General features: G+C 35.4%; 1 protein-coding gene across 1 annotated transcript; it reads left to right on the forward strand.

Annotated features, from left to right (window-relative positions):
* Window positions 1-6,085: 6,085 nt before the first annotated feature.
* Window positions 6,086-104,697, forward strand: MEMO1 (mediator of cell motility 1). The gene is given in 11 exon segments (XM_081068372.1): window positions 6,086-6,428; window positions 6,431-6,502; window positions 6,943-7,020; window positions 44,685-44,766; window positions 55,082-55,150; window positions 62,149-62,261; window positions 64,196-64,307; window positions 81,161-81,303; window positions 89,339-89,415; window positions 98,813-98,917; window positions 100,231-104,697. Coding segments are annotated over 11 exon segments (1,182 nt in total). The 5' UTR covers window positions 6,086-6,229; the 3' UTR covers window positions 100,363-104,697.
* Window positions 104,698-144,179: the final 39,482 nt, after the last annotated feature.

The following is a 144,179-nucleotide window of genomic DNA, read 5'->3' on the forward strand; positions in this document are numbered from 1 at the left end:
CACTAAGAAAAGAGAAAATTGTCTGAAGAGAGGCACGAAGGAAAAACATTGATTAGAGCAGTAGCTGTTAACTGGAGTGATTGGCCCCCCTCTCCCCGGTGGACATTTGGCTATATCTAGAATCATATTGGTTCCAACTGGAATAAGGTGGGATTCTACTGGCACCTAGTGGGTAATGGCTAGGGATGCTGTTGACTATCTTAGTGCACAGGACAGCATGTGCCCTCCCCTCCCCTGAGAATTATCCAGCTCAAATGTCAGTAGTGCTGAGTTTGAAACACCCTGCTTGGGAAGCATATTGAAGACTTGTGTCCCAGCTAAACACATGAAGGCAAAGTTAGAAATTTAACGCTGATGAGGTATGTCTTACAGTTTTGATACTGGAAAGACTTCAGTAGGAGTGACACTTGAAGGGAGAGGATATGGTTTTGATTTACATCTATATGTTTGAATAGGAAAAACCTGGAAATACTGGAATCTCCTACTTGTAGTTTTCACAAGCATTTCATCAAATTTATTTTGATTATTTAGCTAACTCATATGTTAATCTGCCTGACTTTTTAGTGGTATTTTAATAGTTGAGTGAGTACAATTGGGTAATCTTTTAGTAAAGCATCATTTTTCTTTCCCCTTTCTTCCACCCACCCCCCACTCTGGTTCAAGACATTGTTTCTCAGTCTAGTTGTATAGGACACAGCTCCCTGGCCCATGCTAATATTATGAGCCTTGTGCTAATCCCCCCCGCCCCACTGAGGCAGTTGGTCACTAGTCGTTGGTCGGCAGCTCACCGCAGCTCTTGCCGGCTGCCACTCACAATGGCCATTGCCCGCTCCTGGCAGCACACCGTAGCCCATAGCAGCACACAGCAGCCCGCGGCAGCACTCGGCAGCACTCAGCCGGCGGCAGCACATGTGAACCTCTGGCTGTTTGTGGCAGCCCAGCTCCAGGGAGAGCTATTGTTCACAATCTTAGCTGTAGAGGGTACAGCTCACTGGCCCATGTGGGAATCGAACTGTTGACCTCGGCGTTAGGAGAAAGGTGCTCCAACCACCTGAGCCACCAGACTGGTTTAGCATCAATAATTTTAACAGTACTTGAGCAATTTCTATCAGAGCCACTTAGGTGTATATATGTATATGTAAATATATACATATACAAATAAGAAGTATATATAATATATATAAATATACGTCTGGGCCCTGGAGAGCCTGATTCAATTGAGAATCTGGGCTTCTGAATTTGACAAGACATTCTTATATACACCTCTGGTTAATGACCACTCAGAAGTAATGCAGTATTCTGCCTAGTGCTCCATTACTTATGGTGTTATATTGAATTACATTTGAGATAAGGCTTAAATTACTCAATTTTTAAATTGATACTTTTTTTAGTAAGGGCTGAGAATAGGCATGGCTTTTGCTGGCAGTACACATGGCTGTTAACATGTGCCAGGCACCATGCTAAATACTTTTCTTGTGACTTGTCATTTAATCCCCAAAACCCTGTGAAATAGGTTTAATTTTAATACCTCATTTTTAGGTGAGGGAAGTGAGATTTGGTTAAGTTGTTGAAGGTAATCGGGGAAGTAACTTTGGGACGGAATCAAACCCAGCCTAATGCTGTATTACCTCCCCTTAATGCTGTGTTACACTGCTATAATGCTGTCAGATGGGCTTACATTTTTTTCTTTGGGCTGGGGGGATCGATTTGACTTTATGTGTGTATAGTAAAAGCCCTCTTATTGGGCTGGTAGATGAAATTTCAAGTAAGTCACAGTAGGGAATTAAATGACACTGAACTTTTTTTTTTTAAACCTAAAAATATCAATCTATGTTAAAATGGCAGTACAGTACTTTCAGTTTTTTTGCTCTGGGTATGGGTTCTTTGATTGGAATTCTGTATCATTTTTTTCCACAAACCACTCTCATAAAAGTGTGGTCTACAAATTTCAGTTTCAGACTTTTTTGAAAGTAGAGTAAGATTATAAACATTTAAGAAATAATTTGTAGAATCACATTTTTTTTTTTTCATTTTTTCCAGCCTGTGTCATCTGCCTATAATTTGACAGTTGTTTTTATTGAGTCTTTCCAAAGCATTCCACCGGATTTTTGTACAAACACCTTTTGCATTGTATGTTTGTATTTCATTGGTTTATGTAATATTTAATTACGTTATGTAATGGCAATACCTAGTATAACTGGTATAAATAGCTTGGAGAACATGACCCTTGTTATGCACACAAATTTAGGAGGAGAGTGCAATAGTGTGAGCGTTTCCTAAAAAGTGTAGTCTACCAGCTTCAAGAGTTCAACTTGTGGTGGGCATTGTTCAGTGTATTTTACTATGGGAGTACAGGTCATTGTTCCAGTAAGTTGGTTAAATAGAAATCAGTTAAGAAAGTTTCTACTAGTATATTTTGATGAGATGTTTGATGTGCAGCTGGCAACTATAGAAACAATTCCTATTCTTTGAGCACTTAATTTATAGGGAAGATACTGTTTAGTAAAAAAATACAGAAATTGAGTAAAGGACCGTATCCTAGAGTGGATTATGTTGCTAGGTGGGTTAGTGGGAGGACCAGTAGAGTAAATCAGGAATAGATTCCTGGAGGACACAGATCTTGAATTGCAAAAAAGAAAAGCAGTTTGGATAGAAGGTGATCATCTACCTAATTCTGATGAAACTAGAGGAAGAATATTGAACCCTTTTTTAAATCTTATTTAGGAGAAGTTATAATGGGATTTTGAGATTGATAACTCCCTGTTAGAAACGTGATTGAATGGTTGTGGGGATAGCTTAAAATATTGTAGCCAGGTATTTTCCTGGACTGGATTCCACAAAGGCATTATCAAATTGGAAGCCTGATACATATCGTCACACACTGTAGCAAAGAGGGACAAAAGGTGAAAGCTGTAAGTGGCTATCACTGAGAATCCATTTGTTTAATCTCTGGGTTTAAATTGGAAAGTAGCAAAATATATATTCGTGGAAAGTGGGTCGTCAGAGATAAAAGGGGCAGTCAGTAATGAATAAGAGTTTTTAAAAATTTTACCAGACTTTAAAAATAACTAAATCTTTGACTCAGTTCTATTTCATTTCTGGGAATCCTAAATAATACAAATAATAAATTTGAAAAAAACTTTATGTACAAAATTTATTCCAAAAAATTTGGAACAAATTTTCTTATAAATTTTCTTATAAATATCTTACAAGAATCATTATATATGTAAAGTTCTTAGCCCAGTGACAGGTACATAGTAAGCATTTAATAAACGTTACTTACGAAGTTAGGCTTCTAAAGAAGAAAGGGGCAAAACTGACTGATTGCGTTAGAGTGTCAATTTTAATTGAAATGAAAAGAGCATCTTTATACTAAACTTTTCTCTCAACCTTAATTTGTTCAAAACCCTGTGGTATCATCCTAGAATATTTTTCTGATATATATATGTGTGTGTGTGTATATATTATATATATATATATGCATATATATATATATATATATATATGTATGTATGTATGTATAAGGTATTTAGTAATTGGGCTCCTCAAGCTGTCAGCAGCTGTGGATAAGTAAAATCTAAAAATAGTCCATTTAATATTGCCATGTAGATTCCAAAGATCAAGCTTAAAGATGCAAATAAATTATTATGTTTCGTATAGGTAGTAAATGTATATGGCTCAAAATTCAAAGGATACACAAAGATGTACATTGAAAAGGTTAAATCTCGCCCCCCCACCTCAACCACCCAAACAGTTACTCTTACCAGTTTGTTTTGTATCCTTCTAGAAGTATTCCATATATATATACAAGTGTATGAAAATGTAAGTACTCATTTTACACAAATGGTAGCATACTTTACACATTGTTCTGCAATTTACTTGCTTGCTTTATTTATTTTTATTTAACTCTTTACATACCAGTATATTATAGTACCACCTCATTCGTTTAATGGGTTATATGTATGGATGGATACACCCTAATTTAACAACTCTTATATTAATGGACATTGTGGTTGGTTGTGATAATTTGCTAGTACAGAAGTAATATATGCTGTAGTAAATATTTGACATGCTGTTTCAGAAGATATGTTGGGTTATTAATGTTGGGTTCTGGGTCTAGTGGTGCCTTATTTATTGAAGGTCTGTGCTTCATAAAGACAATTAATGAACATTTCCTTCTTGCCCTTTACTATTCTGTTTATGGAGTGTCAAACCCAAATCCCTAGTGGATATAATGGAAATTGTTAATAATAACATGGGAATTGTACAGTATTGCCAAAGAGGCTTCTTTGAGATACTAAGTATTTTTGCATTATATGGATCTTACCTTAATTTAGGGGAGGTGGGTAAATAAATAGTTACAACTTATTTCTTTCAAGAGTCTATCCTTAAATAAAGTAGTCAGAATAAAATGGACAGAAGGAGTAATGATAGGACATACAGAGCGTTCAAGAGATAATAGATGATCTTCTAACCTTTTACTTTGCTTGGCATTGTGGTCTTTGCTGAGTTTGACCAGTAATAAATAAAACTCCAATTGAGCATTTTAATAGGATGTAAGCTTAATTTTAAATTAGATTACTAGTTTGGAATGGGACCTGGGATTGTTGCTAGGAGCAGAGGATAACGATAAACATTTACAAAGAACAGTTTATAAATCATTTCACATACCTTACATAATGATTCTTACAGCAAGCCTGTGACTTTGATATTATTGCTGCTTGCATTTGATAGGTGAGAAAACTGCAGCTTGAAAAGATTATATTACTAGATGCCCATGATCACATAGTTGTTGAGAGCCAGGACTCAAATCTGATTTTCTAATTTGACCTGCCTGAAATATGAAACTTTCTTAGTTCATTGTATCCACTGTTCTCTCCCCTCCTTTTTTTTTTTTTTTTTGGCCATGGAAACAGAATCAACAATAATTAACTTCAAGAGCTATCACTGTTATCAACACCATATCAACAGTTTCCTTTTTTGGAATATACAATGAAAAGTTTACCATTTCATCAGTTACCACTAAGTTTCGTACTCCAGGAATGGTACCATGGAATCAGAGCCCCAGCTCTTTTTTCTGTTAATCCCTAAATGACTGCTTGGCCTGTCCTTTTTTTCCCCCTTCTTCTGCATATCTTAATATTTGGGCAGGTCAGTGATGAAGTGAGAGGGTTAAACATTGAGTAAAAAAATATATAGATTCAGTGGAGGTGTTAGCCTGATAACAGTCTAGAAAAAGTGTGAAAGTCGGAATGTTCCAGTGATTGACCAGGCTTTAAGACTGGAATTTCACACAAGATCCTTGGGCCTTAAAGTTGAAAAGGTGTAGGAACAGATTGTTCTTTTTCTTTTTTTTTTTTTTTTTAATGTATGTTGTATGTCACTAGGGAAACTTGAGTATTAGGCAGCCAGTTATGTGCTTTGGACTCTACCAAGGAGCTGTTTACTGTGAAATTCTGGTACAACATTTTATTGTTTTAACCCCAAATCTTTCATTGAAGATATGCAACTTTTACTCTTCCTAGTTTTGGAGTGGTTCACTTCATAACATTTCCTGGGAGGTCCAAGATATCCTACTTTGCTGTGATTCTGACATAATTTTAAAGTAATTTTTTGTGGAACACTGGGATTGTTAAAATAATGGAGGATTGGAAACAATGTTGTATGTATGCCTACTATGTCAGGCTCTACATTTATTAAGTCGATCTTAGGGACACTCCTTGAATATTGTTATCCCCATTTTATAGATGAGAATAACTGAGGCTGGCTATATCACTTTCATCTAGTTAGGGAGTTACGAATGCACCTACATAAATATAACATGAAACGATAAATGTTTAGTGTGAAAGCCAAGATTAGGTAGTAAGGATGGCCCTGTAAAGCAAAACTAGCATTTGCTGGATGGACCACAGGCACATTACGTTGTGCCTGCTTCTACAAATGAAGTTCCCAACGTGGCCAGACTTGCGTCCCTAGAAGTGAAACCTCGGGGGTGCGAATGCTCTAAGGATTCCTGTGTGTGGCGGCTACGAGCACTCCAGGTGGAAAGCCGCATCTGCGTGCCCCCGGTGCGCTTCATTTAAGGAAGTTGGCTGGGGGAGGGGGCTAGCCCTGCGGCTGCGTCCTGCCCCCCTCGCCCTCCCCCTCCCAGCTTCTGCTGCCTCTAAACCCCGGAGAGCGGAGCGAGCACGTTGAGATTCCTCGGAGGGCCTGGCAGCGGCTGCTGGGCATGCTCAGTGGGCAGGACCCGTTAGAGTGGCGAGTAAGGAACCGTTGGCTCTTCCCCCGGTCTGCCTTCACCGGTTCAGGCCCCGGCCCTGGGCTTTTGTGTGCGCGGAGCTGCAGCTGCCACTGCCTCCTCGCGGGGCCGTCCGCCCCCAGATGCCGTCTGGCCTGTCCGGTTTCCGCCGTTAGCCTCGCCGCGCGGCCGGAGGAGGAGCGGGGCGGGGCGGGGCCGCGGGCCGGCGGCCGGGCGGGCAGGAGGGCCCTGCCCCGGCTTGGAGTGGGTGCGGGGAGTCCCGCGGGGGGTGGGGGGAGGGGGCGGGCGCGGAGTCACGGGGTGGGGTCACCGGCGGAGGCGCTGGGAGGCCGGCAGGGCGGGGAGGGGGCCGTGGGGGCGGTTCGGCTGAACCAGCCCCGGCGGGGGAGCGGCGGCGACTCCGGGGGCCGGGCCAGGGCTTTCCGGGCTTCGGCGAGGCCGCCGCGGGCCCCATCTTCCGGCGGTCGCCGGAGTTTGTGGTGATTGTTGCTGCCGCCGCCGCCGCCCCGGCTGCCATCTCGTCCTCCTGGGCCGCCGCCACCTCCTCCTCTTCCTCCTCCTCCTGGGCCGGGCCGATCCCCTCCCCGCTGCCGCCTCCTCCGGGGCCGGGCCCGCGGTGTCTCGTCCCCTCGCCGAGCCGCTCCCGCCGCCGCCGCCTCCTCATTCATCCTCGTGCACCATAGGCGGCACAGGCACCAAGATGTCCAACCGAGTGGTCTGCCGGGAAGCCAGTCACGCCGGGAGCTGGTACACAGCCTCAGGTAGGGCCCCGGGCCGGCCGGCCCGCCCGCCCGCGGCCGCTCCTGGCCCCGCGCCCGGCTCGCGGAGGTCCGCGGCCCTGCCCCGCGCGGCGGCGGGAGGGACGAGGGCGCGGACGGCCGCGGGGCGCGGACCGCGCGGGGAGGGAGCTGCCCGGAGGCCGGCCTCGCCGCCCCCCCCGCCCGGGCGGCATCCCGCCGGCAGCCCCGCGCTGGCCGCCCTCGCGCTCACCCTCGACTTGGGCGGCGGGAGAGTTGCCGCCCGGGCCGCCGGCGCCGGCCCCTGGGACCTGGCTCGGGGAAGGAACGTGCTCCCTGCGCTGCTGGACCCGAGCCTGCGTGTCGCCGCCTCCGGCTGCCGGGATGCGGGCGGCCGAGCGCTGCCACCCCGGGAGGACGGTGTGCCCGGCGACCGAGCCCCGCTCCCCCCCCCCCCCCGCAGCTGGGCGACCCTCCGCCCTCCTGCCCACGGGGGGACGCGCTCCTCCCCTCGCGCGCGGTGCGAGACCCGGGGAGTTCTCGGCGCGTCTCCCGCACGCCGATTCTGCTCGCCGTCGGCTGGGGGGAAGTCCTCCCCTTTCCTCGGGCGGCTGGAAAGCGGCAGCAGGTCCCCCCGCTCCTTAAGGTGCTCAGCTGCCGGTGAAGAGTGAAGGGTAGGGCTTCCCCACGTTGCCAGGCGAGAGACCAGGTCTCCGCGCGTGAGATGGGGAAGAGGAGGGCCTTTTCCGGGGTTTGCAGCTCCGTGTGTTGGGGGTAGGGTGGAAGTGTTTCCAAGCTGAGGCTAGAGGTGGCCTCCCAGCTCTTTTGTCAGTGTTTGCATTGTTACTGTCATTCACGAAGGGGGCAGCTGGAGATGGATCAGCACTTTTGCTGAGCAGCCTCGCCAGCCTCCAGTCGCTCAACACCAAGCAGGTGCTGGGACTACCTAACAAACTAGGTTTTGAGTCAATGTCGTCTTGTGTCGACACTTTAAAAACATTTGCGAGCTCTGTAAGTAAGTGTAGGGACTTTCCCTTTAATAAAGCTCATGATAGAATGACTGTTTTCTGGGATTACTTTCAGGAGTCACATTTCTGGTAAGTTAACAAAAGAAAGTTCCACTGTGATTCCTAATAGTTTTCAGTCACTTGGTATTGGCTTATCAATTACTGGACTTAACTTTAATGTGAACCGGGTCGTGTTTCCTTTTGCAAATAGTTGGGTTGGATGGTGACATGGTTTGTGAGAAAACAAAGATTTGGAAGAAAATTTATTTCTCTGAGGTTGCTAAACTAGCTCATTAAATACATGCACTTTACTGACTCACTGAAGATTTGCTGTTCAGAAGACACAAAAGAATCATGATGATTGGATTTGCAAGCCTAACAGGTAGCTACAGTTTTGTATTAAGCATATGACATTTAATGGTTACAGTGGTTCCCCTTCATGGTCCTAAAGTACTTTATAAACAGGTAATCAATTCTTACAACCTTAGAATGTCAGTTAAGTTTTTCTTATCAACCTAAGGGTATGTGCCTAAGACCGAACTAAGCCAGTGGTAGAACAGGAATTGAGAAATGGGATTCCCTGGTTCCTGGGTTTGTCCTCCAATAGTGCATTATTAATATTAAATTTATCAATGATTATTACTCATTTCCATGTTGTAAATCACTAAGCTTTCTTCAATGTGTTTTGAAGAGTTACAAAAGTAAATATTCACTTTCATGGTCATCTTTGGGTTAAGTTCTTTTGCTTTTGTTTTCTATGCCTTTGTATAAATGTTTTAATTTTTTTTGTAGTTTGCACTGAAATGTGGGCAAATGATTATGGAGGAAGTTTTGTAGAGTCTTGAACATTCTTTGTGTAGTCAAATAAGGTATATTTCACACTTTGGACTTGAAAAGACTTCTTCAGTAATTTCAAGTCGAGGAAGAATCTTTTAACCCAGCTCAAAACATTCTGTGATTATAGCTATTTATCATTAATGAACTAAAATTAACTATTTTCTTATCTTTTAAAAATATATTCTGCTTTCCTAAATTCTGAATGAAATCAATAATGCCATTTTGGTAATGTGAATTGTCGCAGAGAAATCTTATTAAAAAAAAATTTCAGACCATGTGCGGCGTGTGTGTGTGTGTGTGTGTGTGTGTGTGTGTGTCTGTCTGTCTGTGAGAGAGAGAGAGAGAGAGAGAGAGAGAGAGAGAGAGAGACCTTGAACTTGAGTAATAATGGTGAATTGAAAGCAATTTAGTTATAAAAGCTTATTTTGTATTTTAAAAATAAGTAAAAATAGAGATAAGTAAACTTGGACTTGGTTTAGTAATGCCTTTAATATTATCCCAGTGTACCTATATTGATAACATTGACCATTGGAAAAATTCTGGTTATATTATTACTGTTTCCCTAGTAAACTAATCCTAAAATGTGTAATTGGAGAACAGTGTGCTGGTGGATTGTCATTCTGTGGTTCCTGCAGCATTTACATTGTATCCATAGAGTTAAAGTGTTTAGTTACTGATATAAATGAAGGTGAAATCACCATTTGCTTCAACATAGCTAGTTTAGAAAATAATGTATGTGTGTGCATATATGTTACATACACACACCCCTGCCTTAATTTTTGTTTACCCCTTGTTGTATGCTAGATCCATTGATAGAGGTATAAATTATTCCCTGCCCTTAAGGAATTTACAGTTTATTTGAAGTAGTAATAGTTGGAGACAGCACATAAATCTCATAAATTGAGACAGTGCTCTTAGGAGTTCTGAGGATGGTGAAATCACTTCCGTGTAGGATTTGAGTTATGCTTTGAAGGAAGGGTATTTGTGTAGGTTTGGAAAGGAAGAAAGAACATGGAGGAAAACCACAAAGATTCAGAGGCAGGTAAATGTAAGTAGGTCAATTTAATAAGAAGGGAAGATTCACACAGGGCTGGAGCCTGTTTGGAGCTACAGTATAGACGTCTGTGAAAGCTATGCATGGTAGGGATTTGTCTTGTTCAGTAGGCAGTTAGGACCAATGGAGAAGTTTCTGAGTAGGGGACAAATGTGTGAGTAGCATTTTAGGAAAATTAATCTCATAGGAAGGTTAATCCTTACTTCTTTATGGTGTACAGCAGGGATCAGCAAACTATACTCACAAATCCAGCCCACTGCCTTTTTCTTAAAGTTCTCTAGCTAAGAACGGTTTTTAATTTTTAAAGGGTCTAAAAAACACACAAAAACCGAGAAATGAAATAGAGACTGCATGTGGCCTATAAAACCTGACATCCTCACTATTTGGTCCCTTATAGAAAAAAATTTGCCAATGCCAAGTTAGTGACTGTCAAAGTGTGATCTCTAGACCAACAGCATGTGTCTATACTCTTAGTTTCTCCACATTTGTTACAGCTTTTATTTCCTTATTTCAGGCCCCTATCTTCTGTCAGGACAATTACATAACTGCCTCCTAACGTGCCTCCTTTCTGTCAGCCTTTTCCCCCATAAATCCACCTCTACATGGCTCCCTAAATAATTTATCTGACCACATAATTTCTTTACATCAACCTCACTGTCCCATCTTATGGTTGGATAAGGTCTAAGTCTCTTTGTGACTTGGCATCTTCCTATCTCTTTGGCCATTCCCCCCCACCCATCCCAGTTTTTGTCTTTATCCTTAAGCAACGTCTAGCAGCTGTTCGATGTTTCTTCACATAGGCTGCACCGTTTCTTATCACTGTGCTTTTGCGCAAGCTGTTCCCCCTGTTGAAGTGCACTTTGTCAGGATAACTCCTACTTACCTTTTAAAGACTCAGGTGTTCACACCTCCAAGAAGCCAGCCCTGATGCCTTTACTCCCTCAGGCTGTTTTTGATGTTCCTTGTGTTCCCATAATATTCTGTGTTTATCTCTCTATATATTGACTTGTTATTTGTATGTGTGGTCTTACGTAAGATTAAGAACTCCTTTAAGCTAGGGACCATGTCTTCTTCATTTTTTTTGTACTCTAAGTACTCTGCGCAGGTTTTGTACATAGTAGATATTCAATAAATATTTGAATAAATGAATGTTAAAGTGCTTGGCATATAATAGATGTGGACAGAGATATTGATGTTTAAATTCTGAAGAGCAGTGGGAGTGACATAGGACTGTTTCAGTTAAGTGTGAGCATGGTATGGGTGAATAATCTTGTGATAGGAGAGGATTAGAAATCCCAAGCCACCAACTGGGGACCATGTTTAATGTAAGATTTTAAAAGAAGTGTGAGTTACATATGGAAAAATGTATAGCTAAATTTTCACAAAATCAGCACATTTCTGTAACCAGCACCCAGCTCAAGAAACATCTAAGTGCTGCACTTCTCACCCCACTCCCTTGTGATTCTTGTATTCTAATACTGTAGAAAAGTTTTGTCTGTTTTAAGTGGAATCATATACTAATATGTCTTATTTGAGCTTCTTTTGCTCAACGTTACAATTATGAGATTAATCCACGTGGTATTGTAGTTTGTTCATTCTCATGGCTGTATTCTATTTTGTGAATACGTGTACCACAGTTTGTCCATTCTATTATAATGGACATTTAGGTGGTTTATATTTTTGCTGCTGTGAACATTTTGTACTTTTTCCCCCCTAGTGAGCGTATATCCCTTAGAGTAGAATATTAGGTCTTGCTTATAGTTGTATGGTATGTTCATTTTTAGTAGATTCTACTAAAGTTTTTCAAAGTGGTTTTACAAATTTACACTCCCACCAACAGTGTATGAAAATTCCAGTTGTTTCTTATTTTTGTCAATAATTGGTATTGTCAGCCTTTATTTTTAGTTATTCTGGAAGGGTGTGTCGTGTTATTACATTAGTTTTAATTTTATTTTCCTAATGACTAATGAAATTGAACACCTTTTCATATTAGGGACACCATGTTTAATGGCCATTTGGATTTCTGCTTTTGTGAAGTGGTAAGCCTTTTGCCCTTTTTCTATTAGACTGTTTATCTTTTTTCATGTTGATTTGTAGTTCTTTATATATTCTGGATACAGTCTTGTTAAACATATGTACTGCAGGTATCTTCTACTCTGTATCTAGCTCTTTCAGGATCTTGGTGGCCTAGTGGCAAAGTTCTTGATTTTAAAGAAGTCCAGTTTATCAATTGGTTAGTGCTCTTTTGTTTCCATTTATGAGATCTTTACCGACCTCAATGTCATGAAGTAACTTTCCTATGTTTTCTTTTAAAAGCTTTATTTTTTTTACCGTTCATATTTAGATCAGTAATTCATCTGGTTGATAGCTGTATCTGTACAAAGTGGTGGTACATTGCATAATTTTTTGTTGTTGAAGCAAATGTACATGTAGAAAAAGTATACAAATAAAGTGTACACTTTGAAGAATATTGACAAATTTAACATACTCTATTTAACCAGACCCTAGATCAAGAAATAGAAATTTTCAGCCTCCCAGAAGGATCCATTACATTTTGGTATTTTCTGAAAGTGGTATTTTTTATATCTAAGTGTATATTTAATGTGGGAGGGTTCCCCCCCTGGAGAATGGTTATTATATTGATGATACATCTTATCATTGCTGGTGTCATAGAATTGAGGAAATATATCAAACTCTAATGATTTCAAAAAGCATTCTTGACATGTTTATAGATATATTTCTTAATAGCACTTTGACTTTTTAAATTGTTTTCATTCATTTGTTATTTCTAAACATGTTAAATAACATTATATCAGAGTTCTATAGTTGGAATCTCACAATTTTTTTTTTTTTTGTCATATGCCTTGGGTTCTAGAGTGTCAAGATATATCATGATGTGTGAGAAATTGAAAAACTGACTAATAAAAATATTCTCCTTTAAAGAGGAAAGACTATATAATATTTAATTTTGAATTGAACTTTTTATGTTACTAAATATGGTTTTCTGTATGCCGATTTTTCTTTGCATCTCATCATATTATTTTATCTTGGAGAAAGGCAAGAAGGAAAGAACTAATTTTTAATAGGCAAACAATTATTGAATTGTTGAAATTATTGTTTGATTTACGTTTAGCTCTTTCTTGTTCTTTCACAGGCAGTTTCCAAATCAAAATCATCATTTCTATCTCTGTGGTACAGTTTGTATTATCTGCTTTTGGGTTTTTCTCCATTTGAAAGAACAAGATAGCGACAAAAATGTTCATTAAGTGCATTCCATAGGTACATTACATAGATGTGTATATAATCTTTAATCTTCAAAAGGATGCTACAAGGTTTGTATTGTATCCATTTATGGATGTGGAAATAGTGACTCAGAGCAGTTGAGTAACTTGTTTAAGATACAGTAAGTGAGTGGAAGAGCCAGTCTGACGCCAAAATTAAAGTCAAGTGTGAAGGGGCAGGGAGGTATGGTGAGATATTCTGCTCCAAACACTGCATTTTTCCATTTCAGGTTTTTCTCTAACTACAGTATGGACATTTAACTCACATTTATTTATAGTTTATAAAGCATTTTCTCATACATTTCTGATTTTCACAATAACATGATTAGGTGTAGGATAGGTAAGGCAGGCAAGTCTTGAATCCACCCCCACCTTGGTATTTTACTGGCTTGGAAGAGGCTCAGTTGCCTGAGTCATACTCCTGGTAAATGGTGGAGCCAGGATTTGAACCTAGGCCTTGTAGCTGAGGCCTTCTGTTCTTTCTGTTTATAGTAATGCCAGAGTAGGTACGAAGTTGAGCTATTTGGAATCAGTAAGCAATGTATAATCATAAGGTAAATATCTTAGATTATAAAATAATAAAAGCATGACTAAAGTACTTATGAATGTTGAATATTATTCATGTACTATAAATGCTGACAAAGGAATTGGTATATTTTAATTAGGTTAGTCCCAGAATTTGAATTGGGCCCAGCAAAACTTGGCACTTCTGGAGAGGTTTTATTTAACATTCAATGATTCAATATTGAACAAACTGAATTCTATGTGAAAGGTACTGCTCTAGGGACTAGGTGTGTAGCAGGAGGTGAAACAGACAAAAATCCCTAGAGTTTATATTCTAGTTGGAGGAGACAGACAATAAATAAAATAAAAAGTAAAATATGTAGTGTGTTTGATGGAGGAAAGTGATGTATAGAAAATCATAAAGCAAATAAAGCAGAGCTGGTGCATAAGGAATGTTAAAGGATGAGAGAAGTTTGCAGTTTTAAATAGTACGTAAAGGGAAGACTTCACTGAGATGACATTTGAGTGAAGACTTGAAGTAGGTGGAAGAACAGGCTTGCCTTCTAGATAATTTTAGTGGCTAGATAATTTTAAGCCCGAAGACACATGAAGTTCAAAAGTCCTGAGGTTAGAGCAAGCTTGGAATATTTGAGAAACAGCAAGTAGCCCATTGCCGCTGGAATGAAGTGACCCAGGGCAAAGTAGTCCGATGTGAGGTTAAGAGATAAATACTTGTACAGAGGCACAAAGATGTGGTTAGATGAGATTAGGCCTTGAAGACCATTGAAAGGACTTTTATTTGAGAGAGATAGCCATTGGGAGGGTTTGAGCAGTTGATGATATGATCTAATTTAGATTTACGAGAATCACTTGACTGCTATGTTGAGAGTAGACTACAGTTGGGGAATGGTGAAGGCAGTGGCAAGGGCAGAACCAGGGAGACCAGTTCAAAGGAAAGCAGTAATCCAAGTGAGAGATGATGATGGCTTGCATAATAGCAGTGGTGATGGGTCAGAAGTGGTTGGTTACCAGATAGATATACATCGAAGGTAGAGCTGAAAGGATTTGCTGACATACTTGAAGTTGAGTGTGAGAGAAAGAGTGGAGTTATGGATGTCTCTTAAGGTTTATCCCTGAGCAAGTGCAATAGTCAAGTTGATACCGTTTCCCTGAAAATAAGATCTAGCTGGGATAATCAGCTCTAATGCATCTTTTGGAGCAAAAATTAATATAAGACCTGGTATTTATGATATATGATATGATATGATGTGACCTGGTGTTACAGTAAAATAAGACCAGGTATTAATTTTTGCTCCAAAAGATGCATTAGAGTTGATTGTCCAGCTAGGTCTTATTTTTGGGGAAACATGGTATTATCTGAAGGAAAACTTAAGGGAAATACATTTGGAGGCGGAATATTAGGAGCTCAGTTCTGATTTTTGTTAAGTTTGGGATGTTTACTATATAGTTAAGTGTGTACATGAGTCCGGAGTTTAGAGGAAAGGTCTAGCCTAGACAGGTAAAATTGGGAATTACCATTATATAGATAATATTCAAAGCCAAGTGTCTTGCTAAAATCACATACGAATGAGAGTAGCTAGAAAAAAGAGGTTCAATGACTGAGCTTTAGAACATTTTTAACTTGAAGAGGTTGGGGATGTGAGGGTAATCATGTAAGGAAGACAGATTAAGCATTCATGAGGAGGATACTGAGATGTCTTGTGATCCAGCTAAAGAAAATACTTTAAGGCATCTCAATACAATTTTTTTTAGATTTGCTTGGGCATTTTTTTCTTTGGCAAACACATTTAAGGCTGGTCTAAGTCATTCTGGTCTTAGCCATCTGTCATAAGGTTCATAACTAGTTGCCTACCTGGTTTCCATTCTGTTCTTTACATGGCAGCCTGGAAATCCTTTAAAAATGTAAATAAGATAATATTCTTTTCTCAAAACCGTCCCATTATACTTAGAATCGCATTCAAAATCCTTACCAAGGTGTAAAAGGTCTGACATGCTGTGACCTGTTTAACTTTCTGATTTCATCTCTGTCCACTTACTCTTTGCCTTACGCGGTTCCAACCACTCTAGCTCCCTTGCTGTTCTCCAAATATGTCAAGCTTATTCCTGCCTTAGGACTTTTGTAAGTACTTCATAAGATTGACTAATCCTAGCTGGGTAGTCAAGGAAAGGCTATTTTTATTGATTCCCTTGTTTTGTTAGTTACAATTAGAAGAGAAATAGTAAGAAGTGTTGAAAATGGATGGCATAGCTTTTCCTGAGTGTTCTGGGAAGTAGTAGTCCTTGGAGAAGCCTTTGCAAAAAGGGTTTATGGTCAAATAAGTTTAGGAAATGTTGCATCTGTTTTTCTCCCTTGGGGCCAGACAACTAACAATACACTGTTTTATGGCTCATTACATGGTCTGTGTTGGTGAGTGTTCACTGTTCATTTGAAAATAATGTATGTTTTTTTGTAGTTGTAAGGTGGAATGCTTGCTAAATGTTAATTAGGTTAAGTTAGGTTATTGTATTTAAAGCTTCTAAATTCCTATTAATTTTCTGCTTATTATTTCTGGCAATTCCTGAGAGCAGTGTTGAAATTTCCAACTGTAATTCTGGAATTGTCTTTTCTTCTGTTTTTTTTCCACCCCTTCTTCCACCTCCTCCCCCCCCACTCCGGTTCAAGCCGTTGTTTCTCAGTCTAGCTGTGTAGGACACAGCTCTCTGGCCCATGCTGGTATTATGAGCCTTGCGCCACGGCTGAGGCAGTCGGCCACTGGTTGGCCAGTCACAGCAGCTCTCGCGGCTGCTGGCTGTTCACGCTGGCCACCGGCCGCTCTTGGCAGCACGCAGTAGCCCACGGAAGCCCACATTCAGAGAGAGCCATTGTTCACAATCTTAGTTGTAGAAGGCGTATCTCACTGGCCCATGTGGGAATCGAACTGGTGACCTCGGTGTTAAGAGAATGGCGCTCCCACCACCTGAGCCACCAGGCTGGCCCCTTTTAGTTTTGTTAATTTGTTGGCTTCATGTATTTTAAATCTTAACTGATTTCCACGTTTGGGATTACGTTTTCTTGATGAATCGACTCTTTATTATTGTGTATGTAACTATATATTTCTGGTAATACTTCTTGTTCTGAACTGTAACTTATTTTAATATTAATAAAGCCAATCCAGCTTTCTCATGGTTAGTATTTATATGGTATATGCTTTTTCATCTGCGTCAAGGGTCATTAGACCACCTTCAGATTTGATGATTTCTTAGAAGGACTCACAGAACTCAGAAAATCTGTTATACTTACGGATGTGGTTTATTACACAGAAAGGATACAGATTAAAATTAGAAAAAGGTGCATGTAGTGGCGTCCTGGAGAAGCCAGGTGCAAGCGTCCAGCTGTCCTCTCTCAGTGCAGTTGTTTGGACAGTGCCAGTCTCCCATCAGTGATGTGTGACAAGTGTGAAAAATTGCCAACCAGGGAAGCTCACCTAGGCCATGGTTTCCACGGTTTTTATTGGGGGTCAGTCATGTAGGCAGGGAACACGCTTATGGCTGACCTGAGCTACTCAGTCACTAGCCCTCTCTCTCCTGCAGAGGTTATACAACATGACTCGGGAGACAACAATGTGGTATCAGTTGAACAAAAACAGTTCATCATAAATCATATGTCAGCATAAACTATCTGGCAAGGCTCCAGATATACACACACTTTTTTTGTGTAGTAAAATATACATAAGGTTTACTATTTTACCAATTTCTAAGTGTACACTTCTGTGGCATTAAGTAACAGTCATATTATTTGCAGTTGTCACCAAACTCCATCTCCAGAATGTTTTCATCTTCCCCAACTGAAAGTCTGTACCCATTAAACATTAACTCTGGGTTGACTCTTCCCCCAGCCCCTGGCAACCACGGTTCTTCTTTCTTTATGCATTTGCCTGTTCTAGTTGCCTTTTTTAAGTGGGCTTATACAATATTTGGCTTTTTATGTTTAGCTTATTTCACTTAGCATGTTTTCAAGCAAGATACATTTTGTAGCATGTATCAGAATTTCATTCCTTTTTAAGGCTGAATAATATCCATTGTACGTAAATACCACAGTTTATTCATTTATCTGTTGATGGACATTTGGGTGAGTTATACCTTTTGTGAAGAGTGCTGTTGTGAATGTTGGTGCACAAGTATCTCTGTGAGTCCCTGCTTTCAGTTCTTTTGGGGATCTACCTAGGAGTGGAATTGCTGGGTCACATGGTAATTATATGTTTAACTTTTTGAGGAACCACCAAACTAATTTCCATAGTAGCTACACCATTTTTCACTCCTACCAGTAATGCATGAGGGTTCTACTTTCTTTACATCTTTGTCAACACCGACTTATTTTGATAATAGCCCTTCTAATGAGTGTAAAGTTGCATCATTATGGTTTTGATTTGCATTTCAATAATGACTAATGATGTTGAACAATCATGTCATGTGCTTATTGGCCACTTGTGTATCATCTCTGGAGAAATGTCTGCTCAGGTCCTTTGTCCATTTTTGAATTGGGTTGTTTGTGTTTTTGTTATGGAGTTGTAAGAGTTCTTTATATGTTCTGAAAATTAATCCCTTATCAGATACATGATTTGCAAGTATCCCATCCTGTAGATTGTCTTTTTACTTTCTTGGTAAATATCCTTGCATGCCCAAAAGTTTTTAATTTTGATGAAATTCAATTTCATTTGTTTTTTTTTCCTTTTGTTACTCATGCTTTGGTACTATATCTAAGAAACTATTGGCAAAACCAGGACCATGAAGATCTGCCTCTGTATTGTCTTCTGAGTTTTATAGTTTTAGCTTTTACACTTAGTTTGTTGATCCATTTTGAGTTAAGTTTTGTTTATGGAGTGGTTTGGGGTCCAACTTCATTCTTTTGCATGTAGCTATCCAGTTGTCTCAGCACCATTTTGTTGAAGAGACTGTTTTTTTCCCATTGAATGTTAAAATCAATTGCACATAAATGTTTGGGTTTATTTCTGGACTCTCAGTTCTATTCCATTGGCTTATGTGTCTGTTTATCCTGTGCCAGTACCACGTAGTTTTGATTACTATAATTTTTTTTTACCCCGTTTTTGAAAGGTAGTTTGGGAGGCATTGAATTCAGTAGGTATGCTGACATTACTTTTTTTCTTCTTTTTTTTTTCTTCAGCCCTATAAAGGTTCTATTGTATTTTGGCTTGCATAGTTTCTGAGAATTCTGTGATTTTTAAAATATTTGTTCCTCTGAATACAGTGTGTCATTTTTCCTCTGGTTGCTTTAAGATTTTTGTTTGTATGTTTTGCTTATTACCATTTCCCTGCTATTTTATTATCATGTGCCTTTGAATAATTTTCTTTGAGTTTATCCTGTTTGGGATTCACCAAGTTTCTTGGTTTTGAGGGTTATACTTTGCAGCAAATTTGGAAAAATGTTCTTTATTATTCCCTCAAGTATTTTTTTCATCCTTTTTTTCCCCCTAGACTCCAATTAAAAGTATGTTAGACAGCTTAATATTGTCCCACAATTCACTGAGATTTTTTTTTTCCCTTTTTATTCTCTGCTTCCTTTTGGATAATTTCTTTTGCTTTGTCTTCATGTTCACTGATTTTTTCTTGTGCAGTATCTAATTTTGCTTTTAATTCCACCAGTGACGTCTTTTAAGTATGAGTTAATATGCCAACTGCTGTTTTCACCTGATTTTTAAAAATTAATTATTCATTACTATTTTGTTTTTTTCCTGATGAGATTTATTTATAGGTTTAAAAAACATTTCCCTCTTGTGTGCTAGAAATCACATTGGCCAATGCTGATTCTTCTGGCATAAGTATTTAGTTGTTAGCAATACTATTTTGCCTCAGAGACTATAAAAAGGGTAAGATTTTTTGTTTTTCTGAGATCAGAAATTGAAAATATATTTGAAGGCAGTAGTTTCCAGCAGACTCTGCCCAGCTGACCCTACTCTTACTTTAATAAATCTCCCTTCTGTATTTAAAAGAAAGAAAGAAAGGAAGGAAGAAAGAATATTTGAATTATGGCTTAATATTGGTTTAGGATTATTTTCTGAATAGATTATATTTAGAATCAATTAAATTATAAATTAAAACATTTTAAATATATCCATATGTTTTACAAATTAAAGGTATTCATTAAGAAGTGTCATCCCTATAGTGTCCCTGTATATTCCATATTCCCCTTCCCTTATAGGTAGTTGCTTTTACCAATTTGAGTGTTTATGCATATACAAGCACCATCATTATTTCTTCTCCCTTTTCAGCAAATAGTAGCATATTGTGTAATTGTTTTATTCTTTGCCCTTTTGTACTTAACAAATCTGATAATTGAAGATCTTTTGGTATTATAACAGAGAGGCATTATTCTACCTATCATACCCGTTTTTTGTCATTGCTTATTCTGGTTCTTCAAAGGAAGATATTTACGATACATTCAGTAAGATGATCTGGAGTTGAAGAGTATTGATAACTCCAAAGAACTTTTGTTTATAGGGGTTATATCTATCAATGTCTATTAAATTAGAAACTAAAACTAAGAAACTTTAAAAATATTTCCTTTTTTTTTAAAGATTGTTTTGGGGGGGAAGGGGAACAGTGTGTATTTCCAGGACTTTATTCGGGAACAGTGTGTTTTTCCCAGGACCCATCAGCTCCAAGTCAAGTTGTTGTCCTTCAATCTTAGTTGTGGAGGGCGCAGCTCAGCTCCCAAGTTCAATCGCTGTTTTCAGTCTAATTGCGGGTGGGGGGGAGCATGCAGCCCACCATCCCATGCGGGAATCGAAATCGGCAGCCTTGTTGTTAAGAGCACATACTCTAACCAACTGAGCCATCCGGCCTCCCCCCACCCCCTGAAAAAATTTACTTTTAATTCATTTAAAGTAACAGTAATAAACCCATTACATGTTAACATATGTAGCATTTTTAATGAAAATCATTGTCTCTTCCAATATAAGGAAAATATGAGATTGGCATTTATTATATTTCTCCAAATGTCTAATGTCTAGCTTACTAGAAAACAGCTATGTTCTTATATCTGTTACTGCATGCCCTCTGTTGTGATAGGTTCTTTTACTTGAAGCATATGAAGAAACTCTGGCCTTATACAGACATGTAGTTGGAAAAGGGCAGAGTATTTTAATAGGCTTTTCACATAATTGTGGATATCCTTCTTTGAAGCTATATATATCCAAATGGTAATTTAAAAAAATCTTATTGAAATATAGGTGACATACAATAAGTTACACATATGTAATATATCTGTGAAACTGTCAACACAATCAAATGGTGTACCTCTTAAGGCAGTTTTGGAAAGATTAATTGCAATATGCGATTTGAAATCATAGCAGTGAAGTTTCTATACTCTGTTTTCATTAAGACCAGTTGGTCTGTCCTCTACTTTGAATGGATCTGTCATCCATGCAGGATTTTTTAACACCATGTATTAGTCATTTGGAAAATATTTGTTCCTTGGGTTATGCAGATCTTTTAAATATTTGCACATTTCGTTATTCACTATTGAGGAATCACATTTATTAATATCACCATTCTTATTGGAAAATTTTTTGATTTGGAAAGCTTTTAAGCCCATAACGCTAGAAACAAGTTTTGCAAAATTTTCTCAAAGCTTGACTTTTATAGTTAACAATAGATATTGACAGTTGTTTTTTTTTATGCGATAGGCTCACTGTGGATTTTCAAGAAAACAGCTGCTAAATATCCAAGATTAAGTAACCATCATTTGTCTGTTCTTTTAAGAAAAATGGTATTCCATAAAAAAGCAGCTAGGTCAGCTTGCAGTCAGTCACATAAGTGCTTTCCCTTGAGTTAATCATCTATACTTCCCATTTCAGCATGCAGAATATTAAAAAGTGTGTACTGAAGGATTTAATAAAATGTGTAATATTTACTGCTACAGCTATGTCAAAAACATTCGTAAATGGAGCTTGCTTCTTGTTTTTTAATTTGGTGAGTGTGTGATAATGTGATGACTACTAGTATGGTTTGGTGCTTCTTCTAATGAGGTACCAGCACTTTTACCTACAGTTACTTTCGAACCATCAAGGCAAATGCTAATACTGTGAAAGAAGCAATTAATATGTTTAATATGCTTATGAAAATGGTTTTGACCTGGTGGTCTTGGTGTTCCCCAGGAATCCGCAGGTGTTACTTTGAGAACCACTGGTTTGTAGAGATCCTTATTTCTTTTTTGGCAATTAAAATAAAAATAAACCCCACAAAACCCCAGAACTCTCCGTTGTAGTGGTTAGCAACCTTAATATCTCTACACACGTGCGCGCGCACACACACATACACACACACGCCTAGCACAGCCTGCGCCATATTACATACTCCTTTCATCAATTACAGTGGCTCATTTTAGCAAGATTCTTAAGAGGACAATGGGGAGATGTGATTTTTAAATCATAAGTGATTTTGATACACTCCTCCCTCACCTCTGTTTCTCAAAGTGCATTGAGGAATTATTGGAAACCTATGCATTAGAATTGCTGATAGGTGGGACCCAGATATCTGCATTTTTACCATATATCAAAGGTAGTTCTAGTACTCAGCATATAGTAGAGAACCATTGCTTTGAGCCTTCAGGAAGAAAAGTGGGTTGCTCAGTAGAACATGACATCACCACGATCAGTTTCGTGGTTACCGCTCAGAGTAGATGATATCACTGCTGTCATCTGTGTATTTCCAGCACTCAAAGCAATGCCTGGCACAGAGCAGGAGCTCACTACATGCTTTATGAATGATTGAATGAATTATCTGACTAGATTATCATGTTATTGGTCTGACCAACTTGCCAAATATCTGAAAACAAAGTTAGCCTTAAATTATGTGTTTAATTATGTTTCTTAATGTGCTTACTTTACCAAGTGTATGTTTTAGAACTGAAAAAGTATGTTAATCGGGTGATGTACTGCTGCGTCATTATTGCTTCAATGATTACCTGTTGTATTTAAGCTTCTGATTATGATAGCCCACATGATTTGGCTTTTGCCTATGTATCCGACCTCATATTTGGTTATTTTTTCCTCCCTGTTCACTATATTGTAGGATTCATGAACCTGTTTGTTTTCCCTCCCGATTCCTTTAACATGCTAAGTTTACCCCAGGGCTGTTGTACTTGCTTTCAATCTCTTCCTAGAAATCTCTTTCCCCTGCTTTTTCTTGCCTGGTCTTCTTATTCTTTAGGTCTCAATACAGTTGTCACACGCTTGATTGAGGGGTGTGTGTGTGTGTGTGTGTGTGTGTGTGTGTGTGTGTTTATTTAACTCCCTCTTTCTCTATTGCACATAGAATGGCCATGAAATAAATAGTTGTGTTTATTTTCTTCATAGTGTTTATCACAATTTGAAGTTACTTCATTTGTTTACTTACTGTCTGCCTTCGTCCTCTGGAGTAGATGCTCCATGAGAACACAGACTGGCCTGTCTTGTTTATTGTCCCCCCAGCACCAGAAACTGTCTTGACCTGTAATAGACATTTTGTAAACTTTATTAAATAAATAGATGAATGAATAAGTGAAAAGACTACATGAAGAAAATTATTTTGGTTACTCAATAACTATCTTAAACTTAATAAAATAAAGGTAATGGTTCTATTTGTTAATAATTAAGGACTTTATATTAATAACTTTGTTCTACTAGATTATTAAGGTAAACGTCACATAAAGATTAGGCTTTCTGGTTTATAAAATTAACTGTGAAGTAGAAATTTTTATAAGTGAATAAGTGTGATTCTGAACAGTTGCTAAGACCAATATTAGAAGGAGAAACAGTAATTTTTGGTGGAAAATAAGTATGTAAATAAGATAAAAGCTTTGCTATTTATAACTGCAAGAAGGAGTCCTTTTGGGTTAAGTATTTTAGATAAATTACCACTTTCAGCATTATAGCTTTTATTTTAGGGATTTGGAAATACATGACATCTTCTATTTAAAAAAAATAATGACATACTTTCGTTTTCCAGCTTTATTGAGATATAATTGACATATAAAGTGTGTAAGTTTAAGGTGTACAATGTGATGTTTTGTTATCTTTATGTTGCAAAATGTTGCAAAATGGTTACCAGAGATTCGATACCAAAGATTCGTTAAAACTTCCACGACCTTACATAATTACCATTTCCTTTTTGTGGTGAGAACATTTAGGGTCTACTCTCTGAGCAACTTTTAAGTATACAGTACAGTATTGTTAACTTACTCATTTTATAACTGGAAGTTTGTACCCTTTGACCGACTACTCCCCATTTCTGTCTCTCTCCATCCCCTGGCAACCACCATTCTCCTCTCTGTTGCTGTGAGTTTGATGTTTTTAGATTCTGTATATAAGTGAGATTATACAGTATTTGTTTCTGTGTTTGACTTATTTCACTTAACATGTCGATTCATGTTGTCATAAATGGCAAGATTTACCTTTTTCTCATGACTAAGTAATATTCCATTATGTATGTGTGCCACATGTTCTTTATCCTTTCGTCCATCAGTGGACACTTAGGTTGTTTGCATGTCTTCTTGGCTATTGTCAATAATGCTGCAGTGGAGAAGTGGGGTCTCTGGCAGCATCTGGAGAAGCCGGGTGCTCAGTCACATCCCTTTGTTTCCCCTGTGGGAGAAATCACAGGCCAAGAAGTTTCTCTGGCACTTAGCTGTGCTGCCTTGGGTTACAAGTGACACGCGTCCCAATTTGTATTTTTTTGCCCCAATGGTATGCTGGAACCTCTCTGCAGACTCCTAGACTTCCACAAAGCCTCTCTTTCGTCAAGGGGCTTCCATATGGCTCTTGAGAGGCTGGAGCTAGTTCACCGGCCTCTGCAGGATCCACAGCTGGGACCCAGGTCTGTATGTCAACTGGGTGGGCGAGGCGAGACTCCTCCCAGTTCTCTTTGCATGTAGTATCGGATCCCATAGCTCCCACGAAGCAACTTCCTTCATGGATGGATGTCAGATTGTTGAGTGAGGAGGATACAAGTGAGGGACATCTTATTTGGCCATTTTGCTGACATCACTCCTCTCTGGTTTTCTTAAACAACCAGTGACACTCTTGGGGTTTTTTTGGGTGATACTTGTTTCAATTCTCATGACCCCAGATTTCTATGCTATTTGTATTTATGTTATTATTGTTAATAACGTTCTTACTTTGGAATAATTTTAGATTTTCAGTAAAGTTACAAAGATAGTACAAACTCTGTATATCCCTCACCCAGCTTTCCCTAAATATTAACATCTTGTATTACCATTATACATTGTTAAAACTAAGAACAGTAATTGGTCAGTACTATTATTAATAACTAAACTCTAGACTTTATTCAGTTTCACCAATTTTTACACCAGTGTCCTTTTTATTTTGTTCTAAGATCCAATCCAAGATGCATTGCATTTATTTATTATGTCTCTAGTCTCCTCTGGTTGTGACACATTCTTAGTCTTTGACAGTTTTGAGGAATACTTTCAGGATTTTGTAGAATGTTCCTCAATTTGGGTTTGTCTGATTTTTTCTTTTTTTCCTCCATGATAAGACTGGAGTTACGATTTTGGGGAATAAATACTGTATAGGTGAAATGACCTCCTCATCTTATCATATTGGGAGTACATGATATTAACCTTGGTGGTGTTAACCTTGATCATTTGGTTAAGGTAGTATTTGCCAGGTTTCTCCACTGTAAACTTACTGTCTTCCCCTTTCCATATTTTGTTCTTTGGATATGAGTCACTGAAGTCCAGCCCACATTTTTGGAGGGGGAAGTATCTACAATATATTATTTGGAGTTTTTCTCTATGGAATAATTGTCCCTTTTCCCACTTATTTATTCAGTCATTTATATCAATATGGACACATGCATATTTATTTCATACTTTGGAGGGTAATCCAATCCCACACTATTTTTGTTGCTCAAATTTTTCCAGCTTTGGTGATTGGAAGCACTTTCAAGTTGGCTCCTGCATCCCCTTGACATGCCCCATTCTTTTGATTTTTGAGCACTTCTTTTTATAAGATACTCTATGCTTGTTTTGTATTTTTCCTGCCCCAGCCATAGCATGTGCCATTTCTTTAAGGATTCTTGCTTTTTATTATTGGGAAATGGTATTTAGAGGTTAACATCTGGGCACTGGATGTTTTTATTGCCACTTGATGTCACTGCTTCTAAACCCAATTTTTGCGTAGAAACAGGAAATATATTTATTTTTACTAACTCATGTACACACATATCTCTATTTTTGTATCCATCCCTCTCTATATTTTCAGCTAATCATTAATTCATACTCATTTTTCTAACTGATCCATTATTTTACCTTTTTCCACTGCTTATCTTCAATTTTCTTCTTCAGTAGTAAGAAACCTGTCTCCCATCCACCATCTACCATCCATTTATTCATTTGTTCAACCCCAGTATATATGTAAAGCAGGCTTAGAATTGTTAATCCATAACTCTCTGTGAAACAAATTTACCAAGTAGAGTATACATGTACAGTTTCCTTTGTCTTTAGCTTCATGATTTCTAATCAAAATATCATTCTCCAAAGTTAAGTAACGTTGCTAAATTTTATAGCTGCTTTTCCCCTAACCTCTTGGGTGAGGTGGTGTCATACGCTTGGATTCGTTTGTCACTACCTCTGTATCATCCTGAGATATTCCTGACATACTGGTAAATTTTTGTTTGTTTAGCTTGCATATGTTTAAGTTAATTTTAAGTGATTTTATTTCTGTGGGTTTGACAAATGTATAAAATCTATTTTTAAAAGTGTGTGTATGTGTGTGTGTGTGATTTCTTGTAGATGTTATTATGTCTATTTCTAGCAGTCTCTTAACTCCCTTCTGAGTTGTTTCTCATCTATTGGGTGGTTAGTATTTATTAGGATTAAGTAAAGTAAGTCTTGAATTGAATTCTAGGGAACTTTCCTGGAAGTAAAATGCATGAATTTCACATGTAGACTTACTTGTAGATACCAGTTTTGTCGATGCAGATGCTTTCTCCTTTGGTTCTCGTTTGTGGTTCCAGTTGGTAAAAATATTTGAAGTTTGAGTACAAAATTGATAGGTTTCACAGTGTTTTGAAAAATTAGGCCGAATATTCAAGGAAGAACATCTATCTGATGATTCTTAACATCTGGATTATGTGGTTTCACAGGACAAGTGAGATACTGTATTGTTCAGGTTATAAGCCAGAGAGATAGCTTTACAATTCCTTAAGTAATGGAGATTTATTATGGGAAAGTAAGGGACACAGAAATCTAAACTGCTGCATAGCAAGGTATCAAGAAAGACAGGGCTGTTAAGGAAATGAGCATTTAGGACCCAGGGAGCTCTGATACTGGGTCATCTTGTTGACCTCTTAGGAGAACGTGTCCTCTGCTTAATCCCCAGTGGATTTCAACCGGAGGCTCTATGTGACAATTGTCTGTGGGGCCCTATACCACAACTACGGAGTCAGGTATAGACTCTTCTAGGATTCGGGAGTCTGGACTTATTTTTTTTTAAGTTCTGCAGATGATTCTGATGAATATTTTGCACTGGTGCTTTGCCGTCGTAATTCACGATCTGATTTTTTTTTTGAATTGGTGCTATTGGCTAATTCAAACTGAGAAGAAGGGAGGGAGCCAACTGTTTTGGACACCAACTGATTAGTTTATCTAGTCTCCATCTCTGTAGAATTCTTTGACTCCTGAGGCTACTTATTGGCTGAAGGCCAGCCTATAAATTGGCTCTTCTTGTGTTCAGACTGCCATTCCTGATCTAGGCAGCTGGGACCAGATTGGAAGGTCCATATGGTAGTAAGCCTTATATTACTGTATTTGGTACTACCTGTCTCTGTGTTTGAATATGGTGAAGAGGTAATAATATAGAAATGACTAGGGGACAAATTAGACAGGGGCTAGAGGGGACCTTTATGTGGAGGTAAAAATTAAATTGAAATCCTGAATGCTGTGAAGTTCTCAGGGAGAGAGATTTTTTAGTTAGAGGGAATATATAGCTGAAATGTAATGAAGAATGTTGGAGGACGTGGCTAGGACTAAGTCATCTAGAATCTTGTAGGGCTGGTAAAATGGTTTGGGTTTTATTCTGATTATAATGGGAAGCCATGTGAAATGGCAGAGAGAACTCAAAAAAGTTTCATCAAGAATTACTATGCTTATAATAAAACAATTAGTGAATGAAGAGCAGTGACTTAAAAATCTAAGAAGGTCTTAAAATGTTTTAAATTCCAGTGCTAATGTGAATTTTAACATTAATATAATTCAGTCAAAAGTTTTCAATTAAAAATTTTTAAAATGTTTTTAAATAATTGAGTGAAGACTGTGTTTTGGCCTTGGATACATTCACTCTACCAGTTTGTTCATAATCTATTATAATAATAAATTGTTGGTTTCTACATAATCAGTTAATCAGGAATATTTTATAAATACACTAAGAATTTTGGGAAGTAGAAGACAAGTACAAATAAACCCTCAGAAAAATTCAGATGAGCCAACAACTAGTAGTAGGGCACCTGGATTCTATTTAAATGATTGTAGCCAACATTTATTGAGTCCTTATCTGTCAGGCTTTTGCACTTGCATTTCTCAATACAACAACCACACAAAATACTTGAGGCTTAGGTTGTTCAAGGTCACGAAGTTTGTGCTGGTGTTCCTACCTGCTGACTCCACAGTTGGAGCTTGAACCACCATTCCGCATTGCTTCCCATTCAAGGCTTTTCATAAATTAACATTCTAGACTATTAAATATATGTGCTTATTTGAAAATAAATGTTAGGAAATCATTTGACTTGTGAAACATTTTATTTTGTGAAGTTTCATAGTGTAAGATCAATAAAAGCAAGATAATCTTAAAAAATGTCCCACATATGTAAAAAACTTTAGCCATGCATGTTGCATAAACTATACAGGGCACGTATTTCAATATGTTGCTGTTGTAATTCAAACACATTTTCAAGCATAAGAACTTGGTGGCTCCCCATTGTCTGTCCATATGGAAAACAAGCAAACTTGGAGTCACTTATTTTAGCTCTCCCCTTCTCAGCTATGCAGGCTTTTGTTTCATGAAGCTGGAATTGTCATTTCCATCTTTGTGCTTTTGTTTATAGCTTCCTTCTGTTTGGAAATACTCTGCCATCTTCTGCTTCTCTGGTTCTACTTTAAGATCTAATTTAATTTAAGTCCATTTTTCTTCCTAGCATTTTTCCTTCTTAACTCTTAAATCATTCCTCAGGCACTGGGTATATCTCACCTTGTGTTATTCAGCTGTTTCCTCAACTAGATTAAGCCTCTTGATGGAAATGGCTCCCACTGATACCTTTTTGTAATCAGTGTCCTGTACACACAGGGGGCTTAGTAATTGCTTGCTATTGAAAAAGGATTAAAAGCCATATATGCATATCAGTTTTTTGATAAATATTTTCCTTTTGTTCATCTTGTCTCATTATAAATCTTAAGTTTATAATCTAAAGATTTATTTTCTTGTGGAAGATTTTGGTGTTTAATTTCCAGGAAATGAAAGGTTGGAATTCTAAAAGGAAAATTGTGTTTTGTGTTGATATGTATAAATAGCAAGAATATGATCATAGTAATTAATATTTTGTGAGTTTTTAGAAATAGGTATTCCCTTGACATTTGACATATTTAATTATTCATACTTCGGAGTCGTTTTCTTGAATATCTTATGTTCGTTTTGAAAATATATTCTTGATAGGTTTGACTTCTATTTCTTTCCGAATTTGGAATGTACATGGGGAGGCTTTTATGCTCAGCTTGTTTGTGCTGTTCATGAGTACTTTTCTACTTTCAACTCTACTTAAAAATTGTAAATTGAGAATTTGCTTCTTCATTTGCCACTTTGTTTTCCCCCTATTCAGTGTTCCGTTGAGGAGCACTAATTTCATGAGAAACATTTATTAAAAGTAATTGAAATTTACCTATATTAAGAATTTGGAAGTTAAATTTACCTTACTCACAATTTATGGGCCACTTGAAGAGAAGGTGGTTTGTATGTGCTGTCCAACTTTCTGGATATTGTGGGTTCTTTTTTTGGCTCTGTATTTTTAATATGTGAGTATATAGTTTTAGCAATTTTTAGAAATGTGGCTTGTTAGTGACCACTAATGCTAGGTTATTATAGTGTGTATATTTTGACATTTTCAGGATTTTTGTTTTGCCACATTTTAACGTGCTTGAGAGTGGAGACTTCTTTCTTTGCTCATCATTGCAGTGTACTTTCTTCCTTTCCTTTCATTTCAGTCGCTCTAGAGATAGTTTCTTTCTAGGCAAAGACGCTTTGTTTTTTAGTACTCAGCCCACATGAGGTGTGGGGAAGAAATGAAACTAGGACACTACTGCCTTTTTTAAGATACCCACCAAAGGATGTGTAAGCTAAGTACTGGAGATCTGGGTGGCATCTCCCATGTGCCTAGGTGGTAGGGCATGGGTTTAGGAGGAGTGGTGTAGGTTTTCACTTAACTGGGTCCAGTAAGACCCAATTGTATATACATTGCCTGCTGACTCCTGTCTCTGTCACAGATCTGAAGATGAGAATTTTCCTCAAACCCCAGCTTTGTCTAGTTAAAGGAGGTTTGTCCCAGGAAAATGCATAATTTAGGTGTCATACTTGCCAAAGTGGTATTTATTTATTTTTAACATTTTAATATTTTTACATTAGTCTTACTTTTCTATTGCAAACTGTTTAAATGGGAAAAACTTTATTTTTTATGGTATTAAAAAATAAAGAAAAATCAATGTACCCCCTTAGAACGTTTATGATTTCACTATTTCTGTTACACTTGACCATTGTTTTATTTTTCTGTGTGGCATGCAGTTAGAAACACATGATTCAGTTGATTTAGATTTTGGTACTGTATATCTTCCATAGATGTTTCATAACTTTATTGGTGTTTTGTAGTTTAAAATGCTGGATTTTTCAGAGATATTGAAGCCATTAGAAAAACTATGCATGTGCATATGTTTTGGTTTTTACTTAGCAGCCAATTTGAGTCATTAGAAAAGTGCATAATACCTTACGTATCCATTCATAAGTCGTTGTTAAAAGTGTGGAGTTTGGGGGCAGCTGGTTAGCTCCGTAACAAGCTTGCAGGTTCTATCCCCACATGGGCCCCATATGGGCCACTGTGAGCTGTGCCCTTCACAACTAGATTGAAACAATTACTTGACTTGGAGCTGCTGGGTCTAGGAGAAACACAAATAAATAAAAGTTAAAAAAAAAAGTGTGGAGTTTGGAATGCGAGGGTATGAAGTGGAGGGTAGTTTTGTAATTAAAGAGATAAAAAGTGAAAGAGAAGGAGGACTCCTTTGTAATTAATCTGAGGCACTTGGAGGATTTATCACTCTGCAATTTGGTCACTAACAGAACAAAGGCTGTCTACTAACTAGGAGGTTTGCTATGAGAAGACGGAAATCTGCTAATATTGTTAAGATAATACTGTAAGCAGTGCAAGATTTAGAGACTTCAGGTCAGGAGATCAGCATGAGCGCTCCTGAGCAGACATGGTGATGCCATTTAGAAGCTGTTGCAGTCAGCCCTGCCTGGGTGTAGGCAGCCCTGGGCCCCTTAGTGTTAATTGAAGCCAGAAGGAGCTCAAGTCCGCACATGCATCCGATTGCCAAGTGAGGCAGAATCAGATACTAGGATTACTTCACAAGACGAGATACCTGGAACTATTTAAATCATGTGAGATGGTTTCATGGGTTGGCTAGGGGAAGATATTTAAGGTTTACAGGAAGAAATAAAATAACCTTTGATGAAGTGCTATTTGCCAGGTTCTGGCTCGTTACTTTCATACTCTGATTCAGTCTTTTTGGGTTAGGCTTTGGGGTCTGAATTTTTTATGAAGCACACCAGGTGATTCTCTTTTAAATGTGGCTCTTGAGCCACAGATTGAGGCACACAGGCAGGACTCCTGACTCTTGTCTGGCACTTCCGAGTTTTGATTCCTACGGTCTAAGTACCTGGTCAATCTGTTAGATGTCTCTTCAAGATAATACTTGAGAATAGAGGTCAGAATAACTATTTTTGGTATTCTTTATGTAAACAGCAAATCAAAAATTTAAAATCTTCCACTAAAAACACATTAGTAAAATCCACCCAGTTTTATTAAGTAATTATATTTCTATTAAAATGTTACTAATGATTGACTACCAAATGATTGGGACCTATGAACGTCTCTTACATAGTAGCAATTTCCATTTAGTGAAGTTATCTTAATAACTATAAAACAATTTAGTATTTTTGTTTCCATTTCCTCTATAGAATGAAGTCCTGTATTATCCTATATTTATATAAAGCTTTTTGCATCCATCATAAAAATACTAAGTTACTATAGAAAAAATGAGAATATATAGAGATGGCCAACATAAGTATGTATCCGTAATTTGACACCTATAGATACCCACTGACAGAATATTGGTTTTATACCATTTACAAGTGTGGCAACATCTACTAACTTAGGTTGTTTTGCCTAAATATAGTATTCTTTCCAAAGATTTTTAACTTAAACATTTTAGCTACAACAGCATATGTCAGATCCTTGAAATGCATGTAGAGCTAGGTGAAGCGGTTTAGCTTTCTCTGGGATATGAATATCAGGCCTAGTTTTAACGGCAAATAGTTAGGAGAAAAAAGGTCGTAAGTACCATCCATTATTCAAAAGAAAGGGGTCCATTTGGAACTCTAATGATAAATCGCCAAATAACCAGTAGTAGTAACTATCACTGGCTGGTGACTGGCAAGTTTGTAAAATTCTGTGCTTCTTAAATAACTCTCCATTTAAGTAACTCTCCAAGAACCTCCATTTAAGATTCTTGGTGTCTGCTGTCATTCCTATTTGACTTTCTTAATTTTTTTTTTTACATAGTTGAGTTTACCCTCTTCATTTTACAGAAAAGGAAAATGAGGCCTAGATAATGTGGAAAAGCTAGGACTGTAACTTGGGTCACTTGCTTCCTAGAGTAGGCAGCACGTTGTGGAATAGGACAACCCACAGTTCGGAGACAGACCAACGTGGCTCCATGTCATGGCATTGCCATTTATTTGCTATATGGACTTGAAGAAACCTTGCTTTTTTTATTGTTTGTTTGTGTATTTGTAAGCTAGAGATAATAATAACAATGTCATGATTCCTATGGCAGTTAACCAAAAATAAGATTTTGAGGGACCCAGTACTGTGTCTGTTACACATAATGTAGGTGTACCGTAAATTCTGTTTGTAACCAATCTCCTGGTTTGTAGTTCTTTGTGCCGTATTATCACCTTGAACCTCAAGTTTTCAGCTAAAATGCTGTAAACAATGTACTTTTGTTGTGTTTGTTACCTTGTTCATCGTATTCACATAACAAGTCATTTGTAGAATAAAAATATTTAGTCTGGTCCTTTTCTAAAGATTTCTGGATGACCGTTATTGAAGTTAAGATTAAGAAGATTTTACTTTTCATTCTGAAGTACTTTATCCTAAATAACTTTTGTTATATCCCCATTTATTGTAATTATTGAGTATTCATTACAAATATTTTACATTTCTTGTGTCATCAGGATAGAATGTAATCATGCTCATGCTTGTATTGCGCTGCAGCAAACAGGATAGTTTACAAAGGCCATAATTAATAGATGTTTAAGTGTTGCTTTGAAGTCGTTGGGTGAAAGCTATGCTACCGATACCAAATGCTAGTATTTTTAATTACCACTTTCTTTTATAACATGGAATACTGGCTTGAGTTCTATAGAGCTAGCTACAGGATTGTTAACCCGTAAGATGTTTAATGTGAATGTGTAGAGAAAGTCTTAGAAACTATGTTCCAAAAAATACACTCTCATATTCAGGTGGTTTGCTATTTGGATAAAATTCCAAAAGCATACCTTCACGTTGACTTGCCCATTCTTTGTTGCAAGGTATAAAAATGTGACCGCTAATGCCTAAGATTGTATTTCATAAAGGCAGTGAACTAGTGTATTTGAGGTGTCGGACACTTCAAATTGAGAGACTTAGAGGTGATGGAAAAGGAGGCAGTGCTGCTTTCAGTTCTTAGAGTGGGTTTCCTTTGCTACCTTCATTTTCTGGTAAGTCATCTTGTCTGTAACTACTTGTACACTCAGTTTTTACCTTTTACCACTGAAAACAAATCTAAGTTCCTGGTTTTTCATAATCACCAAATATGTTGATAGGCATTTTTTTCTGTTCTCTTCATTACAGAGCACCGGATTCTGTGAATCTTCTTGAAGGTTTTGTCTCTTTGTCTTCCTTGTACCGTATGTTCCTTCTGTCTTGAGCAGTTCCTCTTTTCTCTCCCTCATCGGCTCAACTTGTTACTTGTACGCCTAAGTGTCTGTACCCTGGGACTCACATTTTTAACGTTTGTGCTGTCATCAGTTTGTACACATTCAGATGGTTCGTATCCATTCTTTTGTCTTTCACCACTTTAATTAAATGACTCTGAAATCTGTTTCTATTGTTGATCTCTTTTTCTGCATTTAAGGCTCTTATTCTTTACCAATCGGACATGTTGTTTGCCTTACTGTCTCCTAAAACTTTGAGTATGTCCAAGTCAAAGTATTCGTCTTAAAATAAACTTAATGGTCTTCCTTAATTCTGTCATTGGTACTGGTATTATCATTCCTCTAGCCCCCAAGTTTAGTCATCATTGACTCTTTCACTCACTCTCCTCCAATTTATTTAAGCACAAAGTTCTTTAAATTGTAATTTTTATTAATACAATTTGGGAAGTGCTGGCTTACAGAATTAAAGTTGGTTGGGTGGTTATCTATCTATCTATCTATCTATCTATCTATCTATCTGTCTATCATCTATCTCTTTGCCTGTCTGTCTATTTGTCTACCTACCTACTTACTTTCCTATCTGCCTACTTACCTATCAGATATCGAATTGCCCTAATTGTAGAGGGGTTTGTGAAGGAGTTTTTCTTTCTTTAATAGAATTTTTGTGGTTGCTGTGGTTTGAAAGAAGGTTCCAGTGACAATTGTCTAAGGCCTCTTAAAGTTGCCAGTGCCTCAGCAAGGCTACAGCTCGCAGAACTTTTCTGGTATGATCTTGTGGGGATGGGAGAGGTTCCGTTTGGGTTTTAAATCCAAGTATTCTTCAATTTAGGCAGCTTTTACATTAACACTTTTGCTTCAGCATTAGACAGTTCAGTGAAAACAGTCCAGAGAGATACGGAAAGGGTTTGGCAGAGTGAATACACACATACAACTCAACTTCCACACTGTGTTCCAAAGCTTCCAGTGTGTTCCTTAGTATTCCAGTCTTTCACATTGGTCCATATATATCCTAGTACTCTATATTACTGGTCAAATAGCAGTTGTCAGCAGTTTGGTTTTATGTATTTTAACCTAGATTATTAATATAGGTATCGTCTTAAGTCTAACAATGGTTTGTTAGTTGGATTTAGCATTTATAAGATTTTTTTCATGTCAATAAACATATGTCTGCAGCATCATTGTTTTTGACTTCATGGTTTTATGTTATCAATCTCAGAACTCCTTGGCAAGCTTTTGTATTGATGGCTATTATGCCTGACTACTTTTTTATGTATATCTGATACCTGGCATTCCCATTTCTCAGTCTACATTAGGCATGTTTTCTTGGCTAGTTATTAAGGAAGAATTTGCCGAGATTCCTTTTGTTTGAGTTTATGGTTGCAAAATCAGAAACATAATTCTTTAGATGGATGAGCTGGCGCATGTAATACAAATGCTTAGTGAAAGAAGAAAACAGGCCTCAAACATGCCACAACAAAAGTACAAAAACAGAAATTGCGTTAGATTATAGTTAATTACTTCAAAATAGCTTCTCTAGATTATCTGGTAAATAATTGTTGAAGAAGTCAGGGTGGAGAATAACTCATGTCCTTACTAGAGAAAAGAAAAACAAACAGTCCGCCCCCCCCCCCAACACAAACTATTGAAGCTATTACATTTTATTCATTGGAGAAGAATTATAAAGAAAGATGTTAATAAGGTATTTAATGTCCTCTTTTCTAGATCATTCTTTTCTACAATGTTTCTATGTTCTCTGATTCTATCTAGCAGAAGTTCGCTGATGGATATCACACCTATGGGAGTGAAGTAAAAAGGGAGAATCCCTCCTTACTAATATGGAAATCTTTCACATTGCTCCATATATATCCTAATACTCTATATTACTGGTCAAATTGCAGTTGTCAGCAGTTTGGTTTTATGTATTTTAACCTAGATTAGTAATATAGGTATTGTCTTAAGTCTAACAATGGTTTGTTAGTTGGATTTAGCATTTATAAGATTTTTTCCATGTCAATAAACATATGTCTGCAGCATCATTGTTTTTGACTTCATGGTTTTTATGTTATATGACTGCACCATCTTTTTTATATTTAATGTTTGGAAACGTAGTACATGTACACAGTGCAAAATGCAAAAGATACAAAAGGGTGTACAGTGAAAAGTAGTTTCCTTCTACTCTTAGTTCCTTTGTGAGGAAGGGAGTCACTGTTATCCATTTCTTTTGTGTTTGTCCAGAGATATTCTACATAAATACAAACCAGTACATAATCATGTGTGATATATATGCACGCACAAAAATGGCAATATGTTGTACCTTCTGTTCGTACCATGCTTTTTTGCCTCAATTAGGAGATCTTCCATAGAGTCAAAAAATTTTGCCTCCTTGTTTTCCAGTTGCTGAATAATATGCTTTATGGATCTGCCATAATTTATTTAACCATTTTGGTTTTTTGGTGGATGCTTAGATTGTTTTACATTTTCTGTTCTATCAGTTCACACATAGCAGCCATATTACATGTTTCATTTGGTGTAGTCCACTGGGTCTGATCCACTTTTCTGATCAAACTCTCTAAGCGAAAATCTTTAGAGAAAAAAAACTATTACACAGAATAAGGTGGTGAGAATGTGGTAATGTCTACAAATCTGTTTTGTGGTGAAAATACATGAAAATCGAACATTCTAACTTTTCCTTTTATCTTAAGAAACTTTCATGTTTTAGCAATTGCCTGAAAAGTGTTACCTTGTGTGGGAAGTGTTATCCTAGTCCCGATTCTTTCCAATGAGACAGACTTGTTTTATTTTTCCACAGATTATGTTTGGATTTGGTACCAAATTATGTATATCCACTAGTATCAACTGGCTGATTGTAACCCAAAGGGGGGGGGGAAGAAAACATGCTGGCTGCAATTGGAAGAAAATAATGATTCCTGGTTAGATATGCATTAAGGAAGAATTGTAGACCCATCTTTAAGCATTTGACTAGTTTAGATGGTTGCCTTTTCATTCTGGGTTTGTATTTCCCTCACAAAAGTACTTGACCCTGTGTTAGAAGATAATTATGGTGTTATCTTCTAGCCTCCATTTAAGTTACAGATAGGAGTTTTGAAATGACTATGGATATTGTATTGTCAGTCTGCTATGTTCTTAATGGATTTTGGGGCTAAAATAAGATTTAAAAGAGAATTTGAGTTTGTGTATCACTTAGTTTGTATGAATCTGAGTTCCTTTTCCTTTGTCATCAGGAATGAGTGGAAAAGCTGGCGAGGCATTGATCAAAATGAAAGGCTAGAAACACTGTTAAAATGTAAACTTACATAAATTTTAAAAAACAGTGTATCGCTTATGGCTTCAAGGTAGTTTGGAGGTAAAAATTCATGCGTTTATACATTGCTAACTTACAGATTATGTAATTTACTTATTGTAATGAAAAATCTCAATTCTAAACCTTCCAGGAGTCTGTTAGCTGCATGTATTCATGTAGCATGTGCACCGTGCGCCCTCACATTTTAGTGTGTATCACAGTCACTTGGAGAGCTTGTTGAAAGCTTTTTAAAAACTCCTGGTCACTATCCTCAGAGATTGTGATGACATAGCTCTGGGGTAAGACCCAGAGAGCTCTCTCTTAAATAAACACACCAGAAGATCCTGGTCTATGGACCATATTTTGACTATTACAGGAGAAAGAATTTTTCATCCTTTTAGAAACCATAATTCTATCTCATTGGTTAAAAAGATTTATTGCAGGAGCATATGAAAAATCTTCAGGATTGTGAGTAATTTAAAACAGCAGCATAATGGGCTTGGCTTTAAATTTGATTTGTCTTCTGTAAAGGCCAATAGATCGTAGTTGTTTGGTAAACATTAGTAATAGATAACTTGTGGCTGGCAAGAAGACAACACTCATATTACTTATTCCATGGTCCAAGTAGAAAATGAAACCTAGAAGTCAAAACACATTTTTCTTAGAAATTAAAATTGCTTTGGTTAAAGAAATAGATATTTACTTTATTTTGAAAGGCCAAACATAATTAAGATAGGACATTAAATTTTAGTTTTTATTAAATGGGGGCTTGGGTTAAATTGCTTAATATTTTAAAATACTATTTTGAGTAGTGAGCTTATGGTCATTCGTAGTGCATGATTATGAATGGATGCAATTTTGGATAACATTTTGAATATATGTATCGAAATCTTAAAAAGGATCACAGTGATTTACACAGTAATTTCATTTCTGAGATTCACAAAAGAAATAATTTTGAATACGGAAATAGGGATACATAACAGAATTGTTTATAACTGCAAAAATTGGAAACAACCTAAGCATCTTATTCATACAAGTAATGTTTAAGGAAGCAGTGATCCATTCACATAAAGAAATATTAACTCAGCCATTAAACGTCTTTAAAGAGTTCATCATCAAATATATGGTGATGGAAGGAGAACTGACTCTGGGTGGTGAACACATAATAAAATTTATAGATGATGTAATACAGAATTTTACATCTGAAATCTATGTAATTTCACTAACAATTGTCACCCCAATAAATTTTTTAAAAAAAGAGTTCATCATATAGGGGAAATGCTTATGCTAAAATGTTATGTAAATAAAAGCAGGTCACAGAATTGTATATCATTTTAAAGGCTAGAAGAAAATTTGGAAAATACTAATTTGGGTGTTTTGTATAATTGTGGGATTATTACTTTTTCTCCCTTAGTATGTATTCCCCCAATTTTCTGTACTCGACATATTTTTTTGATAATGAAAAATGGCAAAGATTAATATCTTGATCTTTAAAAAAAGTTTAGATAAGACACTTGAACCAGCTACTATCAAGGGATTTAACGGCATCATTTGGTAGGGAGAGAAAATTTGTTTATAAGCAGAATTGGGGTGGGAATAGAGAATCCAAATTAATAGACTGTTAAAGGGATCAATGCTAAAGCTATTTTCAGATTAGTTTTGTAAGTGACCTGGAGAGTAGAACTACCCTGTGAGCCTCCAAATTTGCAGCCCTTTTAGGTGTGAAATGCCAGTGGGTCTGGGATTAACTATATGAAAATTTTGAGAAACTGTATATGAATGGGCAGAAAAGTGGTAAGTGATTTCCAGTTGGCCAACTATAAGTTGGTTGGTACACAATAAAGATTGTTCATTTGGATGGTCAATTGCCCCCATCGATTATATTCTGAGCTACAAAGTTTAGCTAATAATGTAAATACATTTTTACAATGTTTAAATAAATTAGGCGATAATAAGGAATCCAAGATATTTGAATTTGGCCTAATAACCCCTTTGAGGTCTATATCAAGGAGAACAATCAGTGTTCTTCACAGCAAGTGTTTTTGGGTTGATGCAGTACTGCTCTGGTTGGGTTTTGGGTCAGATTCAGTGTGACAGTTCTTGTGTTCCCAAAGGCATATTCCTTTCTATGTGAGGAGCCCTATCATAAATACATAAAAACAAACAGCACCCCTTGAGATGTATCTAAAAACAAGATAGTAAATTTTGTAAATAACGTAGCAATAAATTCTAAGTACTATGTGGTCACAAAAGGGTGTCAGTAATGAAAGGATTTCAGGAAAACTGCTGAAATGTTATTTATTTTTAAAGTAAATGAGATTACTGTAGTTGGTAAGACTTCTCAGAAACACTTTTCATTGTAGTGAGAAGTAGTGGTTCTCAAATACTGGTCTTTGATGAATTTTTCACTGTTCTGCATTGAAATAAACACCAGAACATTGTAGTGGGTGTAGTTTACATAGCGCTACTGTATTTCATTGATTTTAAGATGTACATTTTCCCATATTTTAGCATTTCTGGAAATGAGGTATTTTATAGTCAATGGCATGATAAAATCATTGTCAGTAGTGAAATGGTTGTCACTGCCTACCCGCCTGTGAACTCAATCATTGATCCTGCTGGTATGACTAGACAACTGCAACCCACTGATGATTCAATTAACATACCGTTTAAGGACCATTTATGGAAGAGATTACCACTTTTGAGTTGTCCCCTGAAACCTTCTGTTAGTTACATCTTCTAGTGATACCTTTTGATAAGATCAAAAAAGTTATGGCGTCAAGATTTGGACAATGTCAGTTGGCTTGGATGAGAGTCCCACAGGCAATCGAGGAAGAAGTATTACATCACTAATTCTTTAAATGGTACAGAGGATGACATAATGGAAAAACATTCTTACCATTCCACAAACTTTCCACGCCTTCAGTTGTGCCCACCCTAATGTCAAAGCATACTAGCACATTCTGTTTGCCCCGTATTTTCTAGGCTAGGCTTCTGTATCCCAGGGTGAATTAGAGTGTGTAGGAAATACAGAAGAGGAATTGCCTCAATTTGCAATTCTGGGTTTGCTGACTTAAGAGTAGGTAGTTTGGTTCCAAAATCCAATTGCTGGTTTCCTTGAACCAATTTTTCTATTTTCTTCAGGGGTCTTAAAAGGCTCAGTGAAATGATTTCCAGATATCATGTAGCAGACTCATAAAACCTCTTGAGACCTAAATTCCTTTCCACTCAAAAATCTTAAACCATCTATTTTGTGTGTAGAGGTTGTTCAACTGAAGGAATAAATGTCTATTAAACTGAAAAAGAAAAGGAAAGGAAAGAAAAGAAAAAGAAGGATTACTGATGACTCTGACTTAAAAGGAATTTAGATATTGTGAATATTAAAAATTTAAGAATATGTTGAATTTATTTTGCTTTTTTTATATAAACATAAGTGTTATATGAAAAAATCATGTCTAAGTATGTTTAAAAGAGCTGTTCCAATAAATATAAAGTAAAAAAATTTTAAGTGATAAGAAACCATATGTTCTAGTTTAATTGGGAGGTATTTTTTCCCTTTTGTAGTGGTATATAAAATAATGGTGTACCTTAATATTGGTGGTATCTTGGAGTCAATGAAATGTGGTTAATTTATTCAGTTTAAGGAATTGAGGTTATCTTAAAGTTGTGCTCTTCTTACTTTTTGGTGTTATATTTATTTTATGAAATCATGGTGATCATAGATAAATGGTTGATATGTTTTAAATGTCCATTCTTAGTAAAATAAAAAATTGGCAACCCAATATTGGTTTTCCAGATTTCTTTTGAAATTTTATTGGCCTGTGAAATTCAGAGATCCATGAGCCACTGTTACAAAAAGTCTAGCATATTTATTGTAATATTTGTATATTTTCCACCACAGATCAAAGTTTCTTAGTTTGATTTGAACAGATTCCACACAGTGATTAATAGCAAAATACTAGATGCCGACAGCCTGCTTTTGTTTGACTTTATATTTTGGAACTTGGCTTTAACCTTAGGATGCTTCTGAAAGAAATTGGTTCTTTTATAGAAGGACTGATTAAACCTGCTTGGTTCACTGCTTAAAATCAGTGAAGTTGGTTATGGTGGGATGCTTGAATTGAGAGATATTATTTTCTTTGCTCTTAGCTGTTTTTCAGTTTCTGTTTTGCAAACTTCTGTAATATGCAAATATTTAGCGCAATCCTTATTTTAAGTTAATGTGAAATTTAGGCAGCTAAAAATTTAATTTACTTTGAAAATAGGAACTATTTTTCCTTGTTAATATTGAGATTATTTCATATGTTTTTGGTAATCGATCTTAAATTTAAGTTTTAAAAATAAACTACATTTTTGATTGCTGAATCAGAGTTATTTTGTACTCTGGCAATTTACAGATGGGCTGTCCGTTTTAAATGTTTGTGAGTATAGTCCTAAACATACACATTCAAAAGGATTTCCAAATCAGCAGATGATTAATCTCAATGGATTTTGGAGAAATTAGAAGGAAAAAAGACAGCCCATCAACTTGGCAAAATTAAAAATTATGAGAATTATCAAATATTGGTAAGGATGTAGGGAAATAGTAAATTAATTTACCATTTTAACCATTACTGATGTTGGAAAAATAATTTAAACCAAAACTTCCTGCCATCTCATAAAGCCTCTCTTCAAAGGAAAAAGAGAAAGAAAACAATTTTATTTTTGAATAAGCATTGATCTAGAAAATGTGCATATCATAGGAAATCTGCTAAAAGATTGCAAAGACCTAAAGAGAGGTCACCATTTTAAGTAGTTAAGTAGGTAAAACTCATTACTTACACGCTTTCAAGATGCACTACTGTAGGAAAACTTGATAGCAACGTGTGTCACACGTAGTTCCTCCTAAATTCACTTGGTAATTGAGGTGACCATATTGTCTTTAGCTAATTGGCTTTATCCATAGGAAAAATCGACTTACTATCTTTATGACAGGAGGTAAGTTTGTAATTAGCTAGGTGGCTAGCTCAAGTTAGTCTCCTATCCTCCCACAAAACCTGGCAGAAAGGGGCACTGTCTTCCTTAATGATCGCATTTCAAAGAGACGGCTACCAGGTCCTTGAGAAAGACAGTTCTGGATTGCTGGTTAGAAGCTTATTTAGTTTTTACAAACATACACATTTCAGAGGGGCAGAGAAAGAATTTACAAGTTTTCTAACGAAAATGCTCTATGAGAAGTTTGTGGTTAGTGTCTCCTTATTTTTAACTGGAAGAATTAAACCTCTTTATTTGCCCTTAAACTAATGGGTAAATGAATCCTACTGCTTTAGTGGGCAGTTGAGCAATGTATTAGTAGAGCTGAAGATGTGCATGCCCTATGACCCAGTCCTTTTACTTCTAGATAAATCCCAGAGAAACTCTTAACACATGTTCGTAAGAGGCTTATAGTTAACAGTGAAACAATGGAAACAATTAAAATGTCAGTGAACAGGACGATGAATAAATAGATGAATTTGGGTGTATTCGTACATTACAATACTATACAGTATTGAAAATGAATGAATTAGAGCTACATATATCAACATGAATAATTTTTAAAAATAATGTTAAGTGACTGGAACAATTTGCAGAAGGACATATACAGCATATTTATATAACATTTAAAACCATGGAGAACAAAATAATATACATATTATTTATGGATATATGTATTAGTAAAAGTATAATAATGTAGTGATGAACACCAAAATCAGAAAGTGGTTACCTTTACGGAGGTAGATGTATAAATGGGATCGGCAACGGATTCAACTGTGTTTTTAATGTCTTATTTCTTACTAAAGGAAGATCTTAATAAGATATAACATTAAGATTTAATTTATTTGGGGAGTGGGTCCATGGGTATTTGTTATTATTATTATCTAGATTCTTTTGTAATTTTTAAATGTTATGATTAAAAGTTTAAAAAGAGAGCCAGAGGAAAAGGGGGCCAGAGAAATGGGGTGGTAGTTAGGGGGGAAATCAGTCTGCTAATTTGCAGGCTAATGACAATGATCTAGTAAAAAAGGACAAGTTTGGGGAGGAGACTGGGACTGTTGTAAGAGCAGAGTCCTTGAGTAAGAGAACAGTGGATCCAGTGCAGAAGTAAATTGTTTGGCTTTTGATAGGAGCCAGGACAGTTTGTTGAAACAGGAGGGAAAGTGGTATAAATGGTGGGAAGAGCATGTAGTTCTCTTCTGAACTTAGGGTGACTAATGTTCAGGTTTGCTTGGGACTGAGGTTTCCCAGGTTGTAGGACTTTCATCGCTAAAACTGGGAAAGTCCTGGACAAATCAGGATGGCTGGCCACCCTACAACTGTTTGTCTTTCCTTGACAAAATGAAAAGTGTGATTATCTGCTGGGAATGAGAAGAGGAAAGGGTTCAAGGTATAAGGTAAAAGGAGAAGTTATATGAGGTAATTATCTTGAAGATGGGAGAACAAATTCAGTAGGTTAATGTGGTGTGAATTTTGAGCTTTGTTAATGGTCTGCTGAAATTTATAGGTATAATTTCATAGTTCATATGGTTGTGTTTCTTTTCAGTCCTACTCACCTGTTCAGGTGGTGGAGGTACTGTGTTAAGTGGAAAGTTGGTTTTAACTGTGATTTGATTATGATGGAAGATGAGATGAGCAAAGGAGTGAGTCCATAGGTAAGGGAATGATAGGTCTCAGGTTGGGTAAGAAGTGAAGAAGAGGGGATGATGGATAGTGGCAAATGGGGTGGTAGTTGGGAGGAATCAATCTGCTAGTGTTGCATGTTTGTACTTAATGAACTAGTTAGTGCAGGAGACTGGGGCAGATAAAAGAGCGCAGAGTCCTTGAACCAACATAATTCTAGGAGTGAACTGGAAAGATAGGAAGTGAAGAGAGTGAGATGCTTGAAACAGATTTTGGAGGTAATGTAATTACTGGTTATTGATTTGATTGTGGGAGGAGCAGGCTGGAGTGGATGGAAGAAAAGGTCATCGGGTGTGGGAGTGATCTAGTGACTATAGCAGACTTTGGTGCTCTAAGAAATATTCACTCAATTGTTATCTTTTCATGTGCTAACAGTTTTCTGTTTCTTGTTTTGCTTGAACACCACTTCAAATTGTAGATCGTATTGTTGTGCTTGTTCTGGAATGAAGATAGTAGTAAATAAATAAGCAAATAAAGGCAAATTTTGTTTAATCAGAACTTGGCCTTAGCATGTGGCTTGCTTGAGACTTTGTATGTAGTTGATTAAGTTTCAAACTTTAACATCCATACTGATGATCCCACTGCCCATTAAGCTATTTTAGTTCCAAATAGGTTCAATGAGGGCTTTGTGTCATGTATGGTTATCTATAGTACAATGTTTTGCTGACTCCAGTTTCCCTCTTTCTCTTTTTATAGGGCCGCAGCTGAATGCACAGCTAGAAGGTTGGCTTTCACAAGTACAGTCTACAAAAAGACCTGCTAGAGCCATTATTGCACCGTAAGTATTAAGGGTCTTTACCTAGAATCTTTCATATGTTATTATTAATGAAGGATGAATGTCTACAGGTTAAACTAAAAATCAAAAACCAAATGCTATATTGAGCTGACGAAATTATATTCAGTAATTTTCAGGATTCCTGTGACCTTTCACTTTAACTCCAGGATAAAAGAAATTGGCTACTGTATTTTCTCAGATGCAGTAATTTCAAAATTTATTTTTGGTAATAAAACTGACTTTTAAAGCAGAGGGTTGTTTACATTAAGTAAACTTGGTGATTTCAGTAATAACTGGTGTAAGTGAATAAATTCTATTTTAAACATTAAAAAGATCTACTTTAATCTAGATAATCTGTAACTTATAATGAAAAAGATGTATTAAGCATAATACTGTGCAGTATGGAGTAGCAATCAGAGTTTTGGGGGAGGAGTAGATATTTAAAAAATACTTCAGTGATTATTATTCTTTAAAATTTTTCAATTGCAGTTAACATTCAATATTGTTTTATATTAGTTTTGGGTGCACAGCCTAGTGGTTAGACATTTGTGTAATTTACAAAGTGATCCCCCGGCCCCGGTAAGTCCGGTACCCACTTGGCGCCATATGTAGTTATTACCATATCATTGACTATATTCTCTATGCTGTACTTTCCATCCTGTGACTATTTTGTAACTACCCATTTGTACTTCTTAACCCCTTCACCTTAGGAATAGACTTTTTTTTTCGTAATGAAGAAAATCTGTGACTATTTTATCTTTGAATGTTAGAGGACTTTTTAGAACTACAGGTTAGCAATATATCTTTAATGATATGTTTGTGTATGATAAGAATTCAGTTAATTTTGATTTGGTTTCCAGTGCTAATCCTCAAAACACATTATTTTACGCACATGTTAACATTTTTCTTCGAAGAGGAAAGGTTGGAGTTTGTGCTGTTTCTCTCACAGTAGCATCTTTTGTGTGACTTCTATTGAGTTAAGGTTGGTACCCTGATAAATAATAGTGAAAATAATAATAGCAACCACTTATTAAACAATATGAGAATTAAATGAGTAAATACACATTAAGAGCCTACATTAATGTTTGGCACATAATAAGTATTCCGTAAATGTTAGGTGTTTCATATGCCAAACATTTTGTTAACTACTCCATTTATATTATCTAACAATGTCATTTAATAGATACAGGTGGCTGTCTATATATATCACTTACAAGCTCGGTGACATACAAGTTATTTAATCTCTTGTGTCTTTGTCTCATTGGTATATTTGGAATAATAATAGTACCTACCTTCATACAGCTTTTTTGACGATTAAATGAGCTAATCTTTATAAAACTTTTTATTTTTTAGCGCGATGACTTGCAGTTTATTTAGTCACTCAGCAAATGTATACCAGGCTAAATGCCAGGTGCTCTTCTTTGTGCTGTGTTTTAAATAAATCAAATTACTGTTCTCATAGAGCTTGCATTTTAGTACTTGGGGAAGACAGACAAACAATTAAATAATTTATTCTGTGTCAAGTGCTGATGGGTGCTAAGAACAAAAGTAAAGCGGATTAGGAGGATTGAGAGTGACACGATAGTTAGAGAGTTGCTAGTTTGCATTGGATGGTAAGAACAGGTCTCCCTGACCTGATCTGAGCCTAAATGATGTGAGAGAGAAGTTAGGCAGATACCCAGGGAAAGAGGGTTTTAAGATGAGGAACAGCAAGTGCAAAGGCTCTGGGGCAGAATATGCTTAATGTGTTTGAGAAAAGAGCAAGGAGACAGTGTAGCTGGAGTGGTATGTGTGAGAGAAAAAGAAGTGAATGAGATAGGCAGCAGGGGCTTTGGAGAGGCGGTATAGGCTGTCCGAAAAACTTTGGTTTTTATTCCAAGTGAAATGGCAAGTCATGAGAAGTTGTGAGCAGAAAAGTTATATGACCTGACTTAGGTTTGAAAAGGCTTACTCTTGCCTACAATGTGGATGTTCTGTTTTGTGGGAACGGAGTCCGGTTTAGGAGGCTTATTACAGAGGAGAGATGGCTATGGTCGCTTTGACTCGGGGGGCTACTGGTGGAGATGATGAGAAGCAGCGTGTTCTGGATGCATTTCGAAGGGAAGGACCAATAAAATAGGAGAAGAGTTAAGGATGACTCTTAAGTCTTGGCCTGTGAAACTGAAAGGATGGAATTGCTTTTATACTGGTAAGGAGCAAACGGATAGAGGTGGGGAGTAGAAGTGTTTATGTAGAAACTAGGATTTGACTTTGACCATGTTAATGCTGAGATGCCTATTAGATATCCAAGTGGAGATTTCAAATCGGCAGCTAGTTACATAAATCTTGTAGTATAGGGAAGAAGGGTCAGGTTGTGTTGGTGGATATATCACACTTAAAGTCTAAACAGGCTATAGATGCCTAGGGAGTAAAATAAAGGTAGAGAAGAGGTTCAGGGACGCCAGCTTTATTTAGAGGTCAGGATGAAGATGACCATTTATAAAGGATATAGTGAAGGGAGGACCAGTGAGCAAGGAGGAAAACTAAGAGAGGGTGGTGTCCCTGGGAGGCAAAAGGATGAAAAACACGTCAGGGAGGAGAAACTGATCGGCTGTGTCAAATTCGGCTGATTGCTCAAATAAGGACTGAGACTTGATAATTGGATTTTGCAATGTGGAGATTGCTGATTACCTTGATGAGAACAATTTCTTTGGAGTGGTGGGGATGAAAGCACAATTGGTGTCGTTTAAGAAAGAATCTGAAAGGGAAATAAATGGAGATAGTGAGTATAGATAGTAAGTGTTTGATGAATTTTTCTGTAAATGAAGGAAATATAACAGTGGGAACATGGTGTCAGGAGAGAATTTTTATTCAAAGTGGGAGGTATTCAAGTACTCTAATGTTGAGGAACTGTTCCAGTAGGAAAAGAAAATTTTATGCAGTGATAAGAGGGGAAGTTTATATAAGTGAGATATGTCGTTGATTGGGTGAGAAACAATGGACCACTTTATAGTAACTCACGAGATAGGTTGTATTGTCTTTCCCATTACTTTGCTGGTATTTGACTATTATGGTATGCTACCTTCCTAGTTAAAACTTGTTCTAAATGTGGGAGCTGAGCTGAATCAACACATAATTAAGTTGAAGTTAGTTATTCATGAAAAAGTAGCTAGACTTGTTTCCTTCTTGTAGTAAGTTTAAAATTGAAATCATTGGCAATGGTCTGGGAAATGCAATGCTTGAGCTCAAGTTAGAAATATATTGATTTGTAAAAGATTTCCAAGTTACCTTAAGTTTTAAAATGGATATTTGAAAATAGTTTTGGCTTTGGTGTGCATGTTTCTGCTATATAGTGACTTTGTAGTTAGATTTATGCATATATAGGCAATTTGCATTTTGTTAACATACGGAAACTTTAAGTGTAGTCATTTATCTTATTATGTGGTTTCCAAAAGTAATTATTTTCCTTTCCAGAGTTAGTTTTTGTTTTATTTTTTAGGTAGAAAAGCAACAACAAATATTTTATTGCTACAGAGGCACAAAAGGATCTTTGTAAGAATATGCTTATATAGCAATTAGAAAACTAAAATTTTAAGATTTCTAATTTTCAAATAAAGTCTATCAAAAACATACTTTAAATTTTTTAAATTCTAGCTCTCTGGGACCAGCTTTTCATAGATTTTGCCTTGATAAGCATAATTCATATAAGGAATGCCTTACCCAAACAAACTCAGAAGCTAGATACACACTTTTGAAAGTACTTAAACAGGTTACTCATTTTTTATATTGATGTAGATTAAATAGAATGATGTCATTAAAGAATAAATATTGATCCATAAACCAACTGTTGGTCAATCTTAATGAATTCTAACCTACGTGATACATAGGCAGGCACATTTGGAAGATTCAAAAGAATTTAATTTGATTAAAAAATATCCTTTGTTTGAATTTATCGCTGCCTTACTTATCTTGAGGCACAGGAGACAGTATGTGGCCCAGGGATATATATTGAAATGATCTCATGAAGTAGGAGTTCCAAAGCCTTCCTACCATGACTGCCAGACACCTTGATGCCAAAATTGTTGTTTGTGTTGCAGTATGCAGGAATATCTCAGCAACCCTTAGAATGGAGCTATACAGCTATGCATCACTTCACAGACCTCTTGTTGAATATCAAAATATAATCAGAGAATTGGGAGGGGCTTATTTACATAAGACAATTATTTTTTTACTAGAAAGCAGATACTATGAATATTGAAGCCCCTGTCATACATATTTAAAATAGAGGTTGATTGTTAGTAATTAACCTAGTAAGAGTAGTATGGGATAAAGGGTACTTTTACTTTTCATTTTGTACCCTTCTTTATTGTTTGACTTTTTTACTGTGTGCATGTATTACTTTTAATATTAAAACTAATTTAACTAAAAGCTAAGAAACTTTTATACAGAAGACGTGTGTGTGTGTGTGTGTGTGTGTGTAGTGAAGCATACCTGTAGAGCTCTCCCAGTGTATAGCACGAGACAATGAATCTTCATAAATTATATAGTTCTTCAGTCACTGGAGATGGACAACTTATTTTTTTCTCATCCTTGTTTATGTCAGCAGTAGGTTACTCATGGCAATATCTTAAATCCCATATATCCTAGCGGTAAAAAAATGTAGGTATGCAACATTGTGGTTGGTTTATTCTTGTCTGACTTGAATGACTTTAATAACTTTCCTTAGGTCACAGTGTTGTTAACTTAATATTTGTGAGATTCCGTTTTGTAAAAATAAAACATTCTGAATAATGACTATCTAACCTGGATATTAAAAAAAATATAATCATCAGCTAATATTTTTTTTGAAGCTGGAATTTTGAGGGCCATTGAGCAGTGCCTATGAAAGAAAAGAATAAAAAGCGACCTGCAGCAAAATAAAACAGAGGCAATGTGGAGGCCGCTGTTTCTACAAACTGTTTAGGGCCAGTTGTCTGTCATTCAGATTGACTCCCACATGTTCACAGGTGTTTTTAAATTTAGTTTCTAGTTTTCTGGATGAGACCTTAGCTTAAGTAGATCTCAACAGACTTTTCTTCTTCTGGAGATCTTATTTCATCTGGTCCGATCTTCTCATTTCATCTAGTCCAATCTTTTTATTTTGTATTTTTGCTGGTATTAAGTAGAACTAGGAGTGTGAGAACCTGACTTTGTTGAATCCAAGTAAGCATTCTTTTATTCTTTTCTATATCCCCTTTGATGAAAAGATTCTTATAGAATGTGTGGTAGACTCTTGGCAGTCACAGTTTAAACTATTCACCTATAACTTTGAACGTCTCAGAATAAAGGAGTGAAAGTCCATGTCATGTAGTAATTGGTAATTTTCCTGACTTAGGAAATTAAATCACACCACACTGCAAGGTTGCTGTGTGGGAGGGAAACTGCCACTTAAGCAGTAAATAATCATGGACAATGGCCTTGCATCCTCTTGTGGTTAAAGCTCTGTGGGGGGCACAGAGATTCTGGAGGGTTAGGAGCTGTACTGATGGAAAGGGTCTGCTGTGTAGGAGTAAAGGGAGAAGCAAAAGTACTTCCTGTTAAAAGAAAGTTTTTAGAGGCATAATTTAGCCTAATGACAAATTATACGTACTAAAGTTTAATTTTGTATTTGCTTTCATGAGAAGTTACGTTGGGAACCAGAGTGACCTGGAAGAGCCAGCAGGGATGACTTTGTGTTAAGGATTTTAATAGCTTTAAAAAAACTGACTGGGGCATACTTTTACAATGCATATTCAAATATCTGTAGAGCTCAAATTTTCATGGGTCTCCTGGCCATTAGCACAAAAGAAAAAACCTTAGATGTTCCCTTGGTGAAGCTTCCTTTATTAGGAGTGATGCCTTAATGAAATCTTGTTTCCACATACGTGTAGAATCATAGGTTTTATTAGCAAGAGAAGGGTGTGGGAACTGAGGATCAGTGGTGAGATTTAATGATTATTACTTGGGCTTTCTTCCTTACCATATATCTAGGCCAGGAAAAGGGAAGAATTAGAAATTCTTTTTGAAAATGATCGTGGTCCTTTTCGTGAATTAGAGTTCCTCATGATGGAGGTTCAGAGGGATGGTATACTTGATTCTTTTTTAATTCTTTGCAGTGTGTTCTCTCTAATTTAAGACTCATCCTCTCTTTTTGCAACTATTTTGTCTTTATTTCAAGCAGACTTAAGTCTTCAACTTCAAAAAGACTGAAACCATGAAATCTGAGTTCTATTATTAGGTTGGTACAAAAGTAATTGTGGTTTTTGCAATTATTTTTAACCTTTTAAACAGCAATTACTTTTGCACCAACCTAATATAAAATATATTACCTCAACCATTTTTTCAAAACTGTCTTCCTTTCCTGTTATCTTATAGGATATATGATTCTGTAAGTACTCCTCCAGGTTCTAGGCTTGTTGCTTTTCCTACTCTATGGAATTCTTCCTTTCTTCCTTCAAATATGTTAAGATCCCTTTGGTGGTTAAGAAGAGGTTCTGGCGCTCTGTTGCCTGACTCTAAGTCCTGGGGTCGCTACTTAGTATATATGTGACCTTGAGCAAGTTTCTTAACCTTTCTGCTTTAGTTTCTTCACCTACATTTTTCACCTACAAAATGAGGAAATAATAATTCCTATCTCATAGGGATGGTGTGAAGATTGAGTAAATGCTTTGAGTTACATAGAGGAGTGCCTGACACATAGTAAGCACTCAGTAAAAGTGAATTATTACCATTATCACAGCTCACTCCTCCTCATCCTCTTATGCCTACTTGGTCACTAAGATGTATTAGTTTTTCTTTTTAGACCTTAGAATATTCATTTTTCATTTCCCACTGCTACTGACACCATTCTCGACCATGATGTTGCTACCTCATGCCCCAATTTCCAAGAGAGCTTCACATAACACCTCCTGTTGCTAGTGTGTCCATTCTGCTCACAGTCGTCAGTACTAGAGTAGTAACAGTTCTAGATTGCCACTCCCTTGCTCAAGAGGGTACGACAGTTTTTCGGTAACTTGTGTTATCAAGCCCAGACTCCTGTCTGACTCTCTTGTTCCACTCAGGCCAGCCACATATTTTCTCGTCTATATCATACACTTGGACATTTGTTCATGTTCTTTCTTCAGCCTTTATGCCCTTCCTTCGTGCCCTTGCCCTGCTACTCTTATTATTTCTATCCTTCCCATACTTCAAGAATCCAACGCCTTTAAGAGGCCTTTTTAACTTTTAAGAACTGAGGTTGGGTAGGAACAGGATTGGTAAAAATGGGAGAGACTCAGACTAGAAAGACAGTTTGACTTAAAGATATGGACTGGGGTTCAAGACCTTCAAATTCAGGAATGGGATATAGGAACTAAAGTCTGAAAACCGAGTCTTAAGGTGGAAGAACCAGTTTAAGGTATAAGGATGGGAAGGGGAGGGATGGAAAATGAGTGACAACTGAGAGCAAAGCACTGTTGAAAATCTGAGATGTCAGAGACAGAGAAGGGCATCCAGATAAATCAGATGGTTTTTAAGGTCCACGTGACCAGGCAAGATAGCATATTTCTGAATTGATGAGGGGCAGTCAGTAATGTTAAGGTCAGGAACAGGTGTTAGGAGTCTGAGGCAGTCAGCACTGGAGTCTTGGGCGCTAGAAGATTGGGGACAGAACCAGATAAAATAGAGCCCCTGGTTAGGCTCGAGTATCAAGATCAGTACAGGATGACAGCAGAGTTCTATGTGCTGAGCCGTAGAACAACTTACATTTCCTTCTGGCTAAAGTTAGAAGTATGTTGTGAGAACATTTCTCTATGGGGCAGCTTGATAGGCTCCCTTGGGTAAGAGTAACTCCACTTAATCCAACCAATAAAGCCCTCAGTGATTTCAGTGTGCTTAGTGTATATCCCATATTACTTAATTCCTAATTCAGCACCCTACTATCTTGTGTTGCTGCGATTGACTTAGGTGAATCTCTTTTTCTCCCTTCATATCTTAAGCTAGTTCAGCTGAGGACCATTTTAAAAACAGAGCTTTATTGTGGTATGGTTAACATACAGCTGCATATATGTAAAGTGTACAATTTGATAAGTTTGAACTATGTATACACCCGTGACACCATCCCCATAATTAAGGTAATGATCATATTCATCATCCTCAAAAATTTCCTTGTGCCCTTTTGTAATTTTCCTTCCACACCCACTGATATACTTTCTGTCACTATAGATTAGTTTTTATTTTCTAGAATTATTTAATGGAATCATACAGTATGGACTTTTATTTTTTTGGGGGGGTCTGGCTTTTTGCCCTCAGCATATTTCTTTATTGATTTTTACCTTTTTTTTTTTTAGCATTATTAATTTGAGTGTGTCAATAGTTCATTTCTTTCTATTGATGATGAATATTCCATCGTATGGATGGACCACAATTTGGTTTTTTATTCACTTTTGAGAGTCATTTATGTTCCAGTTTGGTTTATTACAGATAAATTGAACATACTACAGAGGGATTGAACATTTGTGCACAAATCCTTGTGTGGACATAATGCTGTCTTTTTTTTTCTTTTTCTTTTTTCTTTTTTTAGGTGTGGAGTAGCTTGGGTCACATGACAACAGTATGTTTAACTTTTTAAGAAATTGCCAAACTCTTTTCCAAAGTAGTTGTACTGTTTTACATTTCCATCAGTGTATATTGAGTTTCAGTTCTACATCTTTGCCACATTTGGTATGCCCACTGTTTTTAATTTTAGCTATTCTAGTGGATGTTTAATGGTAGATCATTTTAGTTTTAATTTGCCTCTTTCCTTAATGACTAAATGATGTCGAGCAATCTTTCATACGCTTATTTGCGATCCCAGTATATTCTTTGATGAAGTTATCTGTTCACCTCTTTTCCTATTTAAACTTTGTTTTAGTTGTGGTGAAATGCACATAACATAAAATTTACCATCTTAACTATTTTTAACCTTTTACATAAACAGTTCAGTACAGTTTAAATACATTCACATTGTTAGGTAACCAATCTTTATAACTTTTTGTCTTGCAAAAATGGTTGCCCATTTTTTTTTAAGTATTGGGTTGTTTGTTTTGACATTTTTAACATATTCAGATATAAATCCTTTATCAGATATATGCTTTACAAATATTTTCTCCAAGTCTGTGTTTTGTTTTTAATTTACTGTGCATCTTGAAATTAGCCATGGAGGGGAATGATTTATTCCACAGTAATTGGCAAATGGCTACAAATCAGAGCTTTGTTTTTTGTTGATTTTTCTGTACTTAGGGAAATAATGGGGAAAGATGAATAATGCAAATAATACTTAAAATTACGTTGTGTCTGTAGCCTTTATATTGTGAATAGCACAAAAAAGTGAGGAAGGAAATACTCTTTCTAGTAATGAAAACTATTATCTAAACAGCAAAGAAGTCATTCACAGTCGTTGTTGAATGAATGATGTCTTCATTGTTTTACTCCTGTCAGTTACAGCCTTCACTTGGCTATGGATGAGTTCCGCTAGAATCAGTGAAAACATTCTGTGACAGTCAGTTGGCTATGTGGAATTTACAGTAGAGTATTGTGTATTTTTTTTATTATTTGTAAATTGTGTTACATATTTTAATTCAGTAAAATTTATAATAAATTATGTACAGGTGTATAGCATACATTTTTATTCTGCAGAGCCAATTGTTAACCATTACCAACATACCACTGGCTACATACTAATAAGTAAGCACCAAGGGAAATGTTTCTAGACTCATATAACTTGAATGAGTCAAGAAAAAAAAAAGAGTTCCAGAAACAGTCATTCTATAATTCTGTAGATGATAATCTAATACTGAGACCACAGGATGAAAGAGATAAGTTGTGGAGAGAGAAAAATAAAAGACATGATACACAGAGGCCAAGTCAATTATCTTATTCCTAAAGACACAGAGGGTAGTGAGTCCTTCTCTGTAGGGTATTAGTTCTGGCCTGATTTGACTTGCTCTTCGTCTTACCATTGTTATGTAATAGTTTGCTAATGGTGTTGAAAAGGAATGTTAAAAACTCATATAGTGTTAGCATTACATCAGCAACTTCAAGTAAGCCTTGGGTATCTCCAAATCTAATTTGTTTTCAGACCAAAAAAATTATAAAATACTTTTTAAATTTTAAAATTGGAACACAGAACAATCATGTTTCCTATTATTGTCTAGAAGTTGAATCTTTAGTTACATTGTTTTTAATCTATTCACTCAATTCTGTAGTTTACCATAGTTATTATATTTCTTTCAAAAGTTTTTCCCCCCAGAATATCTTGATTTTGAATCTGATGATTAAGTTTAAAAAATATTTTGTTTTGTAGCCATGCAGGATATACGTACTGTGGGTCTTGTGCTGCTCATGCTTACAAACAAGTGGATCCATCTATTACGTAAGTAACATAGTCAGAGACCATTTTGTTTATGGGAGAAGAAGGTTGGGAATTATATCGTAATTGCTTTGTCACTGAAGTAATTTGTTTTGTGTACTATTGTTAATATGTACTCTATTTCATTAGGAATTTGACTTTTTATAAATTTGATTATACTTTATATAGGTTGTGGAAAATGTTAATACTAGTTTTTATTGTCTGAACATTTAGTTTTTACCTCTCCTTTAGTTGGTAAAATGTTTAGTTCTGGAAATGTTAGAAGGTTAATGTGATATTGTGACTTACAAGAAATATATTTTGGTCACTTAAGTGATTCCCCTAACCCTTGGAATTTCCTAAGTGTTGAATGTGACAAAGGTGTCTCTTGTTATAGAGCGGTGTAATGAGGTGGTTTCTGGACCCCACCTAAGGATGGGGGCTTGTTGTCAGGAGAACCAACCATGTGATTAGAGGGTTGCAACTTTAAGTCCCATTCCTGACCTCTGGGGAGTGGGGAGGGTCTGGAGGTTGAATCAGTCACCAGTGTCCAATGGTTTAATTAGTCACGACTAATGAAACCTCCACAAAAGACCCAAAAGGACAGGGTTCAGAGCGCTTCTGGGTTGGTGAACACATGGAGATTTGAGGGAGACTGGCACCTTGGAGAGGGCATGGAAGTTCCATATCCTTTCCCCATACCTTGCCCTATGCATCTCTTCCACCTGGTTGTTCCTGAGATATCCTTTTATAACAAATCAGTGATCTTAGAAGTAAAATGTTTCTCTGAATTCTGTGAGCTGCTGTAGCAAATTAATCGAAACCACGGAGAGGGTCATTGCAATCTCTGATTTATAGCCAGTCAGTCAGAAGTATAACTAACAACTTGGACTTGTGACTGAAGTCTGAATTAAAGTCCACGGAAGGGGTCGTTGGAATCTCCAACCTGTAGCTGGGCAGTCAGAAGCACAAGTGACTACCTGGGCTTCCGATTAGCATCTGAGGGTGGGGATGGGGGGCAGTCTTATAGAACTGAACCATAACCTCTGGAATCAGATGCTATCTCCAGGTAGATAGTGTCAGAATTGAGTTGAATTCTTGGACATCCTGGTGGTGTTACAGAATGGCTTGTTGGAGGTATGGAGAATACTCCACACCCCACGTTGAAATTGGGTACAGAAGCACTAACAGTTAAATATTTTGGATTTTAAATTTTTCTGTGAAAACCTGGAGATGAGCCTTTTTAAAGAAAAAATGCAAAGCCCTTTGTATTTTAACCATTTTGTAATTTAAAATTCTTTATTGTACTTGTTAAGTTGTGGTTAATGAAAGAAGAATAATTTATCATTGACAGGGTAAGGTACCTGAATTATTTTAGAATCTGACAGTATATTACATATGGTGTTTAAAGCATATAAGCTTTTAATAATTCAATGACAGCTCTGAAATTAGCTTAAAAAATCTTTCTGGCAAAGTGAAACTGCGTAGTATGCTACTGTCTAAAATGATAAACTTGTGAATTTTCAAAAGCTTAGTATGCTACTCTCTAAAATAAGAAATGTGTGAACCTTCAAAAGCTTCTGCTGGGAATAACTTAGCAATATTGGGAATAGCCTCCCAAATTACTTAATTTTCTTACCAGCATTTTTATTTAAATAGTTAATTCACTACATGTGACCCAGTATCAGGGTCCAGTCAGTATTGCCAGTTGTACACACACTGTATGAATAGATAAAATTGATCATCTTAATTCTGTCCTATGTTGCTTGATAAAGGTTAGACTTGTACTAATAGAGATGAAGGATAATCACTCAAAAGAAGTAGCTCATAGCAGCCGTGAATTTAAAAAGAAAATCTCACCCACAACTCTTTTTTTGTTTTTATGTAGTGTGCTCTGCACATTGTATCATACTTCTGTTGAAAATTATTTTTAGTGAATTTTAAATAATAAATTAAATGATAATGTTGTCAGACTGATGAGATTTTGGTTAGCCTTGCCTCATTTATGAAGTTTTGAGGGACATCTTTAACAAATATTTCTTGATACATATTTAATATACAATTTTAACTAAATTATTTCTTGAATAAGAGTAAGTAGAAATTAAATTGGAAAGATTTTCAGAAGCTTCCTTCATTTGACCCTGGGCCTGTAAACCAGCTATTACATAATCAAAGTTAGTTTACATAACAGCTTTTTCTAAACTTTTTTTCTATTTGGCAGAATTTTTATTGATGTTATGGGCTGGAAGGGTACCCCTGAATTAAATTTGGACTTGGAATACATGGAGAGATATGGAGCCAGTATTGGTAGAAGTGTAAAGTATTTGTTAAGTTTAAGTTGATGGAAAGTGAGACTGGAAGGAAAAAGAAAAAGAATAAAAAAGAAAGAGAGCCAAGGACTAAGAAAATGGTAAAGGAGATCAGTAAAAAGGGAGACAAATGATGGATGTGATATAATCAGCTTATTTTCATAACTAATATATAATAATTGATTTCTGAATAAATAAATTTGAAGGTCTAAGTGTTATAATAATTCACAGTCATAGTTGTATTCTTTTGAAAGTGGCCCTCCCTGAGATTTGCAGTCTCCAGAGTCTTTTGAGAAAACACAAATCCTTTTGGGAACCGTGAGAAGTACAGAGAAAACATAAGTCCAAGAGAGAAGGTTAAATTCTATACCACTAGCTTCTGTTCTTCCCCTCCACACTAATCCATTGTCTGCATGTCAACTAGGATCATCTTTTGTACTATGCGATCTTGCACTTCGAAGGGATCTTTTACTTTTGCGTGATTTTTGTAACATCCTACATGGAACATTTGGAAAATAACTTGTGCATTGATTTAGGTAGATCTTTCAAATGTTGACATTTATCATACAATGTCAAAAAATCATATTTGTTAATATCACTACCAATTTCATTAGAAAAATCTTTCATTATTGGGAAGCTATCAGTTTCACAGTGATAGGAATTTTGCAAAAGTCTAATTTTCACTTAAAAGCTTCAATGTTTTCTTTGAAATGGCAGGCTCATTTTGTTCATCTTAGAACATTTCTCCCGAATACCTAAATTTGTCTGCAGTCATTTTTTGAAGTAAAAATTTCATTCCATGAAAAAAAATTCTAGTGTAACTCACAACTCACAATCACACTAATGCTTTTCCTTGAGATACAGCATCTGTATGTAACAGAAATGCTTTATGCATTTTTTTTGCTTTATGCATTTAAAACCACAAATTGAATGCATTTTGTTATACAGAATATTTTTATGAAACTGTACTCAAAGTTCAAGATTTAATGAAATTAGGTGACACTGGCCTTTAGGAAAAAACTTGGTGTGGGTGAAGGTGAAGAACACATGACTTCTGGTACACTTTGGTTCCATTACCTTGATCGCAGTTCTCATGTGCCAGCGGTTTGCCCAAGTCTCACTTTTGTGCCATAAGTGCAAATGTCATCATGGTGAAAAAGGCACATACCTTCTTTGTATAATTATGAAAATACTGTTAATTGTGGACTCCGTGAAGGGGCCTTGAGGAACCCACAGTTCATACTCGGAGAACTGCTGTGATGCAAGGTGCTTGGGTTTAGACTGTGGATAAGGTGTTGAGGAAGGCATTTCTGAGGAAATGATTTTTAAGCCATGCGAAAGGAACAATAGCACATGGGAAAGCTTTGAAGTGGGCAGAGTTATACCGTGGCATTAAGGAACTTGCAAGGAGACTAGTGTACAGAAAGTGCTGTGATGAGGGGAAGAGTAATACAAGAAGGGGCTAGTTCCTTTGAGACTTTAGAACCCATTTTAAGGAGTTTGGATTTTATGCTCTGATCATGAAGAGCCAGTGAAAGACTTGGAGCAGGGGAACAATGAGATCTAACTTATGTTTCAGGAATAGCACTCTGGCTGTTAAAGGCAATTTTTAAATGATACATTTAGTTAAGTCCTTTTCCATATTTGTAGTTGCAAAGTCTTTTCCTATTACTACAACTTTAATGAAAAACTGGAACTCAGGATGTGCTTAGACAGTAACTTGATTCATATCTTTCAGAAAGTCTTGCAGGGCAGAAAAAGAGAGCAAAAGGAATCTTATTTGGGGCCACATGGTATTTTGTTCTTTAGTTAAAAAATATCTCCATTTGCTATGGAACACCTTTAAAAAATTACTTGTGTTCCATTATTTAGAATAAGTAGTTGAATATTTATGAGCACAGACACTCGGGTAGCTTATGTATTGGGTGCACAGACGACATTCATAATAGTAAGTAACTCCACAAATGCGGTATCACATGTGAACTGCATTTATTCCTGAGAGAATGCCTACTGCTTTTCCCTCATTTTTTCATATGAAAGGTTTCTTTTACATACATGCTTGGCAACTGTGATGATACGCTAATATTTAAAAATCACTTCTTTAAAGACAAAGCACCGTGCAATTATTTCAGAAATAAATTGAAAGTGGCATTGTGTCCAATGCTTATATTACTTATTTCTCTCCAAAATGTTTCCATGGCTTTTCTGTGGCATTTATAGACATAGTAGTGTATCAAAAAGAAAAAAAAAATGTGTTATCTTGTATTTAAACTATTAATTTTCTTTTTTGTTAGCATACAGCTGACAAAGAGACCTATTTTGTGATTACAACTGATTTAATATGCACTCTTTTCCCCTTCTCTTCAATGATACCTAGCTTTTTTGGTTTGTTCTTGGGTACGTCACTTTTAAGGATTTTATATTGATGGGAGACCTAAGCCTCTTTTTTTCTTATTATCTCTCTTAACCAAATGTGTAACTTCACTATGTTGCCTCTGGGTGAGTTTCTGCCAAACTAGAAAGAATCTGTTGGGCAGAGAGTTGGATAATTTAGATTGGAGGAAGCTCTTTTCCCCAGCATTCTTCATCTTTTCAGCTAGGTTGGGTCTGACAAAAATGCAACCAAGGTAAATAGATATTGAAGGACGCAGTTAGGCCTTCCAAGCTGACCTTGGGTCTTTAGTTCTTGAGTGTAGTGCTCGTCTTTTGGCCACTGTGAAAGAACCTTGTTACACTTGCCATGAAATGTATCTATAGCTTGAGTTTAGATTGATATTTTAAAAGTCATTTCATATTTTAATTATCCTGGATTTCCCAGGAGTATTCTGATTTTAAATATTCCATCCTTTTTTCTTTTCACAGAAAATTATTCCTCAAACATAGAAATGCCTTTTTTTCATACTTGATTCTTGATTCATATAAATACGTGTCCTTAGGCAAGTCACTTAAACACTCAGAGTTACCATTATCTATGTCCCACATTAGACTTTAATTTTAAAAATTGTGATCTTTATGTGCTTTAAAGATAGGAGAACGTAGTGGTATCTCTTTTGTTCCTTTAGGAATCTATAGATTTGTTTTTTTCTTTCTGAAATGGTTAACTAGAGTTGATCATAAAGGTGATGACAAGAATTGAGTATTAGCAGGAATGAGGGGAGCAGGAAAAGATATGTTTCTGACTAGAAATGGCCTGTGGATGAAAGTCTTCTATGTTTGCTATGTGTGATGTCTTGAGGGGGTTTTGGGACTCTAAGCTTTTTACTTGTCCACATCTTTCTTATTCCCAATCTCCCTCCAAATAGCAAGTAATAGGTTAATTTCTTAGCCATAATAGAATTTTATCAAAATGAATATATTGCTAAAGTACACATTCCCTGGTCTGCAAGTTTTTGATGTGAAAGGATTAATTCGCTGATGTCTCAGTCTTTGTCCATTAGTTGAACAATGACTGGTACTTAATTTTTTAGGTATATAGCCCATCATATATTTCCTTTTTTCTTAGAATTTTTTTTTTTGGATCTGTAAGAGAGAGAGTGAGTGAGTGAGTGAGTGTGTGTGTGTGTGTGTGTGTGTGTAAATTTCATTCATATGAAACTGGGAGAACAGAGAAAATGGATAGTTTTGGAATTTAAATTGTACGGATATTTGAGATAAAATGAAATTTTACTCTTGATGTCACGATAAAAGGATTGTAAAGATTTAAGCTCAGTTTAGCCCAGTCCTTCTCTTTAGCCTACAGTGCAAATAACACATAATCAAGTTTCTTTGTTTTTGAGAACGGCTTCTACTTGATTGGGAACAGAGAAAGCTTATTACACAGAATTCTTCTCAACAAGATGCCTTTTTTCTCTGCTATGGAAGAAATGTGGAAATAGCTTTATCAGAATGCTTCTTTGTAATGATATTTTGTATAGATTTTTAGAATTTATACTATTATGTATTTTTATTAAAGTTGTGGTAAACCTTAGAAGGCGGGTTTCGAACAGTTAGAATTTTGAGATTTTATTTAATAGCTGAAATGTTTAAAGTTCAATATTATAGCTATTGAAAACCTGTAAACTGGCCATTGTGATTACAGAGATGATTTTAAGCATAGCAGGATGGTTTACTGTAGATAATCAGTAACTGATATTTCAGTGTTGAATGTGGTTGTTTTAAAGGCCTTTCAACAAAAAGACAGAGATAAGGAAATGAACTTAATTAGCTGAGGAGCAAATCTTTAGTAGGTATATTAGTTTACTACTGCTGCCATAAGAAAATAACATGATCTAGGTGGCTGAAACAACAGAAATTTGTTTTCTCACAGTTCTGGAGATGTTAAGGTACTGGCAGGGTTGGTTTCTCCTGAGGCCTCTTTCCTTGGCATTCAGATGGGTGTTCTCTTGTTGCCTCTTCATGTGGTCACCTCTCTGTGTATGTGCTCCCTGGTGTGTCTTCTTCTTGTAAGGACACCAGTCATATCGGATTCAGGCCTTACCCTAATGGCCTCATTTTAATTTAATCACCTCTTTAAAGACCTTATCTACTATTACATTTCTGAGGAACTATGAATTTGAAAAGAACACAATTTAGGACATAATAGTAGGCAATGAAATCAATCAAGGAAAACAGTACTACATGTAATTTTTAGAAGTTACTTATTTTTCTTCCTTTTATTTAATAAGGTTTGTGTAGACGTGCAATTGTTCTGTGTTTTTGTTGTATATCTCCTAGCCGGAGAATTTTCATCCTTGGGCCTTCTCATCATGTGCCCCTCTCTCGGTGTGCACTTTCCAGTGTGGATATATATAGGACACCTCTGTATGACCTTCGTATTGACCAAAAGAGTAAGTATATAGAACTCTTACAGCTTTTAAACAGCTAAAGGTTTTTTAAAAAGAATTCTAAGTTAATTAAAAAATTTAAAATATGAATATCCTAAGTAATATCTCAATTTTAAAAATAAAATTTGTTGCAACTAATCTACAAAAAAATAAAAACAAAGAAAGAAAATCTTCCATATGCCCAAAAGGCAACCACAGGTTTTCTGCCAGCCACAAAAATCTGTCAGATTCACTAGTCTCCAGATTGTAGCGGTCGCATTTATATGCAGGGAAGTACCACATACTCATTGTACCGTGAGACAAGAAATTAGTACCCACAACAACTTGATGAAAGATTCTGGGCATGTTAGTCTACCTCTATGTATATTACTTTCCTCGTTGTAAATAGATAATGGTGATAATGCCATTATTTCCTCTCAAATGATTTTTATGGGAAAATGAGACTGTAGTTGTGAAACTGATGAAAGGTACTATGTGCATAAATCTTAAGTGTATTTTTTTTAAAACGACTCATTTTGATTTTTTTCCCTGTAGACTTTCAGAAATCTCATTTTTTATTTAGCTGAGTCTCATTTTATGTATTAAATGTAAAGTAAAATCTTTTGACTTTAAGCAGTATTTTTGGAGGTGTGGAGGAGCGTAATTTAAGAAATCCAGAGTAGTACAGAGATTAGTGTTACGTGTACTCATCATCCACAATTGACTCAGAATCTTTTTCCCCTCATCTGAGCTCAATTTATATTCTCTCAAGTAACCGCCTTTATGGATTTGGTGTGTATCCTTCCAGTTAATCAAATTATATTTTAAGTATGTTGAGTTCTTATTGTTCCAAGAGATTTTGCAAAAAGCACTTCTGTAGAGTGAAAAGCCATTTACGAAGCAAATGATCACCTCTTTTCCCTTATTTTTCACACCTACATTTTCATAACTTAGATTACGTATCATAAAGTATTAGCAATTTGTTGTTAGAATATATCTTATTAATGAAGCTAAAGTATTACTAGCCTTATTCCCTGGAATGGTTTTAGGGGACACACTTAGTTTTGAAACCTTGTTGGGACATCCAGAAAATGTTGGTTTTGGATAGCCTGCCAGTGAAGGAATGGAAGGTTTTTAATCCGGTATAATTTTGTAGAAAAAAGTCACAGCACCATTTGTAGTTCTTTCTTTGGTATTTGTAAACCCATTCTTTGATGTAGTCGTAAAAATGATGGTTCAGTTCTATGATAAGACAATACTCATATCATTTTTTATATATTAAACTTCGTCATTGTCTTGCTTTACAATATCCAATTTTAAGTATAATTCATTAGAAGGGTCTGAATTACTAGATCATTTTAGTATCATTTATGGCATGGTACAGTAGTGAATTTATTTTCTGGTCTATCCCAAAGCTTTATTTTTAATTTTGAGGAAAATAGCATTCTTAGTGGGAATTTTCTGTTCTTACTGTGGCAGAAACCTGAGGTGTGAGATAATAATCTTATTCATTTTATTAAAGAACAAAACAAAATTCAAAAACCATATTATTAACCTCATGAGTAAGTAGACCAGTAGTTTTTCTAGTAGGTATTTCAGTAGAAGTTCTAATCAACTATGCTTTTGTTAGCGTGTGATGATTTAAAGTTAAGGAAACGCTTAGATTTTAGAGGTAATGAAAGGAACTGATGAAACATTTAAATTATTATTTTTTTATATAACTATGTAACATATAAAAATGCCAAGTAAGTTATTACATGTATTATTGTTTTGTCTGGTATGTAAAAAGCTAGTTTTTAAAAAAAATAAAAATAAAAATAGAGGAAAAATGAAGGAGAATATTATGTGGTGCGTCTGTCTCTTGCCAAAGCATGTAGTTTTGTGTTATTGGGTGGAGTCTCACAGGATAAGGATATACATTAATATATTTGTTTTACTATATTTTGAAATCTCTTTAGTTTACGGAGAACTATGGAAGACAGGAATGTTTGAACGCATGTCTCTGCAGACAGATGAAGATGAACACAGTATTGAAATGCATTTGCCTTATACAGCTAAAGCCATGGAAAGGTATATTGATTAATATAAGAAATCCCAGAGAAATCATAGATATTAATTTCTTTGGAATTATTTTAACTAGGGTAAGCTAATCATAGAGTAAGGAGATTAAAAAAATTTTTTATTTGAAATGAAATAAAAATTTGAGGTTGGATTTTCTTACCGTGGATCAAAGTTGTTTTTGAGTAGTTTGCCTATGAAGGCTGACCATATGAATTGACCTGGTTGTTATATTAGATGGAAATATTAAAAAAACCCACACTGCCTGCGTGTGTGTGTGTGTGTGTGTGTGTGTGTGTGTGTTCATTTGCTTGTTATTTTACTCATTAGACATTTATCTCAAAATAACAATTACATTCTTTTATTGTATGGTGCTGTAAGTAATAATAAAATTTTAGATTTGGGAGTAACACTGGAGATCATTTATTTCAGCCTTACACAAAGTACGTGAATCTTTTGTATAATATGCTTGACAGGGTACTTATTAGGTATCTGCTCAAGGTGCTCCAGTGATCGGGTGCTCAGCAGACTGTAAGCAGAGTAAGCACAGGGACCATCTCTGTTTTGTTCTCCATGTACACGTCAGTGCCTACACAATGCCAGTCACACAGTAGTCATTCATTTATTTTGGTCAAACGAAAAGAATTGTTTTAAAAGCTTTCTGTTTTCTTTTAGGGCAGTTGTTCAAATTAGATAGTCTTCCTTTTGTAGGTTGCATTTCTCTCATTTTTTTGAACCATTTCCTTACTATGGACATAATATTCTATTTAGGTTTGGCTAGTTCTAAATATGGTGAGATTATTCCTTCTTTGGATCTCATAACTGTATTCTTTTAGTAAAGAATGTGGTACTTTTTAGGTTCTCAGTAAATATTTGTTAGTTAATTACATTAATGAAGTTCGAGATTGCATTAACATTTTCTGTGTGGCTAATATACTGTGGTCAGCTAAAACCCAAGGTTTTTTCATACTGTTAAGCTGGATTATTTTCTCCTCTTATACTTTTGTGGTTGATTTCTTCTTAACCCTAAATGTATGTCTCCTCAATTACTTCTGTTTAATTTTTTCTTGTTGGTTTTAGTCCATTATTAGTCTTTTTGGATCACTTCTATAATTCTCTTATCAAAGTACTATTTACTTCTCTCAGTCTTAGCTATCCATATTTGTTCACAATGACAACTGTGAAGAGCTACGTAAATCTGGAGGAGTGTCCAAAAATAAGTGTGATATTATAAGCAGTATAATTTTAGGTTAATTGTGGTTTAATACATTCTAATTCTTCAGAAATTGTTAAGCCTATATATAATGTTTATTTCTTGGAATGTTAGTATAATCAGAACATTCTGTTTTTCAACTACATAGGATAATAGAAAACTTCGTTATTGGCTGAAATGTTTGCATATTTTGTCATTAGAAAATATGCAATTTAGACTTAATAAATTTCAAAACAATAGAACCAACAAGCTGCCAGCAATATCCTTAAGGACGTTTTAACAAAGTGGCATTTTTGTTATTTCAAAAGTAATACATGTACCTTGTGGAAAATTTAGAAAACTTGAAACCAACAAACAAAATTTCTGTTTCATAATTACCCCTGGTTAGATAGTGTTAAATAACCACTGTTAAATATAACACTTCTCAAGAAGACCTTCCCTATCTTGTAGATTACATTAGCATCCCTAATATTGACTCAGAAAGTGCCCAGTACTTTCTTTTGTAGCCTTTGCTGCACTCACTGCCTGTATCAGTTGTCCATTGCTGGGTAACAAACTGCTCCAAAACTTATAGCTTCAAATCACAACTATTTTATTGCTCACAATTTTTGGGTCAGGAATTTGGGCAGGGAACACCTTACTCTGGTCCCCAAGATGTTTGACAGAGGTGGCTCGAATGGGGCTAGATCATCCAGGATAGACTTAATGCTGGCTTCTACTTGAGACACCTCATTTGTGTTTTAGGTGGCCTGTTTGTTTATCAAACAGGGCTTTTCTGTCTTCTTGGCCTCTGTCTAGAAGGATAGTCTAGATTTCCATACATGGTGATTCAGGGTAGCAAGAGAACAAAGCAGAAGTTTCTTAACCTCTTATGTCCTAGACCTAAAACTACACAGCATCATTTTCACTGCTTTCTGTTTTTCAAAGCAGAGCACAATGTCAGCCAAGATTTAAGTGAAGGAGAAATCAGTTCCACCTCTTGATGGGAGGAGCAGCATGTGTATAATGGAATTGTTGGCAGCCATCTTTGCAGATGGACTATCACAGTTCTTCCTCGGGTGGACAGTTCACATCTCTCCAACATGTTGTACACACTCCTAAAATGCTCAGAAATCTCATCTAGTTATGACCTCAGGTTCAAAGTCCATTATCTTAACATCTGCATGTGGATGAAGCTCCTGGGTTACAGCTCTCCTTGATTTGGATACCTCTTAACTAAGACGACAAGTTATAGCCCCTGCTCTCCCGTACACTTAATGTATAATTTTGAGACAGAGATAGTTAACCACAGCAGATACTGCTATTAGAGAGTGAAAGAATGGGAAGCATGTAGCAGTCTTTGGTCCAAAGCAATTCTGAAAGCTAACCAGGGAACAGAGAATGTCCTAGATTACAGCTTGTTTCTGTCTTCTGGTAGTGGCTTTTATAATTCAATATTTTTCTCAGCTCTTGGCTGAGTCCTTTGAGCTCTTGTCTCTTCTCCCTGAAATGAGCCTTGTTTGTACCTGAGTAACAGTTTCAGTCTGCTTCATGTATGTGACAGTTTAAAAACCTAAAGTCCTCTTTCTTGTTTGGAACAGTGTTTTTCACCCCCCCAAACAAAAAATCTCCATTAAACACTTTGTGGGTTTTCTGTATATCAGATTACAAGTGCATTCTATTAGACAAAAATCATATCTACATTTCTTTCTGATAGAGGATTCTTTCTACTTTACATTACAAGTTAGGATCCCTTAAGTTTCTTAGAAGCCCATTTGTCTACCTGAGAATATATAAGCACTGTCTTAAATCTTTCTGAGGTGTTAACAAAGGATCTTACAAATACATTTTTGCGTTGATGATGTGAGCCCATGTTTTATTGGCAGCACTCTGGATTTGATCTTTGTGCTCGTGCTGTTTCTTTGACAACATTTTGCTGTCAGAAGAGAGGCTAGTTATGAGAAACAGTTATTTTCCAGCCAATCAACTCCTTAGAAATACAGTTGACCCTTGAGCAACATGGGGGTTGGGGATGCCAACCCCATGGACCGTCGAAAATCTGCACATAACTTTTGACTCCCCCAAACTTAACCTATTGACCAGAAGCATAACACAATTAACACATATTTTGTATGTTATATGTATTATATACTGTATTCTTACAATAAAGTAAGCTATAGAAAAAATGTTATTAAGGAAATCATACGAAAGAAAATATCATTTACAGCATTGTATGTATTTATTGAAAACAATCCACATATAAGTGGACCCGCTTACTTACTTCAAACCTGTGTTCAAGGGTCAACTTTTTTCTTTTTAATTATGCTTTTAATTCTTTAGCTAATGTTTTTCTTTTGTACCTTCTTATCATACTTGGCTATAAAGAAGACTTTGACACTTTGAATATGTTGCCTGGAAATCTTCTCTAGATCTGCAGGTTCACTGGGTATCTTTATAATCTTCTAAGTTATTCTGGTGACAGTGATACTAATTATTTTCTGCCAGTATATATATAATATGGGTCACCCTTTTCAAGCCTCCTATAGTGGTTTCCTTACTGCTCTTCCAGTTTCCAAACTCCTTGTTGCCCTTTCAGCTGCTGCCTGCCGCTGTGTCCCAAAAGTCAATACTGTATCTTTTAGATTTCTGTTACAGCAGTACCCTGTCAGGTACCATTTTTTGGTCTCAGTTATCTATTGTAGTGTGACAGATCACCTCAATGTGCTTATTTGTTTGTTTATGATTCTGTGGGGTAGACATTTGGTCAGGGCTGAGTGGTGATAGCTCATCCATTTCACCTGCCAGTTGAAGCAGATTGACTTAGGCTGAATGCTCTAAGATGTTCGCTCACTTCCTGTCTGGGGCTGGGATGTTGGTTGTCTTCTGAGGTACATTAGTTCTCATCTTGGTGCTACCTCTCTACCTGTTGTCACTCATACTTCAAGGTCTCTCTCTCTCTACATGGTGTCTCTCCCAACTAGGATAACCTTGGACTATCATGAAGGACATGGCAAGAAAGGGTAGCAAGAAAGCAAGAGTAGAAACTTTCAGATCTCTTACTAGCTAGGCTTGGAACGGGCACAGTATCACTTATGCCATATAGTGCTCATCAAAGCAAGTTGCAAAACTACGTTCAAGAGGAGAAAGAAATAGACTCTACTTTTGAAAGGAGGAGTGTCATGAGCATTCAGAGTGGGAGGAATTTCTGGTGATTATATTGGCACACAGCCTACCACCGTACCACTGCAGTTAATAGTTCTTTGGGTCTTATATATAAGTCTTATATATAAGTCTGTTTCCCTTGTCTGGTAGTTACCTAATCTGTTCAGTATATGAAGGCAGCTGGTCTACTCTGTATCTTCTGTACCCAGCACAGTACCTGGTACACAAAAGGATTTCAGTAATTAATTGTTGAATGAATTAATAATGATATTCCCATTTTTGATACTTTTATTACATATTTTTCCAAAAATGAGGACAAATGTTCCTTTTTATTAACTGCTTTTCATATCATGAACATATTTCCGTGTCATTTTTTTCTCCTTTTTATTAGGTATCGATGAGACTTTCTGGTATGTGTCTATGTAATACTTTAATCAGTTGACCATTTAAATAACTTTTTCCTTAATTTTTCAGTATTAATAATTATTACAGGTTTAAAAAAGCTATCCAAGGTATTATTTAAAATTTTGTGTTATTTTAAACAGATTAAAAATCGTATTCATTAGAACTTTTAAAAAAATGGGTAGTATAAAAGAGAAAACGTAAAATGACCCATAATCCCCTTGCTTAGCTAATCTTACTGACATTAAAAAAGTACATGTTCATGGTTTGAAAAGGTAAACAGCATCAAGAAGTACAGACTGAATAGTGAAAGCCTGTGTCCACTCAACCAGTTTTTACTGACAGTAAAAATTATTATGTATACACTAACATATATGAGTGCATATATAAGTTGTATATATATGATTTATCCTTACATGTATTTATTTATATAAATTGAGACATGCAAAAAAGAGATCATATCTTATGTACTTTATTTTTTCCTTTTTCCATATATTTACCATAGAAATTCATCATTTTCACTATTGCATATAATTGTATTTGAGAGTTCAGTTGGGACATGTAGAAACCATCTATCTTGAAAAAAACTTGGAATATTAAAACAAACACTGGATCCCAACTTCCCTTTTTCTTTTCATTTCACTCGGTTGAATTACCTCTTCTTCTCCTTTACTTCTTTTTCTATATCATCCTGATTCACTGTTTGTTTACAGTTTAAATTTTTAATTGATTTATTGGGTAATTTACATACAGTAAAATGCATTCTTTATGGCATAGAATTCTATGTGTATTTACAAATGCTGAGTTGTATATATGCCACAGTCAAGATACAGAACAATAATGTCTTTGCCCCAGTTTCATTGCTACTTGTTCAGAAAAATGTACAGAGTAAATAGGATGCGTTAGTAACTTTGAAAGTGTTCTGTTGAGAAATATGGCACTGTGAAACTGTTCATGTGCACTGTAAAAATACCTTTATCTTCTTAGCCATATGCTTTTTGTTACTGCTAATATTTTGGAACATGGACAACTTAAAACACAGTACAATGTATTTAAATTTGCTCTGTCTTCTGCTTTAGGTAGCCAATCTTACTAATTCATTGTGGTTAGGATTTGATAACTTTTAAAGTACTTAGACTGTTGTTTTGAAAAATCTTTATTTTGCATAGTTTACATGGACAGTTGAACCTAAGTCTTGTAATTCTTATGTTATTCAATTATATTTTTTAGTTCCCTGAGTGAGAATACTATCAGATGCTTTTGTATGGTATCAAATACTGTTAACTAAACATTTTTCCTATTCTTAACATCTTGTATTAAATGATACATTTGTTAAAATTGATGAACCAATATTGATACATTATTATCAACTGAAGTTCATAGTTTAATTATGGTTTACTCTTCGTGATAGATTTCCCCAAATGCCTAATGTCGTGTATCTACCATTATAGTACCATACAGAATAATTTCACTGCTCTAAAAATCCCCTGTGTTCTACCTATTCATTCTTTCCCCAACTCCACCCTTCCCCAGTCGCAGGTAACCACTGATCTTTTAACTTTTGGCAGTCATATAGTCGGAATCATATAGTATATAGCCTTTTCAGGTTGGCTGCTTTAACTTAGTAATATACTTTCAAGATATCTCATGTCTTTTTATGGTTTAGTAGCTTATTTCTCTTTATAGCTGAATAATATTCCATTTTATGGATGTATCACAGTTTATTCATTCATCTATTAAAAGATTAATGATATAGTTGGATTAATATCTACCATATGTGTTACTGTTTTCTATTCATTGCCCTTGTTCTTTATTTCTTTTTTGTCTTCCTTTGTTTTTCTTTTTTCTCTGGTTTACTTGAGCACTTTATGTGATTCCAGTTTTTTTCATATCCTAAAATAATGATGATAATAATAATAATAATAATAATAATAATAATAATAGTAATAGTAATTCTCCTTCTTCTTGTTCTTTTTCTTTTTGTTCTTGACTTCTTCTTCTTCCTTCTTCTTTACGTTTTTGTGGTTGCCCTAAAGTTTGCAATGTACATTTCAACTAATGTAAGTGTACTTTTAAATAGCACCGTACTGCCTCACAGTATGAATACCTTATAGCACTGTATTCCCAATTTCTCCTCCTTGTCCCTTATAATATTGCCATCATTCATAAGCTTAATTATCAAACACATTGTTGCTGTTATTATTTTGAGTGAATTGTTACCTATTAGATCAATAAAGAATAAGAAAAAAAATAAAGATGTTATCCTACCTTCATTTATTCCTTTTCTAACATGCTTTCTTTATGTTATATAGATCTGAGTTTCTGACCTACATCATTTTCCTTCTCTGGGAAGGACTTTTTATCAGTTTATAGCTCTGGCTTTGTTATTTAAAACTTGCTATTTTAGGTTGGGAAAAGATTTTTTTCCCTTTACTTTTACCATCGCCTCAGGAATACATAAGAGATTTCTTTTCTGTTTTTTTTTTTAATAAGAAATTAACAGTAATATATTTTATATACAGGGAGTAATTAAGTAAGCTAGTAAATAAAACTCATTTTGGCCCCCAAATGGAAATTTCCCCCCCTTAAGTTTTACTACTTAATTTATGTAAAAATTTGATTGTTTTTAAGATGACATTTACTCTAAAATTTAAAAAAAAAATATTAATCTGAATATTTCAAATGTTATAGTGCTACCTAATTATACTAATCTATGTGCATGGAATAATGGGGAATAGAAAAATAAGCATCCATTGTGTGTTTCTTTAGCATACAGCCTTGTAGGAGCAATAAGAAATGTATATAAATAAATGTAGTATAATTCAAAATGCAGTAAGTGCAATTGAAGAATTTATGGGAGCAGAAAAAAGGGATGTACGAACGCAGAGACAGCTTCAATTGAGTGGACTTTGAAGATGGCTGTAGTTTTTACAGCTGGGGCAGAAGGGTTTTGTGGGAAAGGTAGTACTGTAAACACAATGTATGAGGAGTAGGAAAGCCCAGGGCTTGTTTTAAGAACAGAAAACGGTTTGACATAACCTGGTGGGAGTTGCAAAAGGCTTGGGTAATAACTGAGGTCTGTCCGTAGATGTTTTTGTGTTTCCTGAATAGTTAGAAAATGTTTTTCAATATATATGAATGTTTAGTTGGATATTGGTTCTACCACTTCCTGTTATCTCATACCTTATCCAACTTTTCACACATAATATGATATCAACCTGGGGCTGGAGGCATTTTAAGTAGGTGACCTGAAGAGACATGGAGTAGGAGGGGCAGGATTAGAAAGTAGAAACAGTATGTTGGGACCAGATTATGGAGGGCACTGAATGTCATTTTAGGATATTTGTATTTTATTCCATGATCGGTATAGACCTAGTGAAAGTTCTTCAGCAAAGGAGGGAGGGAGATGATTAGAACTTGACCAAGAATATTATTCCTTGATGGTGTGATGGTACTGTGAAGGATGGATTAGAGTTGGGAGAGATTGATACAAGTAGTTTAGTAAGAAAATCATGGTGCTTACAAATAAGGTAATGGTGGATGGGGTAGCAAAGTGAGCCGATTACGGCACACATTTAAAAGTTAGAATCAACAGAAGTTGGTTAATGCTTATGTGGGGGTGGGGGGTAAGATGATTTTAAGAGAATGCAAAAGTTTAAGACCTGATAGTATGCCATTATCAGAGAAGGTAAAGCCAGAAATAGGTGTAAGTTCAAAGGAACATAGGATATGGAAATGTTGACATTTCTAACAAAATAATGGAATTTCTCTCTGATTCTCAACAAACTTGGCCAATTTATGATATTTTGTTTGTTTGTTTTGCTTCAAATGGTTGAGTTTACAGAACAGAGTTTAGTATAGCTTTCGAGTATCAGAGATATGCCTGCCCTTGTAAAATCTTCCTTATCGGTATTCCTGTTGGAATGGAAATTTAGAAAGATACAACCTTTGAAATTAATTTTGGGAATCTCATTAGATTCACTTAGTGGATTAAACAGTAAAGATTTTTAACAATTTAAATGTTAAATTTAGTTGTCATTGACTGCTAGTTTACGTTGCCCCTTTTCTCTCTCTCCTCCCCCTTCCCCAGTTCTTTGGCTCTGCCTGATGTTTTTTGGATCTCTTTAGTTTGTTCTTTTTTCTCACAGTGAAGAGTGTTCTTCATAAACTCTGTATGCATGTCACTGTGGTCTGAAGGTAAATTTGATCAAGAGGAATAAAACGAGAGAAATTCTTCCTTATAGGGCTCCACCTGTTTCGAGGGTTCCACAAGCAGTCTCACATTTGAAGACTCACTAGGATGATTCACAGTTGTATTTATGACTATGGTTTATTAGGAAAGATATGACACACAACAGGACCAGCAAAGGAAAAAGACACATTAGGCAGAATACGAAGTAATACAGGTGAATTCTTCCAACATTCCCCCTTCCCATTGAGGTGGGCTGAATAGAACATGCTTCCTCCAGGAGTGTAACGTGTGTAATGTTTCTGGCCAGGCAAGCCTGCTTTAAGATTCAAAATACAGGATTTTTATTGGGGGATGGTCATGTAGGCACTCTCTGCTTGCGTAACTAGCCACAGCTACTGAAATTCCAGACTCCCTAAAGGAAAACAGGTGTTAGCCATAATCACAATGTTTATAAACCATCTGGGCAAGCTGGTACAGTGTCCCAAGTGGGTAAAACACCCTTAATCAACATAAAAGAATATTATAAAAGCCAAGTTCCCAGATGTTAGCCAAGGACAGTCTGAAAGCAAGCCCTTCTAAAGATTGTGCAGCAATCCTACTGTGTTAACTCTCTTGCAGAGTACCCGTTCCTATATTCCAAGTAGCTAGTGCAACTTCCTGAATTTTTGACTCACTTACATGCCATCCTGACTCCTATTAGTATATCTAAGGTTTGTACTAGATATTAAGATTTTGCTTTCCGATTGTGGTCTCAATCAAGGTGTTCAAATATTAGAAACAGTTGGAGAAAAAAGTAAGACTGCCACTCTGTCTTTAACAGAGTGGAATGGCTCATCTCTGGACATATGAGGTGTGATCACAAAATATGGTGAATGGAAAAAATTTAAAAAAATTATTACAGTAAAAGACACATTGTCATTGACCCCCCTCAAAATACTCCCCCTCAATTCGAATATCCCAACGTTCTTGCCACTTTCTGAAACAGTTCTGGAAGTCCTCTTTCATGAGTGTCTTTAGTTGAGCTGTGGTGGCTGCCTTGATGTCCTGAATCGATTCAAAACGTTTACTTTTCATGGTCATTTTGAATTTGGGGAAGAGCTAGAAGTCGCACGGTGCCATATCCAGTGAATAAGGTAGATGAGGACACACTAATGTTTTTATTTGACAAGAATTGCCATACCAGAAGTGGTGTGTGACACAGAGCGTTGTCACGATGGAGGATGATTTAAAGCACACTTTAAAACACCCTCCTGTCAGCCATAGCTCACACCCAACTGACTGCGCCAAAAAAGTTGAAACTTGTCACACACTGTTACTAAGTTTCGATGCACCACTTCCCGTATTAAAGATCTCTGCCTTTCCATTGGATGGCACTCGGCAGCAGCATTCACCGTATTTTTTGATCACAGTGGGAAAGGCTTTGTGTCACACATCACTTTTGGTATGGCGATTTCTGTCAAAAACATTAAGGTGTGTCCTTATCCACCTTATTCATCGGACCTGGCACCGTGTGACTTTTGGCTATTCCCCAAAATGACCATGAAAGGTAAACATTTTGAATCTATTCAGGACATCGAGGCAGCCATGACAGCGCATCTAAAGACACTCATGAAAGAGGACTTCCAGAACTGCTTCAGAAAGTGGCAAGAACGATGGGATAAGTGTGTTTGAAGTGAGGGGGTGGGTATTTTGAGGGGGATTAATGGCAATATGTCTTTTACTGTGCAATTTTCAAATGTGTTCTTCTTTTGTGACTTTTATACTTAGGGTTATTTGTGTATTTTTGGTTGTGTTGAAGTTAAATCTTTTTTCCCTATGAATGTTTTCTGTCTAGAAGAGGAATGGTGAATAGATCATACAGTGGTATTACGGGTAACAATAAAGCTTCAGCACCTTTAGGCATAAGCAGAATTTTCCTTCTGACTGGCTTAGTTATGATTTTTTAGATTCTCACCATGAGAAGCTCTGGACTGCTTCATAAATCTTTAGGAATTTGGAAGAATTGGTATAGATAAGAAAATTCTCATATTCATTAATGCTGTTCAGGGGATAAATATCCAAATTAATTCCAGAGGAAGAATTAGCAAATAACTATTTGTATAAGGCACTTTATATGGTTTAAAATGTCATCAGTTTTAAGATTTCAATTAATTATATACCACTAATTAAGTAGAAACACTGACAGTTATTTTCTTATCACTTAGAATATTTAAATTAGAATTCACATTTGTTTTTCTTGTGGTGAGGACTTTGAGATCTAATCAACTTTTAAATATGCGATATAGTATTAACTAGAATTAACAGTAACTATACTAACTGTAGAATTCACATTTTTATATTAGAATTTTTACATTAGAATTTAGATTTTCCATGCTCTGCTATTAGGAGCATTTGTGATACGGTGGTACTGTTTGTTTTTAAAAAGAGTACTATTGATTCTGGGATTTCAATTCTTTTTAGTCTGTTACACATCTTAGGTGTATTAATTTTATGCATGTGGTATAAGGAATAGGACAGAAAAAGAAGGGATAAAACTTTATGTTACTAAAGTGCTCACAAGAGCCTTGTAAATATTATTAACTCTGTTTTTACTGATGACAAAATTGAGGCTTAGGATAGTTTTAAGTAACCTGCTGTAGTTTTAAGTGACTTTTGCACAGCTTGCAAGCCGCAAAGGTGGATTTTCTCCTTTTTGAAAAACACACACACAAAAAAACTTCTATTGAAGCATGATTTACATCCTATAAAGTTCACCTACAGATGAGTACAACTCAGTGATATTGAGTAAATTTATAGAGTTGTGCAACCACTCTCAATTTAGTTTTAGAACATTTTCATCACCCAAAAAGAAACCTTGTATCCAGTTGAGGGCAAATTCTTGCTCCCACTCTTAACATAAGCCAACCATTTATCTGCTTTCTGTCTCTATAGATTTGCGTTTTCTGGAAATTTTATATAAATAGGGTCATACAAGATGTAGTCTTTTGTGTCTCCTTTTTCACTTAGCACACTGTTTTTGAGGTTCATCCATGTTGTAGCATGTATTGATAGTTCATTCCTTTTTATTACCAAATATTAATTAAGTTATTCCATTATATGAATACATCACATTTTGCTTATTCATTTACCAGATGATGCACATTTAGGTCATTTCCATTTTGGGCTATTAGGAATAATGTTATAAACAGTCTTACACAATTCTTTATCTGAACATAGTATGTTTTCATTTCTCTTGAACAGGTACTTACCGTAGTAATGGAATTGCTCAGTCATATGATAAATCTATTTAACTGTTTCAGAAACTGCCAAACTGTTTTCCAAAGTGATGGTATGATTTTATATTCCAGGAGCAATGCATGAGGGTTTCTCCACATTCTGGCCAAAACCTGTTATCAATCTTTTTGCTTATAACCATTCTGGTAGATGTGTAGTGTAACCTCATTTTGGTATTAATTTGCATCTCTCCAATGACTCATGTTATTGAGCAACTTTTCATGTGATTATTAGTCATTTGTGTATCTTCTTTTATGAAATGTCTACTAATGTATTTTGCACTAGTTTTAATTTGATAATTTGTCTTTTTACTGAGTTTGTAAGAGATTTTATATATTCTGGCTACAAGTTCTTTATTCATATATATGATTCCCAAAGATTTTTCTCCCATTGTATAACTTGTCTTTTTCATTTTCTTAATGATGTCTGTTGAAGAGCAAAAGTTTTTGATGAATTCAGTTTATCTTTTTTTTGTTGTTGTATGGATCCTGCTTTTGGTGTCATATTTAAGAAATCTTTATCTAATCCAGGGTCACAAAGATTTTATCTTCTTGAACAGGAATCCACAGCCTTCGATGTGCAGACCTCGTCAGTCCCACCACAGCTTGTTATTATAAATGTTTTAGTGGAACATAACCACCCTCATTCATTCATATGTTATCTGTGGCTGCTTTCTCTTTGTGGTGACAGCTGAATAGTTGATACAGAGATTGTATGGCTCAGAAACCTAAAATATTCCCTTTATGGCCTGTTTCAAAAGATGTTTCCTGACCCCTGTTCTAGAATTGTTTCCATTTTAGCTCTTATTATGTCTGTGATACAATATGAGGTTTTTTTTGTGTATATGGTATGAGGTGAAGGTCTTAGTTCACCTTTTTTTATATGGATTTGCAGTTATTCCAGTACCATTTGTTGAAAAGACGATCCTGTAAGTAATGAGTCATTTTTCTTTTGCTGCATTCAAGATTTCCTCCTCGGCCTTGGTTTACATCAGTTTCATTATGATGTGTCGAGGTGGGGAGCTCTTTGTGTTTATCCTAGTTGGATTGCTGAATTTCTTGGATCTGTAGATGAATGTTTTTCATGAAATGTGGAAAGTTTTCTTTTAATTCTAATATTTATACTGTACCTTTTCTGGGACTCCCATTTTACGCATCCTGGTATATTTGATGTTGTTTACAAGTCTCTAATGCTCTGTTCATTTTTCTTCCATTTTTTTCTCTGTTCTTCAGCTTAGATAATTTATTTTATCTTAATTTTTCTGATTCTTTATGTAATACCGAATCTGCTCTTCAGACCATCTGGTGACTTCCATTTCAGCTATACTTTTAACTCTAAAATTTCCATTTGGTTCTTTTTAATAATTTGCATTTCTTTGTTAATAGTCTAGTCATTGTCATCATTCATATATATACCTATATATGTTTCCTTCATTTCTTTGAACATATTTATAATAACTGTTTTTGAAATCTTTGCTAAATCCAATATCTGGTCCCACTTAGATGCAGCTTCTACTGGCTACTTTTATTTATTTATTTTTTCCTGATAATGGGTCACACTTTCCTGTTTCTTTTTTTGGCTCATAATTTTTTTCTTGCAACTAGAGTTTTTACATAGTATATTATAACAACTCGATTCTGATTTTATTAATTTTTCCAGTGATGGTGGTGGTGGTTTCTTTCATTTATTTATTCCTTTTTTTAAAACGTAACTTTTGTAGATTCTAAATGCAGAATCTGTCTCCCACAGTGTGCAGCTACTGATGTATATCCTCAGCTTTTTGAAAATTCTTATTGACATTTTTTACTTTGGCTTTCTAGAGTTTACCCCTGTCTGCATTGCTTAGTGCTTAGCTAATGGTTGGTTGGAGGTTGTGCTTGAACACCTCCAGCCAGTAAGGCTTTCATCCTCTGCTGGTAGGTTGTTTGTGTTTTGGGGAGCACGTTCAAAGTTCGGGCTGTGTTCACGTTTGCCTTCTTTATTTCTGTTGGGTCTTCTCTGATCTCTCTGTGCGTTCCTGCAGCTTTCAAGTCAGCCAGGGATGTGTGAGACCTTGGTCTCTCTCAGGCCTCTACTGTTCCTTGTGCATGCTCACACTTTCCCAATTAGCTGGCATTCTTGGGGAATTCGGGAACTTATGGGTCTCCCCTGCACATATGGGATGCCTCCTAGTCAGCCAGGGATGTGTGGAGGGCATCAATCTTCTCCACAGAAAATGTAACTGTATTAGGTTTCTTTGTGGCTCTCTCTTTTCCAAAAGCTATCTCTATTAAATTTCCAGGAAGTTCTCAGGTTTGTGACTTGCCTCAACTGGTACAGTAATCTCAGGCTGCGAGAGTTGCAGGCTTTTCTGTTTCCTTCTGGGTGTTCTGCTGTCTTGTCCAAATTAAAGTCAGCTCCCTTCAGAATACCCTTCTGGGTATTCTGCTGTCTTGTCCAAATTAAAGTCAGCTCCCTTCAGCAGCAAAGCACCTGGTTTTCAGAACCAACCTTACCTTGCCGGAACTACCGTGTGGTGGAGTGAAGGAGGGGGTGGAGGCAGCTCCTGGTCAGATGCCAGACTTCCACTGTTCTTCCCAAGTAGTTCAGTAATTTTTCATGAATCAACTCTCCTCATATTTTTATGCCTTTGGTTGATTTCTGGAGCACAAGTTAGTTGTTTTTGACTGTTTACCCAGTTTTATAATTGTTATTTGAGGGCGAGATTTTGTATTCTCACTAGGGAAGACCAACTTCACAAATTGGATTCCAAAACCTAGGAACATTACATTCAAAGCAAATGTTCTTTTCTCTAATTCATGCTTTATGGGGATAGAGAACAACAAGTAATTGTTTTAAAAGAGAAATGACAAAGAGAGGTAAATGGATGAATCTTGAATCAAAGCTTTGATTTCAAAGTAGTGTGAGACTTTTACTTCTGTATAGATAGGTTTACAAGCTCAAACTGAGGTTCATTGAATGGTTTGGTGGCTCTTGTGGGGAGTAGACGTGTCGTTTCTTCAGAGTGAGCCAACTGTTGTTGACAGAGTACTTTTCCTATAGTATTCCTGACTTTGTAACAGTTTTATGAAATAGGTATTGTAATTATGATCATTTTACAGATAAGGAAATAGATTAGTGACTTACCCATGCTTTCAACATTTGTATGTGGTAGAGAAAGTACTTGAATCCATTTCTTCTGACTTCTTGTGTTTTATACTCTCTATATAACTGCTTTCCTACCGGGTCATAATTACTTGCAAACTCTTTGGTGATCCTAGTGTATTTATTTATGTAGGTAGTACTTGAAGTTAGAACAGTTCATAACAATCTTCTTGAATTTTTACTAGAGCTCAAATTCTTTTCTCTCAAATGATAATCACTCTTAACTTATTGAAGAGCCCCTATTCATTCATGCAGTTGTTAAGCAAATTGATAAGAGTCAGAGAAAGAGATATCCCATGGCAGCTTCCTCTGCCAGCTTCCTCTTTTTTTCTTACTCCATAGATGCAGATTCTGCCCAAGAAGCCCCTGCATTGCAGAGGGACTGGAGATCTGTATGATCTGTTTATTTCGCAATTGACAAGGGTAAGGGGGTCTTGATGGGGGAGGCGCTTGGGTGCCCTGAATTTAGCTTTATGAAGCTGGGCTAACATTTATTTTGGGAATACTTAAATTTCGTATTTTTAAAACCCCTTTATGAATTTTGTTTGTCCTACATCAGTTAAGTGTCAGATTATCATATTAAAAAGCATTTATTATAATGGTAATTTTTTCCCTTAAGTCCTGTTCAGAACAAGTCAGACAAACATGATTCGCGCTTGTAAAAGTCCAAATCTGGGATCATTTAGAATATAAATAATGAATATATGTAAGTAAAATTTTACTACAATGAAAATTTTAAAAGGTTTTGGATAATTGTCTATTTCTATAGCCCATCATAGTTACTCTTTATTAATCTGCTCTGTTCCTTTTCTATAGATCTGTCAATCTGTAGAATGAAAAAGGGACTTGTGACTATGCTATAAACATTTTGGGTGGGCCTTGTGTCTTTTTCTTGCTGCTGGAAATTAATGTCTACTTCCTTGAATTCTATGTTCACCCTAGATGCCAGTGAAATTTGAGTTGTGTCTTCAGACTGTCCTGTATCTGTTTATTAGCGTAGGTGTAAGTTGGTGAATCTTATGGAAGCCAGTATTAAGTGTTGAAGGTCTTAGTTGGCAGGTTTATAGAACAAGTGCCAGAAATGGTGGTATTATAAACAGGATAGGATCAAAATAGGTGAGGAAGTTTAATGTTCTTTTAAAATTGCAGAAGGATTGGGCAGATGATTGTAGCTTTGGTGGGTAATTCAGAAGACTTGGTGATGGTCTGATGGGCTTATTTTTATTTTTGAGGATATTATTATACCTGGTATTAAAATAGCTTTGTTTACCTAAAGAAGTATTGTATATTTCTGTAACTTAAATAGATATTTTGATATTCTGTACCTCATATTTTTAAATGGTCTTCTTTAAACATTTATTTATAGATTTCAAGAATTCAACATCATGTGTATTATCCTTACCACTATTAATAAATGCTCCACTTTTTAGTGCAAACACATTGAAAACTACTTTTATTCTTATACTTCTTAAGTGACTTTTTTTTTTCTTTTTTTTTAAGCCATAAGGATGAGTTTACCATTATTCCTGTACTGGTTGGAGCTCTGAGTGAGTCAAAAGAACAGGAATTCGGAAAACTCTTCAGTAAATATCTAGCGGATCCTAGTAATCTGTTTGTGGTTTCTTCTGATTTCTGCCATTGGGGTAAGTTCTAGATTTTAACATATCATGGTAGATATTATATACTGTGGTTAAAGGTATCTTTTCATTCTAAGCTCTGATTTTCAGTTCTTTATCACTTTCCTTGGAAAGTTTTACTTTTAGCAGCAATATTAAATAAATAAAAAAGTCTTTTGGCCATTTGAAAAGGATCAGATTGTAATAGTGGATTATGGATACATTTCCAAAGGCGACTGGTATAATTGGATTCACACTGTGAGGGCATCCTTGCTTAGACACTTGCATTAGTGGGAGTTAAGATCCTTTAACCCCATTTCCAGGTAGAGTTGTGTGGTAGATTCCCTGAAGTTGTTTTTTTTTGGTGGATAAAACAATTTTTCTTCTTTAGAACATAGAAGCGCACTGTGTGCTATAGTAGTCCTTTTCCACATTTCCTGTTTTGTAATTAGTCTTTTTTCTTTTCCTGTTTTTCTTTAATACTTAATTTTTGCCCATAGTTGCCATCAATTTAGAGCTGCCCTTCAAAGATTGTAACATATTGGCTGTTAGCACTATAGTCTTCGTTGGTAGTGGTTCATAAGACTCATGAGGACTCTTAAATGATTTCTGTTATCGTGAATTAAAAGAATAAGGAAGCTTCACAGTGAATAGAGCCAAAGGAAGTGAGGCATTGGTGGATGTCTCTTAGTAAATTTTGTTTCTCAAATTCTCTGGGTAAAATTTGCTGTCATTTATGGTTCTGGAACATTTCTGAATCATATTCCTTTTAGGACATCTCTTAGGCTCATGTATTCATTGGTTTAAGGATGCCAATATCTGTTCACTATTCAATTATTTATTTGATTATAGAGAAAAACGTAAGACACAAAACCATAATTTTTATGGTACAAGTGCTAGAATGGCCAGAAAAACATCCTGAGTGAGATAAAGGGAGCCCTGGGTTTTCATGTCTTACCCATTGATTGCCAGAGTTGATTCAACATTTATCTGACCTATTTAGGCTGGTATTTTCTTCTTTTAAGTCGTGCTATGAGTGGCCCCGAGATCCATCTTCCCTAATGGTACAGACAAATATTTTTGTTGAAGGCACTCATTTCCCAGCTGGGGCTGATTATCCTCCCAGGAGGGCATTTGAAAAAGCCTGGAGACATTTTTGATCATTGCAACAGAGGTAGGGGGGGAGGTGGGGATGCTATTGGCATCTAGTGAATAGAGTCCAGGGAAGCTTCTAAATAAGCATCCTATAATGCACAGGAAAGCCCCCACATCAAAGAATTATCCTGCCCAAATTGTCAATGGTTCTGAGCTTTAAAGCCTTGGTTTAGAGTGTATAGGAAGCTCTCTTACCTTGCCAAACTTCGGAACAGGCCCTCAGGGTTCTTAAATAACAAGTTCTATTGGTTAGTTGGCTACCTTTGGCAGAAGTTACTTTTTATGGATATAGTATATTACTTAGATCTGAGGGCTAGGTCGATGCTTAAAAAGAGTTCTTAGAAATTCTGAAGTTTAGTAATAGTTGATCTTAAAAACTAAGGTGTCTCATATTGAAAAAGGCTATTTTTCTTAGTATTGTGAATCTTCCTTGTTAATAATGTTTTAGAAATTAATAATTCTTGAAGCATGTGCTGCCCCCTCCCTCTTCACTTTTAAGGCTCTTATGAATGACTTTAAATCACTCTATGATTTAAATAATTGATTCTCCTGATACTGTGCTTTAGAGTCTAGGCTCTCCTTCTAGGTTGGCACCACGTGCAAGCACAACATAAATCCACATAAAACATTAGTGGACACCTTAATATTATTGCTCTTTTCTGTGTAGTCATCCTTTATACCTCGTTAATGAATTCTAAAGTAAACAAACCCTTGTTCACTACTATGTTTAAGTACAATGTTGAGAGAGAAACATGAATTTTGTTTTACATTCTACCTAGATTCTCAGAAAATTATTTAGGTCATTTGCTCTCCTGATTTCTTGAAAATTTTGGTATTTAAATTTTAAGCTAGAATTTCCTCGTGATAATTACAAAAAAGAACTCAAAATTTCCAAAGGCTGATAAATGTTAGCTATGGGAATTATCCAGAGACGAAAACATATTTACGTTTGATGGTTAACTAGTAGAACTTTTTCAACTATTTTTTTTTAGTGTCGTTCTCACTAACAATATTCAATAAGTGCTTACTTTGTACTTATAGAAAGCACTGTAATAATTCTTATTAGGAAATTTGATGGAGGTTTGGGGTAAGTTGAAAATGTTGCATGGATACTATTCCAAAATTGGTAGTCTTCTTTCTACAGTCATAATAGTAACTGTCATTCTTGTAAGATTTATTTTCTGTTTTACATGCCTACTGAAGTAATATGAATCATTGGCTACCTATGGGTTAAACTTTCTTTACTTAGCAATTAAGCATGAATTTCTCAAATTCATGCTTGAGTGGCATTAGTCATGTTTCCTAAATTAATGAGTGCTATATTCCCATCTCCAAAATCTAGCTTTTTCTCATGAAGATAGTACTTAGTGGCTTCTTCTTACTTTTTTTTTTTTTTTAAAGATACTGGACAGTTTTTACCATACTGAAGTAATGATAACACTGACTTCTCAACTATTTTATAGGAAGGATTCAATTCCTTAACTATTCAGAGACCTTAAAAGTTTCATTGAGTTAGGCTCTTAACATACTCCACATTTCTAAATAGCTGGTTTTTGAAGAAAAATCACTTGACTGATTATGGTATAGTTGACAAATTACTCAGATATATACAGTGGAATTATTTTGGTTTCTGTTGAATAGTAGTACATTATAGTATTGGCAGTGATGACATTTTTCATTTCTAGTCATTGCTTCTCTTTATAGATTGTCCAGCTTCTGTGAAAAATAGAGAAACTTGAGTGATGGAAATAGCTGGGAGACCTATATGTAGTTGGAAGGATTTTGCTTTGTTGACCTTATTTGTTAGCCAATGTCCATTATACAGATGATTTTCTTTTTTTCTTTTAAGTGTATTTTTCTTTAAAGATGTTCATCTTGCAGATCCCATTTAACTTTTTATTTAGATTTGAGAGAGATATTACAGAGATAAAAAGTATAAAGGCTGAAATATTCCCAAGTTTTCTTTTTGGGTGAAGCAAGCTAAGGGAGGGTTGGGAATCTAGAGTCTATTACGCCCTTCTTCCTTCCACTCAATTGAATTTGTCCCCCCACCCCACCCCCCAAACCCTGCATTTCAGTTCCTACCTTTTATCATTACATAGCCCAGTAGGATGATGTTTCCCTGGTAACACTTATAATGATCCCACCTCTTTTCATCCTTCCTATTATAATCAGGAAGAGTGGCATAAGTGAAAGGACATTTGCTGCTAGTATTTGGTTTGTTTGTTTTTTACTATGGGTAAGTAATGGTGTCTCCACACTTTGTATACTTACCAAGCTCTACATCCCATAGGATGGCTCCATCCAAGAGAATTTTGTCTGTAGTTTTTCTAAATAGTAGAATTTTCATTCTATTTCCCTAAGTTTCATTTTTGCTCTTTTCCATATTTTCTGTTAATATTTGTGTTTTCCTGACCTCCCTGAAATTTACATTTCCAAATTTAGATTAACAGCTTTCATTAACATAATTTTCAGTTAACTTTTAAGAAGTTTCTAAGTGAAACTGGATCTAACAGAACTTGATTCTTTAAAAGTGAATTCATGCTGTTATTTAATTCTTCTTTTATGGTGGTTTTAAGTACAAATCAATTTCCATAAATTTACTTGGTAATCGTTAGTGATAAATTATATTTTGTTAAAATATAAAGAAGTTTTACTACTGTCTCTTCAGCAATTTTAGATTTTATCTATAAACTTACTTTTGTCTAGATTTATATAATTTCTTTTTCATAAATATGTGCCAGCTTTAAAAAGTGGTATTCCTCTAAATATTTTAATATATCTTTTACTATTCAGATTTTTTGTTTAATATACATTAACAAGTGATTATTCGTGCGTACTCTTCTTCCTTTCTGCTGTTAGTCTCTTGGGTATGAGAGTATGACTATTTTCTAAATATTTAAATTGGTTTGAGCATAAGTTAGCTAATTCCTGAAATATGTCTTATCCTAGGTTTGATATTTTTCTTCTCAACTGTTAGTACATTTTTGATTTCACATATTTAAGGTTTTTGATCTTTCGCAAGTTTGTGAGAAGGCTAATACTTTTACGTAACTAAGACTTCAGAATGAAAGGACTATAATGTTTTGCTTATAAAAATGGTTACCTTATTTGATGCTACTTAGATAACATTTCTTTTATGAAATTCATTTTTTTCTTTGATAGCGATTTCAGTTATGAATGTCCCCAGTGTAGGTTCTTAATACAGAATGGCCTAGTAATCTATCTCACAGGTTGTTGTCAGGTTTCTAAAGTATTTGAAAACATTTCAATATATAGACATAAAGTGATTAAGTGAATGTCTAACAGTACAATTTTTACTGGACATATGTCTGAAAGTCTGTCTTGTTGACTGATCTTTTGGGGGCTTTATAGATCAACTTTCTAAGCTCATTGTTTGTTTCCACAATCCAGTGTATAGCTTAATGTTGAGGTATTTAATATTTTTTTTTACTCTTTGTTTTGAGGTACTTAAAAAGTAGTGTTGGTTCTTGTACCATTCATTGTTATGTTTGTCCTCATTAGTTGATTGTTGTGTGTTAAAAAGACATCCCTGGAGCTTATTCTCCACACTCTGTGAATCCACTCATTAATCACCAGTCACCTTTGGAGATGGGAAAATTACTTACCTGTATTTCTTTTTCTCAGAAAGCGTGCTCTGGAATGGATTCACAAATGAGCTACCCTCCTTCCCTCAAAGAGTAAGGTTTCTGCTTTACAGGATTTTTTTCTTGGGTTATTTTTCCTCTCATCTTTTGAATTTGAAAAGAACTGAGGGAAGGCACCTGAAGAAACTTCTGACATACTCACTAGGGGAGTTCCAAAGCTTGTGCTGTCCCTAGGGGCAGTGTCAGTGGCTCTTAAAGCTAGAAAGCTCATACTTGGAGTTGAAACAGGGGCTCAAAGAATCCATTTTCCCAGTGTACCTTCTGAAAGGATAAGTTTCAGGTAAGTAATTTTCTCTTACTATGCGATATGCTTTATTCATATTTATAAAAGTACACGCAAGTCTAGTTGTCCAGGTGTATAAGCAACTGTATTTGTTCAAGTTAGGTTCATAAGCTTTCTTGAATGTTAGAAATATTGTAAAACAAAACATATCTGCTCATGAGGTACATGAAATCATAACATTTTAAATCAACAATAAATATTTAAAGGGGCCTTTATGATCAGGGTATCGTGCTAGTGTTGTCATACATAGTGTCAATAATAGTGTTATTCCTTATTAAATAAAATCTTGAAAAACTCGTTTTTTTTTTTAGTAATTAGAAACAAAAAAGATCTTTTGAGCTCAAATTCCAAGTGGCGTTTAACTAAAGTTGTGTGTGTGTTTAAGTCCATATATGCATACACATACATACATACATACACATAGGCTAGGATGGTGGCAGTTATTTCTTTCAGATTAGGTGTTTTGTGTATTTATATTGGTCAGAATGAATTACTCAGGTAATTTAAATATTTGTGCAATTAAAAAAATTATTGTGAAACAGTTGGAGCTATTATAAGTGAGATTTTTTTCAGACTTTGCTGTACATAGTAAGATTTAGCTTAACTGATAGATTCTTTAGTGCTCATCAAATATTTCTACTCAGTTCCTTAGCTACTAAATACAAAGTGGCTACTAGAGAGTAGCAAAAAATAGCAAAACATTAAGCATTAGCTCGTTGACTTTCTATGCATTTTAGCTTATTAAATCAATTGTCTGTTTAGTATTTTAAAGTTTCGGACATTCTATATACTTTTCAGAAGTAGTTTTTCAGTGAAACTTACATTGAAAATGATGCTTATGAACATGACAGCATTTTAAAATATAGTTACACTTTTTACTTACAGTTGAGTCAGCCATTTGAAACAGGAGCTCTGAACTTGGAAGTAAGCAAAAATAACTTTTGAGTAACAAATGGCAGTCACAAAGTACATACATTTTTCTCTGCTCCTGAGAGTAGCAGTCTTCAGAAAAGACAGTTATGTCCTAGTCACAGGGATCATTGACACTAAAACTAACAGTTATCTCCCAAAGGAAGAAAAAGAGAATGCATTAGAATATGTCTGACACAGTTCAGGTTTAAAGAATATTTATCTTGATTTCTTATTATGTTGACATTGAGTCAGAATTTTTTTTGTCTGAGATTATTCATTTAATTGTTCATTTAAAGATTTTGGGCAGCTTTTATCAAAAGAACTTTGAAATTGAAGTAGAAATTTAATATCAATGATTTGAATCAATAAATTATTGTGACGGACTTTAGATTTGGCTTTGAGCCTTCTAGAAGATAGTCACCTTGAAAATAGGAAAACTGGGGTCAATTATATAGTTCTCATTATTAGATAGGAGTAAGTACATAAATTCGTTAAAGACAAACGAATCTATACCTAACCCTAAATTTTGAAAGAAATGTCTGATGAATTATTTAATGTAAGACCACTGAGGGATGAATTGTCACTGTTTAAGAATTTTTTTACTGCAAGGACTGTAATGGATGTCAGTGTTTACCAAAAAAGGTTTTTATATTAAGAAGGCAGATAATTGTCTCAGAACTCTATTACTTGATTCTAGGATATCATGAATTGTACGTTGCAATATTGATTTAATAATGGTTCTTGGGGGGGAAAATAAGAACTGCCACATTGAGTAATTGTATGTATTAGTGTATGTGAAAAGTTAAAATGACAGTTAAGGAAATACGAATATTGTAGTAGGGTGGCCGCCAAAGATGATCATCATGAACAAGGAAATGAAGTGTTAAGAACTGTGATATGTGGCTTTTCCAAAAAGACATCAAAAGAGTTTTATAATTTTGCACCGCTTCTTATTTAGAAGGTGATATTTTTTAGTAAGATAAACAGAAAATTTAAAAATCATGTTTATCCAGCCAGAGAAACCCATCTCCTCAGGTGTGAGGGTAATAATTGGATATGTGAACTATATATGATCCACAAGACATATAGTATGTGCATATGTGATTGTTGTACTATAATACCTTTAGGAAAGCATTTTGGTGAATTTTTTAAAATAAGGAAATGTAAAAGTAGTGAATTCTTGGAAATAAAGGCATTGCTGAAAGAAAAGTTTAGATGTATGTGAAATGCAGCATAATCAATTCAATTACAATCCACAATGAGTTATGAATATGTTTAACTGTTGGTTTTCCTATGACTATAGTAGGAAGCAAAATTTATTTCCTGAATCTTTTGTTTTCTGTCTTCTTTTTGAGTTTCTTCCATTTTACCCTCTCTGTTCTTTGGAGAACAGTTAAACATTGAATGTTCTGTGCTTGTATCCTTATTGAGAGTTTATTGTCACAGTAGGACTATTTATCTTTTGTGAATCTTATTTTAAGGCACTTGTATTGATCCTTTTCCAAGCAGAAAGTTTTGCAAAGATGAGATAAAATTTTTTGAGGTCATAGAAATCACAGAAGCCACATGTATCTCTGATCTATACATACATTTTTTTTCTGTAATAGAGATCAAATCTTTGCATTTGTGCAACAAAAGCTAAGCTTTCATTGATTTGTAACATTGAGACAGTTTCCTTAAACCAAATTTTCTTACATCATATTCTCTGGGTTTACTCTCCATTATAGACTGATATAATATGTTTAACAATGCTTCTAACTTTTAAGCTGTTTTGTTTCCTTAGTCTTGTATTGCTCATGACTTTAAGGTTTTACAATTTGAAATAGTTTTTAACATCATAAAGCACTGGTGACATATCATTTCTTTATTACCTTCCCAAATGTGCCTTTTATTTTTATGTATAAGGGCTCTTGGGAATGATTCTCTCAGAGGCTTAAGCTGTGCCTTGCCTTCCATGAGAACTGAAATTATTTGGTAAGCGCTTGCTTTCTTTTTAGCTTCTAATTTTTCCCTATTTTATTTTGTACATGATATTTGTTTCAAGGTCAAAGGTTCCGTTACAGTTACTATGATGAATCCCAGGGGGAGATTTATAGATCCATTGAACATCTAGATAAAATGGTAAGTCTCTCAGGTGTGGGGTTTTAATGCTCTAAGGTTTTTTCCTTTAATTTCAGATTAGTGATTCAAGACTTAATATGTTGAAATATACAATGGACTAATAATTCTTTCCCTCCTCTTCAACTAAATGTACAAAATATCGTTTGTAATCATATGAATATTGATTATAAAAATAATCCCGGTTCTATTAGTAGACATTTCCTTCATCTTAATTTTATTTGATTAATGAGACTACTTAATATAGTTAGAGACAGCTTTTAGGTACTATTTGGGGGAGTGTGTTATTTTTAGGGACAACAGGATACTAATGCCATTAGTTACTGTTAAGCAGAAACAACTAGAGCAAATTTTTAGTTTTTATTATTTAATTCTATTTTTGGCCATTTAGATTTTTCTTAAATGGAATTTCAATTTGTTGTTTTAAATATGGAATTTTAAAATATGATTTTATTCTTATCTTGCCCAGGAATACAGTAGACATTGATCCTGTCATTTTCCCTGAAGTAGTATGGTAGTCATAGTAGTTCTTTTAATATTTAAAAAGTCATATAAATCATTTTGGTATCTACTAATAAATAGAATGTTAAACCTAGCAGATATATCACTAACTTGCTCTGACCTTTGACAGATCATTTCAATTTTCTAGTCCTTGATTTGTCATCTGTAAGATGAGAGACTTATAGTAGATGGTCTCTAACTTGTCTTTAAATTCTGTCAACCTTTAAGTCTGTGATGTGTTAAAATCAACTTTACCACTGTGCGAAAAGCTTAATGCACGTTTTAGTACAGGAACATTTAGACTATAGTAGTTAAAACATTTTAGTAAGGAATCTGGATCTGAAACTATAGGTAGATTATATCATATGATATATTTTATTAAAAGCCAAATAGAATGAATGCAAATTTAGTTAGGAGAATTTAAATTTGTCTTGTTACTTTAAATCTAATTATGGCTTAATACTTTTACCTTTGGGATTTTGTCTGGATTTTAATTTACTCACTTTTCTTTTGGATTTATGATGTTGTCTTTTAATTATTTTCTCACTTCTGCTTCTTACTGTTCTGAGGTTTAGTTATCAGTTACCTAAGAACAGTTTTCTGTTTCTTTCATCACTTATTTCCTTCATATAGCAAATGGTTAATGGCTATCTACTGTGTGTCTGATACCATGTGAAGTATTGACAATAACAAGAAAACATGGTTTCTGATTTCATAGAACTTACAGTCTAGTTTTCAAACAGCCTTAAAATGAAGTTATTACAATATAAAGATGTAAGAAATATTGAGGATAGTGTGGACACACTGAGTTCTGTACGGTTCCTCAATAATGCCATGTATGTGCTTAGCATAAGGCTTTTGCCCTTTTTGCTCTTGACTGTCTCACCTACCTTACGGCTTTGCTCACCTTTCACTTTCCCAATAAGGCCTACTGAACACCCCATTAGATTTTGCATCTTACACATTGCACCCTTTCAGCATTTCCCAATACACTTTACCTTCCACTACTTTTTCTTCTAACAAACTACATATTTTACATATGTATTACAGTTTTGTTAGTCAGGATATTTGTTTTGTTCACTGATGTATCCAAAATGCTTAGAATAGTGATTAGAACATAAGTAGGTGCTTAATAAATATTTTTCAAATGAATGAATTATTGAATATAATCTTTGTATATCCATGATTAAATGAATGCCCTAATGTAATATGAGAAGGAAATAAAAGGAAAATAATTGATATATATTTAATAATGTAAATGCCCAGGTCTAATTCTATTAGAAGACACGGTGAGGTAGTTAGATGCCTGCACACATAGTATCATTAACATAATAGCTACAAATGCAAATTACATATTTATTTTGTACTTGTGATTCACATTACTAAGTAGCATTGCTCGGTGTCTTGATTTTCCAAAATGGTGATCAATTCTTAGTAAAGTTGTAAACTAAACAAAGTATAGTCTTCTTCACTTTATGAGATTGCTCCATTCCTGGGAAATCTGTGTATTAAAATCATGCAAAACTTCTTTGTATGATTTGTATGTAAAATGGAGCTAGGATGTATATAATTACAAGCATGTTTTTCACTTACATGAACGTGGAAAAGTGTCATGGGATGAGAACAGTTCTTTGTGTGTAGGACTGTCCTGTATTACAGTCATCATCCCTGGACTCCACCCACTGATTCCCCCAATAACATCTTAAGTTATTGGGACAACCCAAAAATGTGCCCATAATTTTTCATTATGCCCCTATGGTGAACGGTTTTTAAATGACCTTATCCTTTGTTTTTCTTCTTAGTACTTTGTTGAATAAATTGATGGATAAATAGATGGGGGAATGATGAGAAATGAAGCTAGAGAATCTAGAACAGGCTGTTTAAAGGATATTAAATAAGAAAGTGATAAAATCAGATTGTATTTGAATAGACCATAGCTACAGTGTAGCAAATGGGTTGCAGGGAGGCCAGAGGAGAAATGAATAAACTAGTTGGGTAATCAGGTGAGAAATGGTAATTTGGACAGTGGATGGTGAGGGCAGAGTGGATGTATTCAGTATATTTAAAAGACAAATTTATAGTAGGACTCGGAGATGGCGTATACTTGGTGGGGAAGGAAGGATCAAGGATGGCTCCTAAATATCTGGCTTACATGCTGCTGGTTGGGTGTTGCTATTCACTTAGGTCAGAAGCACAAGAAGATAGGACCAGTTGTTTTACGAGGCAGGAAGATCATAAATCCTATTAGGGGTATGTTCTATTTGCAGTTGTCTTTAAGACATCCAAATAGAGATGTCAGTCAAGTAGGCATTTGGATTTTCATCTCTCAAATTATTTTTGAGTGCACTTAAAATCCTCGGTCGGCACTGGTGGGGATATGGTAGTAAACAAACGGACTTGAACTAAACAGAGATTGTATTCTTAGGGGAGGGAGATGTTTTTTGTGGTCCACTTATTTTAAAAAAGTAAGGATGCATGTAAGTTTCTAATAGTGATGTGTGCTCTACAGAAAAGAATGAAAAGGTTTTGAGATAGTGATTTGAGGTTGATTGGAGAAAGACTTCCCTGAGGAAGAACATTGAGATATAAATGATAAGAAAGAGCAAACCAAGTAAAGATCAGAGGGAAGAGCATTCTAGACCAAAGGAACTGCCAGTGTAAAGACTTGAAGATGGGAAAGAGGCAGCTGTGATAGAAGGAAAGCATAGGTCAGTATAGCAGGAGTATCGTAGATAAGGGTAAGAATGGTACAGGCCGTGATGAAAGAGGTAGGCAGGGATCGGACAATGTAGGGCTTTATATTTCAGGGAAGAAATTGTGTCAGTGCAATAGAAGTAAAGTGATATAATTTACCTCACTTTAAAGGTTACTCTGGCTGTTGTAGAGAAGAGGTTCTACAGCAGGGCAGGAGTAGTAACAATGGGAATTGGCAACAGTTTAGGGAGAGATTGTTAGATGGTAATTAAAGCCAGGGCAGAGGTGAAATTGTCTGCTGTAATAATCATCAACCCTGTTTTTACAGCTGAAATAATTTGTGGAACTTCTTCAAAATTGGCTTGCCCATACCTACCCCTGGAGATCCCCTTTTAGTAGTATGAAAAGAGTCCCAATATTGTTATTTCTGAGTGAGCTTTGTAGGTAAATGTGAACCGCCCACTAGAGCCTCTGACCTGTTGAAGTAGAACAAAATTCCCTATTCGTCATCTCTCCCCTTGTTTTCTAGTCAGCTTTTTAAATCATTTGTGAACTTTAGACAACATTTAGTTTTGCAAGTGTAAGAATTTGTAAATCAGTGGTGTTTTTAGCACGCAGGAGTTTTCCCAAAAAGCATTGGCTTACCTGGTGCTCCGAAGTGAGTGAACATGATAACATCATTTGAAACTCTTTAGAATTGTGGTCACATTTAAATACTTTAATATTCTTTGTTGCTCTGTATATGTGTTATATATAAGCATCCATACTTAACTATTCTTTTAGCCTTTCTACTAACTCTCTGTTGATTGTTAGTTTATATGAAGATTACTAGCTTTATTTGTCTCTCTTGATGTATATGAGCAGTTCGCTAGACGTTGGTTTCTTACTTTGAGGCAGAGCAAAAAGAGTAACCTTTATCCATTAGCATAATTCTCACAACTTCTCCTGGAATTGTTGCCTTTTCTGCTAGCTTCAAGTCTTTGAAACTAGAAATTTTTGTTTAAAAATATGAGTAGAACCAGTGAGCTGTAGGTTGACTTCTAAATCTACAACTGATTTACTTTACTGTAGATATCCAAAGTTACCAGAACATAACTTTAAAAATTAATAGTCTGGAATACAAGTTCTGAATAAAGATTGAATATTTGCTTCATATTAATATTCTTGATTTTAATATTTGATAATAACATTTTGAGTTGTTTTTGTGGTCCATTTATGGAAACATAGAATTTTCAAATGGCTCAGTGTTCTGTTCTTTTATTAGCATGCTGTTAATTCAAGTTATAAGTCAATTCTGGGAGTTAGAATAAATGGATTAAAATAATAAGAATGGTTAGCTCTGTATACTCACGTATATATGTTTTTATGCATACGTATATATGTATACTTACTGTTAGTCAGACTCTTATATAATGTTTTCTTAATTGATTTATGTAATCAAACGGTGAATATTCCTCTATATATTCCTTTTCTAAAGCGTAATTTCATGTTATAAATAATTTCATTCATTTGAGAACCAATATCTTAGTTCCTATATGTAATCCTTTAAGAGCAAATACAAAGCGATGGTTCTCTGTGCATTACAAAAATGTTAGCAATTCTGAATTATAATAATTTTACGTTTTGAAAATTTAATAGACTGAAGAGAGATTATTTTTAAGTATAAAATTTTAGATTTAACCTGCTTAAAATGAGTGCATTAATTAAGTTTTGGTCCTTTTTTTGTTAACAGAAAAGTATTACTAAATGTAGTTATTAAAAAGCTAGAAAATAAATGAAATTATTTCTAAATTCCAAAAGCAAAAGAAAAGTAGCTGTTCTTATTAGAAAATGTTTATATCTCTAGCATTTGAATATTATGTAAAATAAACACATAAAGAAAGAAAAAATATGTAGGAAAGCAGACTAGATCTTTCAAATATTGTAGTTGGGGGAAAAATGTAACTAGTTATAAGACATACAGATGCTGAAAGTCACAATGTTATCAACTACTGACCATGTCTTTTAGTAACTAGTATTTTGCAATTTCAGTATTAAAGTGACCAAAGCAGAACATAATTTAAGACATTGATTTTTGTTAATTTTTAGATCACATACTTGAAACATTAGCCATATTTTTTGCATATTTTATATATATTACATGATCACATGTTTTTTCTGTGCCACTTTTGATGTAGACCAGTGTTTCAATATGGACATTGGCAAATTAGAATTTGGCCGAGAGAATCTGGAAATGTCATTGTAGTCATCCTTATAACTTCTTTTCCTTCTACATTTATTAGTAGTCACTTTGTTTACTTTGAACTTCAGCAGTTTTTCTTTCCTTCTTCCTACTCTTTTAAAAGTGAAATTGTTCATATTTGTCTACTCATACTTCTTTCACTTGAACCAATAGTTTCTTTAATAGTCTTTAGTAGTTTTATAACATTATCTTTAAGATATCTTTTTACGATAGTGATTTAAAATAGCTACATATCATCTTTAAGATAGTACATTGCTGCTTAGTACTGCTATCTTTAAGGTGATTTTTTTTTCCATAATTTTTTTTTCTCTATAAGATTTTCTCTTGAAACCTCTTATAGAAACCAGAATATTTCCTTTTCTCATTTTACCTCCCGTGTACTCATCTCTAACATAAAAGTATATCCTTACTTAAAAAAATGAATCCTAATAACTTGATAATGTGGTAATTAATTATGTGTTTATAATTAAAGGCACCATTCTAATTCTTATTTCTTAAAGATCTCTAAAAAAGTTTGGCTACTCTTTCGTGTTTGTTACTTTAGAGGGAGATTATTTCTGGGTGATAGCATCTTAAAATTAAATAAAATTTAAACTAAATGTTATATATAGATAAATTTTTAAAAAAGGGAAGATCTTTGTTTTATCGGAGTCTTGAATTTGTAGTTCTATCAGTTCAAAGTGCCTGTTTAGGATTGCCACTAGGATTTTTGTTTTGTTTTGTTTTAGTTTCAGGTGTACAAAACAATGTTACAGTTAGACATTTCACCCCTCACAAGATGATAACCCCCTCCCCCAATCTGTTGCCCCTCTGACATCGTATATATCTACTATTACAGTTCCACTGACTCTATTCCTCATGCTGTACTCCATATCCCATGACTATATTTATATAGATTAAATTATAGTTGACATACAATATTATTCAGCTTCAGTTTCAGGTGTACAGCACAGTGGTCAGGCATCTATACCATCCATGGAGTGGTCTCCCTAATAAGATATGACCATCTGACGCGCTATAAAATCTTTACAACATTATTGATTCTATTCCCCAAACTGTCTTTCATATCCTGTGGCAATATTGTAGTTACCAATTTTACCACTGGGATTTGACATTGCAGACTTTCACCCATCAATTGGAGAGTCAGCACAGTGATAGGTTCTATCTGCCCTTGTCCATCTCCAGGTAGAGAATTAGCTTTCAATCTGAAGATTTCTTGCTGAAGCTGCTAAATTCCTCAGAAATCCAGACTGTGATGCATAGGCTTTTGGTGTTTATAAAGTCTGATTTATATCTTAAGCTAAATGGGTAATGACTCACTTCCCTGCTTCACGTTACATTAAGTTCTTCTGAACAAATACTCAATATACTAGGCTGTAGGCAAGCTTTCCATCAGCTGGACTTTAGAGTCACCGATCATATCTTCCAGTATTTGAGGAACAGAAAAAGTTACTGAGGCATATTTGAGAAGCGTTTTATTTTTCATCATCTTGGAATTTGGGCAATAGTATCAAACTAGAGTTTTCATCTTCTTGAATTTTGTAATTATAATTTCAAAATTGTTAGCATCAAAACCTAAATATATACCAAGCATATTTGCCAGTCTTCCGTATTAGTTAGTAGATGTCGCGTTTTGCAGTTTTATTATCATTATTGCTATTGTTTGTGTACTTCATGAATTTTCTACTTGTAGAGGTTTGTTCATGAATAAAGCCTTAACTTTTGTCTCTATCCCTCTTTTATGAAAAGGCCTACCTCTTAACTATGATATTTGTTAGAGAATTGAGTGGAGTGACATTGATTCTTGCCCTGGCAGGTACATAACACACTTTAGGGAATTAAAGTTTTAAATTTAACCTCTTAACTTCCATCATCTCAATGTTTTTATTTTTCCTGTTGTAATTCAATCATCATATCTTCATTTTGAACGCTTTATTTAGTAGCATCTTCTCTACATTTATAATTTTATATCTTTCTATATGAAATTTCTTGGCCAGTCACTTTGAGTTCTTTATCCTCTAAAGTGTGATCATTCGTTTCCTTCTCTCTGATTCCTCATGTCGATATAGAAATTTGTTAAAATAAAGATAAGTTTGTTTAAAAAAATGTACTTTGAGATTTTAATGTTAGAATGTACACTGGAACCTCAATTTCACATAACTTATTAATAAGTGAAATTCTGTTTAAGGTAAGCTGTCCTAGACTTCATCCAAGAGCATTAAAAGTTCTCTTACAATATGTATATCAATTGTAGATGTATAAGATTATTTAAAGAATTGTTAGTATGTCTTTTGTTATACTTTATGAAGCAGATTAATCAATGAGAAAGAGCCTAGGATTAGAAATTTAGAGGCAAGCTTTTAACCTTTCTTATGTGTCAGTTTTTTCATCTTTAGGGATTTATATCTTGATTATCTGTATTTATGGAAGAGATTTGTTACTTCATCTCTGTATTACTGCTTGGTTTAGAAATACATTGTGTGATTTTCTTTGCACCAGACTTGTGATACTAAGTGTTTATCTTAGGTTTACTTTTAAGTTAGTGCGTATTTTTCTGAGCTCGCACCAAATGTCAGTGGAGATTGTTGACCTGGAAGCTTCCTTGTTGGCAGGGGAAAACCAACTTAGCATTAAACACTGGTTGTGTTATAAGTCTGAGAGTGGCTAACTGATGTGCAAGCAATTGGAAGTTGATTATACATGCATATGCCTAGCCTTCAGATACATTTGTAGAAAAATGTGATAAGGACTTGAGTATTCTGGAAAAAATTTCTTTATTAACTAAATTTTGATGTTGCCACTGCAATATTTGTATGTCAGTTACTAAAAACTATCATTTTTCAGATGAGAGTTCATCTGATTAGGTGCCTTTCTACTGTGCTTGTTTTGTTAAAACATGTTGAAATATAATTCTAAAAACCAAACAAAGTATATCAGTTAATTCCCTAGTTAAACTACCATTTACATTTTTCCCAGAGGATTTTAATCCAGTTTATTGAATATAAATGTATTTTACCAGAATAAGAAAACAAGGTAAGGTAATTGCTGAATGAATGAGTTAGAATCTTGAATTCATTTACCTGACTCAGATGAGTTAAAGTTGCTTTATATAAATGTGTTATGAACATAGTATTATTTGAATGTATTTACAGAACATGGAATTGAGTGTAAGCAAGTGTCCGAGTCATAGATTTTGTTTTAATAGTAACCTGAACTTTGATTCTGAATTAAAACCTTGAAAATAGAGCATTCTAATTTCAAGTTGTTAAAGAACTTTTCTTTTTAACTTGTTTATAAAAGACCAGTTTTGCTTAAGCTTTTATTAATCTTTTATGGGCTTTAAATTAATTAAAAGATATGTAAATTATTTTCTTTGTAGTATCTTTTTTAAAACATGTACCTAGATAATTACTAATAATTTTAAATGCATTGCCTATTGTTGATATTTAAGTATAGTTATGGAAATAGTTAAATTACAATCAGCTCTTGATTATTAATGCCAATGATAGGAGAAATATAATGGATATGGAAAAAACCAGCATCAAATTTAATTTTAGATTTTGTGTGAAAATTTTTACAGATTCACCTTTATAAATACATAAGAAAAATATAAAATTGTGAAATGTTTGAGGATTGTGAGCTAAGTAACAACTGGTGAAGGTAGTGTAGAAGCGTACCGGAAATGAGAGAAAACTAAATGGGGATTAAAAATTTTCTGTTAATAAAGTGTGTGTATGTTATTGAGAGCTGACTATAATGAGATTACCTTTGGTGAATGCGTTTGGTATTTCACAAGGTTTGTTTAAGGTATTTTGTTTACTTCTCCTTAATTGCAAAATTATGATGTTTAGCTCTAAGTGACAGTTTTAAAATGTAACTAGGAAATAATAAATTGTGTCCTTTTTTTTCTTTCATTTTCTCTATCTCTCTCTCCCTCCCCTTTTCTCTCTCTTTCTCTTTTAGGGTATGAGTATTATAGAACAATTAGATCCTGTATCTTTTAGCAATTACTTGAAGAAATATCATAATACTATATGTGGAAGACATCCCATTGGGGTGTTATTAAATGTGAGTATCCTAAGGAAGCCTTGATTTTTAACATTTAATATTACGATGTTTCAAAATATCTTAATTGTTGTTATCTGTGATACCTTATTAGTGTTGGTTTTAGGTTACATGTAGTCAATTTTCTTTCTAGTACCTTTAAGATAATTTTTATTTCCATTGTTTTCGTTACTTGAATAAAGTTGTTTATTACTAGAAGACAAGCCAATACATTGTTTTAAATGCAGAAAGTTATTTAGAATAGAAACCCATTTTCTCTAGATTCTCAGTCAATTCCAATATGCTCTTTATAAATGTAAACCAAAGTAACCTTTCAAGAGATAGGTTCTTATTAATTTCTTGGTTTTGTTTAGTAGACTCTAAACAATGAATGGAAGATTTTGCTCTTGAACTTTAGATATTTATAAGTTAATAAAGCAAGAGAGATAATGTATATATGTTTTTCTCTTTACAAGTAAAACAATAATATTTCATTTAAAGAATGGTAAGAGGCAGAAGTTTTGGTTAGCTGGATTTTCAAGAGATAATAACATTAACTTTCCCCCTAACAAATATAACAGAATGGATTTTCTGAAAGAAAAAAAAACAAGACTCTTTAAGAAAGAAGAAAGTGTATACTCAGGAATAGGAAGAGGATGTAATATGGGTTCATTTCAAAGGCAGAGAAATAAAGGAGAAGGTAATGTAGTCTAGAATAGTCTAGTGTAGAAACTTGAAGACCAGTGTTAATCCTTTGAAAGACAGTAAATTCTGGATATTTTGAAAGGGTTTTCTCCTGAGCAGTATTGATTGACTGGAAGAAAACGCTTGTTAAAGGCCTAAAACTAATTTCTGAGGTTTAAAGTAGAATAAGCTGTACTAATTTTCTAATGGTCAAATTGGAGCAAATAAAATTTTAATAAAGTAAATTATGAACCTCTGCACAATTAAAGTGAAAATACTGGTATGCCTCTTAGACCTGAACCCTAATTTGTATGTATTTCACATTTAGCCAGTCAGACAAAAAACTCCTTGCTATGAGGTTTTGTTTGTGTGTTAGTGGCCTTATGAAATACAGGGAGAGGTAGGGGTAGAAGATACCTGATACTCATCGAAAAACTATAGTAAGGGAAGTTCTTCGAGAGAATGAAATAAAGCGTTCTCTTTTATTCCTATTTAACATGAGGTTATAAGAAATTCAAGAAACGAGTGACGAGAAGTGTGAAACAGCGAGATCTAGGTTTCTGCTGTGAAGTGGACAAAGTTAAGCCACCACCACATTCGAAGAGTGCTGACTTTTTATATGTCTGTCATAACCCGCCTTTTTTTTCTTCTAGGCTATCACAGAGCTCCAGAAGAATGGAATGAATATGAGCTTTTGCTTTTTGAATTATGCCCAGTCAAGCCAGTGTAGAAACTGGCAAGACAGTTCAGTGAGTTATGCAGCTGGAGCACTCACGGTCCACTGAAGCTCTGAGTCCTCAGGGATGCCATCTGCACATAACCATACTCTGTTCGGGGTCCCAGCCCAGCCCTTACCAAGATGCTGGTCCTGGTTTGGGGGGATTCTGAAACCTCAAACTAATAGAACTTTCTTCTCTTCTTTTCTAGTAGGTGTAGTCCTTCCTTAATTTCAACTCATTACAAAATGCTTTATAGTTTAGGGCAGTGGAAGGAAGGCTGGCATCAAATATTTTGATCAAAAAAGATGGCAGTGTAAAGGCCCAGTGTGGCAGCTTTTTGAAAGTAACTTGTAAAGCATCTACCATCTCCTAAATTTGCACTCTTTGCAGACTTGTGCACTTATACTCCGCTTTCAGAATAGTTTTGCAAATTGTACACAAACAAACAAAAAAGGTGGAAGCTTTTTAATAAAGAAATTGCATTTATAAATTATCTGTATTAGAATACAATAAATCTCCAGTTATAGTCAATTACTACCCGTGTTGTACAACAGATACCTTCTATTTTAGTTGCTAATAAAGGGCTACACAACTCAAAATAGTCTGATTTAAACTTATTGCTCTGTGGTATATAAGAAAATTGTTTTTTTATTAATTCCATCTCAGAATTTTTATGTTAAAAGTGGTAAACTTCAGTTCTTATATAAAAACATGTTAGGATGTATTTTATATTTTGCATATTTATGTGATTTTTTTATCACAGATATTAGAATCATATTTTAAAGTTAGCTCTTAAAATTACATACAGTTTGCCTTTTTGTGTGTGACATCACTTTGTGTCATTACTATATTGTATATTCGAGATTGGTAAAAGAACACAGATGTAGTCCTTTACTTCAAAGATTGTGTTTGCTAGGCAGTAGTCTGCAAATGAGGAAACATTGAAGAGTGTTCTTAGAGTTTTTCAAATCATTGCAGACCATACACTGCTGCTATACTTTTTTAGTGCTTTAAGCAATTTGACTCTCTTACTTGAATTTTTAGCAAGAAATCATTAACAATACCAACAACAAAAAGCCACTGGATTTTCTTACAGTTCTATAATTTTTTTGTCATGATTTTTGGTGCGGCTCTTCCAACTAAAATAATGGTATGGTGTTGTATTTCTTTCTTTAGCATAGACCATTTCTAGTCATTATGGGGAAAAATGTCATTCAATTAGTTAATTATTGGCCACCATGCATGTACTAGATTACACCTATTTTAATCTAACACTGGGTATCTACATTACATTGGAGAGCGTTTATATCTTCAATGTTATGCCAGAATAGCACAATTTTTAGATGCCTTGCACCAATTTTATTTAAAGATTTGCATTTTTTATTACTAAATATCAACTTTCTATACTCAAGAATTGAGATAAAATAATGCTATCTTTTGGATTCAAAATTGCCCACTTATACATGTGTGGAAATTATACTCTTACATATTACTAATTTATTTCCCATCATTTAGATATACTTTTGAGCGCTATAAATATTTATTCCCTATTTATTATATAGACTATAAAAATTTCAAAATTGACTATAGAGTGAATTTTTAATGTTTTCTGAGTATAAAACTAATACATGATTATTATGGAAAATTTAGAAAATACTGAAAAGTATAAAGAAGAGAAAAAAATTATCTTCAATCTCACTATCCAGAGATAACATTGTTAATATTTTTTGTATTTCCTTTCAGTCTTTGTCTATGCTATTTATATGTATGAGTGTGTATATGTGTTTGTGTGTATGCATAATAACAATATTGAGATTATACTGACCATATAGTTGTATACCCTACTTTTTATAACTTAACATCGTAAGTATTTCCCCATGTCTTTGAAAATGTGATTTTTTAAAAATGGCTACCTAATATTCTATTGTATGAATATACCATAATTGAACCCGTTCTCTCTTTGGATATTAGATTGTTTCTAATATTTCACAATTATAAATAATAGTGGGATGGACATCTTTGTATGTGAAATTTGAACTCTATGTTAGACTAGTTCTTTAGAATATTATTCATGGGAATGGGATAATTGGTTTAGATACTAAGAACTGTTTAGGCTCTTTAAAATATGACCAAATTACCCTTCAGAAAGTTTGTGCCAAATTAGCAATATATGAGTACTCATCATACTATTCCTTCTCCACTATTGATTATGAGATTTTTCTAATCTTTGACAGTTTGTTAAGCAAATATTTGGTTGTTCTTTTGATTATTCTAATAAGAGTGGCTTTACAATGAATCATTTTTTTCCTTCTGTAATTTTATAGTTGATTGATAAATAAAAAACATAAGCGGGTTGCTTAGGTTGAGTGGGCAGTAGCCTTATGAGTATGTTTACTGTACATTTAAAACTCTAGAATATTTCAACATCACTTCACCCTTTCCTAGCATAGAAACATTTTTCATACTCAATCATTAAGTAGAAAGAGTTCCAAACTGATAGTTGAGTGTTGGTTCTAGTTCTGCCTATGCCACTAATTAATTCTCTCACTATAAATATTTCATGTTGTAACGAAATTTTCTCGTCTGTAAAATGTGGAGGTGATCTCTTAAGCACTTTCCAGTTTCAAAGTACTTTGATGTTCTGACTTTACTCTAGAGATTCTGGTGTCACTTATGTTAAAAAGCTACATGATTGAATTAGATTAGAAGTATTATCTTTTGATTTAAACTCTACACATATGAAAATGAAAGCCTTTTTTAACACAGAAAGGAAATTAATTTGCATTATTTAATGTGGTTAATATTACCTAAATTGTTGAACTTAAGCTTTCCTACTTTAAGTGCCTTTAAAAATGTTTCATGTTTGAAATCTAAAATGTAAAGGAAATTATGTAGTTCTCAACAATTTCCTCTTTATTTTTACTTTGAGTTATTACTTTTTTTTTTTTTTTAACTTTAGATTTCACAGATCAGTATATTCATGGATTCTTTACTATTCCCCTAGTGAGTCCTTGAGAAATGTATGTTAAAGAGTAGTTCAGTGAGCAGGTAAGTAAGTGCTTCATCTTGGATGGGCAACAGATCTACATACAAAGTAGGATAAAGGACTATTCAGATAGCCCAGTGTTTATATTTAGATATTTCAATATGGATGGCAGGCATCCTGAGTTAGTTAAAGGTTATTGTTGCAGATTTCAAATTGTTCTTTCGTAGCAAATATTAATAATTCATTACTCTAGATTAGATGTTGGCAAATGTTTGGGTAAAGGGCCACATAGTAAACATTTTGGGTTTTGCAGATCAAACAATCTCTGTTTCAGCTATTCACCTTTGCTACTGTAGCACAATAGCAGCCATAGACAATGTGTAAATGAGTGAATGTGGCTGTTTCACTCAAACACAAGAAGACATTGAGCTGGATTTGATCCATGGGCAATAGTTTACTGTCCCCTGTCCTAGATAGTGTAGTTCACTTGTAGTTCATCTTATTGGCTAGTAATTTAACTTGCAACTTGTTGCATCATCCCACCCCTCTTGATTTGATGTAGTTTGGTTTGCTGGATTTGAGTGTTTTTAGGATTATAAAGGTAAGTGGAAGTCGATACGGGGAAACTAGAGACTCTTAGGAACTTGTGTTAAAAGCATTTTTAAGCCCTTTTATTTGCTGGAGCTCATTGAGAGGTTTTCTTTGTTGCCATAAATTAATCAATTATATAAATTATTCTAAGCACTTGGCTACTTAGATGTAGTAGAGGATGAATCAGATCAACCTTTTTATTAATACCTGAGTATTTTAGAACATTAGACCAATAATTTAAGAGAGACTGTGAAATGTGAGACTTTATTTTGCCATGTAAAGACTTGAAAAAATAGGTACCATCTTACATCACCATCACTTCATTTATCCCACCCCGCCAATGTTTAGGAAGGACATAAAATCAGAATAAAAGAATTGTTTAATGGGAATAATTTTAAGTTGGCGGAAAAATTACTACACTGTTCTTTTTTTCATTTATTCTAAATCACTGAAAACTTCATCACGTAGTATGAGTCCATAGACTGGCAGTTGAGAAGTGCTATGATATAGTTGCTGAAAGACCTAATGTAGTTCTAAAACTATTTTGATTAGGAGATGTAGTAAACCACATGCATTCCGATATTCAAACTAAAACTTTTATTGTGTTAAATTGTTAGTGCCACATATTAAGAGGGACATTATAACTATAGTGTTGATAGGGAGGCAACCTTTGGAATGCTGAAAAGGCCCGAGTACTATGCGAAGTGGGATGCAGTTAAAGTAATTAGTGATGTTTATTTTGCACAAGATAAGTTTAAAGAGAGGGAGTTTTCTTCAAATACTTGAATAAAAAGTATTGAATATATTGAATAAAAATACTTGCGTAAAAAGGAACCAAATTATTCTGTGTTCTTCTAGATAGAAAACTTAATTGTGAGAAATGGACGTTTCTGATTCCACATTTAATGTGCTGCATGAGAATATCTAAGTGAAAATCTGCTCTGTACTCATAAAATCATTCCAAGTATTCAAACAAAGCTAGATCAGTGGTTCTAAAGTAGGATCCCTGTCCTGTCAGCATCAGTGTCACTTGGGTATATTATTGATGTAGATCTAAAATGATGGATCACCAAGCTGAAAAAAGACAAATGGAATTCGTAACCTGAAATGAAACTTATGTCATTTGTATAAAACTCTTCAGGGAAGTCACGTTTAAGTAAAAATTGATTTTGATTACTTAATACTAACTTTAACACATGATAGATTGATAAAGTGATTGTTACTTAATTGCTAGTGGTGGAACACTGGACCCTTACAATAATTAATAATACCTTTTTTTGTTTTAGTTAAAACATTTAAATGTAAGGTAAAGTTCTATCATTTACTAAAAGAAATTTAACTTTGAATAAGTGTCTTAAGCTTTCTTAAACAGAGATGCTTCTTGAATCTGAAACAGCCATATCAGTAGCAGAAAAGGGTATTGAAGGAGCTAGCTCTTTCTTAACACTTGTTAATGTCAAAATAGTCAAAGAGGAAACAGGAGCAGCTGGCAGATAAGTTTTTTCTGCACGCCTCCTCTTCTCCTACCCTGTAAATAGAACTGAGTGGCATGACACAATATCCTCATTGACCATGCTACACATTTGGTAAAATTACCCTTAACTAATGCTGGTAACTGGGATCTATGCCATTTAAAACTCACTGTTGTGGATGGATTTTGTTTGCCTATAATGAGTTCATTGATATATTCTGCTTGTTGGGTGGTACTATGTGAAGAACTTTAGGGTTTTAGATCTGTCATTTGTTTAAGGTTCTGCAGTGATCCCAGAGTGGTTTGTACCCAGGATGTATTACATTTGTGTGTGTGTGTGTGTGTGTGTGTGTGTATGTGTGTTCTAATGCAAGGTTTTGGCCAATCATCTTATAAAAATAATGGAAAAAAATTTAAAAGACAGTTCTCCTGATTTTGAAAGCCATAATGTAATGCAATTGGTTTTTCATATAAATTGTAAATTATGTTCAAAAGCATATTTAATACTGCAAAGTGAGGTTTGTAACTTTACTAGATGTAGTGACTTTTTTTCTGTCATCCTAATAATGAAACCAAAGAGAATATAAATACCATTATTGAGAAGCTATTGAAGGCCAAGTGTATTTGACTATGAACAAGACCTGAGTTCTGGTCTTTAAATCTGCCAATGTAAACTTTTGGAAAATATTTTAATTTTTCTGCTGACTATGATATTCTCTGAATTACTTACTGAATGTGATGTTATATACATTTAAGTGAAAAGTATTAAAAAGATGAAAACTAAAAAAACTAGAATGATATGTGAATGACAGAGTTTGTGAATTTTTAAAATTAAATACTTAGACTGTTGAACTAGATTTAATAAAAATATTTTTTAACTTTATTTATAAACGCAAATTTTTTTCTAAGTTTTTTTTTCCATTTAAAATTTATTCATTTGAATCTAGCACATACACAGTTTAGTTGGTGTTCGTTCAATTTTGATGAATTTTAAAGGAAGGAGAACAAAAGGCAGTTTTCATATGAACTGTTTTCTAAAGGACAGGAAAACATAATCCTTTCACTTGGAAGCACTTTTTAAATTGGCTTTTTCCATTTTCAGTTTCTAATTGTAGAAATCAGCTTCTTTATTAATTTTAAAAGACAGTAGAACTTAATATTCCTAGGCACTGTGTAATGCCAAATGAAATGAATGGTAATGTGAGTGATCCGATAAATTTGAAACCATTGGCCCACGATTCTTAGCTTATATTTTGCAGTATCATGTGGTGTTTACCATTATTTAAAAGTGTTGAAAATTTCTAAAACAGTTAATTAAAATGTGCTTTAGCTGCTTACCCAATGCCATGTCCCGCCAACTCTCAAGTAGAAAGATACTATGGAGTGCTAGAAGCTTTGCACTGGAATCCATTTTCAGGTTTACCAGTGATTTGCTGCTGATTTGCTGGAACAAATCACTGCTGTTTTCTAGAACAGAGTTTATTACTTTATTAACATGAGTTAGAATTGAATAATGTGATTCCTAAGGGCCTTTCTAGCTTTGACTTTTTATGACAATAAAAATACCTTATTTAATATTACATTGTACTTTTAATTTTTAAAATACATTTTTACAACTTTTTCTTTTCTCTTAATATCTACAATAAGTAGGCCAGACATTATCATCTTATTTTTACTGATAGAGAACGTAAGGCCCATACAAATAACATGATTTACGTAAGTTTACATGGCTAGTTAGTTTCAGAGCTAGGACAAGAATTCAGCTCTTCTAATTTTCAGTCCTTTGTGTTACAAATACTATATACCATATTCTGTGTTTTATTTCTCATGCTGGCTGTTAAAGATCATATTGAATTCAAATAATAATGGGTTTTTGCAACTTAAATAAAAATGGGAGTTCATGTAAATGTCTATTTTGATTAATTCAGGCAAAAATAGATTTCTTATGGTGGATTAAAATGTTTCTAATGACTGCAGACTTGTATTTTCTTTGCTCGGAGGTTTACTTTTTGACCTCAAAATTCTATTCTATTGCATCATTAAAATGCACTGCTTTGTAATGGGACAGTGACAAAAATGAAATGTAAGTTACTTGGTATGTGAGTCTTACTGATGGTGAGGCTTTACAGCAGACGATTGACTCACCATTCCAGTTCATGCATAAAGTGTCCTGCGAGCACCTGCGAGTCTGCCTTGGATTTTCTCGTCTGCACACAGGGCAGAGTGGAAGTGCTAGGAAGATAATGCCCTGGGAACCAGCCATCAGCCAGTGATGGATGGGAATTGGAGGATAATAATTCCAGCTTCCTTGCATTGCTGGTGCCACTCTGGGGCACGTTTCATATTCTCCAAGTTTCCAGTGGGACTGGACCTCATTGCCCACAGCCGGAAACTTTTAAATATGTATTCTTAATTTTCTTCCTCTTCTCTGTCTCACTTCCCATTCCTTTATTATGTTTCCTGGGATTACCTCCCAAATGAGCTTCTTGTCTTTGAATACGTGTCTCAGAGTCTGTTTCTGCAACAAACTTAAAACATGTTTGGTTTGGGAAATAAATCATTACTAGTGTTCTTGTTAGAGATGAAAGATTTTTTTTGAAGACAGTTATTTTGGAAAGGATCTAAAACAAGTATTTTAATATTCTGACTATTTTAGTTTGTCTCAATCACGTCCATGTTCAATTTAATTTTCTTCTCTTCATTTCATAACTAAAGACTCAAGGTAAAAAATCTTAGGTAGAAATTCAAGATAAATACCTATATGAAAATATTTCTACCATACCTATTTTCTTACAAATAAGATTATAGGCTGATTATCCAAATGACTTAAAAAGGATTCAAGGGTATTTTGGAAGAAATTAAGATAATTTATTTCAACCCAAATTATAGATTATTTTCTAATTGAATCCAGCTTTCTCATTTTTTACCAGATCTGCTTATTTGTAATCAGGGACCAGGATTAGCCTTGCCTAATGTTGACTGTAAGGATAAATTTAGTTCCTGGATAATTTCCCCAAAGATTATTCTGTGACCCATTTTGTAATCTTACAAGGATTAAGGACTATGGAGTTTACAAACTGAATAAGCTATATATTAAAATTAGTGCATCATAAGTATCTTTTATAGTTCTTTACTATCTTGAATTAGAAATACTGGTTTTTGTATGTTTTGTTTTAAACTGTTGTGGGAAATTTGTGTTTATTTTCAGCACATGTTGTCAGCTTTCTTTCTTTCCCATGTAAAAATTGTGATTTGTGTGCCTGAACTATATCCTCTATTGATTAGATCAATGAGATGGAATATAGATGAATTTAAGCAAGTTTGTAGTTCTATTTATAGGGCCACCCTAAAATTACCATGCACAAATATTTTTCGACAGGAAAAACAATATTTAAAGAATATATTTTAATTATACTGATTATAAAGTACATCTCATATGTATAAAAACATCTCTTGTTATAAAAACATCTCTTTTTTTAAGCAAAAATACCAAAGAGTGTTTACAGTATGCTTCCCCCAATGTAGTTGCCTCCTGGTACCTTCAGATTCTGCCATGTTCCTTGAGTGTATGGCAGGGCATTTATTGATGTTTGAGGTTGTATTTGCCAGAAATGGTTAAAGGTCAGCTGGGTGATTAGATTGGATAATATGGTTTAGGGAGAAAATATGTTAGTTATAAAGGAATAAGTCTGCCTTTCTTCTGAGAAACATAAAACGGCTCAAATTTCCCTAAAATCTCTACAGTGGTACATTGGAATAAGCATATAGTCTTAAAATAACTTTCTGTTTGTAAATACAAGTTGTTACTTAAAAAAAAAATTAGTCTTGTTATTTTTTAGCCATATTACATCTAAACAACTACCTAATTTATTACTATATCCACTCCAGGCTTTTGGCATTTCAAATATCTCAATATAGTAGATTGAAAATCTGGTATAAGAACCAGAGATGCTTTTTAAAATGGATCAGGAAAGTTGGCCCATTTGCTGAACACTAGATACTTTTTAAGGAATGTTAGATAAAGTGATTAAAAATGAGAAATACGTTCTAAAAATCTTTACTGGAATCTGACTTCTTGTGTTATATGTGAACAATCTCATGATAACTTGATGTAAAACAAGCTTGAAAAATTGAGTCTTTAAAGTTTACATATTTTTCATCACCAGTAGAACACTTATGCAATAATACATGTTTGAAGTATCGAAGTACAGCCTGGCCTTTTTAACATTTAAAAAAATGCCTCCTGCCTTCTATTAATATTAAGTACTTGTATTCGACAATGTTATATTTCTGGATGTTTGTTACTTTAATGGATATTACAGTCAGTCTACTCCTAAAAGTTCTTGGGTACAGTTGTCAGAGAAAATTAACTTGGATGAAACAATGATGCATGTTTTAACAATTAAAATATTTTTGAAATTTCTGTTTAAAACAGATCTTCATAATTGCCACAGATAATTTTGTCATTTCTGGTTCTCATAATTGTTTTTGTGTTAGGAAAAGACTATACCTTGCAGTACCTGATTTGCATTTTTTGCTGTTTATTATAACAAAAGTAATTTTAAACTGAATGTTTACATTGTTGAATGGGGAAAGTTCAACCAATTATTCTAAACAAGCTGAAATTTAGGCATTTTGCATGGAGTTTGTGATTGAATATCTAAAGGATATTGGTTTCCACTCAGATACAGGAGAGTTAATAGATTCAAAATTGTTTGATTGTAATTTACACATTAAGTACAATGTAGAGATTTTGCATTAACAAATTTTTTAAATTTTTAAATTTATGCTTATTTTTTAAATGGAGATTGAAATAATTTTTAGATAATAGAAATGTATGTAAATATGTAATATTTAAATCATTACTAGCTTATTACTTGAAAGGAACTTTGGTTCACTGCGTGGTAACAGCTTTTATATGGTACAACTACATGTTCCTTTGTCTTTCCTTGAAATTTTACCTCTTTAAGTGAAAAGATGTCTATCCATAATAACTTCAGGTTTCTGGGACCAACTGATATGACTGAAGTTACTTCTGCTATAAATAGGCTTAGAAAATATTTTTTAACAAAAAGTTTATAGTAATTTCAATGCTACATGGTAACAGAAAGCTTTCTGGTTAGAATCTTTAGTTTTTCTTGCTATTTTCTACCCTATTATTTCTCACTCCCCTTAGGAAAATTAGACATTTGTAAGTGGAATTATATTAATTGAATTTTAGTCTTTATGCCCAAGATAAGCAGTACTGTGCTAAGGAGATATTATTTACTTCCCTCTCTTATAAGAGAGCTTGCGACTCTTAATGTTCTTAAAGAATAAACCTTTACCAAGTTTTGTACTTACTTACAGATCTGGGAACACAGTCAAGAAAATAACAGATAGATTATCTGTGTAGCAAAATACTGAGATATTGAGATTTTTGAACATGAGGATTTTGTCATGTTCAGTGAAGAATAATGTTCTTTCAAATGAAGATAATGAGGTTTAGAAATAGAATATATAAGAATAATGAATATGAATACTCAAAATATTTTTTAAAATTTAAACTATTAAAGACAAATCGATTATTTGGGAAAAGATACTATATGTTTTAATTATCTTCTATGTGTTTGAGGACTAAGGCAGTAAATGCCAAGATTTATCTGTTTCTCTCCCCCGTTTTAGTTAATTGACATAGGTAATAATATATAATAGTATTACTGGTTTAATTCTATAATGCTTATTATCTCCTAATATTTAAAAAGACACTTTCTCTAAAGTAAAAGATACTGATATAAAAAGAAAAGACATTGATCCGTGTCCATCCTCCTTTTCTTTTTGTTGTTGTTTTCCCTTGTATATTAATGACAGCATCTACAACAACAGCCCTGTTTTATAGTCCTGGGGAGGCTGATTTTACCTGGGAGAAACTTTTTCAAGGTACTTCTAAACCTGGTAGTAGGTAATCTATTCATTCTCTGGTATCCTTAGCTGTGACGTTTTTTTAATGGAGACTGAATACCCTTCAGGAGACTGAATACTTTTCATACAGCAGCAACCCCATTTTTGGCTGCAGGAATGGGCTTGGGCACACCTTGTAGTGGTGTTCTAGGATGCTTTATGCTCTCCTCCCCAAAAAAACCCACCCCTCCCGAACAACCACCACTACCTCCTACTTGCCCTTTCTCCCTCTCATTTTCTGTTTCTCCATCTTCTATTGGAACATACATGGGAGAATAAGAGCCTGTAAGTATACAATTACTGTATTTCATATTCTTTTTTTCCCCAGTCACTATTTTATAACTACCGATTTGTACTTCTTAATCCCTTCACCTTTTTTTACCCAGCCCTTCAACCCCCACCCCTTCTGGCAATCATCAGTGTATTTTCTGTATCTGAGTCTGTTTCTGTTTTATTTTGTGTCTCATATTTTTAATTAGCACTCATATTTTAGTATTATCTCTTAACTGAGCAGCCCTACCAATAATCATACTACCTTAGTTCATTTTCCTTCTAAATGTGAATTAAGGAAGCCTTTAAATGTATCGAACAAACGTAAGAAAAAGGGTGAAGAGAAGAAATGACCACTTATAAAGGTACTGGGTTTCATTGCTTATGGTTAGTAATGTTTCAATATTTTGCCAAATGAAAAAAACTATTTTAAAAGGAAAAAAATCATTTTATGCAAATGTTTGTAAACATGTATGTAAATATGTTGTTTTCTTAACCTCCAAAAAATCATTAATAAAAGTGGATTTTTAGTTTTCTTCTGGAATGGGATCCTTTGTGTATAGTAGAGAAAATTCCACAAGCCTAAAACAGCACTTCAATCTGAGTTTCTTTTATCACATCACATTAGAAAAGATAACAGCTTTTTCTCTTGTCATTTTTCAACCAATGCTTTTTCCCCATTTATTTCAGGAAGAATGTCATTGATTTTTTTCTTTTTTAAATTGAGGTATAATTAACATATAACAGTTGCAGGTGTACATCATAATGATTTGATATTTGTATATATTGCAAAAGGGTTGCCACAACAAATCTAGTTAACATCTGTTACCATACATAGTTGCAAAAAAAATGTTTTATGATGGAAGATTTTTAAGGTCTGTTCTCTTAGCAAGTTTCAACAGTGCAGTACTATATTAGTAGTGATAGTTACCATGCTGTACATTATATCCACATGACTGTTTTATAACTGGAAGCTTGTACCTTTTGATCCCCTTTACCGATTTTTGCCCAGTCACTACCCACTGCCTCTGGCAAGCACTAATCTGTTCTTTGCATCTGTGAGCTTGTGGTTTTGTTTTGTTAAGATTCCACATATAAGTGAGTTAATACAGTGTTTTTCTTTCTCTATATGACTTATTTCACTTAGCATAGTGCCCTCAAGGTCCATCTGTGTTGTCACAATGTCAAGATTTTATTTTATGGCTGAATAATATTCCTGTGTGTGTGTGTATGTGTGTCTGTGTGTATCACATTTTCTTTATTCATCCATTGATGGACACTTAGGTTGTTTCCGTATCTTGACTATCATAAACAATGCTACAATGAACATGGTGCAAATATCTTTTCAAATAAGTGTTTTCATTTTCTTTGGACAAATACCCAGAAATGGAATTGCTGGATCATATAGTATTATTTTTAGTTTTTTGAGGAAGCTCCATTCTGTTTTCCATAGTGGCTGCACCAATTTACCTTCCCACCAACAGTTCATAAGGGCTCCCTTTTCTCCACATTCTCGCCAACACTTATTTCTTGTCTTTTTCATGATAACCGTTCTAATAGGTATGAGGTAATATTTCGTTTTGGTTTTTATTTGCATTTCTCTGCTAATTAGTGATATTGGTCATCTGTATGTCTTCTTTGGAAAAATGTTTATTTAGGTCTCCTGCACATTTTTTAGTCAGATTTTTTTTTCTCTTGAGTTGAATGAGTTCTGGCAGTCTGGAGCCTGACAGAGAGTTCAAAGATGGAACCTGCCAGCCTCCATCCTCAAGAGTATCCCTCAAAAGGCCCCTGCCCCTCTAGCCAAAGCTTCAAGATTAGCACATAAGTCTCTTGCACAAAAGTCTGGGTACTTTTCAACGGCTATTTCTGTGTCGGGCCCTGAGGTGAGTTAGTCTGGGCATGGGCCCTTTAAGAGCCATTTATCAGTTTGCCACAGCCTTTGGGTCTCACGCATAGCAGCCCCATGGGTTCTCAAAGCTAGATGTTCTGGGGGTTAGCCTCTCAGGTGCAGTTCTTAAAAGTTAGGGTGCCTGATACGAGGTATGAACTCTTTGCTTAGGGAGAAACTCCGGGCTTCTGAGTTAACCCCAATGATGAGTTGCTGCACCAGTGGTGCATTTAATGGAGATGTTGAATCTCAGCCTCTCCTGCCCTCTTTGATGTGGCCTTTTTGTTTGCTCAGAGTGAAGGAATTGTTCAGCTAGTTTTTAATGTCTTCCTCAGAGAAAATTGTTTCATATGTAGCTATGGATTCTGTGTGCCCACGGGAGGAGGTAAGTTCAGGATCTTCCTGCGTCACCATATTGAACTGCCTCTTACGGATTTTTTAAATATTATTTTTGGATAAATTAGTTCTCAAGACTGGTTGACCAATAGCATTTACCACATCATTGAAATAGTAATGATTGGTTGGTCATTTCTCTCTATGGTATACTTTTATTCTTGAAAAATGGTTAAGTTTTCAAAAAATGAAAAAAATCGCTTGAAAATAGAAGCTGCATATTTGCTATCTGCTCGTAATATGGCATCATGTGAACACTGAGAAAAATGGCCCATCTTAACATAGTATTTTCCAGAGCCCACACACATCATAAAAACATTTGTAAGAGTTTCGTGCTTGATTTTGGACTCCACGTGGGGAAAGGAGAAAAAAATATCAGAGACAAGTGACACACATGATGATTTGAAGAAATAGGATTTGGAGGAAGAATTAAGAAACAATGAATGGTAAAGTGGAGAGGTCAGAGTTGACTATATTTTTTGGTATGAGAAGGAATGTGTTATGAGTGATGATGAGGAGATGCAGTTTTAGTCAGTAATTAGTTTTAAATAATCATAAATGAGACTGGACCCTGGGAAAAACTTGTGCAACTCAGCGTAAAAGAGTAGAGTACACACACAGTCATGGGAAGGTTTGGTGAAGGAAAAGGGAGATAACTTCATCAAAAATGGTTCAGGTGAGATTCAGCCTAGAAAGAGTTTCAAAGATTAAATGATCTCTAGAAATTTCTTTTAGCTCAAGAGGAGATTTTAGAATTCATTATTAAGGTGATACCACAAGCCCTTTTGTGTAGTGTATGTTGTGGGTGGGGGGTGGCGAGGGAAGCAAAAACTAAATATCCAAAGTTTTAGAGTCATTGCTTTATCTGAAATTTAAATCTAGAAGCAGGATGGTCAACATTGATAAATGGCCTTGTAATGTGATACAAATTATTTGTATACTTAGAGATTATGTATGTAAAACTCCTAAATATTTCAGTAAAAATTAACATGATGTAAAAGTACAGCTTTTGAAAATACAAAAGTTTAAAGTTTTTTGTTAACAACTAGAATCCCTTAAAACCACTGAAATTTGGGGAAATCTGATTTAGTGATTTTGATATAGAAAAATGTTAACTTTTACTTCATTAAAATTTAAAAGAGATTTGTATCGAAATTCTTCAATTTTACTTTTTTTGATAATGATTGATGCTTTTTAATCTGGTGTAGAAATCAACGCATCTGCAGTTCTAATTCTTAAGGAAGTAATGTCATTTTAAAACTGATAGCTGAGCTTTTTAAATAGTGTATTTAAAAGGTTTTCCCTTTTTTTGGCAATACTCATAATTTCTTTTTAAATGTCATATAATTAAAAGGATTTTTTTGGTAAAAGTATTTAATGAGCATTATGAATACATTATGAACCTAGTGATGGAAAATGATACATAATGTTGTAATATTCAGCCAATTGTAGCTACAATACATGACAAATCACATCATAGAAAGTACTGTTTAAAATAAAATCTGCATAACAACGCAATTCAAATAATATACAGTAGACTCAGTCAAAGAGAATTTGGATACTCTTACTATCCGCTTGAATAAGATATGCCTATCAACTAAGGAGATCTTTGTCTTATACCATTTTTCCCTGAAAGTAAGACGGGGTCTTCTATTAAGGTTTCCTCCAAAAGATGCATTAAGGCTTATGTTCAGGGGATGTCATCATGCTAGGGCTTATTTTCCGGTTAGGTCTTATTTTCGGGGAAACATGGTACCAACTTAGCAGAATTCATGTACACAGACAGCTGCTGTCCTTGTGGCAATATATTGAGTAGCTGACCTCCTATCCAGCACTTTGGCACTTTCTGTAGTTATTCACAGCTTGCAGGGTATTCTTTTGATTATTCTCAATGATCACAAGTCCTAAGAAGGATAGGAAAAATGTTGAGATAGTTAAGAAATTAGGCTGTTGTTAGATAACCTGTACCTATGAAATCTAATTTTTAACTTAATTAAAAAAAAAACACACGGACTTTTAGAGCAGTGTTGGGTTCACAGAAAAATTGAGCAGAAAGTACAGAATTGCTATACACCTCTTTGCCCCCACATGTGCAGAGTCTTTCCCTCTGTCAAGGGCTAGAAGCAGAGTGGTATACTTACTCAAATCCATGAACCTACATTGACACATCATTATCTCCCAAAGTCCACAGTTTACATTAGGGTTCACTCATGGTTTCCATGTTCTGTGGGTTTTGACAAATTTGTAATGACCTGCATCCACCCTTATAGTATCACACAGAATAGTTTTACTGCCCTCAAAATCCCCTGTGCTCTGCCTATTTATTCATCCTTCCCTGCTCTGTACTTCTGGCAACACTGACCTTTTTCCAGTCTCCATAGTTCTGCCTTTTCCAGAGTGTCATACGGTTGAAACCATATAGTATGCAACCTTTTCAGATTGGCTTCTTTCACTTACTAATATACACTTAAGGTTCCTCCATGTCATTTTATGACTTGGTAGCTCATTTCCTTTATTCATGAATAATACTCTTGTTTGGATATACTGTAGTTCATGTATCCATTTACCTACTGAAGGTCATCGTGGTTGTTTCCAAGTTTGGGCACTTGTGCATAAAGCTGCTATAAACATTTTGTGCAGGTTTTTATGCAAGACATAAATTTCCAGCTCCTTTGGTGATGTGGTTGATGGATTGTATGGTACATATATTTAGTTTTGTAAAATTGCCAGACTGTCCAACAGCAGCAGTGAATGAGAGTTCCTGTTGCTCCACATCCTCCCCCGCAGTTGATGTCAGTGTTTTGGAATTTAACCTCTTAACTAATTTCTGGATTTTTTTACCAAGGGACTTGACCCATGAGTTGTTGAATTGGTGTGTTCACTGAGGGAAGGAGGCTCCAGGGCTTCCTATTCTGTCATCTTGCAGATACCACTCTCCTATAGGACGCTTTTATGTCATGGCTCAACCAAACAGATACTGGCCAGGAGAAAAAAAAAGATTAAAAAATCTTGAAAAGTTACTTATTTAATTATTTACTCTGAACTCTGAGGAGTTCAAGTCCTCTGTGTGAGACATCTAGAATGAAACTGTTACCTGGAATCAAACTATAGAAAACTAAAGAACCCAACTTCACTATAGTATTTGTTTCCATATCCCACTTTTCTAAAGTCCTTTCCTACTCTTGTTCAAAAAGTGAAACAACTTCTGCTTGGGCAAACTCTGGTTACAATTGTTTGATTTGAGAAAAGCTCAGTTTTTTAAAGCTTCCTGTGGGATGATGCAGTGCAGTTATGTGGTCCTGCATCTGTTGGTACCCTAGCACGGCATATTTCATGCCACTTTGAAGTACTACATTAAAGGGCTGAATGGTGGACATTTATTCACAAGTTTCCCTTAGTACCCTATAGCTGAGTGTAACTTGAGAGAGAAAGGAAGATTTTATTTTGATATTTACATTCATTTTAAATCTACATAACAGTATTTGTGGAGTTTTCTAAGATAGCTCTCTAGACAACCAAAGATTATAGCAGCAGTAATAAAAGTAATGTTTTGTGGTGTTTTGAAAGGATGTGTAGATTCTGGAAGCACAGAGCTTGACTCGGTTATGGAGAATATGATTCAGTAGTACGCCAACAATGTTCTAATTATGTGAGGGGAAACAATAGGGGTTAAAACAGTTGCTATGGTCTGGTCGTTGTTTTGACAGTAGTATCTTTAAAAGTGCATTGTTACCTCAATTCCAAGTTTTAAGAAATACATGGAATTTTAGTATTCCTTATGTTCACTTCTTTCAGGAGGTCTCTTGTATCACATGCCATAGAAATATTAGAGAATAAATATTAATGACTCAAAAATGTCTTCATTGCAGAAAAGAATATAATAGTCAATACCTTTCAAGGGGTGATGTATAAAGTATTCTATAAACATAGATTGACTGCTGAGGTCAGCTGAATTGTGCACAGTCTGCAGAGCAGTAGTGAATTCTCTGATGACCACCACAACCACCAGCACAGTTTTACGTAGTAAAATCTAGTCTTTGACAAGACAACTTGCTTATTGCCTTGGCTTTGAAGCTGGGATGATCTCAGACTTGCTGTTCTTTCTTTAAAATCTCCAGGGAAACCTTATAACTTTACCAAACAATATTCACATGTGCATTTTTTTCCTTATGTATTTGAAAACATGTTTGACTTACTTAACAACCCCAGACTACCCCAAGCCTAATTTTTCCTTGTCCTTGAATCTTTCTTCATTGCCTACTTCCATTTAACTTTCTTCAATACTCTTTTCTGGACTGTCTCTTTATCACCCTTTGATAATGGGAACATGATGTTATAATGAAGTTCTGGGCCATGCCTCTTCCGTATTTTACTTCCTGCCTCCTAAAATAAGGCTACTTTATCAGGTTGCTATGACAGTACAGAAACAATTGTCTTCTCCAGAGAGTGCTAGAGTATCTTGCTTGTAGTCAATTGCTATTTGTTGGGGAAATATTGGCTCAATTAAGTGTTCTTCAGCCATCGTGTTTGTGCAAGGTGATCCTACCAGTGTGTGTTAGTTACCTATTGCTGCATAAATAACTACAACAAAAGTAGTGGTTTAAAACCACACCTATTATCATACAGTTTCTGTAGGTCAGGCATTTCGGCACAGCTTAGCTGGTCGTCTGCCTCATGGGTGTCTCATATGGCTTCAAAGTGTTAACCACTGCTGGAGTCTCATCTGAAACCTTGACGGGAGAAGGTTCTGCTTCAGACTCACTTATGTGGTTGTTGGCAGGACTGACTTCTTTTGGGATTGTTGGACTTCGGCCTCAGGTCTCTAGCCGGGTGCTGGTCAGCAGGTGCCCTCAGTTCCTTGCCCCAACATGACAACTTCATCAAAGCCAGCAAGGGAGAAAGTCCTCTAGCAAGTCAGAAGTCAGAATCTTTTGTAGTCTTATCATGGAAGTGACAATCTCTCAATGTTGGTTAGAAGCAAGTTACTCCAGGGGAAGGGACTACATACCATCATAAATACCAAGATGCAGAGATCGTGGAGGGTCATCTTAGAGGATGCCTCCCACCGCATCGAAGGTGCACCCTTTTATAATCTCTGAATAAAGTAGTTTCTTCACAGTGGGCTGAGGAAACATGGCCCATCGCATGTTGGCTCTGAATGTCTTAAAAAATATAGGCATGATTCTTGGTAGGAATGGGGATTGAGGTCAGGTTTACCAGTCTTAAATTTCTGGAAATGTACCTTTTCATACTTTTGAACAATTGAAGACTATGTACCAATTTTTGGTTTTTTGTCATCTCGTCTGCTTTCTAGAATCCTTTAGAAATAGTACCAACTCTCTAATCTTATGCACAGTTGGCTCACCTTCTGTATATAATCACTATTTAATACTTAAATGTTTTCAAAACACTTCTGCACATATTCTTTTTTGGTCATCTCACAATACCCTAAGTGAGATAGACAAGGTACATATCAGTGTCCACATTTCATAGATAAAGCCTTTTCGTTCGTTTTCCTGCCTCCAGTCTCTTTCTGTCTCCAATCTCTCATTCACACCAACCCCAGAGTTATGTAATAGGAAAAGCTGATTGTGCTTCTCCTCTGTTTAAATTCTTTAATGGCATTTCATTATCCATTGGATAAAATCTAAATTCTTTTCAAGTTCTTAGTTTTCTTGTTCAGCCTCATCTCTGACCTCTTCCATCCTCTTCTCTAATCACCTAAAATAATGCTTCAGCACTTCTGTGACTTTACATTTGCTGTTCATGATGCCTGGAAAACCCTTTCAGCACCTGTCTACATAATGCCTTGGCTTATCAGTCCCGTCTCAAAGGCATTGCAGAGGATGAATGGTGTTGTAGGACCAGGATCTGATAGCATGTCTTTTTTCTTTTCACCACCACTACCCACACTAAAGCAGCAAGATGTTTTCTTGTAACCTAAATTTGTTTTCATTGCCTTTTCTATAATGTTTGATGTACTTTTTACTTTGAACAGCATTACTTTGAGGAAAAGAGTCCCTGGCACTTGGAAAGGATATAGATAGGTAGGTAGATAGATAGACAGATAGACAGATTGTGTGTGTGTTGCATTACATCTAAATATATAAATTATAACTATGTGATACTAATTAAATATACTAAATATAAGCTATCTCTTTCAAACTTAGGACCTATGCCTTTTTTGTTTTCTTCTTGTGGTCATAGTTATGAGAATCTGTCTTGTTGACCTCTGCATTTTTCTCAGGTTTTACTTTAGAATGGATTTCACCTTCCTGATTCTTTTATTGGTTTGTGTTATATACCCTTTACAAATTTTAGTGTTAGCTATGATCTACTGATAACTTACTTTCTATCAGAATGTTTTAATTCTCAAAATAGTCATAAAGAGTAGATAAGTATACCGTTTTACACACTGTAGAAAGGTAACTCATTTGAGACCACTCCGCTAATAAGTACCTGACCAAGGACATGAATTCAGACCTTTAAATACTGTGCAAAAAATACGTTGCCCTCTGGTTAGATTTTTCTTTTTAAATGAAGTTTATTTTCTTTAGAAATAAAGCAGTGTATTTCAGCAAATTTATTGAGTACCTACCATATGACAGACACTATCAACTATATGAAATTCAACCATATTTTATTTAGAACTACAATTTTGTGTGATTCAACCTTAGAGTTTGTATTATTTAATTTTCACAATAATCCCACCTTAAGGTAGATGTTTTCTCCACTTAACCTAATTGACATTTATAGACCACTCCACCTATCAATAGCAGAATGTACTTTCTTTTAAGCCCACATGGAACATTCACCAAAATATACCACATGCTGGGCCATCAAGTAAGTCTCAATAAATTTAAGAAGTTTGAAATCATTCAAAGTATTTTCTCTGATCACAGCAGAATTAAACTAACACTCATAATGTTATCTGGACCAACTGCAAATATTTGGAAGTTAAACAACATACTTTTAAATAATCAATGGGTCAAAGAAGAAATATTTGGACTGAATGAAAATGAAAGCAAAATTTATGGGATTTAGCTTAAGCAGTGCTTAGAGGAAAATTTAAATTCTCATTTTGGAAAAACACTTTTGACACTTCACATTTAGATAAAATTCCTCTGTGAACTGGGAATAGAACTTCAGTCTAGTTATATATATATATATATATATATTACTATATACATACATACAGTATATATATACATACAGTATATATACAGATATATACAGTAAATCTATAATTAATATATTTAATGGTGAAAAACTGAATGCTTTTCCCCCATGATTGGGAATAAAGCAAGGATGTCTATTCTAATTACCTTTATTTATCTTCATACTGGAGGTTTTTAACAGTACAGCAAGGTGCACACACAAAAAAAATAAAAATAAAAAGCATACAGATTTCAAAGGAAAGAATGAAAATGTCTTCCTACGTAAATGCCATGATCACCTGGAAAATGCTTAAAATTTTTGAAAGAAACGCCACTGAGAGTAATAAGTGAATTTAGCAAGCTTGCAGGATTCAAAGTCAATGTTCAATTTTATTTCTATATGCTTAAAATTAATGACAAATTGAAATTAATATTATTTAAAGTATTATTAAAATATAAAACACTTAGGAGTAAACTTAAAATACTTCCTTACCTGTACACTGAAAACTCCAAAATATTGCTGAGTGAAAATAAGACAGAAATTAATGGAGATATATACCACGTTATTGAATTAGAAGTCTCAATATTATTAAGACGTTAATTATAACCAAAGTTAAATATTAGGTCAATGAATTTTCATTCAATAACGAACAGAGTTTTATGTTTTCTTTTAAGCTTTCTATGCAATTAACATACAACGTGTAAATTTAAGGTGTAAAATGTGATTTGATACATGTATATATTGCAAAATGATACCACAATAATTAACACATCCATCACCTTACATAATTATCTTTTGTGTGTGTGTGGCAAGAACATTTAAAATCTTAATTCCTTAGCAACTTTCAAGTATACAATACAGTATTGTTTAACTATAGTCACCATGCTGTACATTAGATCTCCAGAACTTACTTGTCTTATAAACGGAAGTTTTACTATTTGACCAATATGTTACTAATAAATAACGAGGCCAGTGTTTCTGCCAAGTTTTCGGGAGCATACCGTGTTTCCCCCAAAATAAGACCAGGTCTTATATTAACTTTTGCTCCAAAAGATGCATTAGGACTTATGTTCAGGGGCTGTCATCCTGAAAAATCATGCTAGAGCTTATTTTCCGGTTAGGTCTTATTTTCGGGGAAACACGGTACAAACTTTCGACTGTCTGGTGGGGAAAAAAAAAATAGACAAATCTTTCAAGAGACTGAACGAAGTGACCAAAAGCCTTTATCACAGAAGGCAGTGAGGCATCTAGTTTTCTTAAATATTCACATCTTTTTGATCATACTCTTTTAGTTATTAGTGTGGAATATTTACTTGAATTTTTAATTTCAAATAGAAATTTTTGAAATGTGATTCAAAGACCACTTGCATTATAATATCTTGAGTGTTTATTAAAACGATCTGTTCCTAGGCTCCATACCAGAGCCATTGACTCTCTGAGAATCTCTGGCGATGGTCTGGGAATCCCAGCTCTTAGCAATCATCTGATTTACACGTTGAAGTTTGAGATCTACTGAAGTGATTACAAAATGTGTATAGTTGGGAGTGTGATGAAATTAATGTTACTTTATTGGATATTATTAGGTAGCTGTAGTATCAGCAGTTTTCAGACAAAGAAGTTTACTTTCCTGGAACAGACTAAGTCAGGGATATAACAATCTGATTTTCTGTAAAAGGAGGCCATATTACTGACTATGGACTTGTCCAACTTTTGTAGAAATAATGTGGTATTAAGTCACCTCTAAATTTCTTTCTGCTTCACTTATAAAGCCCTTAAATCAAGAAAACAACAGTCATTAATAACATACATTATAATTTTAATTAATTTACTGCAGAGTTTCCCAGAAAAGAAGTTGCAGGAAACTCTACATCAAGAGTTGAGGGTATTTTTGAGTAGAGTCTAAAAAGGTAACACGACCAGTTTCAGGTAAATGTTTAGAGAACATTTCCAAACTGAAGTCCAGGCCTGACACTTAGGAAAGATTTGCTTCTCTCTCATCCAAAAGGAGTAAATGAAAGCTCAGTTTTGAACTTGAGATTCATAGTTGTAAAGTGTTGGTTTTAGAGTCATATGTGAATCTGGAGCCTGACCTTGGATGAATTACTTAATTTCTCTGAGAATGCTTTCTACTCTATAAAATTGAAAATAATAATCACTTTCTTTTATCATTGTGAAATGAAATATTGTGTATGCTGTGTTAAACAATGAACTTGCATATGTCAACCATTCAATGTTAGCTTTTTTATTTTCTCTAATATTAAACTCTCATCGAGAATCCAATATATACTAGATACTGGAAATGGGGAGTAAAATCTAGTCTAGAAGAACTAGTCTCAAAGTATTTTGACAGATTCTTTTCAGATTTAATTATAAAGATTTAAATACAAAAGTGTAATTACAGGCTGATCCAAAAGGGAAGCAGCCAAGTTATGCTTGATCAAACTAACTGAAAAGCATGACACTGAGCTTGTTCCTTAACTTTCTAACAGTTTTTTTTTTCTTTAAAGATTTTATTGGGGAAGGGGAACAGGACTTTATTGGGGGACAGTGTGTAATTCCAGGACTTTTTCCAAGTCAAGTTGTTGTCCTTTCAGTCTTAGTTGTTTGTGGAGGGTGCAGCTCAGCTCCAGGTCCAGTTGCCGTTGTTGGTTGCAGGCAAACTTGTGGTTGAGAGCCCACTGGCCCATGGGGGAATCGAACCGGCAGCCTTCAGCGTTAGGAGCACGGAGCTCCAACTGCCTGAGCCACTGGGCCAGCCCAACTTTCTAACAGTTTTATTCCCACTGTATTAGAACTGTTGATGCATCTTAATATCAGATTTGAACTGCAACTGTGAGAGAAGGAGAAGAAAAAGGGAAATAAAAGTTTCTCTTGAAAGAGCCCTTGGGTGGAGACACTGTCACATCTGGGGACCATATTTTCTGCAAGAGAAGCTAAGCAACTCACTTGGGGATTATACTCACCACCACAGTTTTAGCACCTGGTGCTAAGCAACTGAACTCAAATGCCTGCATATTCTCAATAAAAGGTGCAAAGAAAATGACTTTAGAAAAGAAATAACAGATTCTCAGCTTTTCATTAATGTAGTTAGCACATTATTGAGTAGCCACTATATGCCGAGGTTTTTGCCTTCAAAAATGAGAAAGGCACATGCTCTGGCTTCTTGGAGCACTCCGTCTAGAAGAAGAAAGAAGATAACGAGGGAAGATAGGCTTACCCCATGAAAAACTACACTATAATGTATATTGCTCACAAGATAAATGTTCTCCTTTTGAAACACCCAGAGGTAACCAGAACCTACCTAAAAGACTGTGACAGTCTTCTCTGCCTTCAGAGGACAAGGAGAGGGCAAAGGACACGGATAACTCTAGGGCTGACATTCTGCCATAGAAAGGCATTCAATCCAGAGGAGGGCTGGCTGAAAGTTGCAGACCTCAGATTTGCCGTATTTTCTGCATTAACTCTTATGAATAGTCTTGAATGAAGTCACTGGAAACACTTAGTTGAAGTGAATACATATAAACTAACCTAACCGTCCTATAAAGCAATCCTACTTGATTCCTTTAAAAATAGTGATTGAGTGTTCCAGCTCCTGAGTCCAACGTCTGCATTTGATTCCTAACACGTACAATAATAACATTTGATTACTCTCTAAGCCTCTTTCCTTTTTTTTCTTTTTGTGAAATAGGGATAATGGTAAAGAATTATTCATAATTAATGAAGATAAATGTTTAAAGTGCTTAGCACAACACTTAACATGTTTTAAGTTCTCAGTTAATGTTTGCTATTATTAAACTATATGCTACCAGCCATTCTTGAAAGGAAGGAAAGATAGAGGGAAGAAAGAGAAGGAAGGAAGGAAGGCAGAAGGAAAGAAGGAAGGAAGGAAGATGGAGGTAGAGAGGGAGGAAGCGCGGGAGGGAGGAAAGGACGGAGGGACACAAAAAAGGGAAGATAGAAAGAATGAAATAAACAGTTCAGTCAGTACACTAGGTGTCAGCATTGTGCTTCAGATAGTCATGTACACACAGTACCTTACTCTGGTTTTATTTAGAAGGTGTCCAAGTTGAACTGGCTTGGAATAGAAAGACACTTAAGCATGTCTGGGAAATTCAGATCTAAAACTTCCAAAGAAGGATATAACAATACACTGGCTTAGGCTACAATGCACTAAATTGTCTTTCAAACTGGCAAGCTGTTCAAAGTTGCTACCTATCTCATCATTTGACTCCTGCTGTCTCCATAAACTCAGCATGTCAGAAATTAAGAACAATCTCATCTTTGTCCAGGATGCTAGCCTTTTTCTCATCTCTTGGATTTCAGTCTTAGGGTCATTTTCAAGGACGATCTGTGTTTGAATCGTGCCTTTCCTACTTATTAGCTGTGTAGATAATGTAATACCTGTCTTACATTCTGCACAAGACCGTCAGAATGACATTTGAAAAATAAATATTTTTAAAAGAGCCTTACTAAACTGTAAGATGTTCTTATTATTCTGTACATTTAGCAATTATTGAGGCAAATGAAAGTCGAGATGGCAGAAGAATTGAACCAGGATTCTTTTTTAATTGAGATATAATTGCCATGACATTGCATAAGTTGAAGATGTACAACGTGTTGACTCGATACATTTCTATGCTGCAGTATGATCACCACCATAGTGTTGGCTAACACCTCCATCATGTCACATAGTTACCATTTCTTTTTTTGTGTTGAGAACATTTAAGATCCAGTCTCAGCAACTTTGAAGTATGTAATACTTGTCTATAATCACTATGCTGTGTATTAGATCTCTAGAATTTATTTATCTTCTAACTTCAGGTTTGTACCCTTTGAACAACATCTTTCCAGCTCCTTCACTCCCCCAGCCCCTGTCAACCATCAGTTTACTCTGTTTGTATGAGTCTATCTTTTTTTACATCCCACATATAAGTGATATTACACACTATTTAGCATTCTCTGGCTTATCTCTTTTAGCATAATACCCTCAAGGTCACTCCATGTTGTAGATGGCAAAGTTTCCTTCTTCCTAATGGATGAATATTATTCCATTGTGTGTGTGTATAATATATATATATATATATATATATATATATATATATATATATATATGCCATATCTTTATTCATCCGCTGATGGAAATTTAGGTTGTCTCCATGTCTTGGCTATTGTGAATAATGCTGCAATGAAGATGAGAGTGCAGATATCTTTTCATATCCTATTTTCATTTCTTTTGAATGTATACCCAGAAGTAGGATTGCTGGATCGTATGGTAGTTCTGTTTTTAATTTTTTATGGAACCTCCACACTGTTTTTCATAATGGCTGAATCAATTTATATTTTCACCAACAGTGCACAAAGATTCCTTTTTCTCCACATCCTAGCCCCTACTTGTTATGTCTTGTCTTTTTTGAAAATAGCCATTCTAACAGGTGTGAAATAATAGCTCATTGTGGTTTTGATTTGGATTTCCCTGAACATTAGTGATGTTGAGCGTCTTTTCATGTATCTGATGGCCGTTTGTATGTCTTTGGAGAAATGTCTATTCAGTTCCTCTGCCTATTTTTAATTGATTTTCTTTTTGGTATTGAGTTCTATGAGTTCTTTGTCTATTTGGATATTATCCCCTTATCTGATATATGGTTTGCAAAATTTTCTCCCATTGCATTGATTGTCTTTTCATTTTGTTGATGATTTCTTTTGCTGTGCGGAAGCTTTTTAGTTTGATGTAGTTCCCCTTGTCGGTTTTTGCTTTTGTAGCTTGTGCTTTTGGTGTCATATCCAAAAAATCATTGCCAAGATCAATGTCAAGGAACTTTTCTCTTATGTTTTGTTTCTAGCAATTTTTTAGTTTCAAGTCTTAAGTATTTAATGCATTTAAAGTTAATTTTTGTGAATGGTGTAAGAAACTGGTCCAATTTTATTTTTTTTGCATGTGGTTGTCCTATTTTCCCAGCACCGTTTATTAAATAGACTATCCTTTCTCCCCTGAATATTTTTGGCTTCTATATCAAATATTAGTTGCTGTATATGGAGGAGTTTATTTACGGGCCCTTTCTTCTGCTCCATGGATCTAATGTGTCTATTTTAATGCCAGTGCCATACTGTTTTTATTAGTATAGACTTTTAATGTAGTGTGAAAACAAGGAATGTGATTCTCCCAACTATGTTCTTCTTCCTCAGGATTGTTTAGCTCTTCAGGGGATTTTTTGTGTGTGTGTGGTTCTATACAAATTTTAGGATTGTTTCTTCTATTTCTCTGAAAAATTCCATTTGAAATTTTGATACAAACAGTATTCAATCTGTTGATGGCTTTGGGTAGTACGAACAATTTAACACTATTAACTCTTCCAATCCATGAACATGGGATATCGTTTTGTTTTGTTTTGTTTTTCTGTAACGTGCCTTTGGGCACACTAGCCTCTTGGTAGTTGGCAGAAAAAAAGCTGCTTCCTGGCACAAAGTGTGATCTTGCTTTACCCCCTGGCCCTTCTCAATGAACTCTGTGTAGAAACAACTCTTAGCACTTAGTGGCAGGGGTGGTTGAGAAAACAGTTTCTTTTCATTTTGTTCTGTGTATGGTTGTGGGAAGTTTTCTTCAACTGAGGGGGAAGCATCCCCTGCTCCTTCACATCTAAATGACTTCCTTCTCCCCCTAATTTTTGGGGGCCAAAATGAGCTGCTTCTTGGGGATCTGATATCACCCAAGTGAGGGTTGCAGGCAGGACTGAGGATCACTTCCTGGCATCTTTTTTGTGTGTTACTGGTTCTCTGGATGACCTTGGCAAGTTATTTCCCATGGGCATAGCCCTCTGGAAAATGGAAGGGTTCCTCAGATGAACTTTGGAAACTTTTTAGCTGTGACTCTGTGAATTATATGATTCTAACTCCAAAGTGATTGGTCACTACCCGAGCCCCGCTTGCCAACTCAGGCTTTTTATGGGGGAAGACATGTAATCAGATGAGATTAGCAGAGGGCATTGCTCCTTCAGGGCGTTTATTCCTCACATTCTTGAGGAATGGTGGTGATGGTCACCTCCACAGATACTTGTGGTTTTCAAATGGAAACCCACACACGCAGAGCCAAACACACACTGTCACTTCTCGGGCTGGGTGTGGCACTAGGAGCCCACTGATTAATAGCTTTGATTCACACTTGGACAGCTGTGCTTTTCTTTGAAATGCCACATGCCCTCTCTGGTAAAATGGAACCTGGGAGGAGGAAAGTAAAGCTCTTTATTTTACCTCTTACCAAAGTGAGGTCTGTTAAAAGTAAAAACAAAAAACAAGAAGATACTTACATATCCCCTTTCCTCTTCCTGGAGGGCCTACGTCTCTATTTTGTTACAGACACTAGAAGGCAGAGGGTGTCTGTTATCTGCCCTTCTCCTCCCAGCCTCCCTCTCCTGGACCTCCTGGGTCTGCCAGCCCAGTGGCTTTCCAGCCATTGTCTGCGGGCCCAGGATCAGCTTTGTCACTGCTCTGGGCTGTGTGTGTTTCTGCCTTGACATCACAGGAGGCCAATGGTCTTGGAAGATGCCCTGGGATATCTTTTCATTTGTTGTGTCTTCAGTTTCTTTCATCAGAATCTTGTAGTTTTCATTGGCCAGATTGTTCATTTCCTTGGTTAAATTTATTCCTAAGTATTTTATTATTTTTGTTACTATGAATGGGACTGTTCTTTATTTCTTTTTCAGATATTTTGTTATTAGTGTATAGAAATACAACTGACCTTGGTAGGCAATATTTCTTAGAAAAGATACCAAAATCACAATCAATAAAAAAAATTGATAAATTAGACTTCACCACAATTTAAAACTTCTGTTCTTCAGAAGACACTATAAAGAGAGAATGAAAAAAGAGACGTGACAGACTGAGAAAATCTTTCGAAAGCATATATTTGATAAAGGACTTGATTCCAAAATATATAAAGAACACTCAAAACTCAACAAGAAAACGACCCAATAAAAAAAAAACGGGCAAAATAATTTGAATAGACACTTCACCAAAGTAGATATATGGATGGTAAATAATTACATGGAAAGGTGCTAAATATCATTACTTATTAGGGAAATGCAAATTAAAAACTGCAGGGAGATACTTCTCAGAATGACAAAAATTAAAAAGATTGACTATACCAAGTGTTGGAGAGGTAGTGAAACTGGAACTCTCAAATGCTACTGTTGGGAATGTAAAATAGTACAGTCACTTTAGGAAACAGTTTGGCAGTTTCTTAAAATGTTAAATATACATTTACTACATGAACAAGCCATTCCACTTCAAGAAATTTATTTACCCAAGAGAAAAAATATATATCTATAAAAATAGTGTATGCAAATATTGCATACAAATGTTCATAACAGCTTTATTTACAGCCTCAAAAGGTAAGCAACCCAAATTTCCATCAACAGGTGACTAGATAAACAAATGAGAGTACATCTATACAATGCAGTACTACTCGGCAATAAAAAGGCATGAACTGTGGATACAATCAACAAGCATGACTCCCTAAAATACTGAGTGAAAGAAGCCAATCTAGAAAAGAGTATATACTATATGGTTGCATTCTCATAAAACTCTATAAAATGCAAACAAGTCTATAATGACAGAAAGCAGATTAGTTTGTTTGGGGAGGGCAGCGGCAGACAGGAGTGGAGGAGCAGAGAAGAGTTGGGGAAAAACGGATTTCAAAGGTACATGAGACTTTGTGTGATGATCCGTAGTTTACTATCTTGGTTGTAAGTGATGGTTTCATAGGTGGAGTATACATGTGTCAAAATTTATCAAATTATACACTTAAGTTTATTTTATATCAGTTATATTTCAATAAAACTTTTTTTTAAGTTGGTTCCAACATCTGTTTCAAGTATTTAAGGTGTGGGTGGGTTTTTCATGTGAGCATGTCCAGTTTGTGGTTGGAATGTGGGGGAGAAACTGGGAATAAAGATTTTAGGAGTAAAATTATCCCTCCCTCTCTCTCCCTTCTTGCCTTCTTACTTTTTTCCTTCCTCCCTTCATCTGACCACCATAAAGATTTGAGATGGGAAATACTATTTACATAGAGCCAATAGTTGAAGGTATGGGAAAGGTTGGTTGCATCAAGGAATGGGTACAAAGAAGGGTTATTGAGGAAAGAAACTTTGGAAACACGTGTGTGATGTTTGAAGGGGATACTGAAGAATAAGAACCAAGATGACCAGAGGAATGGTGGGCACGTAGGAAAAGAATTCGTAGAATGGAATGGATGGACTGCGTTGTGTTTTTGCTTAGCACCATCTATTTCTGTGACTGTTTATCTTTCCAGGGCTTGAGGACATCTCTGAGATAAAGAACAAACAAATCAACCAAGAGGACTAGTTAATGCTCTATTGTTTCTGGTGGAGCAATATGTTGTTTAAAAAAACAAAATGCACAACACTAAACCTCAATGAAACTGATATCCTTAGCAGATGAGAGTCAGTTCACGTGTAACCCTTCAGCTAGCTCAACAAAGCAAATGGTCTTTGCCTTGGAACCTGCGTCTCTGCTTTTATAATTTAGACCACATGAAATGCTGAGAACCTTTAGAGAGGTGTAGTCGTTTATCCCCTGATATGTGGCATAAAGTGAGTGAAAACATTTCAATTTTATAGAACAAGGATAGAAAATAAGTAAATTATATAGAAACATATTTGAGGTCTTTAAGTGGGTGTTCTGGCTGCAGACTCTTTGGGGTGCTTTTCAGACTTTCCTTCTGCCCCGACCTGAATAGACCTGGTGATAATTTCTAGAAACTGCTCAGTCCTTGGAATCGTATTATACGAATGCACCAAGGATAAGTTAGTCAATTATTTCAGAGAAACCACAGGCAATTATGGAAAAGAACCCAACAGAGGTAGAATTTTTACTTTCTTATATCCTTTAAATTTCCTACAATAATAAGAAATATTGAAATCTCAAGACTTTCCAGGAAAGATTTAATACTAAGGTCAATTAAAGTATCTTATCCAAAGTCTTTAGAAAGAAGTGGGTTGGATTTTATACCTATGGCTTAAGTTAACAGTGTTTGTGGGAGAACAAAACCCAAAGAAAAACCAACCAACTGACCAAACAAAAACCCAAACTCACAAAAATAAAAATACTCTATATACTAAATATGGTTTGTAAGATGACGCACAGACCTGTGTTCCAATCTCTGTTCTGACTGATTAGCTGTGTGACTTTGGAAGATTGCCAGTCTCTCTGAACCTCTGCCCCTCTGTAAGAGGGCCTATAACACCTGCCTTCCCAACAGAATGTGGTGAGAAGTGAGAGAAGGGGTCTGTGGGAGAGTGGCAGGCCCAGATTCCCCATAAATGATCATTTATTAGGTTGGTGCAAAAGTATTTGCGGTTTAAAAGGTTAAAAGTAATTGCAAAAACCATAATTACTTTTGCACCAACCTAATTGTCCCTTCCTCTATCTCAGAGAATAACCAGTGCCGACAGTTTAGGGTGCAGACAGATAGTTTGCTGCAGAGCGTAAATCAATTCTAGTCTCCCCTCCTTTGCTGCTTCTGCTCTTGTACCCTCTTTTGGAGTCTGAATGAGAAAGGTTATCTCCTTTTGATGTACGGGTTTGGGTAGGGTTAGACAGTAAAACCACCCGTTTGGCTTTTTTCATGCTGCCCTATGTCGTTGACTGTATTTCCACCAGGCTATGGCCTCTCAGCTCTAGCGAAGCCAGACTGTACAGTGTTGTGTCGTCATGGGTGAGAGAGTAGGAGGTGAGATGAAAAACTATATGGGGAGCTTAGAGCAGGTATTTCCAAATTCTTCTGAACTGACCCAGGCACGGTGTTAGCCTGGTTCAGGCAGGCTTCCTTTCCAGAACAGTCAGGCTTCTTTAACCTTCAAGATGTCCTTCACTGTATCTGGAGTGATTGGTCTGTGGCTTCAGCACTAAAGGAGAGGAAAATTCTATTCCAAAGAGGTGGTATTTCTGTTCTTGCTCTCAGTTTTTGTCTTTAAACTTCAGGTTTTATTTTTCAGGAGGGTTTAAATTGGCTTACAAGAATAATCACCATTTGTTACATGTCATATGATTTTTATCGATTAATTCAATTTTCACAACAACCCTACAAGATATATAGTAGTCCCATTTTACAGATGAGAAAAATGAGGTTTAACTAGGTATTAGGACTTGCAAAGCAACATAGTTAGCAGTTTTGGAGCCCAGATGTGTTTTATTTAAGAGACGTTAAACCTTTTCTTTCTTAATCATATTTACCTGATTCTCTACCCCATTCATCCCACCCCACACCTCCTAAAAGGCATCTTGGCCTGGGGCAAGTACTAATTTAAAGGATTTATTTTCCATGTAAATCCCGAGATGTAATAGCTCTCTCTCTCTAATTGTCTGATCCCTAGGATGTCATTATAGACAGTTTGCCAGCTGGGAAAAGATGCAAATGACCCCATAGCATCAATAAGTACTGTGTGTCCTCATAAAACTGATGCTTTAAAAACAGCTACATTTTACTGAGAGAATTAAATAACCAAAAATTGAGGATTATTTTTTGCAACTGAACAAATGGAACTGCATTAATTTTCTATGAACCTTATTCTGAAGTAGTCCTCAGTTCTAAAATTCCAAAGGAAGCAAGAAGAGTACAGTATGCAATGTTCTCTGAGGTGATTGATCCAGTCTTTTCAAGTTAGGAGGTCTCATTGGAAGCAGTTATAATACTGAATTATTTTATGGTTTTACTCTTTAAAAAGTTCTTTTAAGCCCACAGAGCAGAACAAGCCGGCCCATCTCAGAGCACCTGGGCTAGATCCTAAGTTCATCGACTATTTTTTTCCAGCAAAAGAAAAACAAACAAAATATTTCCTCTAAAACTGAAAAAGGAAAGTCAGTGAGAAATAGGCTGAGAAACCCGGTAAAAAGAAGGACAATTTTGGATTTTGTAAGAATTGAACTTTCATTTAGAATTCAAACTCGGTGTGAATTGGATTTGTTTTAACTTTCGTTTACGTAAAGGCCTAGGCCCAGGTCTAGAAGTGTTACTATGACATTCCATGGAAGAATTTCCTTTGTGATGCACATTGAAGTTGAATGACTGGTGTAACAGAATGCTCTTTCCGGTCTGAATGGATGTAGAAAAATGGATGGGCATGTAGTGTGCACCAAGCTGTCAGCAACGCTCAGAAATAAGCTTAGCTATCACTGCAACAAATAGAAATCTTATATAACAAAGGATTTGGGGATTAAGATGGGTTTAAAATGTCAGTGTTCAATGTGACAAACTTTTATTGCCTCAGAATTTATTTGTTGTTCTAGATGTTCAAAGCACCTTATTTATTCTGAGAGACAGAATCAGTTTTTACGATGGTAATGAACTCCTCAGCAGATGAGAAAAGTGATGCCTGATGTTACTACAGGAACTCTACTACTCAGCTATATTTACGACTTTCATTTCTGACTATCAAGTTACTTTGTTGCAGCTGCAGAGAAAGGAGCACAAGTTTTGGAATCAGGTTCTGCTGTGTTTATATTTTGGCCTTGGGAAAATCACTAATGATTCTTTTTTTTTTTAAAGATTTTTATTAAAGTATAAACAACATACAATATTATATTTGTTTCAGATGTACACCATAGGTATTCAACATTTATATACCTAAAGACGTGAACAACATAAGTCCAGCAACCATCTGACACTGTACTACGCTATCACAATATTATTGACTATATTTTCCATGCTGTACATTACAGCCCCATGACTTATTTTTTTTTATACCTAAATAGCTGAACCTCTTTATTTCCCTTCACCTTTTCCCCACCTTTTCAAATTTTTCAATTACAGTTGACATTCACTATTATTTTATATTAATTTCAGGTGATAGCATAGTGGTTAGACATTTGTATAATTTAAGAAATGATCCCCCTGACTAGTCTAGTACCCACCTGGCACTGTACATAGTTATTACTATATTATTGACTATATTCCCTATGCTTTGGGTTCATCTTGTTTGGGACTCTCTGTGCTTTTGGGACTTGTATGTCTATTTCCTTCACCTGGTTAGGAAAGTTTTTAGTTGTTCTTTCTTCAAATAAGTTCTTAGTCCCTTGCTTTTTCTCTTCTCCTTCTGGTATTCCTATGATGCAAAGCTCGATGTTCTTCCAGAGGTCTCTTAAATTATGGTCTGAAGCCAACCTCCAAGTATATTGGTTCTGAGGCCTCTTGCAAGGGGCTCTGGTGCAGACCCATGTCACCCACTGCCTGTGGCCGGCTGGGGTCTAGCTGGTAAGAGCTACAAAACAATTCTTTGTTGTTCACTGCCTGTGTTAACCCCAGAGATGCGTGGGAGAGTCCACGCTATGAACTAAAGATATCTACAACCAGTAGTGGGCCTGGGGTAGCCCCACAAAATGCCAAGTCACCCTGAGGCTTTCTGTCACCTGCCAGTTCCCTTAAGGTTCAGCCTTGTGTAGTATGTGAGTTGGGTCTCAGGGAGTCACTAGAGTGGGAAGAGTAGTAGTCACTGGGTTAATGTAAATTCTGGTTTGGTGCCGTTGCTGAGCCTGAAGCTACTCAGCAAAACCCCTAGAGTACAATGAGGCCAGTCACGGCCCACCTATCCGGGTCTGTTGGACACGGATGGTTTTCTAAGAAAGAGTGTAGTGCGGGTGGGGCTGGCTGCTCTTGGAGAAAGTGCCTCTGGCACTGTGGGAGTTGAGTGGGGTGGGGTCCCACTGAGTCAGCAAGGTGGAGCCATAGAGCTCACCAGGCCAATCAAATTCAGATTTGGCTGTAAGCGTAGGGGGAGGGCTCAACACACGGAAGATGGCACTAACCTACCAAGCTGCATGGGAGGAGGATTCCTCACAGGAAAATGCCGACCGTCCTTCAGCTCTCTTTCCGAAGCCACACTACTCAGTCTGGCCCCCGTGTGTCTCCAACACTCCCCACGTTACTGTCCCTCCACTGGAGCCCAAGGTGAGTATCTGGGAGCGAGAGGATCTGTGAATTAGTCATTTAAGAGGATGCCTGGGTTTTCTGCCACCTTCTGTCCCACGTGGATGGTCAGGATCCCCACTGTTTTTCACAGCCAGATGTTGTGGGGCCTCCTCTTCCTGGCACCAGTACTCTGGGCTGGGGAGGCCAGTGTGGGGGTGGGGTCCCTCGCTCCTCTGGGTGAATCTCCATGGCTGAGATATCCCTCCTGGTTCTCAACCATCACACGGAGGTTTGAGGTTAGCCAGCTTTGCATCTCTTCCCCTCCTACCAGTCTTGATGTTGCTTCTTTATATCCTTCGTTATAAAACTGCTGTTCAACCAGACTTCAGATGGTGCTCCAAGCTGATTGTTTTATAATTTAGTTTTAATTTAAATTTGTTCACAGAAGGAAGGCACAGTGATTATGTACTCCAGGTTGATTTTCTATAATTTAGTAGTAATTTTAATTTGTTCACAGAAGGAAGGCACAGTGTTTATGTACCCCCCACCTTGGATCTCCTGATTCTTTTTTTGCTTCCTCCACTTTCTTGACTTTATTGTTAGGAACACTTGGGGATTTGGTTTGGTGAGGGCTTTTTTCAAGGCAGGGAGGATTCTGGTTGAAGTTTTCAGGGGCAGAAAGATGGGGAGAAGGGTTCAGTGGCAGTAGAGAAAATGGGGCTCATCACAGTGGGAGTTTCATTGGCCTTGATATCCACTGGGCCTTGCTCCTCAAAATGTGGTCAGTGGAGCCTGGACTCTGGTGGAGGGACGGTGACTCTGGGGCCGTCAGAGACATATGGGGAGAGATTGAGTTGTGTAACTTTGGGGCAAGGACTGGAGCGACAGTCCCCATGTTCCCTATGTCGAGCCCTTCTTCTGTGCAGCCAGCAGGCACGTGCCATTTGGATCTCCTGATTCTTAACACAGACTTTGCTTCAGTAGATCTAGGGTGAAGCTGAAGTTCTGCATTTCTAATAAGCTCCCAGGTGATGCTGATGCTGGTGGTCTGACAATCACACTTTTAGTGGCAGAAAACTCTTCCAACTTTAGTTTCCTCATAGGTAAAATAGGGATGGAAATTACCTGTTGGGAAGGTTTTGAGGAATAGTAAATGAGTCAATGAGGTAAAGCATCTGACACATAGGAAGGTTACTAAAAATATAAATGTCTTACTCTTCCTTGCCCCTATTTTGTTCCTATCAATCTCAACAGCTTATTCAACTCTTTAAGTTAGCTCCACTATTCACTAGATTCACTTCCATAACTGTGTGGCATAATCAGTTTCATGACAGAAAGGCATGTGTGAATAATTAACAATCCACCTGTGTTCTCTTTCCCCAAATCAGTGTTTTCTGTGATAGCCAATGTTACATGGAAAATCTCTGCCAAAGTGTCAATGCTCAAAATTGAATTGACAAGCAACTTGTTCAAAGTGATGCTAAACCTTTACTTAACTATTAACAAGAAACGATTATTTGGGATCACAAAACAAAAACTAATTATATTCTTATGATACACATTTTAAAATAAACTGTTTCAAATTGGTTAGAAATAAAAGAATGGACAAAAGTATACCAGGCAGTTATAATATAAACAAAATGAGCATCCTAATCTTAATATCAGACAAGTTAGCATACAATTCACAAACTATTCTAGAAAGTAGAAGAGGAGAGAATACTTCCCAACCCATCCTCTGAGGCCAGTTTTACCCTGATACTAAAACCAAAGACATTTCAAGAAAAGGAAACTATAGGCCAATCTCTTAGGAACATAGATGCAAAAATCACTCTCAACAAAATACTAGCAAACTCAATCTATCAGCATATAAAAAGAATTTAGGTCCCAAATGGGATTTATATCATGAATGCAAGAGTGGTTTAACATTTAAAAATCGATAAATATACCTCATTAATCAAAAAAGGGACAAAAATCACTTGATAATTGCAGAAAAAGACAGAGAAAGAACTTGATAAAGAATTTGATAAAGTCTAATTATCAAAATAAAAATGCTCAGCAAATGATGACTAGAAAGGAAGTTCCTTAACCTGATGAAGAGCATCTGTGAAAACCTACAACTAATGTCATACTTAAGGGTGAAGGAGTGAATTCTTTCCCTCTAAGATCATAAACAAGACAAAGTTGTCACTTGTACCACGTCTGTTCAACACTGTACTGAAGGTTCTAGTGAGCGGCAATCTCTTAATACATTCAGACTGCTTTCACAGAATGCCATAGACTAGGTGGCTTATAAACAAAATAAATTTATTTTTCGTGGTTCTGGAGGCTAAGTCCAAGATCAAGGTGCTGCCAGTTTGGTGTCTGGTGAGGGCCCACTTCCTGGTAGACAGCCATCTTCTTGCGGTGTCCTCACATGGCAGAAGGGGCAAAGGACTTCTCTGAGGTCTCTTTCATAAGGACAGTAATCCAATTCACAAGGGCTGTGCCCCCACGACTTCATTACCTCCCAAAGGTCCTACCTCCTAGTGCCATTGTCTTAGAGGTTAGTATTTCGACGTATGAACTTTGGAGGGATCAAGTATTCAGTCTACAGCTGGCAATTAGTCAACAAAAAGACATAACAGGCATCCAGATTGGAAAGGAAGAAGTAAAACTATTTGCAAATATGATGATCTTGTATATAGAAAATCCCAAGGAACCCACAAAAGACCTATAAAACTAATGAACAATTCAGCAAGGTTACAGGACGTAAGATCAATATGAAAAATCAATTGCATCTCAATATATTAGCAATAAATAATCTGAAAATGAAATTAAAGCAATTCATTTAATAGCTTCAAAAAGGATAAAATAGGAATAATTTTAACAAGAGAAGTTCATTTATCGAGAGAACATAATAGTTAATACAACTTGACATAGATGCATACACTAAAACAGAAAAATAGACTATTCTTACTTATGACAATCATTGAAAATGAATAAATAAAATATTAGGAAGCAGAATCAGGAGCACCTTACAAGAAAAATCCTTTACGACAAAGTGGGTCTAGTCCAGGAATACAAGGAAAGTTCCCTATTAGAAAATCAACAATAAATTTTCATCAGAGGAATAAAAAGGAAATAGTGAAAATTTTTATTGATATAATTTAATCATTTATGCTAAAATCAGGAATAAGTGGCTGTTACCAGCATTGTTATTTTATGATGTGCTGGAAGTACTAGCCTATGCAATTAGGAAATAAAATAAAATAAATCGTAGAGACATATAGATTGTAAAGGAGGAGAAAGAACTATGATATATGGAGATGATATGGCTGTATAGTTTGAAATTGTGAGAGAATCAGTTGAAAACCTATGTGAAATAATAACAATTCAATGAAATAATAGCATACAAAATTAATACAGGGAAATCAGTAGTGATATATAACTATATCTACATATGTCAACCAGTTCAAAGACTAGCTCTCACTTAAAATAGCAATCAAAAAAATAAAATGCCTAAGAATTCAGCAAGACACATATGAAGAAAAGTTGAAAACTCTTCTGAAAGACAAAAAATAGATTTGAACAAATGTAAAATTTTTTCATGGCCTTAGAAAACAATTTCATAGAGTTGACAGGTCTCCCAAAGTTAAGTTATACATTTTACATGATCTCAATAAAAATGCCAATATATTTCTCCCTGACTATGGCAAAGTTTATTCTAAACTTCATATGATAAACGAAACAAATAAGATCATTTGGTGATCATTTTGCAATATATAAAAATATTGAATCATTATATTGTACACCTGAAATTAATATAATGTTATAATGTCAATTATACCTCAATAAAAAAAATAAAAAAAGAAAGGAAGAAAGAACAGCCAGGAAATTCTAATAGAGAAGAGCAATGGGAGAGGGCTCACTCTATCAGCTATTAAAGCATAAAGCATAAATAATTTTAGAAGTATGATGGTGTTTGAAAGAGGCATATGGGCCAATGGAACATAATAGAGTGTCCAGAAACAAAACCATATACCTACAGAAATTTAGTAAATGATAAAGTAATCTCTCAAATCAGTGGGGGGAAATGATGGACTGTTCAAATAATTTGGGACAACTAGAAAAGCCATCTAAAAAAAGATAAATTGGATCTGTACTTTATATTACTGTAGAATAAGTTCCAAGTGAATCAAAGATTTAGATATAAAAAATGAAGCCAAATAAAAGCAAATAAAATGTGACAGTTTAAAAGTCTTTGTCTAATAGATCAGCCATGAGGTTTTTTCAGGGAATTTCTGTTAATTTCCCCCCCTTTGAATAGGCCATACTTTCATGTTCTTTGTTTGCCTTGTGCTTTTTGTAGAAAACTGAACATTTGTATCTAATAATGTAGAAACTCTGGAAATCAGATTCTCCCCTGTCCCAGAGTTTGCTGGACTTTTTTTTTTTGTTGTTGTTGTTGTTATTGTTTTGTGGGGTTTTTTTTTGTTTGTTCTCTGATTATTGTAGGCTGTGTGAAATATCAGTGTGAGTATAAACTTAAGGTCTTCTCAGATCTTTTGTTCTGAGCCCTTGCCTTTCTCTGCACATGCATGGTCACTTTGTCATTTTCCTTGTCTATGCAGTTGTTTTTAAAGTGCCCTAGTCTTTAATATCTGGTTCCTAAAAGGGGAAAGAGAGAAAAATAAAAGTACAAGTTTTTTTGTTTTGTTTTGTTTTAAGAGTATATGTTTTTTTATAATCCCTGAAAGTTACTTCAGAGAGGAAGGGCTTGCAATGAAGGGAGCTGGTACAACAACAATGGTCACCCATCTCTTTGTACCTCTGTGATCAGTAGCAGCAATCAATACACAGATCATAGATCCTTTATGTTTGGAGGACTAGGTCCTGTTTGCCCACCCTGGCTGTCAAACTGTGTGTAAGCTGTTCCTGGAACATATGCACAGCGGCCTACCATGTAGATGGGGGTGAAGGATGGGTAACTAATATCATGTTAAGAGCTGAAATTGACCCAAATTCACCAGACTTTACCATCCAAATCTTCTGCTGGAAGTTGTCAATCTTTAACTGATTCGAGAGTTCCAAACTGGTTATATCATATAGATACTGCCAGTGCTGTTGTGTCGGTAGGAGACAGCGTCCCGGTGCTTCATGTTCCCATCTTCCCAGAATCCTCTTCTTGAGAGTTTCTTTGAAAGCTGAATCACAAAGGTTTAATTACAGGCTGATCCAAGAAAGTTAAAAGGTAAATTTTAACCTTTTTTAAAAAAATTTTATTTTAATGACATACCAATAGTAGCAGCAGCAACTCTATAAATGCCTATTGAGTATTTGTTTCTTTGTTTGTTTGTCTTGTTCCTTTGTTCCTTTCAGTTTTATATCCCACATATGAGTGAAGTCATATGGTTCTTGACTTTTTCTGTCTGACTTATTTCGCTTAGAATAATAATCTCAAGGTCCATCTATTTAAAAAAAAAGCCAATTGAGTAGATTCAGTGCATCTAGGGAATTGAAGAGGAATGTCAGAAAGATCATGTATGTGCTATATAGACTGAATGCTTATGTCCTCCCTTGCCCCAACCATACGAGTACTCGTACATACACACTGTGTTGTTATAAGAAGCTACACTAAGGTTTAGGGCAAATACCTCTTAGCTCAGAACTGCCTGGGAACCCCTCCAACTAAAACTTCCTGAAAGTGGCTGGTCCAGGAAGAATTTCTGTCATTCAAAATGAATAATCATAAAAAAGGAACAAGTACACAACCTATATCACAAGAAAAAAATGAGGAAAAGAACAGGAAAAACAAATGACAGATGAAGACTCTCCCAAGAAAAATATTGACACTAATCAGATAAAAATAGTGACTAAACATATTGCCAAGATTTTAAAGAACTCATTCAAGTACTCACAATGCTCAAAGAAAATACAGGCATTAAGGGAAGGTGATGTAGAACCTGTAGCATAATAGAACTGAGAAAAGCTGAGGAGGAGAAGGCAGAAGGTCCTGTAACTATGATTTCTTAACTTACATATCTAAGGCTCAAATAGCTATCAAAATCCAGTAAAAATAATCCAAGCAAAGGCATATATATCAGGTAACTGATATATATCAGTTAGGTTATTGTCATGTAACCTATTACTTACACCTAATAACAATAGGTTATTGTTACTAACCTATACCTCAATAATTTATTGAGGTATAATTATTTTAATAATAACCTTATTATTTAAACCTAATAACAATAGGTTATTGTCATGTAACCTATTACTGTACAACTCTGAGGTTTAAAACAATGATTATTTCTCATGAATCAATACATTGGTTGTACCATTCTGCTGATCTGGGCTGGGCTTCTTCATATGTCTGGTCAACTAGCTCGTTGGTTGGAGGCTGGCTGGTCAGTCTATAATGGCTTTGGCTGAGCTGGCTCAACTCCCACCCTTGCACCTGCCACATTTCTCTGGCAGGCTAGCCTAGCCATGCTCTTGTAGCAAAAAAAAAAAAAAAAAAAAAAAAAAAAAAAAAGAAACAAAAGAGAGTGCAGAAACACACAAGTACTTTTTTCAGCTTCTACTTGCATCAAGCCTGCTAACGTTCAATTGGCTAAGTCACATGATCAAGTCCAGATTCAAGAGAAGCAGAAATAGACTCTACCTATTACGTAGAAGAAACTGCAAAGTCCTACGGCAAAGGGAATGGCTGCAGAGGGAGGTGAAGAATTGGTGCCATGAATTCAATCAATCTACCATAGTATGAAAGTAAAGTCAAGAAGAACTAAGCAAATAATACAATCTACTAAAGTTTGGTGGTGGAGACAAAGGAAGGGGATATAGAAAGCAAGAAGAAGTAGAAGTGGGGGTGATATTTAAAATTTATTTAACAATCAGTAAGGCATAGGCAGCCATCAATTAGAATGGACATTGGCCATTATAGGAGTAGGATCCTGGGGGGTGTTTGCTGTGGAAGACAACGATCCTTTTGTTGCATGGAGAGGTCTGGAGGGTCCCAGAAGAGTGGCAGGGAGGGCACTTTGGAGCCTATTGTGGAAGTATTTCAGTATTTGAGCCACCATTACAGCTGTAGAAGTAAAAGACTGGTATTACAAACAGACAATGGCCAGACCATACATAAAACTAGAACTCTGACCCACAATCTGCAACAGACACCCCTGGAAGCTAACCCATTATCTATAACTTCACTTCGGATCAGCCCGAGAAAGCCCAATATGCACCCTTAGCCAATCACGTAAGATGCCCTGCTACTAGTCATCCCACCTACCACTTCCCCACAAACAGCCTCCAATTAGGACATACTTGAAGGCTTCCCTTTTTGGCTGTTTGTAAAATTTTCCCATTTCTCTGCCTGCTTTTGAGTCTCTGTCAAAACATGAGTGATGGTGACTGACTTCCTTGCTAGGGTAGAAAGCTCTGAATAAATAGCTTTTGCCTGTTCTCATTCGATAGATCTTCATTTATTTCCACAGCCATGTGCATGTCTGAATACTACTCCTGAGTGGAAATGTACTAATGCCATCAGTGCTTATTCTAGGAAGCTTACAAATTCTAGCTAAAGAACTAAAGGGTAGAAATTAAGTGCAGATAGAGAGGTAAAAAAATTGGTACATTCCATAAAATCATAGTTATTTTATCAGACAAGATATTTTCAGTTGCATGTTACAAAAAAACCCCTCAATTTATTTAAAAAAAAAAAAGAATTTCTCCCAACCCCTCATGAGAGGGTCTGCTTCTTTCCATGCCTTTTTTTTTTTTTTTTTAGATCAATGAGGAAAACCTTCTCTTCACATCTAAGAGAAATGAGACCATCCTGCTTTGCTTGAATCAATTATGAATCACACTTCTGGGGATGGAAGAAAAGATCCCATTTTCTAGCAGCGAATACAACAAAATACTCAGAAATAAATGTAACAAGGAGCATAGAAGCCCCATAAAGAGAAAATTGTAAATGCTATTGAGGGACACAAAAGAAGACTTGGAAAAAACAATGGAAAGGCATTCTTTATTCTTGGACATTAAGATTCAGTTTCACAAAGATATCATTTTGTAAATTAATCTATAAATGTAATGCAACTCCAGTGGAAATGCCAAAAGCATTTTTAAACCAGACAAGTTAACGTTAGTACTTAGATGGAAAAGGAGACATGCAAGTATAGTCAGAAAAAAATTTTAAATTTGAAAACTGGCTTTTTCTACAAGGAGGGAAGGTGCTGGGAATTAGTTGTCCCTTTGCTAGACATAATTTACCTGACTCTGGGAAAAAAAGATTTCTATTATTTGCATTGCTATTATTAACAATTTACAGAGTTGTAAAATAGCTCAAAGACATGGAAAGTCTGAGATAACCTAATGAACTAGGCAAAACACCCATTAATCTTTTTCTGTTCATTTCCAAGCTTTGATCAATTTTTCTTACATTTCCCCCTCAATTTGTGATCATAATAATCTCAAAAAAAGAGAAAAAGTTATTTTGATCTTAAAAGTAAAGCTAATTCATTAGATTTACCTTTATTCTTTATTATAGGTGAAGCAAGAGTGTTAATTTACCATACAGACCTTAAGTTTGCTTTGTCAAATCAGGAGCCGCACAGTATTGGAGGGTTACAAAATTAAGTTCTATTTGGAAAGTTTCAGAAAGAATCTTAGATTGGACTTTTAAAAGCCTCTATTATTGGGGATTTTTAAATTGAAGTATAATTGACATACAACATAATATTAATTTCAGGTGTACAACATAATAATCTGATATTTTGTATATATTGCAAAAAGATCACCACATAAATCCAGTTAACATCTGTCATTACACACATTTATAGAAGTTTGTTTTCCTGTGATGAGAACTTTCAAAACCTATACTCTTAGCAGCTTTCAAATGTGCAATGCCTTATTATTAACTACAGTCGCCATGCTGTACATTACACCCCCATGACTTAATTATTTCATAACTGGAAGTTTGTACCTTTTGACCCCCTCCACCCATTTTGCCGCCCACCCCAACTCCCTGCATCTGGCAACTACCAATCTGTTGTCTGTATCTACGAGCTTAGTTTGTTTGTTTGTTAGATTCCATGTATAAGTGAGATCATGCAATGAACATGGGGGTGCAGACATCTTTTTGACTTAGTGTTTTCATTTTCTTCAGAGGAATTGCTGGGTCATATGGTAGTTTTATTTTTATTTTTTTGAGGAATCTTCATACTGTTTTCCATAGTGCCTGCACCCATTTACATTCCCACCAACAGTGCGCAAGCGTTCCCTTTTC

The sequence above is a fragment of the Rhinolophus hipposideros genome, assembly GCF_964194185.1.
Source record: "Rhinolophus hipposideros genome assembly, chromosome: 12".
Taxonomy (NCBI): domain Eukaryota; kingdom Metazoa; phylum Chordata; class Mammalia; order Chiroptera; family Rhinolophidae; genus Rhinolophus; species Rhinolophus hipposideros.